This window comes from Dryobates pubescens, chromosome 9 (assembly GCF_014839835.1).
Source record: "Dryobates pubescens isolate bDryPub1 chromosome 9, bDryPub1.pri, whole genome shotgun sequence".
Classification (NCBI taxonomy): Eukaryota; Metazoa; Chordata; class Aves; order Piciformes; family Picidae; genus Dryobates; species Dryobates pubescens.
The window spans coordinates 42,089,108-42,230,423 of NC_071620.1; the positions used below are offsets into that span (position 1 = coordinate 42,089,108).

General features: G+C 49.6%; 1 protein-coding gene across 1 annotated transcript; it reads left to right on the forward strand.

The window, feature by feature from the left end:
* Positions 1-3,686: 3,686 nt before the first annotated feature.
* CDH10 (cadherin 10) lies at positions 3,687-110,570 on the forward strand. The gene is made up of 13 exons (XM_054164203.1): positions 3,687-3,810; positions 4,048-4,369; positions 56,701-57,073; positions 72,487-72,781; positions 80,129-80,248; positions 82,076-82,243; positions 92,285-92,472; positions 97,900-98,153; positions 102,043-102,179; positions 104,092-104,213; positions 107,896-108,004; positions 108,756-109,007; positions 109,734-110,570. Exons 3-13 carry the CDS (start codon positions 56,843-56,845, stop codon positions 110,225-110,227), a joined length of 2,370 nt encoding a protein of 789 aa, XP_054020178.1. The 5' UTR covers positions 3,687-3,810; positions 4,048-4,369; positions 56,701-56,842; the 3' UTR covers positions 110,228-110,570.
* Positions 110,571-141,316: the final 30,746 nt, after the last annotated feature.

The window sequence follows — 141,316 nt, forward strand, 5'->3', positions numbered from 1 at the left end:
TTAGGAAGAAATTCTTCCCAGCAGGAGAGATTGGCCATTGGGATGTGCTGCCCAGGGAGGTGGTGGAGTCACCATCCCTGGAGGTGTTTAGGAAGAGCCTGGATGAGGCATTTGGTGCCATGGTTGAGTTGATAGAAGGTGTCAGGTGATAGGTTGGACTTGGTGATCTCTGAGATCTCTTCCAACCTGGTTAATTCAATTCAATTCAATTCAATTCAATTCAATTCAATTCAATTCAATTCAATTCAATTCAATTCTATTCTATTCTATTCTATTCTATTCTATTCTATTCTATTCTATTCTATTCTATTCCATTCCATGCTATGCTATTCTATGCTATTCTATCCACCAAGTGGTTAGCACCGAGCAGCCTAACAACTGGGGTGTTGTGGAGTCTCCTTTCCTTCACACATCCAAACCCCACCTGGGTGCATTCCTGTGAGGACTCCCCTGGGTCGTGCTGCTTTGGCAGGGAGTTGGACTCGATGATCTTTGGGGAAGTCCCTTCCAGTCTCTAATGCTCTGTGATTGATTTCTCTGCTCCTCGGTGATCTCTTTTCTCCTGCATGAGATTTCTCCCAATCAAAAAGTACTTGTCAGTGTTACTTTCTTCCTCACTACAAAACACAAGGTTTTTTACCTCCTCTTTTAAGGAAATTTGGTGCATATTTTTAATTTTGCTTTTTTCCTTCATTTTCTTTTTTTCCCTTTTTTTTTCTTTCCTTTATTTGTTTAATTTTCTTTTTTATTTTTAATTTTCCTTTTTGCTCCTTAATTTTTCTTTTTTTCTCTGATTTTCTTTTTGTCTTAATTTTATTTTCTTCATTTTCTCTTTTGTTCCTTAGTTTTCTATTTTGCTTCATTTTCTTTTTTCCTTAGCTTTCTTTTTTCCTTAGTTTTCTTTTTTCTTATTTTTTGGGGTTTAATTTTATTTTTTTTCTTATTTTTCCCCCTCAATTTTCTTTTCTTAATTTTCTTTTTTTTCTTTAACTTTCTTTATTTCTTCTTAATTTTATTTTTTTCATTTTCTTTTTTTTCTTATTTTTTTCTTCATTTTCTTTCTGTCCTTCATTTTCTTTATTTTTTTCCCTTTAGTTTCTTTATTTCCTTAAATTTTTCCTAATTTTTCCTTTACTTTTTTCTTATTTTTCCTTTTTTTCTGTAATTTTTTTCTTTACTTTTCCTTTTTCTTTGTTATTTTTTTTCCCTTTAATTTTATTTTTTCTTATTTTTGGGGGGTTTAGTTTCATTTTTTTCTTATATTTTTAATTTTTCCTCCTCAATTTTCTTTTCTTTATTTTCTTTTTTTCTTTAACTTTCTTTTTTCTTCCTTAATTTTCTTTTTTCTTAATTTTCTTTTTTCTTAAATTTATTTTTTCTTATTTTTTCCTTCATTTTCTTTCTTTCCTTAATTTTCTTTTTTTCCCCTTAAGTTTCTTTATTTCTCTAATTTTTTCCTAATTTTTTCCTTTTCTTTCTTTCTTATCTTTTTTCTTAATTTTCCTTTTTTTCTTTAATTTTCTTCTTTAATTTTCCTTTTTTTCTGTGTTTTTGTTTTGTTTTGTTTTTATTTTCTCCTTGGGTTTTCCCCCCTTCATTTTATTTTCTTTCATTTTCATTTTCTTTTCTTTTCTTTTTCTTTCATTTTCTTTTCATTTTCTTTTTCTTTCTTTTTCTTTTTCTTCTTTTTCTTCTATTTTCTTTTCTTTTTCTTTCTTTTTCTTTAATTTTCTTTTCTTTTCTTTTTCTTTCATTTTCTTTTCATTTTCTTTTTCTTTCTTTTTCTTTTTCTTTTCTTCTATTTTCTTTTCTTTTTCTTTCTTTTTCTTTCATTTTCTTTTTCTTTCTTTTTCTTTTCTTTTTCTTTTCTTTTTTTTTTCCTCCATGAAGACTTTTTTTTTGCAACCAAAGAAAGCCCCTTGTGTCACTTTTCAGATAGAGCAATAGTGACATCCATTGGCTTAATCCTCTTTGACTGTGAGCTAAATCTCTCCCTTCTAACTAACCTCCACAGAACCCCCCGACAGTAGCCACAGAGAAAGGATTGGACTTGCTATGATCCAAGGAGGATTGTGCTAAGTCCAATTTGCTGCATTAGGAACATGAAACCCGCTCAGATTAACTTGCTGAGGAGTGCAAGAAAGCCAAACCTGAAGTCGAAGTGCAGTGGCTGAAAGTAACGTTTCAAATGCCATCTCCAGCATTAAGGGGGGGGGGGGAAGAGGAGGAAAATTAGAGCTCAGTGGGGGATTAGGAGTGATGGAGGTTTAATATGTATCTATTTACCTAGCTAAAATAGATAAATAGGGGGGGGGAAATATATATAAATAGGTAAATACAAACCCAAATGATTTTTAATAGATAGAAATGGATTTATAATAGATATAAAGAGATGTAAATAATATATTTAAGTATAAATAAGTGGGGGTTAGAATAGATATTAAGAGATAGAAAAATAGAATAGATATTAAGAGATAGAAAAATAAATGCTGCCAAATAGAAGTGGTTTAAAGATATATATAAAAATATATAAATAAATGGGGATTTTAATAGAAATGGTTTGAAAAGATACCAAATGTATCCAAATAAATTGCTTTTAATGGTTTGATAATGGACAAAAATGCATATAAATGAATGCTTTCTTAATCCCTATAAAAATGGGTTTATTATCTAGATAAAAATACATCAATAAATGCTGTTCAATAGATATGAATGGGTTTATAATATATGTAAAATATAGAAATCAATGCTTTTTTAACCTACATAAAAATGGGGTTATAATTATATATATAAATATGTTGTTTAAAATATATATAAATAGGTTTATAATATATATAATATATATAAATGCTGTTGAATATATATATAAATGGGTTTATTATATATATAAAAAGATATATGAATGCTTTTTAGTCTATATAAAAATGGGTTTATTATATATATAAAAAGATATATGAATGCTTTTTAGTCTATATAAAAATGGGTTTATTATATATATATAAAAATATATATGAATGCTTTTTAATCTATATAAAAATGGGTTTGTCATGTATATAAAATACACAAATAAATGCTTTTTAATAGATAAAATGATTTTATCAGATATAAAAATATATAGCTGCTTATGTATATGTATATTTAATATATATACAAATAATTGCTGCTTTATCAATCTATATCTATATTTAATATAGATATAAAATGCCTGACGATATCAAACTATATGGACCTGTGGTGGCTTATGTGAGTAGAGCTGGTGGAGTACGACTGAAGAACGTTTCTTATCTAATGGCAGAAGCAATTCAGCAAGGAGAAAGAGTTGCTCCCAGTGGTTTCATCTGAGTCCTCTGAGGTCGCCACTGAACTTCATTGTATGAAAAAAAGAATAATGTGTGTAGATATATGAAAAAAAAAAATCAAAGTATGACAATGAAGGTTGGTAGTGGTACCAAAGATTAAAGTGATTCTATTTCATCATCCCCCTACCCCCCCATAAAAAAAATGAAATGATACCCAAAGTGGTGATGCTTGCGGTATTGTAACGCCAAGCTAAGCAGAGGAGGCTGATTACCTTCGACTTCAAAACCCAGAGAACCATTCTGGCAGCGCAGGGAGGGCGAGAGGCTTTTTTTTTTTAAACGGAATTAAAGAGAGAGAGAGAGAGAGAGAGAGAGAGAGAGAGAGAGAGAGAGAGAGAGAGAGAGAAAGGGAAGCTGTGGCTTTGCTGTACCCTCCCACCGCATTCACTTGCAAATCATCGCTGCGCGCTTGGCAAATCCTGCGCTTCCCCACTCTCCAAGCCTTCCCAGGGTAAGTGCTGCTCTCTCCCCCAGAGTGTGTGTGCGTGTGTGTGTGTGTGTCCGTGCATGTTGCGTGTGCGTGGCGGTGATGATGATGGTCTGTGCCTTTGACAGGGTTTTTCACTCCCCTCTTTTTTTCGTTCGGATTTCTTTTTTCCCTTTTTTTCCCCCCCTATTTTTTCCTTTCCCCCCCCCCCATTTCTCCCCCCTTTTTTCTTTTATCCTCCCTCCTTTTTTTTTCAATCAGGAGCTCTGAATGAAAGCCAGTCAGAGTGAGAGCTCCCCCCCACACCCCCCCTCCCTTTAGCTTTACTTCCCAGCTGTCCAGAGTGAAGTGATGCTGGGAGGGGAGGAAAAAAAAAAAAGAAGCCTGAGTTAGATCCAAGTAAGGATCAGTCTTAGGAAATAACAGCAGAAAAAAAAAACCCAACCCAACAACCTAAAACACAGGAAAAAGAAGAAGAAACCCAGCACCACCAGCACCACCGAAAAAAAAGGACTCTACCAGCTCGTGTCACAGTTTGCTCGGGGTGGACTCTAATTGCCATTCTCGGAAGCAGAATAAAAAGGTAGGAGCCTTTCTCTGGTTTTTATTCCCTCTTAAGCTCTTTGTAGTTGTCGCCGTTGTGATGACAGCACGGACAGAGCGGTGCTTAGGGCATGGAATTGTTCACCTGGAGACAACTTTATGTGTATATATATTTATATATATATATATATATATATATATTTCTCTAAAGATGCTCGGAGAGAGATGAGACAAGGGATGGAAAAGCAACAACAAAACACCACCAAACTGCCGCCGTGTTTTCTCTCCTCAAAGTAAACCAACAGCATCTTTGCTGCCAGCGTTGCGCGATGCCATGATTTCCCCCCCGCACCTTCTCTCCTAGGGAGCAGGCTGCCCTTTTAAAGCAGCTCTCCCTGTCTTGTATTCAGCTTTTTCTTTGAAGAGGAGAACACTCATTAAAGTGGGATAACAAAACCAACACGCAGCACATTGTTTCGCAGCGCGACTGCTATGAAGGCTGCATGAAACACGGCACATATGTGCCCCCTCCACACACACACACGCACACGCACTTTCTGTGCACCACTGCGAGTCTGCTACAGCTTTCGCTGCCTGTTTGCGCTGCCCTGAATTGAATGGCAGAATAATTATCGATGCTCGGACTAAATGTTTCCCGGAGAAGGCAAGGAAAAATCCCTGTGGGAAAGGGGGTAGCAAGGGTGGGTACAGGCAGGGTCGCTGATAGCTGAGCAGGGCTATTTACACACGAATGGGGGGGTGGGCGGAATATTGCCAGGTTTGACATTTCAGGGGGAAGGGGGGAGGGGGAGGAGGGGAAAAAGGTGGAGGGAAGAAAAAAATTTCGCCTGCACCTGTGCGAGCGTTTATTGCCGCCGCTGCTGCAATAAAATCCATATTTGATGTGGTGCTAAATGAATGCAGCACGATGCAAAGCCGAAACCCGCGTCCCCAACAGCCCAACTAGTGATGGGGGATCGTCACCTGCGCCGGGAAATCTGCGGGAGGCTAACGCTCGGCACGGGGCTACAGCTGTAAGAAAAACCCACCCCAACAACCCCACAACCAACCCAAAACCCCCTCAAAACCCGAGAGTCCTTCAGCCGAAGAGAACGCATCCCCACGTGCAACCAGGGGGACAAACAGCGAGCAGCCCCTTTTAAGCCTGACCTATCGTCTCTGCCGCTTCCACACGCAAATGGAGCTGTGGTTGCCTGTGGTCTTCAGCTTTCATTTGGGTAACAGCCTCTGTCCTACCCCAGCCGCCGGGCGCCCCTCGCTTCCTAAAGGTATTTTTTTTTCTGCTCTTGGAATTATGCAACTTGTTGTGGATGGCTGGATCCTGGTGCACAGCCTGAGAGTGTGAGGGAGCTGATTTGGAGAAAATTGTGTGGCTTTGTTTGGTTTTGGGGTTGTTGTTCCCCCCCACCCCCCTATTTCTTTCAAGCCAGTAGGCTCAAAATCGGTGATCTTTCCGGAGGGGGAAAGCAGGGAGTGGGAGGCTGGAAGATAGTTCTGAAGCTCTAAATGCTTTTCCAATATGCCCTCTCCCAGGGAAATTCTGAGTCTGGTGCAAGCACATACTGAGCTTTTGGTTTATTATATTTTTTCCCCCTCCAGTTACTCAAACTTCTCTATTCATTCATTACCACTTCTTATTTTTTTAATGCAAGAGATGTCTGGGCTACTTTAGAGGAGGAGATGAAAGACTGAACTTAGGGGAGTGGGAAAGGCAAGTAGAAAAGGCAAGATATCCATCTCCCCCGTCCATCTCCCCCTCCATCCATCCATCCATCCTATCCATCCATCCATCCTTCCTTCCTATCCATCCATCCATCCCTCTATCCCACTATCTCTCCTATCCATCCCTCTCTCTCTCCATCCATCCATTCATCCATCCCTCTCTCTCTCTCCATCCATCCATTCATCTATCCCTGTCTCTCTCCATCCCTCCCTCTCTCTCTCCATCCATCCCTCTCTCTCTCCATCCATCCCTCTCTCTCCATCCATCCCTCTCTCTCTCCATCCCTCTATCTCTCTCCAGAGTTGACAACCAGCTGTTTGGAGCCAGTATGAGCTTAAATTAAGGGAGGAATACTTCTTGGATTCTAAATGGGTGATGTGGTTTGTGCCTGAGGGAGCCCTCTCGGGCTTGGCTTTTCCCCTCTGCTGGGTGAAATAGCAGGATGAATTAAGAATCCAGAGGTCGTCTCCGTGGAGTTCAGCTCTGTGTCTGTGCTTCCTTTGTGTGGTGTCAAGATGGGGTTTGTATACTTGAACAGGAACTTTGTCATGTCTGAGGAATGCTGATTCCAAGGCAGATCCTCAAACCTGAAACTGTTGATGATTGTATTAGCTTGGACTTGATGATCTCTGAGGTCTTTTCCAACTGGTTGATTCTGTGATTATTTTTTCCCCCCCCTTGCTTTGGGTAGCATCAGGAAATACATCCTGGGTGCTAGTTTTGCCACCAGTTCATATTGCTGCTGCTTTCTAACAGTTCAGGGGAGAGAAGGGAGCAAAGCAGATCACAAAGGGGGCTGCATGTAGGGCACTCAGTGTGTTTTCAAGCCTTCTTGCCGGGTTTGCATTAGGGGAAAGCGTGGATACATTCAAACTTTGTACTTGCATCTCCTCAATAGACAAAGGATCTGTGAAGAAACTGATGAAATTCTGAGCTGTGCTGCCAGCAGACACTGTGGGTACTGTTCTCTGTGCCTAGCTGTCGTGGAAAAATGCATCAAGCCCATGTTACATGTCAAAGCAAATGAGCTCATCATTAATTAGATGTCGAGAGCCATAAGACACACATCTATAGCTGCATGCTGGTGTACACAATTCAGCTGAGCCATAGCATTTATGTTTCATTTGGAAACGATACCCTCCCTCTGATTCAGGGAAACTAATTTCTTGAGCTCATCATTGTGATTTCCCAAGGAAACAAGGGGATGAGACAGCTCCCTGTCTCCTCTGGCTAATCCTGTGCAGGTTTCTCTGTCTGCTAAGCACATTCGCAGCCAGGCTGCGGGGCAAAGGAGACCAATTTTAGCCTTCCTTACGCCACCAAGAATGGTGCAAGGGGTCAGCCTGAGACTGGAATGTTCTTGAATGGCAACAATGGGGTGAAGTTTGGCTTCCTTTTTAAACCCATTTGTTATGGTTTGTGGAGGTTGTGGAGTCTCCTTCTCTGGAGAATTTCCACTCCCATCTGGATGCGTTCCTGTGTGACCTGTGCTGGACTCTATGCTCCTGCTCTGGCAGGGGGGTTGGAGTGGAAGATCTCCAGAGGTCTCTTCCAACCCCTAACATCCTGTCCCTGTGATCCTGTCACTTGAAACCGAGCTCACAAGCAGCAAGCTGTCTTAGCTGGACATCACACTACACCCTTGTTCATACATGAGGAAGGAAAGCCATATCTGCTGTGCAGTTCAGTCTTTGCTATGATGTGACAGGCAGACATGGCAGGAAAATACTGGTTGTTTGGGAAGAACACAAGGGTTTGAGGAACATCTGGGGAGTGCTTCAATGAAGCACAAAAATGTCCTAAGTTTCTGCTGCCTTTCCTGTGAGCTTCTTTAATTTGTCACGGCAGGAGGAAAGTCGACGTTCAGGAAGAAACCTTCTTTGCTTATGAGCAGCTTGAGCACGCTCAAGTAAAGCATGATCATGGAATAATGGCATGATAGAATGGTCTGGGATGAAAGGGACTTCCAAAGGTCATCTAGTCCAACCCCCCCTGCAGTAAGCAGGGGCATCCTCTACTCAAGCAGGCTGCCCTGTTGAGCCTTACTTTGAATATCTCCAGGGATGGGGAACCAACCATCTCCCCAAGCAGCTTGTTCAAGTATTCCACTAGCCTCACAGTGAAGAACCTGTTCCTAACATCCAATCTAAATCTGCTCTTCTCTGGTTTGAAGCCATTGCCCCTTGTACTACCACTACAGTCTCTCTCCATCCTTCTTGTAGCCCCCTTCAGGTACTGGCAGGCTGCTATTAAGTCTCCCTGGAGCCTCCTCTTCTCCAGGCTGAACAACCCCAGCTCCCTCAGCCTGTCCTCATAGCAGAAGGGCTTCAACCCCCTCATCTTTCTCGTGGCCATCCTCTACCTGTTCCATCAGCTCCACATCTTTCCTCTATTGAGAGTTCCAGACCTGGATGCAGTATTCCAGGTGATGAGTCACCATCCCTGGAGGTGTTCAAGAGGGGATTGGACGTGGCACTTGGTGGCATGGTCTAGTCATGAGGTCTGTGGTGACAGGTTGGACTCGATGATCTTTGAGGTCTCTTCCAACCTTTGTGATACTGTGACACTGTGACTCACCAGAGCAAATTGTCAGGATTATCTCGCTGGATCTGCTGGCAACACATCTTTTGATGCAGCCCAGGATGTGGTTTGCTTTCTGGGCTGCAAGCACACACTGTCTGCTTAAGTCCTGCTTCTTGTCCATCAGCACCCCAAGTCCTTTTCCACAGGGCTGCTTTCTATCACCTCATCCCCCAGTCTGTATTGATAGAGAGGATTGTTCTGGTCCAGGTGCAGAACCCTGCACTTGCTCTTGTTGAACCTCAGGAGGTTCACCTGGGACCACCTCTCCAGCTTGTCCAGGTCCCTCAGCAGTAGTGGGTTTTACTTGCTGCACAAGGCAACATACTTCTCCTTCCCTTTACAACACACTAACACTATGAAGACCATAGTCCTAGGATTTGCAAGGCATGATCAAAGGTGGCTTAAGGCCAGGAGGGGAGTTTTAGATTAGATGTTAGGAAGTCCTAAACCATGAGGGTGGTGAGAGCCTGGCACAGGTTGCCCAGGGAGGTGGTGGAGGCCTCATCCCTGGAAGTATTGGAAGCCAGGCTGGATGTGGCTGTGAGCAACCTGCTGTAGTGTGAGGTGTCCCTGCCCATGGCAGGGGGGTTGGAACTAAACGATCCTTGAGGTCCCTTCCAACCCTGGCAATTCTATGACTCTATGCCAGACCATAGCTTTCAGTTGTTTTGAATGGTTATAACTCTTAATGCAAGCTGAAGGTAGAGTTCACTGCATCCCTGGTTGATTGCTCAACACACACACTTCACGTCCTCTGCCCTCAAATCAACTGCTGTGAACGTTTGCTTTTTGGACATAAAAACCCCAAACCAAATCCCTCTTCTTCCTCTTCTGCACCACTGCTGGAAGAGCTTGAAAGGAACAAGCAATGAACAAAAAATAGTATTCTGAATTCTGCCTTCAACTAAACCTTCCCCAAATCTCTCTTCAGGCCAGCAGGAACTCCTGTGTTGAATGTTGCTTGCTTTGCCCTCTCTGCTTTTGCATCTCTTTACCTCTAAGTCCTTGGGGTGCCTGTTTCTGTGGGTTAGGAGCCCTACAAGAGGGCAGCAACAAGAAGAGAATCCAGAGCACTGCAACAGGTTGCCTGGGGAGGTGGTTGTGGCCCCATCCCTGGAGATAGTCAAGGTGAAGCTCAACAGGGCTCTGGGCAACCAGAGGTCATCTGGTCCAACCCCCTCTGCAGTGAGAAGGATGGAGAGACACAGTTTACTAAGGCCTGTGGGGAGTGGACAAGGGGCAGTGGAATCAAGCTAGAGCAGAGCAGATTGAGATTGGATGTGAGGAACAAGTTCTGCACCATGAGGGTAGTGGAACAGGTTGTCCAGAGAGGCAGTTGGAGATATTCAAGGTGGGGCTGGACAGGGCTCTGGGCAACCTGATCTAGTGATCTAGTCCCTGGTGACTGCAGAGGGGTTGGGCTGGATGAGCTTTGGAGGTCCCTTCCCACCCAGCCCATTCTGTGATTCTCTGATTCTATATTTCTATGATTCAGTCTCATCTCAGGGGACCTGAGTGTGCTGTAGTTGTCAGGCAGTATTATTCCATCCAGAAAGAATCAGCTAGACCTGAGCACTGTGGTTTTGTTTTCTTTTCCCCTTTAATTCTGTTTTCACCTGGTGGGAAGCCCAAACACCACCCAACCAAAGAGCTATTGACTTTGCATGTTCTGTTTAGTGCCTGATCAGCCTCATTTTTGCCATGTGGAGACTCTGCCAAAGCCAACTGTCTGCCATTTGAAGCTTTCTACCCATTTCTGTGTGCCTGCAGTCATCCTGATTATCCAGCATCAGAGCCTCAAGAGCCTGCATGTGTGCAGGAGAGGCAAACCAGGGAAATCCTTTGTCTTGCACAGGGATTGCATGGCAGCAGCTACACAGTGTACAAATGGATCTCTGCCATTTATTGGAGCTTTCTGTGCCTTCCTCTGTCCCCACTCTTGCTTCTTGCCTCTTTTAACATCTATGTGTTAAAATAAACGAGTTTATCACTTTCTTGGTCAAGAAGTATGTCCAGGAGGAGGGATAAAGGCCTGGTAGTATCTCAGAGGCACTCCCCAACTTGTACTCTGAGGCACATCCCAAGGTGTGCTCTCAGAGGCCAGAGTCAAGGCTTCTAGTTGGAAGGGTGTAGAGCTGTGTCTGATTCAACAGGCTGCACCAGGGCCATACAAAGACTTAGGAGTCATAGAATGCATTGGCTTGGAAGGGACCCACAAAAGTCATCTTGTCCAACCCTGCTGAAGTGAGCAGGGACATCACAGGTGGGGTTGCCAATGCTGGGGGTGTTCAGGAGGAGACTTAACAGGATGCTTGGTGCCATGGGTTAGTCGATTAGGTGGTGTCAGATGATAGGTTGGACACAATGGTCTTGAAGGTCTCTTCCAACCTGGTCTATTCTATGCTATGCTATGCTATGCTATGCTATGCTATGCTATGCTATGCTATGCTATGCTATGCTATGCTATGCTATTCTATTCTATTCTATTCTATCTCCAACTAGGTCACAATGCTCAGGCCCCCATCAAGCCTGATCTTGAATCATAGCATCACAGAATTGTCAGGGTTGGAAGGGACCTCAGAAGGGACTTTAAGGATCATCCAGCTCCAACCCCCTGCCATGGGCAGGGACACCTCACACCACAGCAGGTTGCTCACAGCCACCTCCAGCCTGGCTGCAAACACCTCCAGGCAGGAGGCTTCCACCACCTCCCTGGGCAGCCTGTGCCAGGCTCTCACCACCCTCATGGGCAACAACTTCTTCCTAACAGCCAATCTCAATCTCCCCACTTCTAGTTTTGCCCTGGTCCTATCAATACCCAACACCCTCAAAAGTCCCTCCCCAGCTTTCTTGTAGCCCCCTTCAGATATTGGAAGGCTACACTAAGGGCTCCTCAGCACCTTCTCTTCTCCAGGATGTCTCCAGGGATGGAGCCAAGCAGCATGGGCAGGTGGCCTTTGTACAGTTGCCTCTATGTGCCCACAACTCTTCACACAATGGTTGGAGGCTGGGGAGGTATTTGCACCCCCCACCCAAAGAAAAGTGAATTTCAAATCACATTTCAAACAGTGGCAAACCAGATGAAGATGGAGGCAGCTGTTAATGTAAAGGTAGTGATCCCAAAGGAAATAATGCATTGAAACTAGATGTTTCCAGAGTGCTGCTGCTCAGAAGCCAGAACTGTCTGCTTCTTTCTTCCCAGAAGGAGAGATTGGCCATTGGAATCATAGCATCATAGTATCAGTCAGGGTTGGAAGGGTCACAAGGATCATCCAGTTCCAACCCCCTGCCATGGGCAGGGACCCCCCACACTAGATCAGCCTGGCCAGAGCCTCGTCCAGCCTGGGCTTAAACACCTCCAAGGACAGTGCCCCAACCACCTCCCTGGACAACCCATCCCAGGGCTTCACCACTCTCACGGGGAAGAACTTCCTCCTCACATCCAGCCTGAATCTCCCCACCTCCAGCTTCATTCCGTTCCCCCTAGTCCTATCACTACCTGAGATCCTGAGCAGTCCCTCCCCAGCCTTCTTGGAGCCCCCTTCAGATACTGGAAGGCCACAATGAGGTCACCTCGGAGCCTTCTCCTCTCCAGACTGAACAGCCCCAACTCCCTCAGTCTGTCCTCACAGCAGAGCAGCTCCAGCCCTCTGCTCCTCCTCCTGGCCCTTCTCTGGACACCTTCCAGCACCTCCAGATCCCTCTTGCAATAGGGGCTCCAGAACTGGAGGCAGTACTCCAGCTGTGGTCTCCCCAGAGCGGAGCAGAGGGGGAGAATCACCTCCCTGGCCCTGCTGGCCACACTTCTCTTGCTGCAGCCCAGGCTCTGCTTGGCTCTCTGGGCTGCAAGTGCACACTGAGAGCTCCTGTTGAGCTTCTCCTCCACAAGCACCCCCAAGTCTCTCTCCTCAGGCCTGCTTTCCAGCCAGTCCCTGCCCAGCCTGGATTTGTTCCTGGGATTGCCTTGACCACATGCAGGACCCTGCCATCGGTCCTGTTGAACCTCCTGAGGTTGGCTTGTGCCCACCTCTCCAGCCTGCCCAGGTCCCTCTGGATGGATCCCTTCCCTCCAGCCTGTCTGCTGCACCACACAGCTTGGTGTCCTCAGCAAACCTGCTGAGGGTGCACTCAGTGCCACTGTCCATGGCACCCACAAAGATGTTGAACAAGCCTGGTCCCAAGCCTGCCCAGGGAGGTAGTGGAGTCCCCATCCCTGGAGGAGGTCAAAACCAGATTGGCTGTGGCACTTGGAGCCGTGGTTTAGTTGTCAGGAGGTGTCAGGTATTAGGTGATAGGTTGGGCTTGATGATCTCTGAGGTCTTTTCCAACCTGCTTGGTTCTGTGATTCTGACTCTCCAGACCATTTTCCTGCTGAGGAGCTGTGCAGCATGTGCTTGGTGAGGTTTTTTTCACTGTTGGTATTCCACCACCTGTCACACCCCAGGCTGCATTTGTTGCATTATCCTAGTGCAGTGCTTTGCATGGCAGCAGCCAGAGCCTGATGGCATCTCATCACTTAGCCCTTGCAGCTCACAGCCCTGAAAGAAAACAAAGGCAGTCCTCAGCAGCACTGCAGTGCTCAAATATCCAGAGGGTATAAGACACTGTTACAGTTTGAAAGGGGAACTTTAGCCTGGCTAAAAAGACTGAGAGCAAAACAAATTACATTGGATACAATAGAAAAACAGTGCTATAACTCTAGAATAATGCTCTATGTGCTATAAACATAAATCCTTGGCTTGCTGATGAGAATACAGAGCAGGGGCATAAATTGTTTGATTCTCTTTTCTTCTCCTGTCACTTCTCCTTGCAACCATCCTGCCTCTGTCTGTCTCCTGTGGCCTTGCCAAGGGTACCTGTGTTTTGACTACTGTGGGAGGTAATGGGAAGGAGGGAGGGAGGGAGTGGGGGAAGAGGTGAACAGGTCCCCTGGATCCATCCAGGGGATTTTGAGGAGTTTCTGTGTTGTCAGTAAGTTGTAAATATGTAAGTATATGTTGTCTGTGTCACAGCAACATTCAGGCTGGAGCAGAGCCTCAGCAGCACCAAGGCCAACCCAGAGCCCTACTCTGCAAGGCTCAGCCCTAAACCACAGCCCCAAGCACCACAGCCAAACCACCTTCAAACACAGCCAGGCTTGGGCACTCCACCACCTCCCTGGGCAGCACATCCCAAGCCCTGACCACTCTGCAGGGGGAAAAACTCTTCCAGCTCTCCAGACTGAACCTCCCCAGGGGCAGCTTGAGGCCATTGCCTCTTGTTCTGTCACTGCTGACCTGGGAGCAGAGCCCAGCAGCAGTCTCTCCACAAGCTCCTTGCAGGGAGCTGGAGGCAGCCAGGAGGTCTCCCCTCAGCCTCCTCTCTTTCCCACTAACCATCCCCAGCTCCTTCAGCCTCTCTCCAGCACATTTCTTCTCCAGGCCCTTCCCAGCTTCCTTGCCCTGCTCTGCCCTGGCTCCAGCACCTCCACAGCTCTCTTGCATCGAGGTGCCCAAAACTGGACACAGCACTCGATGTGTGGCCTGCCCAGAGCTGAGCACCAGGGGACAATCCCCTCCCTGCTGCTGCAGGAGCATTGAATCTTTTGTACAGATCCATTGCATTTCGTATTTCTGTGTTGCAGTTTGCTTGTCAGTAGAGCTTCATTTGCTCCCTCAGCCTGTCCTCAGAGCAGAGGTTGCCCCCAGCCCTTGGATCATCTTTGTGGTCTCCTCTGGGCTCTTTCCAGCAGCTCTGTGTCCTCCTCCTGCTGGGGACAGCAGAGCTGGAGGCAGGGTTGGAGGTGAGGTCTGGCAATTTTATTACTGGGGGTTAGTTCTCCAAATGAGCTGGGGGTGGGGGGAGGGTAACTTCAACCCACCACAGACACACTGGGATCTCCCAGGGCCAGTTACAACACTGAGCAAGCCTGCAAGGAGTCTGCTAATTGCATAAACCCCAAACCTGCCTGCCTGAACTTACTGGGGCCCACCACACTTCAGCAGTTCACAGAACATTACCACTTAAGGAAGGGAAAATATCTTCTTGGGTTTTTTTTGATAGGTTTTTGTTCTTTTTTGTTTGGGTTTGGGTTTGTCCTTTTTTGCTACCCTGGTGATGAGCAGAAATGAAGGGGAAATAATGCCTGTGGCTAGGAAACTTAGATGCTCTGCATTCTGGTATTGGTTCCTCTGTGTACTACAAATGTAAAGCTGGGAGGCTTGAGGGAGGGGTTTTTGTCTGTTTGTTTCCACTGGAAGCAAGAGAGGTTTGTACCTACATGGTCTGGAATATGTTTCATATAGAATAGAATAGAATAGAATAGAATAGAATAGAATAGAGTAGAATGGAATAGAATGGAATAGAATGGAATAGGATAGAATGGAATGGAATGGAATAGACTAGACTAGACTAGAATAGAATAGAATAGAATGGAATAGAATTAACCAGGTTGGAAGAGAACTTTGAGATCATCAAGTCCAACTTATCATCCAGCACCATCTAATCAACTCAGCCATGGCACCAAGTGCCTCAGCCAGGCTCTTCCTAAACACCTCCAGGGATGGTGACTCCACCACCTCCCTGGGCAGCACATCCCAATGGCCAATCACTCATCTTATAGATGAGATGAAGCACATGGACAAAATCTTTATGAGAAGGAGTAAAAGGGATAAGAACCCAGGGTGTAGCAATATCTGAAGGGGACCTACAGCTGAAGGCTGGGGAAGGGCTGTGTAGAAGGGCTTGGAGTGACAGGGTGAGGGGCAGTGGTTTGAAACTGGAGCAGGGGAGATTTAGGTTGGAAATTGAGAGTGTCAGGTAGGGATAGAAGCAGGGGGAATGGAGCAAAACTAGAAAGGGGTAGAATGAGATTGGATGTGAGGAAGAAGTTGTTGCCCATGAGGGTGGTGAGAGCCTGGCACAGGCTGCCCAGGGAGGTGGTGGAAGCCTCCTGCCTGGAGGTGTTTGCAGCCAGGCTGGAGGTGGCTGTGAGCAACCTGCTGACAATTCTATGATTCTATGATGATCTTGAAGGTCTTTTCCAACCTGCTTGATTCTGTATTCAGGTTCCATTCTTTGTGAGAGAAATATGTGAGCTTAAATATACAAGCCAAGGTGAGAATCTACATGTTTCCCTTTGGGTCCCATCTGTTCTATGGTATATAAGAAGATTCCCTGAGGACCTATAGATCCATTTTATCTCTGTGTCACCAGGAAATCAGCTCAAAAGAAGCTAAGTGCCATTGATTTCTTCCCATCAGGATGATTCTAAGTAACACTTTGACTACAGAAGTGTGCATCTGCTAATTAGATGGGTAAGATTTTACCTCTTAAACCGTGTGGGCTCTTTGGTTTGCTTCAGGTTGAGGCTACACTCAGAAGGTGACCTGGATTTTGGGAGCAGAGTGCCAGAAATAACTGCAAAGCACAACCAACGAAACACAAAGGACTACAAAACCCAAAACGAAAGAAAGAAAGAGAAAAAGGGCAGGATGTGTTTAAAACAAAGCAAAAGGAACACATCACAAGCCAGGAGGAGCTGAAGCAGGAGAATGTCACTATTTCAGCACTCCTTTTCTTCCCACCTGGAAGAATCCATTTAAATAATGAATTAGACAAACAAATGGAACCAAATCCTGCTGCAGATGAGTTTTTTGTTGCTGTTTTCAGTGTAGATGTCTTCTGAGTGTTTTCTTTGTCTCATTTTGTTGAGTAGGAAGATCTTTTCCATGCCAGCTAAGCCATTTGTACTGCAGGGTGAGCTATGGAGAGCTACTAGCCTGCCCTCCTGCCTTTCTGCTAAGAAGCCAAACCAGAAGGTCTCCTCAGAGCTGTGTCTTCTCTACAATGAATAACCCTAGCTCCCTCAGTCTGTCCTCACAGCAGAGCAGCTCTAAAAGTGTTATGGATGCTGAGTACCAAACAGAAATCATCCACTTCCAACCCCCCTGCCATGGGCAGGGACACCTCACACCACAGCAGGTTGCTCACAGCCACCTCCAGCCTGGCTGCAAACACCTCCAGGCAGGAGGCTTCCACCACCTCCCTGGGCAGCCTGTGCCAGGCTCTCACCACCCTCATGGGGAACAACTTCTTCCTAACAGCCAATCTCAATCTACCCATTTCTAATTCAGCTCCATTCCTCTCAGTCCTATCCCTCCCTGACACCCTCAAAAGTCCCTCCCCAGCTTTCTTGGAGCCCCCTGCAGATACTGGAAGGCCACAATGAGGTCTCCTGGGAGCCTTCTCCTCTCCAGCCTGCACAACCCCAACTCCCTCAGTCTGTCCTCACAGCAGAGCAGCTCCAGCCCTCTGCTCCTCCTCGTGGCCCTTCTCTGGCCCCTCCAGAGCCTTCCTGGCACAGAGGCTCCAGAGCTGGCCCCAGAGCTGCAGCTGTGGTCTCAGCAGAGTGGAGCAGAGGGGCAGAATCCCCTCCCTGGCCCTGCTGGCCACACTTCTCTTGCTGCAGCCCAGCTTCTGCTTGGCTTTCTCAATTTACTCTCCTCCAACGACTCTCCTAATTGTGGCTTGGTTTCCTCTAGCATTTTATTTGGGGTCAGAATAATGGAAGCTGTAAATGTGAGCTAAAGAACAGTGTGCTGCAGGAATCATCTCATTAAAGTTTTGATGAGCATACATCTTCGAGCGAATTCAGGACTCTCTAAACATGAGCCCCTGGTGCTGTCCCTGCAGGCCTCTGCAAACAGTCTCTCTCCATCCTTCTTGCAGCCCCCTTTGGGTACTGGCAGGCTGCTGTTAGCTCTCCCTGGAGCCTTCTCTTTTCTAGATAGGTAGATTGTTAGCTTTGTTTGGAGTACTTAGTGTTTGTTTCTGTTCAGTTTCATTTGGAGTGCTCAGTTTTGTTTAGAGCAGTTCTCAAAAGGAGAGGAAATAGTTGGCAATATCATTGTGGCAAACAAAAGAAGCAAGCAACCTAAATATCTACATATAAAAAGGCCACAAAATGTTGCTTTACTCTTGGAATGACATCAGATAACAATTCCTAAGCTTCAAGCAGCAATGGAAACTCTTCACACCATCAGAATATTTTGGCAAGCCACAAAGAGAACCACTTTCATTTCTTTTGCTGATGCCTGAAGGTGTCCAGTATGGTTTAGGGTATGGCTTAGGAGTGAGCCTTGTAGAGTAGGGTTCTGGGTTGGACTTGGTGATCCTGAGGCTCTGCTCCAACCTGAAAGTGTCCAATATGGTCTAGGATATGGTTTTGGATGACCCTTGTAGAGTACAGTGTTGGACTTGGTGATCCTGAGAGTCTTTTCCAACCTGAAAGCGTCCAATGTAGTTTAGGATATGGTTTAGGGGTGAGCCTTGTAGAGCAGGGTTCTGGGTTTGACTTGGTGATCCTGGAGGGTCTTTTCATACCTGAAAGTGTCCTATATGGTTTAGGATATGGTTTAGGGGTGAGTCTTGTAGAGTAGGGTTCTGGGTTGGACTTGATCCTGAGGGTCTTTTCCAACCTGAAAGTGTCCTATATGGTTTAGGGCTGAACCTTGTAGAGTAGGGTTCTGGGTTGGACTTGGTGATCCTGAGGGTCTTTTCCAACCTGAAAGTGTCCTATATGGTTTAGGGGTGAACCTTGTACAGTAGGGTTCTGGGTTGGACTTGGTGATCCTGAGGGTCTTTTCCAACCTGATATTTTCTGTGATCTCCAGGGATGGGACCTCAACCCCTTCCCTGGGCAACCTGCTCCAGTGTTCCACCACCCTCATGGTAAAATGGTGGGGGGAAAAAAAGAGAAAGAAAGGAGATCAAGTATTTTATAGAGGCTTAAATTAATTTCTATTTAAGTAAACAAAATTCATCTCGGTGATTCTAATGTGTTATTAAGCACTGAACTCTCCAGGGTAATCCATTAGTGCTTGAAAATATATGTCTTAAAGTGCTTTAAAATGCCTGAGTTAAAGTGCTTCAAAACACATGAGCTGAAGTGATGTACAGGGGGTGGAAAAAAAGAAGTTTGAAGGTAGCTTAATAGGTTTCTGTACCATCATAAAGGCTGGCAAGGAAGATAGGGATAATAGCTGACATAAAGATAATTGTTTCATAGCCCTGATACTGTTGTTAGCTTTAAAGGAAACAATGAGGAACATGAGCCAGCAGTGTGCCCAGGTGGCCAAGAGGACCAATGGCATCCTGGCCTGCATCAGGAACAGTGTGGTCAGCAGGAGCAGGGAAGTCATTCTGCCCTGTACACAGCACTGCTCAGGCCACACCTGGAGTCCTGTGTCCAGTTCTGGGCTCCTCAGGTTAGGAAAGAGGTTGGAAGGTGTCCAGAGAAGGGCAACAAAGCTGGGGAGGGGTCTGGAGCACAGCCCTGGGAGGAGAGGCTGAAGGAGCTGGGGTTGCTTAGCCTGCAGAAGAGGAGGCTCAGGGGAGATCTTCTTGCTGTCTAAAACTCCCTGAAGGGAGGTTGGAGCCAGGTAGGGGTTGGTCTCTTCTCCCAGGCAGCCAGCACCAGAACAAGAGGACGCAGTCTCCAGCTGTGCCAGGGGAGGTTTAGGCTGGAGATGAGGAAGAAATTCTTCCCAGCAAGAGAGATTGGCCATTAGAATGTGCTGCCCAGGGAGGTGGTGGAGTCACCATCCCTGGAGGTGTTTAGGAAGAGCCTGGATGAGGCACTTGGTGCCATGGTTGAGCTGATTAGATGGTGTTGGGTGATAGGTTGGACTCAATGATTTTGAAGGTCTTTTCCAACCTGGTCAATTCAATTCAATTCAATTCTATTCTATTCTATTCTGTTCTGTTCTGTTCTGTTCTGTTCTGTTCTAATTCTAGTGAGTGGAAATGTGCTGGTGTGCTGCTCTGCTTTATGTTCTGGGCTGCTTGGGTTCTTTCTGGCTGAAGGCTGTGAGCACTTCTCTAGCAGTTGTCTTATTGTATATGGGGTTTTATTTAATAGGTAAATTAAATGTACTGCACAAATTAATTGCCTCTCAAATAGTTATCCTCTGAGGTTTGTATTTTATCCTCCACAAAGCTTTGGGGTTTTGGTTTGGTTTGAGGAAGTTAGTGCACTCTGACCTGATTCTCTCCTATGATGCTCTTCATTGTCAAGGATGAGGTTTTGCTGTGGGAATAGAAAAGCAGCCTGGGCTGCATCAAAAGCAGCACTGCCAGCAGAGGCAGAGAGGTGATTCTGCCACTTGGCCCTGCTCTGGGGAGACCTCACCTGGAGTATGTGTGCAGCTCTGGAGCCCTCAACATAGGAAGGGCATGGACCTGATGGAGCAGGCCACAAAGATGATCAGGGGTTGGAGCAGCTCTGCTGTGAGGACAGGCTGAGGGAGCCGGGGGTGTTCAGCCTGGAGAGAAGAAGGCTCCAGGGAGACCTAAGAGCAGCCTGCCAGGACCTGAAGAGGGCTACAAGAAGGATGCAGAGAGACTGTTTGCAAAGGCCTGCAGGGACAGGACCAGGAGCAATGGCTTCAAACTAGAGCAGAGCAGATTGAGATTGGCTGTGAGGAACAAGCTCTGCACCAGGAGGGGGGAAGAAGACTGGCACAGGCTGCCCAGGGAGGTGGTGGCAGCCCTATCCCTGGAAGGTTTTAAGGCCAGGCTGGATGTGGCTCTGGGCAACCTGATCTAGTGGAGGGTGTCTCTGCCGATGGGAACTCGACGATCCTCGAGGTCCCTTCCAACCCTGACAATTCCGTGTGACATTTCTTGTGCAATTCCCTGAAACGTTTGTCCTTTTTTCCCAGGCAAGAGCTTTAGGAATGCAGCTATTTTCCATCCTTTGGTGCCATCTTGTGGCTAGCGGAGAAAGAGAGGAAAGCAGCAAGCAGCAGCCTCTCCAGCCCCCAGTTTCTATGCCTACCAGCAAGCTATTTTGCCTTAGTTGGAGCTAGGCAGGTCTGAATTTTTACAGTGACTGTAAAACAGCCATGCACAAAGTTCCCTTAGGTTGCTTCTTTCTTTCTCCTCCCCTCTCACTCCCCCCCCCCCCCCCCCCTTGTTTCTTTCTTTCTGTTTCCATTTGCTTCTTTCTTTATTTCCACTTGCTTCTTTTTTTTTCTGTTTCTATTTACTTCTCTTTTTGTGTCCATTTGCTTCTCTTTCTGTTTCCACTTGCTTCTCTTTCTGTTGTCCATTTGTTTCTCTTTCTGTTTCCACTTGCTTCTCTTTCTGTTTCCACTTGCTTCTCTTTCTGTTTCCATTTGCTTATCTTTTTGTTTCCATTTGCTTCTCTTTCTGTTTCCATTTGCTTCTCTTTTTGTTTCCATTTGCTTCTCTTTCTGTTTCCATTTGCTTCTCTTTCTGTTTCCATTTGCTTCTCCTTCTGTTGTCCATTTGCTTCTCTTTCTGTTTCCATTTGCTTCTCTTTTTGTTTCCATTTGCTTCTCTTTCTGTTTCCACTTGCTTCTCTTTCTGTTTCCATTTGCTTCTTTCTTTTGTGTCCACTTGCTTCTCTTATTGTTTCCACTTGCTTCTCTTATTGTTTCCACTTGCTTCTCTTATTGTTTCCATTTGCTTCTCTTATTGTTTCCATTTGCTTCTCTTTCTGTTTCCATTTGCTTCTCTTATTGTTTCCATTTGCTTCTCTTTCTGTTTCCACTTGCTTCTCTTTCTGTTTCCATTTGCTTCTTTCTTTTGTGTCCACTTGCTTCTCTTATTGTTTCCACTTGCTTCTCTTATTGTTTCCACTTGCTTCTCTTATTGTTTCCATTTGCTTCTCTTATTGTTTCCATTTGCTTCTCTTTCTGTTTCCATTTGCTTCTCTTATTGTTTCCATTTGCTTCTCTTTCTGTTTCCACTTGCTTCTCTTTCTGTTTCCATTTGCTTCTTTCTTTTGTGTCCACTTGCTTCTCTTTCTGTTTCCACTTGCTTCTCTTATTGTTTCCACTTGCTTCTTTCTTTCTGTTTCCATTTGCTTCTCTTTCTGTTTCCACTTGCTCCTTTCTCTCTGCTGCCACTTGCTCCTTTCTCTCTCCCTGCTGCCACTTGCTCCTTCCATTTCCTCTTCTCTCCTCCTTTTTGTTTCTTTCCTGATGCTTTGCTCTTTCCCTTCCCCAGTGCATTACTGTAAATATTGATCTGTCAAATCTCAGCCAATTGACTACCATTACCACATAGAAATAGATTTTCAGGCTGTAATGCAGTAGATCTCTGCAGAGTCTTTAAATCCCCAGCTGGTTCAAAGGCAATTGTCAATAGATTTAGTTATTGTAGCAGTGCATTAGATCTCTGTAGAATACTTTAATACTTAGCTAGCTCAAGGCAATATTCACTTCAGCATCCAGTGATGTTGCAGAGAAAGCCAAGGTCTGTGCTAGCATCCTTGCTTTTCATTTTGTTTTCTGGTTCTGGCTTGGGAAAATTCTTACCAGCCTCCATCTAGGGGGAGGGGGGAAAAAAGCAATAACAGCAGAGGATTGCTGTTTGTTTGCCTGATATGTTCACTGGGACTCTGCAAGAGGCTTGAATTTGCTTCTGTGCTAAATGAACACTGGTTTCACACCTGGTTTGCCTTTGGTTTTGGTTTGGCTTTGGCTTTTGGGCTTTGGTTTGGCTTTTGGGTTTCAGTTTTGGCTTTTGGGCTTCAGTTTGGCTTTTGGGTTTCAGTTTGGATTTTGGGCTTTGGTTTGGCTTTTGGGCTTTGGTTTTGGCTTTTGGGTTTCGGCTTTTGGGTTTCAGGTTTGGCTTTTGGGCTTTGGTTTGGCTTTTCGGTTTCAGTTTTGGCTTTTGGGCTTCAGTTTTGGCTTTTGGGCTTCAGTTTTGGCTTTTGAGCTTTGGTTTGGCTTTTGGGTTTCAGTTTTGGCTTTTGGGCTTCAGTTTTGGCTTTTGGGTTTCAGTTTGGCTTTTGGGCCTCGGTTTGGGCTTTTGGGCTTTGGTTTGGCTTTTGGGTTTCAGTTTTGGCTTTTGGGTTGGTTTTGGGGTTTCAGTTTTGGCTGTTGGGTTTTGGTTTGGCTTTTGGTTTGGGTTTTAGATTTTGGGTTTCATTTGGTTTTGGTGGTTTGGTTTGGTTTGGGCTTGGTTTCCAGTTTTGGTTTGCTTGTTGATTTTCGGTTTGGGGTGTTTTGGTTTGGCTTTGGGTGGTTTGGTTTTGCCTTGGGGTGTTTTGGTGTTGGTTTGGCTTTGGGTGTTTTGGTTTGGGGTTTGGTTTTGTTTGGAGTTTTGGTGTGTGGTGGGTTTTTTTTTCCTTGTGGGTGGTGGTTTGTTTTGGTTTTGTTTTGTTTTTCAGACAGTGATGAATGTGCCAGCAGTGTCCCCAGGCGGCCAAGAAATCCAAAGGCCTCCTGGCTGGGATCAGCAATTCTGTATCCAGCAGGAGAAGGGAGGGGATTGTCTCCTGGCACTCAGCTCTTAGGAGGCCACACCTCAAGGGTTGCATCCAGTTTTGGGCAGCTCAAGGCAAGAGAGATGTGGAGGTGCTGGAGCCAGGGCAGAGCAGGGCAAGGAAGCTGGGAAGGGCCTGGAGAAGAAATGTGCTGGAGAGAGGCTGAAGGAGCTGGGGATGGTTAGTTTGAGAAAGAGGAGGCTGAGGGGAGACCTCATTGCCCTCCACAACTACCTGCAAGGAGGTTGTGGAGAGGTTGGTGCTGGTCTCTTCTCACAAGTGATTAGTGATAGAACAAGAGGGAATGGCCTCAAGGCATGACTGAGTGGGTTTAGACTGGGCATTAGGAGAAATTTTTCCCCCTGCAGAGTGGTCAGGGCTTGGAATGTGCTGCCCAGGGAGGTGGTGGAGTGCCCAAGCCTGGCTGTGTTTGAAGGTGGTTTGGCTGTGGTGCTTGGGGCTGTGGCTTAGGGGTGAGCCTTGCAGAACAGGGTTCTGGGTTGGCCTTGGTGACCCTGAGGCTCTGCTCCAGCCTGAATGTTTTTGTGTTTCTGTGTGAATGAGAGGTGGTTGTGTTTCTGCAGAGCAAAAAGCAGAGAGGTAGCAGGCATAAGTGAGTGGATGTTGGTGAGGAACAGACAGGTAGTTTCTGAGGCTGATTAATATTCATACCTAAAGCTCTTCAGGAAATTAATTGAAGGCTTATTTGAACAGAAGACTTTTGCAATCTGGGCAGAAAGTGTTTATAGATGTTACATTCCTTAATGCACATGAGAACACACTGCACCAGCCTTCAAGCAATGGAGGAAGAGGCCACATGATGTTCAGTGATAGAAGAAATGAAGGTTTGGGCAAAGATTTGAGCAGAGATAAGGCTGGCATGAGATTAGGAGAATTTGCAGTGGGGTTTGCATGGCTAAAAGGGATGCAAAAGAAAGGTAAGGGATTAAAAAGAAAATAATGAATGTAAATAGTTGAGGAAGTGTCTTGGAAAGAGGAAATAATCCAAGGTAGCAATGTCTCCACCGAAGCTAGAGAGAGAAGAGGAAACTTGGTCAGTTAAAGGGATTAATCTTATTTGTGGAGCTTCTGGAAGTGAAAAGAAAGCAGAAGTTGTTCCTGAATGTGTGATCATAGTCAGGAATATCACAGGACCACAGCACATTACAGGTTGGAAGGGACCTCCAGAGCTCAGCCAGCCCAACCCCCCTGCCAGAGCAGCATCACCCAGGGCAGGCTGCACAGGAATGCAGCCAGGGGGGGTTGGAAAGGCTCCAGAGCAGGAGGCTCCACAACCTCTCTGGGCAGCCTGCTCCAGGCCTCCACAGCCTCACTGTAAAGAAGTTTCTCCTCATGTTGAGCTGAAACCTTAAAGAAGTTTCTCCTCATGTTGAGCTGAAACCTTCTCTGTTCAAGTTTGTGTCCATTGGTCCTTCTCTTATTGCTGTGCACCACCCAGAAGACCTTGGCCCCCTCCTCTTGCCCCCCAGCCCTCAGCTATTGATAGACATTGATCAGATCCCTCTCAGCCTTCTCCTCTCCAGACTCAACAGCCTCAGGGGTCTCAGTCTCTCCTCACAGGGCAGCTGCTCAAGTCCCCAAATCATCCTCCTGGCTTTCCCTTGGATTCTCTCCAGCAGGTCTCTGTCTCTCTTAACCTGGGGAGCCCAGAACTGGACACAGGATTGCAGCTGTGGTCTCAGCAGGGCAGAGTAGAAGGGGAGCAGAACCTCCCCAGCCCTGCTGGCCACACTTTTCTTGCTGCCCCCCAGGATCCCCTTGGCTCTCTTGGCCCCCAGGGCACTTTGCTGTCTCATGCAGAACTTGCTGTCCACTAGGATTCCAAGGTCTTTCTCTCTGGAGCTGCTTTCCAGCAGGGCAGCCCATAACTTGTCCTGGTGCCTGACTATAGCAGACTTTGTAATTCCCTGTGGAGAGAGCTTACAGCAGCATTTCAGTAGCTGAAATGGGACCTACAGGAAGCCTGGGTAAGGACTGTTAAGAAAGGCTTCTGGTGATAGGATGAGAGGCAGTGGATTGAAGCTGGAGCAAGGCATGTTTAGGTTGGACATCAGGAGGAAGCTCAGCAGAATGGGACTGGTGAGATGCTGGAACAGGTTGCCCAGGGATGTGCTTGAGGCCCCATCCCTGGAGACACAGAAGATCAGCCTTGATGTGGCCTTGAGCAGCCTGATCTAGTTGGAGGTGTCCCTGCTGACTGCAGGGGCGTTGGACAAAATGACCTTTGAGGGTCCCTTCTCACCTGAATGTCTGGAAATCAGGATTCCTATCTGTACCATTTCAGAGCATGTTCTTGAAAGCAGTGGAATTGCTTGAAGTAATTCCTCTCAGTTGCCAGATTCCTTCTATGCCCTCACTGCACATTACACCTGGTGAATGGTAGATTTCCCCCCTCCCCCCCTTCTTCCAGTCCCAGTGTGCTTCATTTGGTTAGACTGTTAGGCAGGCAAGTAGAATGCATTATGCATGCTGGAAGCTGTTGGATCCTGCATACAAAGGGGGAGACTGAAGGGTGTCTGTCACAGAGCTGGAGGTGATCAAAAGGAAGAAGTGGTTTTTAAAGCTGTTTCTGGGGTTGGTCCCTCAGCTAAGATTGATTGCTGATCTCTGGGACTTGTGTATTTAGTGTCTTCTCCTGACTGCCAGCATTATTTATGTCTGCTGTGGCTACCTGCTAGTCTAAGCAACATGCACCTGAGCTGTGGCAGTGAGAGAAGGAAATCCATCCTGCTGCACAACTGCAGTAATACATAACTGACACCTTGCAGGGCCTGAATGCCAAGAGAAACTCTAAGCAAGACAGAAAGGTCACAGAGACACAAGATGCCAACAATCCCAGCAGGGCCAGGGAGGGGATTCTCCCCCTCTGCTCCACTCTGCTGCAATGTGAAGCTGGAGCTCTGTGTCCAGGTCTGGAGCCTTTATTCCTGGAAGGATCTGGAGGGGCTGGAAGGTGTCCAGAGAAGGGCCAGGAGGAGGAGCAGAGGGCTGGAGCTGCTCTGCTGTGAGGACAGACTGAGGGAGTTGGGGCTGTGCAGTCTGGAGAAGAGAAGGCTCCAAGGAGACCTATTTGTGGCCTTGAAGTATCTGCAGGGGGCTCCAAGAAAGCTGGAGAGGGACTTTTGAGGGTGTCAGGGAGGGATAGGACTGGGGGGGATGGAGCAAAACTAGAAATGGGTAGATTGAGATTGGCTGTGAGGAAGAAGTTGTTCCCCATGAGGGTGGAGAGAGCCTGGCACAGGCTGCCCAGGGAGGTGGTGGAAGCCTCCTGCCTGGAGGTGTTTGCAGCCAGGCTGGAGGTGGCTGTGAGCAACCTGCTGTGGTGTGAGGTGTCCCTGCCCATGGCAGGGGGTTGGGACTGGCTGAGCCCTGAGGTCCCTTCCAACCCTGACAGCTCTGTGATTCTATGAAACACACTGCACCAGCCTTCAAATAATGAAGGAAGAGGCCACATGTAAGGGAAGAATGGTAGTCAGTGACCGAAGAAAGAATGCTTTGGGCAAGGACTGGAGCAGGAGGAAGACCTCAGCATTTGGCAAACTGGTTGAGGTTGTGCTCCATTTCCATTTCTGTCGACAGGATTTGATCAGCCATCGAGATGTGAGCAAACTGCAATTGTTTCCAACACTCTGCAAATATGCAAACATTCCCTCAGCCAGCTCAGTCAGAGCTCTGCCTGCTTCGGAGACTTTCATTTCCTAGCAGGGAACGGGAAGGAAATGGCTCTAAATCGCTGAGATCCATTGGGTGTTAACCACCAGACTGAGCTGCCTTGGCCTCAGATTCTGCTTGGCACAACTGTGCTCAGGACTTACAAATTCTTCAGGCATTATATTCGTTTCCAGATTTTACTTTTGTGTGGAAAGAGAATTATTTTTTATTCCTTTTCCCCTTTTTTTCCCTTTTTTCTTTTTTCCCCCCTCTTTTTCCTTTCTATATTTTTTAATTGCGTTTTTTCTATTTTCTTTTCTTTTTTTTTCTTTTTCTTTTCTTTTTCCTTTCTTTTTATTTTTTATTGCCTATTTTTTCTTTTTTTCTTTTCTTTTTCTTTTCTTTTCTCTTCTTTTCTCTTCTTTTCTTTTCTTTTCTTTTCTTTTCTTTTCTTTTCTTTTCTTTTCTTTTCTTTTCTTTTCTTTTCTTTTCTTTTCCTTTTCTTTTCTTTTCTTTTCTTCTCTTTTATTTTCTTTTCTTTTCCTTTCTTTTCCTTTCCTTTCTTTTCTTTTCTTGTCTTTTCTTTTATTTTATTTTTTTTCTCTTTCTTTTTCTTTCTTTTCTTTTTCCTTTATGTTTTCCTTTTTTTCTTTCTTTCTTTTTTTTCCTTTTCCCCTTTCTTTTGTTTTTTTTCTTTCTTTTTTTCTTTTTTCCCCCTTTCTTTTTTTTTCTTTCTTTTTTTGTTTCTTTTTTTTTCTTTCTTTTTTTTTTTCTTCTTAAGAGGCAATGAGTTCGAGGTTTGGGGTTTGTTTTTTTTGTTGTTGTTTGGTGGTTTTTTTCATAGCCTTTTAATGATGTCCAGTAAGTATTTCACAGAATCACAAAATGCTCTGGGTTGGAAGGGAGCTCCAAAGCTCATCCAGTCCCAACCCCTCTGCACTCAGCAGGGACATCCCCAACTAGATCAGGTTGCCCAGAGCCCTGTCCAGCCTCACCTTGAAGATCTCCAGGGATGGAGCCTTAATCACCTCCCTGGGCAACCTGTTCCAGTGTTCCACCACCCTCATGGTGCAGAACCTGCTCCTCACATCCAATCTTAATCTGCCCTGCAGGCCTTTGCAAACAGTCTCTCTCCATCCTTCTTGTAGCCCCCTTCAGGTCCTGTCAGGCTACTATTAGGTCTCCCTGGAGCCTTCTCTTGTCTAGGCTGAACACCCCCAGCTCCCTCAGCCTCTCCTTGTAGCAGAGCTGCTCCTGATCATTTTCCTGGCACTTCTATAAAGCAACTCCATCAGGTCCCTGTCTGGCTTGTGCTGAGGGCTCCAGAGCTCTTCCCAGAGCAAATGGGGAGGATCCCTCTTTTCATCTCTGGCAGTGCTGCTTTGGATGCAGCCCAGGCTGCCCTTGGCCTTCTGTCCTGCAAGCTCACCCTGCCTGCTCCTGTCCAGCTTCTCGCCCACCAGCACCCCCAAGTCCTTTTCCTCAGGGCTGCTTTCTATCCCCTCCTTCCCCAGCCTGTACTGATAGTGAGGATTATTCTGGCCCAGTTGCCAAACCCTGTGCTTGCTCTTGTTGAAGCTCATGATGTTCACCTGGGCACCACCTCTCCAGCTTGCCCTGGTCCCTCTGGATGCCATCCTTTCCCTCTTGCCTCAGGCAGTTGATTTAATGATAGGACCAGGGGGAATGGGAAAAAAAAAACCTAGAAATGGGTAGATTGAGATTGGATGTTAGGAAGAAGTTGTTCCCCATGAGGGTGGTGAGAGCCTGGCACAGGCTGCCCAGGGAGGTGGTGGAAGCCTCCTGCCTGGAGGTGTTTGCAGCCAGGCTGGAGGTGGCTGTGAGCAACCTGCTGCGGTGTGAGGTGTCCCTGCCCATGGCAGGGGGGTTGGGACTGGCTGAGCCTTGAGGTCCCTTCCAACCCTGCCAGTTCTGTGATTCTAATTGAGCTAAAGACCAAGATGAACATTCTGTTTCAGTAATGAAATGCAGGAGACAGTTGGAATGGATGAATTATGCATGGACTGCATGTGATCAGAGCTTGTCCTGGAAGGGAAATGCAAAATGAGGACCTGCTCTGAGCTGATCATTCTTATTACCTGGGAAGCTCTTAATTGCCTCAAGGTGCATTAAGCAGAAATGTTCATGTCCAAAGCAATACCTAGAATTAAGGATTTAATAAAACATCATCATGCTGCCTCACAAAGAAGGAGGCTTCAGCTTTGTGAGCCCACTGCTGCCATATAGCTCACAGTCATTAAATCTTCCACACGAAGTCTGACACCATAACATTGCAAGGGGAAATCGAGTTGCAAACTTCCATTGCACTCTGAACATTTTAATGCTTGTTGTGTTGTTCCTGCATCTGTTTCTCTTCACAAGCTTTCTGAAATGAAAAGCAATGCTTCACTCTAATGTTGCTTAACTCTGTCTCACAATTTGATCACAGTGTGTCAGGGGCTGGAAGGGACCTCTGGAGATCTTCCAGTCCAAGCCCCCTGCCAGAGCAGGAGCAGAGGATCCAGCACAGGGCACACAGGAACACATCCATGTTCAGGCTGGAGGTGAGGAGGAAGTTCTTCCCCATGAGAGTGGTGAAGCCCTGGAATGGTGTTGTAGTTTGAGCTGGGTGCCCCCCTGGGGCATTCACTTCCTGTGTCCAGAAGTCCAGCCCAGAGGGATGGACACAGGAAATTGTGTATTCCCTACCATAATTCTTTGCACCACTATAAGATCCAGTGCGGAGTCTGGCACTTCCTCTTTCCTTCCCTCTCCGAGACTTGGTAACTGGGGGAGAGATCTCCCGGCCATGGGCCTGACTGGGCCCAAGGCCACAGGGGGATGGGCAGTCTCAGGCCTGGCCAGCTGAGACTAGCCCAGCAGAGGGAGGGGGAAGAAGGAGCCCTGGGGGTTTTGCATGCACCCTCAGGTGGGGATGGGATCTTTCTTTGTCACTGCGCTTTGGGTTTTCTGTAACATTCACTGCTTTCTATTTAAACTTTCATCACTTTTGCAATCCGTTTGTCTGAGTCGTTATTTCTGCCTGTGGTGGGGAGGGGACCTGCCCCAACCCATTACAAATGGGTTGTCCAGGGAGGTGGTTCAGGCCCTGTCCCTGGAGGTGTTTAAACCCAGGCTGGATGAGGCTCTGGCCAGCCTGATCTAGTGGGGGGTGTCCCTGTCCATGGCAGGGTGGTTGGAACTGGATGATCCTTGTGGTCCCTTCCAACCCTGACTGATTCTATGATACTATGATCCAGATGGGTCATGAAAGGCTCCACACAAGGAGACTCCACAACCTCTCTGGGCAGCCTGCTCCAGGGCTCTGGGACCCTCCAAGGGCAGAATTTCCTCCTCCTGTTAAGATGGAACCTTCTGGGATGCAGTTTCCATCCATTAGCCTTTGTGCTATCCCAGGGTGCAGCTGAGCAAAGCCTGTCCCTGTCCCCTCCCTCTTGACCCCCAGCCCTCAGCTATTGATAGACATTGATCAGATCCCTCTCAACCTTCTTCTCTCCAGACTAACTACCCCCAGGGCTCTCAGCCTCTCCTCCCCAGGCAGTCTCCAGTCCCTTCAGCATCCTGGTAGCCCTGCCTTGGACTCTCTCCAGCAGATCCCTGTCCCTCTTGCACTGAGGAGCCCAGACCTGGATGCAATATCCGAGGTGAGACCTCACCATGGCAGAGTAAAGGAGTAGAAGCACCTCCCAGAATAGAATAGAATAGACCAGACCAGACCAGACCAGACCAGACCAGACCAGGTTGGAAAAGACCTTCACTATCACAAAGCACAACCTATCACCCAACACCATCTAATCAACCATGGCACCAAGTGCCTCATCCAGGCTCTTCCTAAAGACCTCCAGGGATGGGGACTCCACCACCTCCCTGGGCAGCACATCCCAAGGGCCAATCTCTCTTGCTGGGAAGAACTTTCTCCTCCCCTCCAGCCTAAACCTCCGCTGGCACAGCTTGAGACTGTGTCCTCTTGTTCTGGGGCTGGTTGCCTGGGAGAAGAGACCAACCCCCACCTGACTACAACCTCCCTTCAGGGAGGTGGAGAGAGCAAGAAGGTCTCCCCTGAGCCTCCTCCTCTCCAGGCTAAGCAACCCCAGCTCCCTCAGCCTCTCCTCCCAGGGCTGTGCTCCAGACCCCTCCCCAGCTTTGATGCTCTTCTCTCTGCTAACTAATAAGAAATTTGGGATAAAATCTGACTTTTCTTCATCATTTAATTCAGTCTTCATAAGCAATATGCATTATATACTGAAAATTACCCAGACTCACTCTTCCTTGTGCACCCCAGGATCCCATTGGCCTTCTTGGCTACAAGGGCACATTGCTGCCCCATGGAGAACTTGTTGTCCATGTTGTTGATCAGCTGCTTTATCCCTGAGCCACTCCAGCTCTGGTATTTTGGTGTTTCTTTCATGTGCCATGTACTGCTTGGGACAGATTTCTCATGTTCCTTGCTCCTCACTTCTTATTTCCTCCCAGCTGTGTTTGCCTTTCATCTGTAGGCTGAAATACAGCAAAGTAAATATTTGAAGACTTTGAAATCCCACTTCTTATGAACAAGGCTGGGGTTTACTTTGGGAAGCTAAAAGGGACCTGAAGTCCTCTGTGAGAAACTGTGTTCCTTCCTGGACACTCTGTGATGTTTTGCATATCCTTACAAATAGGTCTGGGTTTGGGTTTTTCCTGCTCCTTCAGTCACTTACTCATTTTTAAACATACAGAATTAAGAAGGTTGGAAAAGACCTCAGAGATTGACTCTAACCTCTCACCCAGCACCATCTAATCAACCCAACCGTGGCACCAAGTGCCTCATCCAGGCTCTTCCTAAACACCTCCAGGGATAGGGACTCCACCACCTCCCTGGGCAGCACATCCCAGTGGCCAATCTCTCTCTCTGGGAAGAACTTTTTCCTCACCTCCAGCCTAAACCTCCCCTGGCACAGCTTGAGACTGTGTCCTCTTGTTCTGCTGCTGGGTGCCTGGCAGAAGAGACCAACGCCCACCTGGCTACAACCTCCCTTCAGGGAGCTGGAGAGAGCAAGAAGGTCTCCCCTGAGCCTCCTCTTCTGCAGGCTAAGCAACCCCAGCTCCCTCAGCCTCTCCTCCCAGGGCTGTGCTCCAGACCCCTCCCCAGCTTTGTTGCCCTTCTCTGGACACCTTCCAGAGAAGGTGTATTTAGCATTTTCAGCTCTTTTTAAATTTGTTTATTTTTCTTACAGAGTTACAGAGCATTGATTTGTCTCCTCTGCTCCTTCCCACTGCAATCCCTCTTGAGAGCAGCCCATGTAGAATCATAGAATTGTTAGGGTTGGATGGGACCTCAAGGCTCAGCCAGTCCCAACCCCCCTGCCATGGCCAGGGACACCTCACACCACAGCAGGTTGCTCACAGCCACCTCCAGCCTGGCTGCAAACACCTCCAGGCAGGAGGCTTCCACCACCTCCCTGGGCAGCCTGTGCCAGGCTCTCACCACCCTCATGGGGAAAAACTTCTTCCTCACAGCCAAGCTCAACCCCAATCTCAATCTACCCATCTCTAGTTTTGTTCCATTCCCCCTGCTGCTATCCCTCCCTGACAGCCTCAAAAGTCCCTCCCCAGCTTTCTTGGAGCTCCCTTCAGATCCCAGAAGAATTACATAGAATAGAATAGAATAGAATAGAATAGAATAGAATAGAATAGAATAGAACAGAGTAGAGTAGAATAGAATGGAATAGAATGGAATGGAATAGAATAGAATAGAATAGAATAGAATAGAATAGAATAGAATAGAATAGAATAGACCAGGTTGGAAGAGACCTTCAAGATCATTGTGTCCAACCTATCCTCCAACGCCACCTAATCAACTAAGCCATGGCACCAAGCACCCCATCAAGTCTCCTCCTGAACACTCTCGATGATGGTGACTCCACCACCTCCCCAGGCAGCCCACTCCCATGGGCAATCACTCTCTCTGTGTAGAACTTCCTCCTAACATCCAACCTAAGCCTCCCCTGGTGCAGCCTAAGACTGTGTCCTCTTGTTCTGGTACTGGCTGCCTGGGAGAAAGGACCACAATCTCTTCTCTGGGAGAAGGCCACAATCAGGCTCCACTTCCTGTGCCATGATGCATGCCAGGTCTCATCAGAGCCAAGTGTGATTCCAAAGGGCTGGAATATCGAAAGGGATCGAACCTGGTGTGGGAGACAGCAACGTGGCTGCAGTTTGCATCCTCCTTTTCCTCTTTCAGACAGCACTTTTCCTGCATCCCTGGAATCATTCCATCATCCCTTTCCTTCAAGACACAGCTGGTGTGTAAGCATTACCCATTGTGTCTTCAGGCCCTTGGGCTGTGTTTCCTCTTCCCAGTGATGTTTTAGAAGGTACTGCTGGGAAACCCAGCAGCCTGCAAGCGACAGCTCTGCAACAGCAAATGCAGGCTGGGCTAACACTAAACACAATCTGAGGAGACATTTAGTGTTTCAAATCAACTTCAATGCCTGGAGGGCTGTGGAAGGCAGCCTGCAAGCCATAGAATCACAGAATTGGAATGGAATGGAATGGAATGGAATGGAATGGAATAGAATAGAATAGAATAGAATGGAATGGAATGGAATGGAATGGAATGGAATGGAATGGAATGGAATGGAATGGAATGGAATGGAATGGAATGGAATGGAATGGAATGGAATAGAACAGAATAGAATAGAATAGAATAGAATGGAATGGAATGGAATGGAATGGAATGGAATGGAATGGAATGGAATGGAATGGAATGGAATGGAATGGAATAAACCAGGTTGGAAGAGACCTTCAAGATCATCATGTCCAACCTATCATCCAACACCACCGAAAGGGACCACAAGGATCATCTAGTTCCAAGCACCCTGCCATGGGCAGGGACCCCCCACACTAGATCAGGCTGGCCAGAGCCTCATCCAGCCTGGGCTTAAACACCTCCAGGGACAGGGCTCCAACCACCTCCCTGGACAACCCATTCCAGGGCTTCACCACTCTCATGGTGAAGAACTTCCTCCTCACCTCCAGCCTGAATCTCCCCACCTCCAGCTTCATTCCATTCCCCCTAGTCCTATCACTACCTGAGATCTTGAGCAGTCCCTCCCCAGCCTTCTTGTAGCCCCCTTCAGATACTGGAAGGCCACAATGAGGTCACCTCGGAGCCTTCTCTTCTCCAGACTGAACAGCCCCAACTCCCTCAGTCTGTCCTCACAGCAGAGCAGCTCCAGCCCTCTGCTCATCCTTGTGGCCTTTCTCTGGACACCTTCCAGCACCTCCAGATCCCTCTTGCAATAGGGGCTCCAGAACTGGAGGCAGGACTCCAGGTGGGGTCTCCCCAGAGCTGAGCAGAGGGGGAGAATCACCTCCCTGGCCCTGCTGCCCACACTTCTCTTGCTGCAGCCCAGGCTCTGGTTGGCTTTCTGGGCTGCAAGTGCACACTGAGAGCTCCTGGTGAGCTTCTCCTCCCCCAGCACCCCCAAGTCTCTCTCCTCAGGGCTGCTTTCCAGCCAGTCCCTGCCCAGCCTGGATTTGTGTCTGGGATTGCCTTGCCCAGCTGCAGGACCCTGCACTTGGTCCTGTTGAACCTCAGGAGGCTGGCTTGTGAACCTCCTGAGGTGTGGCTTATTCTTTCTATCTGCATTTGAACATTTATTTGTATGTGTTGGATAATTCAGATTGGCTCAGAACAATTGAGTTCTACTTTAGTTCCAGGTTACCAGACCTGTTCAGTGTTTAGATAGGTGCATTTTCATTGAACACAGTAGGGTCTGGATAATTACAATCAATGAATCAACCAGGTTGGAAAAGACCTCAGGGATCATCAAGTCCAACCTATGACCTAATACCTAATACCTCCTGGCAACTAAGTCAGGGCTACAAGGGCCACATCCAAGCCTTTCTTGAACACCTCCAGTGATGGGGACTCCACCACCTCCCTGGGCAGCACATCCCAATGGCCAGTCCCTCTCTCTGGGAAGAACTTTCTCCTCAACTCCAGCCTAAACCTCCCCTGGCACAGCTTGAGACTGTGTCCTCTTGTTCTGGTGCTGGGTGCCTGGGAGAAGAGACCAACCCCCACCTGGCTACAACCTCCCTTCAGGGAGTTGGAGAGAGCAAGAAGGTCTCCCCTGAGCCTCCTCTTCTGCAGGCTAAGCAACCCCAGCTCCCTCAGCCTCTCCTCCCAGGGCTGTGCTCCAGACCCCTCCCCAGCTTTGTTGCCCTTCTCTGGACACCTTCCAGCAGCTCAACCTCTTTCCTAACCTGAGGAGCCCAGAACTGGACACAGGACTGCAGGTGTGGCCTAACCAGTGCTGAGCACAGGGGAGATGCTGTTGCTAAACCATGTTCAGTGATCTCTTTGCCACACTCCCATCAACATGGTTGACATTTACTGAGGTTTTATTTTCCTTTGTCCAAAAGGGATGATAATTATTCAATCATCTAAAGCATTTGGAGTGGAATTAGAGTGGAAAATATCTTTTTAACTCAGAGAATGCCTAATTATTCTGCAACTGCTTCAGCCAGTGCCTGTTCTATTCCAGCAGTCCATTCACTGAGGGCAGTGCTTTGAATTAAACTGTGGTTTGCAAGGTACAGTCTGTGGCCCTTGAGCATGCCTGGCTGACAGGCTGAGGTGGTTTGATCTTGTCAATACAGGAACATGCTGCTGCTGAGTTGCACACAGGAGTCCCCCCAAAAAAGCCTATAAACCACCCAAGAAAAGTCCCAGGACTTAACATAACTGAGTTGTATTGCTCATAACTGAGTTGCCTCTCACAGTCTCAAGCTGTGCCAGGGGAGGTTCAGGCTGGAGGTGAGGAAGAAATTCTTCCCAGCAAGAGAGATTGGCCATTGGGATGTGCTGCCCAGGGAGGTGGTGGAGTCACCATCATTGGAGGTGTTTAGGAAGAGCCTGGATGAGGCACTTGGTGCCAGGGTTGAGTTGTTTAGATGGTGTTGGGTGAGAGGTTGGACTTTATGATCTCCAAGGTCTTTTCTAATCTGGTTAATTCCATTCCATTCCATTCCATTCCATTCTATTCTATTATTCTATCCTATCCTATCCTATCCTATCCTATAACTGGTTGCTGCTGGTCTCTTCTCACAAGTGATTAGTGACAGAACAAGAGGCAATGGCCTCAAGCTGCCCCTGGGGAGGTTCAGACTGCACATTAGGAAGACTTTTTCCCCCTGCAGAGTGGTCAGGGCTTGGGATGTGCTGCCCAGGGAGGTGGTGGAGTGCCCAAGCCTGGCTGTGTTTGAAGGTGGTTTGGCTGTGGTGCTTGGGGCTGTGGTTTAGGGCTGAGCCTTGCAGAGCAGGGCTCTGGGTTGGCCTTGGTGCTGCTGAGGCTCTGCTCCAGCCTGAATGTTTCTGTGACTCTGTGCTCTGGTTGAGGCCTGGTTGTGTGGCTTAGCTGGGGGAAGAGAGGGAGGGCTTAGCAGGGCTGATTGTGAGTTTGCATATATATGTCCTTTTAGAATCACAGAATAGACCAGGTTGGAAAAGACCTCAGAGATCATCAAGTCCAACCTATTACTTAACACCTAACACCTCCTGACAACTAAACCATGGCTCCAAGTGCCACATCCAAGCCTGCCTTGAACACCTCCAGGGATGGGGACTCCACCACCTCCCTGGGCAGCACATTCCAGTGGCCTCTTGCTGGAAAGAACTTCCTCCTCACCTTTTGTACCTTTTGTATTTGGGTTACTTCTGTAGAGAGTATTTCTGCTTACCCTCCAGTGCTGTGGGAGTGTGGTCATTTGCTCCTTTTTGGGGTAGGTTCATTCTGTCCTCAGCCCACAGCTGTTTTCAACTCCAACCAAGAACATTTTGCAACCCAAGAGTGGCAAGGAGAGTGCAGTACAAATGGTTCTGTGATCTTCTGCAGGGCTCCCCTCTGCAAGTGGTTTGAAGGAGTGTCTTGATGGAAAGATCCAGGTCATCTGGTTCTGCTTAGCCTGAAACATCACCTTTGTTTGAGAGAGCTTTCTGTGAGGATTAGACAAAAGTAAAGGCTGAATGCCTGGAAGGCAGCTAAGCACCACACAGCTGCTCCCTTACTCCCTTTTCAGTGGGATAAGGGAGAGAAAGTGAAGGATAAAAGTGGGAAAACTCACCCAAAAAAAGAGCTTAATTGAGAAATCAAAAGCTGCACTCAAAAGCTGAGTAAAATAAGGACTTCATTCACACTTCATCCTGGCAGGCAACTGTTCAGCTGTTTCCAGGACAGCAGGGCTCCTTCACGTTAGCAGTTCCTTGGGAAGACAAATGCCATGACTTCAAATGTCCCAATTCCTCCTCCTCCTTTCCCCAGATCTTATTGCTGAGCACTGGGGAGACCACACCTGGAGTACTGAGGCCAGTTCTGGGCTCTTCAGTTCAAGAGTACAGAATACAGAACACAGAATTAACCAGGCTGGAAAAGACCTCAGAGATCATCAAGTCCAACCTCTCACCCAGCACCATCTGATCAACTCAACCATGGCACCAAGAGCCTCAGCCAGGCTCTTCTTAAACACCTCCACGGATGGTAACTCCACCACCTCCCTGGGCAGCACATCCCAATGGCCAAACTCTCTTGTTGGGAAGAACTTTCTCTTCACCTCCAGCCTAAACCTCTCCTGGCTTCCACCACCTCCCTGGGCAACCTGTGCCAGGCTCTCACCACCCTCATGGGCAACAACTTCTTTCTCACAGCCAAGTTCAGTCTACCCAGTTCTAGGTTTGCTCCATTCCCCCTGCTCCTATCCCTCCCTGACACCCTCAAAAGTCCCTCCCCAGCTTTCTTGGAGCCCCCTTCACATACTGGAAGGCCACAAGAAGGGTCCTCAGAGCCTTCTCCTCTCCAGCCTGCACAACCCCAACTCCCTCAGTCTGTCCTCACAGCAGAGCAGCTCCAGCCCTCTGCTCCTCCTCCTGGCCCTGCTCTGGACACCTTCCAGCCCCTCCAGAGCCTTCCTGGAACAGAGGCTCCAGAGCTGGCCCCAGAGCTGCAGCTGTGGTCTCAGCAGAGTGGAGCAGAGGGGCAGAATCCCCTCCCTGGCCCTGCTGGCCACACTTCTCTTGCTGCAGCCCAGGCTCTGCTTGGCTCTCTGGGCTGCAAGTGCTCCCTGCTGGCTCCTGTGGAGCTTCTCCTTCCCCAGCACCCCCAGGTCCTTTTCTTCAGGGCTGCTCTCCAGCCAGTCCCTGCCCAGCCTCTATCAGTTCCTGGCATTGCCCTGAGCCAGCTGCAGAACCTTGCCCTTGGTCTTGTTGAACGTCCTGAGGTTGCCATGGGCTCAGCTCTGCAGCCTGCCCAGCTCCCTCTGGATGGATCCTTCCCTCCAGCCTGTGCCTGCTGCACCACACAGCTTGGTGTCATCCCCAAACCTGCTGAGGCTGCACTCAGTGCCTCTGTCCATGGTACCAACAAAGATGTTGACCAAGCCTGCTCCCAGTACTGAGCCCTGAGGGACTCCACTTGTCCCTGGCCCCCACTTGGCCAGGGAGCCATTGACAGCCACCCTTTGGGTGCAGCCCTGAGGCCAGTTCTGTATCCACTGCATGGTCCATCCATGGCAGCCATCCTGCACCAGCCTGGGGAGCAGGATGTGGCGTGGGGCAGCACTGAAGGCTTGGCTCAGGCCCAGGTATCTCTCTCTCTATGTGAAACAGGAAGGTGCTTGCAGAGCTATGGAATTCCTGTTGTCCTGAGAATAAGACCTTTGCTCAAGGCAGATTTCTCAGGGAATTGAGTGGTATTTACATCATATTTCCCCCCCCCTCAGGAGGCTAGGGCTGGGTGGAAGTCTGTTTATCACTGAGCAGACACTTTGTTTGAGCACACTGTTGACTCTTGGAGCTAGAGATTATTTCTCTGCAGTCTCCTTGTGGTTACTCATTTGTGATCTTTACAAGAGAGATTTCTTTTCACTTGCTGGTTGTTTGGTTTTTTTGTGTCTAGACCTCTGTTAAGTTCAGACAAAACTATTCTGTAGAGGAAAATGTGCACAGAATTGCCTGAGATAGCATCACTCAGTCAGAAGGGAGATTTAAATGCTGTATGCAATACAGTACAAGGTGGAAGGCTAAACCCCTGTGAAAAACACCTTTTGCACAGGAAAAAAAGAATGCTTTGTACTAGAATCAGAATGGTCTGGGTTGGAAGGGACCTCCAAAGGCCATTTAGCTCATCCCCTTCTGTAGTCATCCAGGACATCCTCAACTGGATCAGGTTGCCCAGAGCCCTGTCCAGCCTCACCTTGAAGATCTCCAGGGATGGAGCCTCAACCACCTCCCTGGGCAACCTGTGCCAGTGTTCCACCACCCTCCTGGTGCAGAACTTGTTCCTCACATCCAGCCTCAATCTGCTCTGCTCTGGTTTGAAGCCATTGTCCCTCATCCTGTCCCTGCAGGCCTTTGCACACAGTCTCTCTCCATCCTTCCTGTAGCCCCCTTCAGGTGCTGGCAGGATGCTATTAGGTCTCCCCAGAGCCTTCTCTTCTGATCACCCCCAGCTCCCTCAGCCTGTCCTCATAGCAGAGCTGCTCCAACCCCCTGATCCGTTCTGTGGTCCTCCTCTGGACCCTCTCCATCAGCTCCAGGTCCTTCCTGTATTGAGGGCTGCAGAGCTGGACACAGTACTCCAGGTGAGGTCTTACCAGAGTAAAGAGGCAGAATCACCTCTGTATTCTGTAAGCTTCAAAGACATCATGATAATGTGCTTCCACTTTGGCAAACAATATTATTGTTCAGCTAAATCTCTTCATTACCTGTGCACTTTGTGGTGAGACACTCTCTAATTCTGAGGAGAAACAAAGTCCAGAGACAAAGGTAGTAACTGACAAAGAATTCCAGCAAGCCAAATGTCCTGTGCTTCTCTGAAGAAATTCTTCCCAGCAAGAGAGATTGGCCATGGGGATGTGCTGCCCAGGGAGGTGGTGGAGTCCCCATCCCTGGAGGTGCTCAGGAAGAGCCTGGCTGAGGCACTTGGTGCCATGGTTGAGTTGATCAGATGGTGCTGGGTGAGAGGTTGGACTCAGTGATCTCCAAGGTCTTCTCCAACCTGGTTAATTCTGTATTCTGTAAGTAAAGGACAGGAAAATTCAATAGCTCAGCTGGAGCTATTTATTCTCCAGACACTCTGAACCATGCTTAGGCCTTCAGGATGCAGCCACTCATGCACTAATTGCAAAGGCCTTTCTATATTTGCCTTCTACTTCACAGCTTTTAGAGGCAAGGACTGCTGAAGCCCACACAACTGCACTCAATAATTCATCTGGCACACAGGTTTCTGGCTGAGGCACTCAGTGCCATGGTTGAGTTGCTCAGATGGTGTTGGGTGAGAGGTTGGACTTGATGCCCTCAAAGGTCTTTTCCAACCTGGTTAATTCTGTATTTCTGTATTTGGGGCAGTAAAGCAGATGGGGTTTTGGTCACCTGTACTATTCCAGGGAGTTCAGTAATCTCTGTCTGAGGAACAATCAGGATGTTAGGGGCTGGAAGGGACTGCCAAAGATCATTGAGCCCAACCCCCCTGCCAGAGCAGGACCACAGATTCCAGCACAGGTCACACAGGAACACATCCAGATGGGTCTTGGCAGTCTCCAGAGAAGGAGACTCCACAACCTCTCTGTGACCCTCACACTGAAGAAGTTCCTCCTCCTGTTGAGCTGGAACCTCCTGTGCTGTAGTGTTCATCCATTGTCCCTTGTCCTATCCCAGAGAGCAAGTGAGCAGAGCCTGTCCCCTCCCTCCTGACCCCCAGCCCTCAGCTATTGATAGACATTGATCAGTTCCCTCTCAGCCTTCTCCTCTGCAGACTAAACAGCCCCAGGGATTCAGCCTGCCCTTAAAAATCTCCAGGCAGGAGGCTTCCACCACCTCCCTGGGCAGCCTGTGCCAGGCTCTCACCACCCTCATGGGCAACAACTTCTTCCTCACAGCCAATCTGAATCCACCCAGTTCTGATTTGGTTCCACTGAGATACTCAAGGTGAGGCTGGACAGGGCTCTGGACAACCTGATGAGGTTGAGGATGTCCCTGCTGGCTGCAGAGGGTGTTGGGCTTGATGGCCTTTAGATATCCCTTGCATCCCAAACCACTGCATGATTCCTGGTCTGCACATCCTCCCTCATGTAACACACAGATGACTTGGTTAAAAGAGCTGGACAGGAGATTGTTGCTCCATTTCCTAGCTGCTCAGCAGTGCACTCTCCATTGTGCCACTGCTCCATGACTGGAGTTATACAGCCAGAAGAGCTGCAGTGCATTTATAGCTCTTCAGAGCACAGTTTTATCCTACAGGTAGGAACTGGCTGTGGTTTTTCTTTCCTTCTAGTCTACCACACACCTCCCCTTCCCTCCCCTCCCCTCCCCTCCCCTCCCCTCATCACTGCACAGATGAATGGTTTCACTGATTAATAGTAAGTCCATTACTACTCATAAACTTGATGATGACTAATAGTAAGTCCATGACTATTCATGAACTTGATGACCTTTATCAAATAGGCTTGAAACAGGGCACATAAAAGCAGGATACAGAAGGGAAGCCTCCACTTGCAGCCCAGAAAGCCAATCACATCCTGGGCTGCAGCGAGAGAAGCAGAGCCAGCAGGGCAGGGAGGGGATTCTGCCCCTCTGCTCCACTCTGCTGAGACCACAGCTGCAGCTCTGGGGCCAGCTCTGGAGCCTCTGTGCCAGGCAGGATCTGGAGGGGCTGGAAGGTGTCCAGAGAAGGGCCACGAGGATCAGCAGAGGCCTGGAGCTGCTCTGCTGTGAGGACAGACTGAGGGAGTTGGGGTTGTGCAGGCTGGAGAGGAGAAGGCTCCCAGGAGACCTTCTGGTGGCCTTCCAGGATCTGCAGGGGGCTCCAAGAAAGCTGGGGAGGGACTTTTGAGGCTGTCAGGGAGGGATAGGAGCAGGAGGGATGGAACAAAACTAGAACTGGGTAGACTGAACTTGGCTGTGAGGAAGAAGTTGTTGCCCATGAGGGTGGTGAGAGCCTGGCACAGGCTGCCCAGGGAGGTGGTGGAAGCCTCCTGCCTGGAGGTGTTTGCAGCCAGGCTGGAGGTGGCTGTGAGCAACCTGCTGTGGTGTGAGGTGTCCCTGCCCATGGCAGGGGGGTTGGGACTGGCTGAGCCTTGAGGTCCCCTTCAATCCTACCAGTCCTATGACTCTATGATTCTACCTATGTGTAAACAGAGTTTCCATTTAAATTTGCAGTCCAGGGTGGAGCATTTTTATTTCACTCCTGGGGAAGGGGTAAAACAGCTTTTCTCCTGGGCAGGTTGTGGCTCAAACCTTGGACAAGTTCTCCCTGCAGGGACAGCCTTTTGCTTTCTGCAGCCCCAACCAAGTACAGAACATTTAGCAGTGACCTTGTTCTCCATAGGTTCAAGCACAAACAAGAGGCTTTGTGCGTGCCAGCCCCCAGCAGGAACTCTACCTCTCAAGCACTCTGACTGCTAGAAGCAGACACTGTCTGCATGTATTTGCTGTTCTCTGCAGAAGGTGCAGCTTACTTAAAAGAGAATCAGCTGAAAAGTAAAATGCTGGTGGGATTTTAACATCACCCAGAAGCATTGAGAGAAGTTTTTCCTTACCTCCATCTCCATCAGCAGTTTACCAGACACATTTGTGGTGCCCTGTCTGAAGGGAAATCATAGTATCATAGAATCAGTCAGGGTTGGAAGGGACCACAAGGATCATCCAGTTCCAACCCCCCTGCCATGGGCAAGGACACCCCACACTAGAGCAGGCTGGCCAGAGTCTCATCCAGCCTGGGCTTAAACACCTCCAGGGATGGGGATTCAACCACCTCCCTGGACAACCCATTCCAGGGATGTGCTACTTAAGGGCAGAGGTCTCTTTTCACAGCTGGCCAAGCCACAACCTTTTCATGACTGAGATGTGCAGAACATAAAGAAGACATTTCATAGAAGCACAGAATTGTCAGGGCTGGAAGGGAGCTCAAGGCTCAGCCAGTCCCAACCCCCTGCCATGGGCAGGGACACCTCACACCACAGCAGGTTGCTCACAGCCACCTCCAGCCTGGCTGCAAACACCTCCAGGCAGGAGGCTTCCACCACCTCCCTGGGCAGCCTGTGCCAGGCTCTCACCACCCTCATGAGCAACAACTTCTTCCTAACATCCAATCTCAATCTCCCCACTTCTAGTTTTGCTCCATCCCCCCCAGTTCTATCCCTCCCTGACACCCTCAGAAGTCCCTCCCCAGCTTTCTTGCAGCCCCCTGCAGATCCTGGAAGGCCACCAGAAGGTCTCCTGGGAGCCTTCTCCTCTCCAGCCTGCACAACCCCAACTCCCTCAGCCTGTCCTCACAGCAGAGCAGCTCCAGCCCTCTGCTCCTCCTCCTGGCTCTGCTCTGGACACCTTCCAGCCCCTCCAGAGCCTTCCTGGCACAGAGGCTCCAGAGCTGGCCCCAGAGCTGCAGCTGTGGTCTCAGCAGAGTGGAGCAGAGGGGGAGAGTCACTCCCTCGTCCTGTTGTCTGTGCTTCTCTTGCTGCAGCCCAGGATGTGATTTGCTTTCTGGGCTTTCATTGTTCTCACCTTACACAGCAAAGCAAAAGCTGCAGTTTGCTGGACCTGAAATTATGAGCAGCAATTAAAGATGTAGGAAGTGGCAATACCATTTCCCTGACTGGTGTGCTATGGTTGGATAAACTGATCATCCTTTCTTCACATGTAGTGAGATGCTTGGATGAACTGATCATCATTTCTTCACCTTTAGTGAGTCAGAATTACAGAACAGCCTCCACAACTTGTCTGCAAGTTGCTTTAAATATTAACTCATGATGAGAAACCTCTTCAGAACACACCAGATACATGCATGCTCTTTAATAATCTGCAGCCTTTTGCACCTCACATTATCCTCTCTGCAGTGCATGACAGAATCACAGAGGGTTAGGGGCTGGCAGGAATCTTGAAGGCTCATCCAGTCCAACCCCCCTGCCAGAGCAGGGTCACCCAGAGCAGCTCACACAGAACACAGCCAGGTGGGTTCAGAATATCTCCACAGAGGGAGACTCCACAACCCCCCTGGGCAGCCTGCTCCAGGCCTCTGGCACCCTCATAGGGAAGAAAATCCTTCCTCCTGTGCCCATGGCACTTCCTCTGGCTCAGCTTCCACCACTGCCCCTTGGGCTGGCATTGGGCATCCCCCAGCAGAGCCTGGCTCCAGCCTCTGGGCACTGCCCCTGCACAGCTTTAGCCCCAGCAAGGAGCTCACCTCTCAGGCTCCTCTCCAAGCTGCAGAGCCCTCAGCTCCCTCAGGCTCTCCTCCTGAGGAAGATCTTCCACTGCCTGCAGCATCTCTGTGGCTCTGTGGTGGTGGAAGCCTCCTGCCTGGAGGTGTTTGCAGCCAGGCTGGATGTGGCTGTAAGCAACCTGCTGTAGTGTGAGGTGTCCCTGCCCATGGCAGGGGGGTTGGGACTGGCTGAGCCTTGAGGTCCCTTCCAACCCTGCCAATTCTGGGATTCTATGAAAGCATTCCAAATGCAGTGCAGTCCTCCCTTCTTCTCATTCAAGAGGTTTGATTTATGTCAAATGCAACAAGAAAGCTTTTCAAACATTGTGCCTTTTCTTTCCCCTCCCCTCATGTTTGTTAGAGTCAAAGTGCAACCACTGACAAATGCACTTGATTGTTGACAAGCTTTCCTAAAACAAGGATCCTCTCTCACACTTCAGCTGTGACATTTCCCCCCAACAGCAAATTGCCAGAGCAGCTCAGCTGGAAAGCAAATGAAGCTGCATTTCCAAGCAAAGCTGCAATGTGAGATGTGGTGAATGTGTCCAAAGGATACAACAGCTACGTAGAAATGTCCTTTATAAACAACACAAGAACCCCCCCTGGGCACAACCAGGAGGCTACTTGTAGCTTCCCCTTCCCTGCTCCCTCTCTCCTCCCTCCTCCAGCCTCCCTGTACATGGGACAAGAGAAAGAGCAGAGAGTGGTTTTGTTAGTGCTTTATTGATGATCTGGAGGAGGGCATTGAGTCCATCAGCAGTAAGTTTGCAGGTGACACCAAGCTGGGGGCAGGAGTTGATCTGTCAGAGGGTAGGAGAGCTCTGCAGAGGGACCTTGCCAGGCTGGGCATAGGGGCAGGGGCCAAGGGCAGGAGACTGAACACATCCAAGTGCCAGGGGCTGCACATTGGTCACAGCAACCCCAGGCAGTGCTACAGGCTGAGAGCAGCCAGGCAGAGAGGGACCTGGGGGTGCTGCTTGAGAGTAGGCTGAACATGAGGCAGCAGTGTGCCCAGGTGGCCAAGAAGGCCAAGGGCATCCTGGCCTGCATCAGGAACAGTGTGGCCAGCAGGAGCAGGGAGGTCATTGTGCCCTGTGCTCAGCACTTGCTTTCATTTGGGGGATCCATAAAAGAACCATCCCTTCTGTAAAAGAGGATTGAGACACCAGCTGCCCACTGGATTCCACTGACTGCACCTCTTTGGGCCTGACTGCCCAGCCAGTTTTCCCTCCAGGACAGCCTGCCCTTGCCAGGGCCAGGAGCAGCCAATTTCCCCAGGATTTCAGCACAGAGGCAGCTGTAGCTTCACTGTTGTGGGCTGCAAGCAACTTACATTCTCTGGCTTGCCAGCCAACACAACATGCTTTTCCACATCAGTGGTGCAAATGATGCAGTCTTAGCCACACAGTTCTCTCCCACTTGGGTAAGGTCTGTCCTCCTCATTTGAGTTAACCCCTCCCCCATCAGGTTTTGGAGCTTTATTTACTCCATAGATCACCTGCTCTGTTCTCCCAGATGGAGTGACTGTGGCTCTTTCCTTGCTCCACCTTGAATTACTCCAACGTGCTCCTTCCTAAGTGATGATCTGCTTTGTGCATAGCCCATGGCCATGCTGCCTTCCAAAACATCCAGATTCCATTATTAGCAGGTTTTTTCTCTCTTTGATATGAAAGGCAGCCCTCTGCATCATCTACTGAAAAGAAAACCACAACCAAACCCCAAACCTATTGCAGCTTTTAATATTTGGTTGGACTTCCCTTTCCCTTCCTTCATTAAAAACAAACAAACCAACCCCAAAACCCCCCAAAAGGTCAAAACAAGATCCCAGACCCACACAAACCACCTCTCACAACTGCAACATCCTCCTTCTCTGATGTTTAATGTGCATGAGAGAGAAATGAGGGAGAGAGACCTGATGGAATGGAATGGAATGGAACGGAACGGAATGGAATGGAATGGAATGGGATGGAATGGGATGGAATAGAACAGAATAGAATAGAATAGAATAGAATAGGACCAGACCAGGTTGGAAGAGACCTTCAAGATCATCGTGCCCAACCTATCATCCAACACCACCCAACCAAGTAACCCATGGCACCAAGCACCCCATCAAGTCTCCTCCTGAACACCTCCAGGGATGGGGATTCCACCACCTCCCTGGGCAGCACATCCCCAGGGCCAATCTCTCTTGCTGGGAAGAACTTTCTCCTCACCTCCAGCCTAAACCTCCGCTGGCACAGCTTGAGACTGTGTCCTCTTGTTCTGGTACTGGCTGCCTGGGAGAAGAGACCAACCTCTGCCTGTCTACAATCCCCCTTCAGGTAGTTGTAAAGAGTAATAAGGTCTCCCCTGAGCCTCCTCTTCTCCAGGCTAAGCAACCCCAGCTCCCTCAGCCTCTCCTCACAGGGCTGTGCTCCAAGCCCCTCACCGACTTTGTTGCCCTGCTCTGGACATGCTCCAGCAAGTCAACCTCCTTCCTAAACTGAGGGCCATGACAGTGATCAGGGGGTTGGAGCAGCTCTGCTATGAGGAAAGACTCAGGGAGCTGGGGGTGTTCAGCCTGGAGAGGAGAAGGCTCCAGGGAGACCGAAGAGCAGCCTGCCAGGACCTGAAGGGAGCTACAAGAAGGCTGCAGAGAGACTGTTCCCAAAGGCCTGCTGGGAGAGGATGAGAGACAATGGCTTCAAACTAGAGCAGAGCTCTAGTGGATGTGAGGAGCAAGTTCTGCACCAGGAGGGTGGTGGAACACTGCAACAGGTTGCCCAGGGAGGTGGTTGAGGCTCCATCCCTGGAGATATTCAAGGTGAGGCTGGACAGGGCTCTGGGCAACCTGATCTAGTTGGGGATGTCCCTGCTGACTGCAGAGGGGTTGGACTGGATGAGCTTTGGAGCTCCCTTCCAACCCAGATTCTAAGAGAGCAGTGGTGAAGAGAAGGACAAAGATGCATTCTGGTGGGAAGCAGCAACCAGAAAGTTCCAGAATGACTGGAAAACTGTCGAGTGGGAGGAAAGCAGTGACTTATGAAGGCAAGGAAATCCATTTACTTCACCACCATGTTGTAGATTAGAGAGAAGAGAATATGGTGGAGAGATCTCAACACCTGATTTGCTTTCTCTGATTGACTGCACTGCATCCTTGACAGAGCAGGATTCTTCTGGAAGGGAAAGAGTTCAGAGCATTCCATCTGGGTGTTGCCAAGAGCTAAAGCTGGGAGATCATTGAATACCTAGACCTGGGGACTTTAATATGCTTTCTTCTTGCTCAGAAGGGTTTTCCTGAACAGGCTGAACTGTAATGAATCATGCTGAATGGTTGGGGAAAAGCCATGCTCCTGCTGCAGGGCAGGTGGAATCTCAAACCCCTTCCTGAATGGCTGGGACAAAGCCATGCTCCTGCTGCAGGGCAGGTGGAATCCCAAATCCTTCCTGAATGGCTGGGACAAAGCCATGCTCCTGCTGCAGGGCAGGTGGAATCTCAAATCCCTTCCTGAATGGCTGGGACAAAGCCATGCTCCTGCTGCAGGGCAGGTGGAATCCCAAATCCTTCCTGAATGGCTGGGACAAAGCCATGCTCCTGCTGCAGGGCAGGTGGAATCCCAAATCCTTCCTGAATGGCTGGGACAAAGCCATGCTCCTGCTGCAGGGCAGGTGGAATCACAAATCCCTTCCTGAATGGCTGGGACAAAGCCATGCTCCTGCTGCAGGGCAGGTGGAATCTCAAACCCCTTCCTGAATGGCTGGGACAAAGCCATGCTCCTGCTGCAGGGCAGGTGGAATCTCAAATCCCTTCCTGAATGGCTGGGACAAAGCCATGCTCCTGCTGCAGGGCAGGTGGAATCTCAAATCCTTCCTGAATGGCTGGGACAAAGCCATGCTCCTGCTGCAGGGCAGGTGGAATCTCAAATCCCTTCCTGAATGGCTGGGACAAAGCCATGCTCCTGCTGCAGGGCAGGTGGAATCTCAAATCCTTCCTGAATGGCTGGGACAAAGCCATGCTCCTGCTGCAGGGCAGGTGGAATCTCAAATCTCTTCCTGAATGGCTGGGACAAAGCCATGTTCCTGCTGCAGGGCAGGTGGAATCACAAATCCCTTCCTGAATGGTTGGGACAAAGCCATGCTCCTGCTGCAGGGCAGGTGGAATCTCAAATCCCTTCCCGAATGGCTGGGACAAAGCCATGCTCCTGCTGCAGGGCAGGTGCAATCTCAAATCCTTCCTGAATGGCTGGGACAAAGCCATGCTCCTGCTGCAGGGCAGGTGGAATCTCAAATCCTTCCTGAATGGCTGGGACAAAGCCATGCTCCTGCTGCAGGGCAGGTGGAATCTCAAATCCCTTCCCGAATGGCTGGGACAAAGCCATGCTCCTGCTGCAGGGCAGGTGCAATCTCAAATCCTTCCTGAATGGCTGGGACAAAGCCATGCTCCTGCTGCAGGGCAGGTGGAATCTCAAATCCTTCCTGAATGGCTGGGACAAAGCCATGCTCCTGCTGCAGGGCAGGTGGAATCTCAAATCTCTTCCTGAATGGCTGGGACAAAGCCATGCTCCTGCTGCAGGGCAGGTGGAATCTCAAATCCCTTCCCGAATGGCTGGGACAAAGCCATGCTCCTGCTGCAGGGCAGGTGCAATCTCAAATCCTTCCTGAATGGCTGGGACAAAGCCATGCTCCTGCTGCAGGGCAGGTGGAATCTCAAATCCTTCCTGAATGGCTGGGACAAAGCCATGCTCCTGCTGCAGGGCAGGTGGAATCTCAAATCCCTTCCCGAATGGCTGGGACAAAGCCATGCTCCTGCTGCAGGGCAGGTGCAATCTCAAATCCTTCCTGAATGGCTGGGACAAAGCCATGCTCCTGCTGCAGGGCAGGTGGAATCTCAAATCCTTCCTGAATGGCTGGGACAAAGCCATGCTCCTGCTGCAGGGCAGGTGGAGTCTCAAATCCCTTCCTGAATGGCTGGGACAAAGCCATGCTCCTGCTGCAGGGCAGGTGGAATCTCAAATCCTTCCTGAATGGTTGGGACAAAGCCATGCTCCTGCTGCAGGGCAGGTGGAGTCTCAAATCCCTTCCTGAATGGCTGGGACAAAGCCATGCTCCTGCTGCAGGACAGGTGCAATCTCAAATCCCTTCCTGAATGGCTGGGACAAAGCCATGCTCCTGCTGCAGGGCAGGTGCAATCTCAAATCCTTCCTGAATGGCTGGGACAAAGCCATGCTCCTGCTGCAGGGCAGGTGGAATCTCAAATCCTTCCTGAATGGCTGGGACAAAGCCATGCTCCTGCTGCAGGGCAGGTGGAGTCTCAAATCCCTTCCTGAATGGCTGGGACAAAGCCATGCTCCTGCTGCAGGGCAGGTGCAATCTCAAATCCCTTCCTGAATGGCTGGGACAAAGCCATGCTCCTGCTGCAGGGCAGGTGGAATCTCAAATCCTTCCTGAATGGTTGGGACAAAGCCATGCTCCTGCTGCAGGGCAGGTGGAGTCTCAAATCCCTTCCTGAATGGCTGGGACAAAGCCATGCTCCTGCTGCAGGGCAGGTGGAATCTCAAATCTCTTCTTTGCTACCCAAATCTTTCACCTGTCAGCCAACTCTAAGCCTTATTAGAGCAGCAGCAGAAGCACAGGAGTGTGCCAACCATCTCCAAAACTCCCCCTAATCTCATCAGGAGTTTATATCTTCAGCTGAGGCTGAAACCTTGCAGCTTCAGAGAGCAGAGGCAGTTCAGTAAAGCATGAATAATTGGGGCACTGAGAGCCTGTGCCTGCTTAGAGAGCTGTGTGATTTAATAAACTGTTCAGTGATGTCTGCACAGTGGCTCCTCAAACTTGTGCTAGTGCCTGTGCCTGCAGCATGGATCACCCCATTCCTGCTAATTAGATGGCAGCAGGAGGGTTGCATCCTCAGCAGACAGGGAGCAAGCGTTTCTCCTGGAAAGTGGGCTGCTTTGAGGCTGTGCCTAGGAAACTTCCACAGATCGTGGAGAGAAAGGGGCAGAATGTAAAGAAATCAGCCTGGGATGGAAAAGGGACAAGAATGGTGAGCTCTAGATAATCCCCTTGGGCAGATCTCTATCAAAGTTAGTCTGTATGAACTAACTTTCTCTCTTGTTTTTTAGCTACCTTGCTCTGGCAGATACTGGGCTCTGGTTTCTGCTGCCGTTGCTGACCTTGGTTGTGGCTAAGTATCACAGAATCAGCCAGGTTGGAAGAGACCTCAGAGACCATCAAACCCAACTGATCATCCAGCCCTATCTAATGAACTAGACCATGGCACCAAGTGCCACATCCAGGCTCTTCCTAAACACCTCCAGGGCTGGTGACTCCACCACCTCCCTGGGCAGCACATCCCAGTGGCCAATCTCTCTTGCTGGGAAGAATTTCTTTCTAACATCCAACCTAAACCTCCCCTGGCACAGCTTGAGACTGTGTCCTCTTGTTCTGGTGCTGGCTGCCTGGGAGAAGAGCCCAACCCTCACCTGGCTACAACCTCCCTGCAGGGAGTTGGAGAGAGCAAGAAGGTCTCCCCTGAGCCTCCTCTTCTGCAGGCTAAGCAACCCCAGCTCCCTCAGCCTCTCCTCCCAGGGCTGTGCTCCAGACCCCTCCCCAGCTTTGTTGCCCTTCTCTGGACACCTTCCAGCAGCTCAACATCTTTCCTAACCTGAGGGGCCCAGAACTGGACACAGGACTCAAGGTTTGGCCTAACCAGCACTGAGTCCAGGGCAGAATGACTTCCCTGCTCCTGCTGGCCACACTATTCCTTAGTGCCATGGTCTAGTTGATTAGTTAGGGTTGGGTGATTGGCTGGACTTGATGATCTTGGAGGTCTCTTCCAACCTGGTTGATTCTGTGCAATTCTGTGCTTCCCAGCAGGGTGTCCTCTAATCTGTATTGGTGCCTGGTGTCATTTCTCCCCAGGTGCAGGGCTCTACACTTGTCGTCAGCTATGAGGTTATCTTTTTGCCCTTTGTCCTCTACTTCATGAGGTTCCCCTTTGCCCTGCTCTCTAGCCTGTCCAGATCTGAGGGGCTGGCAGCACACCACCCCAGCAAGCACTCCAAACAGACACCTTGGCAAGAGCCTCTTACTCAAAGGACACCAGATTATTTCCTCCTGCATGAGCAACTTTCAGGTGTAAGTTCTCCCTTAAGGAAAAAGTAAACAAAAGGAGACAATGCTTTATTTTCTGAAGGCTTTTAGGTGTACCTGAAGCCAGCAAATGAGCTCTTTCAAATGAGCAGCTCTTAATGGGCACTAATTGCATCACTCCTTGCATTATAGATCTATGAATTCCTCTCTTTATCAATTATGTCCTAATGAAGCTGCCTGGAGCTGTTCATAATGAAATTGTCTACTTCTGAACCAAGGAGATAATTGCTGAATTGTCCAAAACCTGCTGATGGCAGAGGCTCCACCAAAAACATTTACACACTAACAGTTGTTCAGTTATAACAGGAACGGTCATCCACACCTTGCAACTTTAGGACTCAGTCTACTCTATGAGGAGGCTCAGGGGAGACCTTCTTGCTCTCTACAACTCCCTGAAGGGAGGTTGTAGCCAGATGGGGGTTGGTCTCTTCTCCCAGGCACCCAGCACCAGAACAAGAGGACACAGTCTCAAGCTGTGCCAGGGGAGTTTAGGCTGGACATGAGGAAGAAGTTCTTCCCAGCAAGAGAGATCACAGTATCACCAAGGTTGGAAGACACCTCAAGGATCATCGAGTCCAACCTGTCACCACAGACCTCATGACTAAACCATGGCACCAAGTGCCACATCCAATCCCCTCCTGAACACCTCCAGGGACGGTGACTCCACCACCTCCCTGGGCAGCACGTCCCAATGGCCAATCTCTCTTGCTGGGATGAACTTTCTCCTCACCTTCATCCTAAACCTCCCCTGGTGCAGCTTGAGATTGTGTCCTCTTGTTCTGGTGCTGGCTGCCTGGGAGAAGAGACCAACCCCCACCTGGCTACAACCTCCCTTCAGGGAGTTGGAGAGAGCAAGAAGGTCTCCCCTGAGCCTCCTCTTCTGCAGGCTAAGCAACCCCAGCTCCCTCAGCCTCTCCTCACAGAGCTGTGCTCCAGAACCCTCCCCAGCCTTGTTGCCCTTCTCTGGACACCTTCAAGTGTCTCAATGTCCTTTTTACACATTCAAGTGTCTCAATGTCCTTGATTGTCCATTGGAATGTGCTGCCCAGGGAGGTGGTGGAGTCCCCATCCCTGGAGGTGTTTAGGAGGAGCCTGGATGAGGCACTTGGTGCCATGGCTGAGTTGATCAGATGGTGTTGGGTGCTAGGTTGGACTTGATGATCTCTGAGGGTTTTTCCAACCTGGTTGATTCTATTCTATCCTAAGTGCCCCAGGTTGCCCAGGGAGGTGGTGGAAGCCTCATCCCTGGAGGTTTTTGCAGCCAGGCTGGATGTGGCTGTGAGCAACCTGCTGTGGTGTGAGGTGTCCCTGCCCATGGCAGGGGGGTTGGGACTGGCTGAGCCTTGAGCTCCCTTCCAACCTTAACAATTCTGTGATTCTATAGAAAGACCTTGCTGGTGCACACATCCATTAGGCAGCCCTGCTTCCCCAAGCCCATGTGCATTAGCTTACTTTTGTAACTCCACCAAATTCCATCTGAGCTTTCTTTCCTCCTGCTGACCTAATTCAACACGAAGGAAATTCAATAACAGCTCCTAATATCTGAAGCATTATTTCCCAAGAGGAATTTAACACCACTTCTGCATCAAATAATAATGTGTTGAATAATGGAATGTATGCACTGATGGCAGCCAGAAAGCAGAGAAAGGCACAAAAAGCAGGCAAAAATACTCACCCCCACACCAAAACCAACAACCCAAACCTCTCAAACAAACCAACAAACAAACAAGACAGAACAAGCAAACAAAAAACCATGGGAAAATATGTATGTTCTTTAAAGCAAGCAAACAAACAGCTTGCTGATGATTAGGGATGTCTGAGGCAGGTCAAGAAGGCCAATGGCATCCTGGAGCAGTGTGGCCAGCAGGAGCAGGGAAGGTATTCTGCCCTGTGCTCAGCACTGGTTAGGCTACACCTGCAGTCCTGTGTCCAGTTCTGGGCCCCTCAGTTTAAGAAGGACATTGAGAGACTTGAAGGTGTCCAGAGAAGGGCAACAAGGCTGGGGAGGGGTCTGGAGCACAGCCCTGTGAGGAGAGGCTGAGGGAGCTGGGGTTGCTTAGCCTGCAGAAGAGGAGGCTCAGGGGAGACCTTCTTGCTCTCTCCAACTCCCTGAAGGGAGGTTGTAGCCAGGTGGGGGTTGGGCTCTTCTCCCAGGCAGCCAGCACCAGAACAAGAGGACACAGTCTCAAGCTGTGCCAGGGGAGGATTAGGCTGGATGCTAGGAAGAAGTTCTTCCCAGCAAGAGAGATTGGCCATTGGGATGTGCTGCCCAGGGAGGTGGTGGAGTCACCATCCCTGGTTCAAGACAGGCTTGGCTGTGGCCCTTGGAGCCATGGTTTAGTTGTCAGGAGGTGTTAGGTATTAGGTAACAGGTTGGACTTGATCTCTGAGGGCTTTTCCCACCTGCTTGATTCTCTGATTCTCTGATTCCAATAATATCCTGAATTATTAATTTAATGTTTTAAATTCCCACTGTTTTTTGACAAGCAAATTGTCAAAGGATCTGAGAATGAATCTTAGTCATAGAATCATAGAATGGGCTGGGCTGGAAGGGACCTCCAAAGCTCATCCAGTCCAACCTCCCTGCACTCAGCAGGGACATCCTCAGCTAGATCAGGTTGCCCAGGGGCTCACTGAGCTTCACCTTGAATATCTCCAGGGAAGGGGCCCCAGCCACCTCCCTGCATAACTTGTTCCAGTTTTCCACTACCCTCATAGTTAAGAACTTGTTCCTAACACCCAATCTAAATCTGCTCTTCCCCATCTTAAAGCCATTGTCCTCTATCCTTTCCCTGCAGGCCTTGGCAAACAGTCTCTCTCCATCCTTCTTGTAGCCCCCTTCAGCTACTGGGAGTCCTCCTCTTTGATTCATTAGGCCTTTGCCTCAACATAACAGAAATGTGAGTTGTGATTAATAATTTCCTAGGTTGAGGACTATGTAGCCTCATAGAATTATAGAATGATCTGGGTTGGAAGGGACCTCTGGAGATCTTCCAGTGCCAGCCCCCTGCCAGAGCAGGGGCAGGGAATCCAGCACAGGGCACACAGAACACATCCAGACAGGGCTGGGAAGGCTCCAGACAAGGAGACTCCACAACCTCTCTGGGCAGCCTGCTCCAGGCCTCTGGCAGCCTCCCAGGGCAGAAGTTCCTCCTCCTGCTGAGCTGCAACCTTCTGGGCTGCACTTTCCATCCATTGCCTCTTGTCCTATCCCAGGGTAGCAGAGCCTGGCCCTGTCCCTTCCTTCCTGACCCCCAGCCCTCAGCTATTGATAGACATTGATCAGATCCCTCTCAGCCTTCTCCTCTCCAGACTGAACACCCCCAGGGCTCTCAGCCTCTCCTCCCCAGGCAGTCTCCAGTCCCTTCAGCATCCTGGTAGCCCTGCCTTGGACTCTCTCCAGCAGATCCCTGTCCCTCCTGAGCTGAGGAGCCCAGAGCTGGATGCAATATCCTAGGTGTGGCCTCAGCAGGGCAGAGTAAAGGGGGAGGAGAACCTCCTTTGACCTAGTAAGAGACATGGGATAAAAAGTGACCTTTCAGCATCATTTAATTCAACTTTCATACACAATATCTGCTACCTACTGAAAATTATCCAGAAGCTCCAACTGTGCTGCAGCTGAGCCCCCTTTCCATTGCCTTCTCTTGCAGCATTGCTTTCCATGAGGAGCCTTCCTTTCAGTGCTAGCCAAAATCAGTTTGCCAGGGTGCTTGCAGAGCAGGCCCTCAGTTCTTTTTAAACACTTCCTACATTTGGTGGCTAGATTTGCATCACTCCACGCTGCAGGACCACCTCAAGGTTTGCAAGGTTTGCAAGGTTTGCTTCCTTGCCATGTTGCATTTCTTCTGATGCATGTGATGCTCTCCTCTGCCATTTGGAGCACGCTGGAGAGCTGCTCTTTTACCCTTTCCTCCTGATTTCTAACACCACTTTCTGAAGGCTTTTCAGCTCTCTTGATAGTAGGATTAATAAAACACTGGGATCCTTGTAAATCAATCCAGGTGGAAAACATGTGAGGCCAAGGCAGCAATATTTAATGTGCCAGCTGCAGCAGTATTAATCCCCTAGTCTGTAGGAGAGAACACTCTCAGAAGTTTCTAAATTGAAAGGTTTTAATGGGGAAAGAGTTTGAGGATCTCAGGCTGCTCTTACTCTCTGGTTTTGACAGCAGCTACCTAACATATCCCCAGCACCCTCCCTACCTGGCTAACCTTTACATTCCTAACCAGATGGATTTCTATTCACAGATTGCTTCAGGTCAAAAGGGATCCTCAAAGGTCATCTTGTCCAAGCCCCTCTGCAGAGAGCAGAGACACCTCCAGCTAGATTGGGTGGCTCATGGATTCACAGGTTACATTGGACTGGAAGGGACCCTCAAAGGTCATCTTGTCCAAGCCCCTCTGCAGAGAGCAGAGACACCTCCAGCTAGATTGGGTGGCTCATGGATTCACAGGTTACACTGGACTGGAAGGGACCCTCAAAGGTCATCTTGTCCAACCCCCTCTGCAGAGAGCAGAGACACCTCCAGCTAGATTGGGTGGCTCATGGATTCACAGGTTACATTGGACTGGAAGGGGCTCTCAAAGGTCATCTTGTCCAACATCCCTGCAGTCAGCAGGCACACCTCCAACTAGGTCAGGCTGCCCAGGCCCATACAGATCTGGAATGCCTCCAGGGATGGGGTCAGAACCAAATCCCTGGGCAACCTGTGCCAGTGTTTTCCCACTCATTATAAAGAACTTCATCCTTATGTCCAATCTAACCCTACCCTGGTCCAATTTCAAACCATTAGTCCTAGTCCTACCACTCCCTGCCCTTCTGAACAGTTCTTCCCCAGCCTTCCTGTAGGTCCCCTTCAGATATTAACATGCAGTTAAAAGCTCTCCTTGGAGTCTTCTTCAGGCCAAAGAGCCTCAACTCTCCCAGCCTGTTTTCATAGGAGAGGTTATCAGGCCCTCTGGCCATTGCTGTGCTCTTTCTGTGGACCTTCTGCAGCAGATCTCTCTTCCTCTTGTGCTGGGGGTGCTGTAGCTGGGCACAATGCTCTGAGCAAGCCTCAATGCTTTGTATCTTCAGGGTACAGAATCAGAGAATCACAGAATGCTCTGGGTTGGAAGGGAGTTCCAGAGCTCAGCCAGTCCAAGCCCTCTGCACTCAGCAGGGACATCCCCAACTAGATCAGGTTGCCCAGAGCCCTGTCCAGCCTCACCTTGAAGATCTCCAGGGATGGTGCCCCAACCAGCTCCCTGGGCAACCTGCTGCAGTGTTCCATTACCCTTATGATGCTGAACCTTTTCCTCACATCCAGCCTCAATCTGCTCTGCTCTAGTTTGAAGCCATTTTCCCTCATCCTGTCCCTGCAGGCCTTTGCAAACAGTCTCTCTCCATCCTTCTTGTAGCCTCTTCAGGTCCTATCAGGCTGCTCTTAGGTCTCCCTGGAGCCTTCTCCTCTCCAGGCTGAACACCCCCAGCTCCCTCAGCCTGTGCTCACAGCAGAGCTGTTCCAACCCCCTGAGCATTTTCATGGTCCTCCTCTGGAGCCTCTCCATCAGCTCCAGGTCCTTCCTGTGCTGAGGGCTCCAGAGCTGGACACAGCACTGCAGGTGAGGTCTGTGGGGCCTCAGCCACCAGAAGCAGGGGTGTTGGACACTAGGGGGTGAGTGCAAGCCAACTAACCTTGTCTCTCCTCTGCTTGCTTTCAGGATTTGGCTATTATGCACAGAGATGAGCTGCTGGAACCTGCTGTGCCACATCAGCAACTAGAGGCATAAAGAGCAAGTCGGGGAAAACAAAGCTGTAGGCTCCACCCCTGACCAGCTTGGAGAGGATCAGCAGTGGAGAACTATGACAATACAGCAAGTCCTATTACTCCTGCTGCTCTGGATGTGGCTGCCACAGCCTTGCCATACAGAAATGCTGTTCAGAAGGACTCCTGATCTCAGACCCAGAAGCTTTGGGGGACGCTCAGCAGGGAGCGATGGGAAAACAATTCACCGGCAGAAGCGAGGCTGGATGTGGAACCAGTTCTTCCTGTTAGAGGAATACACAGGATCAGACTATCAGTATGTGGGCAAGGTAAGGTTCTGATGAAGGGGTTGGTATTGTCAGCAACTTGCCTCACAGGATCACGGGGTGTAAAGGGATGGAAGGGGCCTCCAAAGCTCATCGAGTCCACTCCCCCTGCCAGAGCAGGAGCACAGAATCCAGCACAGGGCACACAGGAATTCGTCCAGGTGGGTCTTGAAAGGTTCCAGACAAGGAGAATCCACAACCTCTCTGGGCAGCCTGCTCCAGGCCTCTGGGACCCCCACAGTGAAGAAGTTCTTCCTCATGTTGAGCTGGAACCTCCTGTGCTGGAGTTTCCATCCATTGCTCCTTGTCCTATCCCAGGGTGCAGCTGAGCAGAGCCTGGCCCTGTCCCTTCCTTCCTGACCCCCAGCCCTCAGCTATTGATAGACATTGATCAGATCCCTCTCAGCCTTCTCCTCTGCAGAATAAACACCCCCAGGGCTCTCAGCCTCTCCTCGTCAGGCAGAGCTTCAATCTCTTCAGCATCCTTGCAGCCCTCCCTTGGACACTCTGCAGCAGATCCCTGTCCCTCCTGAGCTGGGCAGCCCAGAGCTGGATGCAATATTCCAGGTGAGGTCTCCCCAGGGCAGAGTAGAGGGGCAGGAGAACCTCCCTGGTTCCTCTGTAGACACTCTTCCTAATGCCCCCCAGGACCCCATTGGCCTTCTTGGCCCCCAGGGCACATTGCTGTCCCATGTAGGACTTGCTGCCCACCACCACTCCCAGCTCCTTCTCCCCAGGGCTGCACTCCAGCAGATCCCCTCCCAGCCTGTCCTGATGCAGTTTATTCTTCTTTCCCACGTGCAGGACTCTGCACTGATCCTTCTTGAAGCTCCTCAGCTTCTTCCCTGCCCAGCTCTCAGCCTGCCCAGGTCTCATTGAATGGCTGCACAGCCTTCAGCTGTCTCAGCCAAGCCTCCCATCTAGTTCCAACCCCTCTGTCGTTGGCAGGGACACCTCCCACTAGACCAGGTTGCTCAAAGCCTCATCCAACTTACCCTTTATCATGGAAAAAAAAAGAAAAAGATACTCCAAAAAGGAAATGACTGCTAAAACTAAAGACATCTGTACCTTATTTCTATCTGGAAGGTGTCCAGAGCAGGGCCAGGAGGAGGAGCAGAGGGCTGGAGCTGCTCTGCTGTGAGCACAGACTGAGGGAGTTGGGGTTGTGCAGGCTGGAGAGGAGAAGGCTCCCAGGAGACCTCATTGTGGCCTTCCAGGATCTGCAGGGGGCTCCAAGAAAGCTGGGGAGGGACTTTTGAGGGTGTCAGGGAGGGATAGGAGCAGGGGGGGATGGAGCAAAACTGAAAGTGGGGAGATTGAGATTGGATGTCAGGAAGAAGTTGTTGCCCATGAGGGTGGTGAGAGCCTGGCACAGGCTGCCCAGGGAGGTGGTGGAAGCCTCCTGCCTGGAGGTGTTTGCAGCCAGGCTGGAGGTGGCTGTGAGCAACCTGCTGTGGTGTGAGGTGTCCCTGCCCATGGCAGGGGGTTGGGACTGGCTGAGCCTTGAGGTCCCTTCCAACCCTGACAATTCTGTGCTTCTATATTCAAAGCCATACCTCAGGAGGTAAAAAAACCCCAACTATATTCCAGCCTATTAGAGTACATTTGTTCACTCCAGGAATTAAAGAACCATAACAGAAAAGGGAGCTCCAGAAATGTTTGACCTACAGCTCCTTTGAAATGATGAGTGTAGAAGCAGCCCACAGTTCCAACAGCAATTCAAAGGCTGATGCTTCAGGGGCTTTTGTGGGGTTTATTTTTTCCTCCTTTCTTAATTTCTGATTTGTCAGATCAGATGCAGATGAACTTAAATTCTCCTGTAGACACAGAGAGCAAGGAAGAGCCAGGGGTAAGACTGAGGAATTATTGGGTCCTTGCAAAAAGAGGGGGGAAATATATAATATACCCATGAGGGAGAGCTCTAAGAAGTTAAAAGTTGATGTTTACCCTTTGAAAATAGAATGGAATGGAATGGAATGGAATGGAATGGAATGGAATGGAATGGAATGGAATGGAATGGAATAGAATAGAATAGAATAGAATAGAATAGAATAGAATAGAATAGACCAGGTTGGAAGAGACCTTCAAGATCATCGTGTCCAATCTATCATCCAACACCACCTAATCAACTAAGCCATGGCACCAAGCACCCCAAAAAGTCTCCTCCTGAACACCTCCAGCGATGGTGACTCCACCACCTCCCCAGGCAGCCCATTCCAATGGGCAATCACTCTCTCTGTGTAGAACTTCCTCCTAACCTCCTCGTGGCCCTTCTCTGGACACCTTCCAGCCCCTCCAGAGCCTTCCTGGCACAGAGGCTCCAGAGCTGGCCCCAGAGCTGCAGCTGTGGTCTCAGCAGAGTGGAGCAGAGGGGCAGAATCCCCTCCCTGCCCTGCTGGCCACACTTCTCTTGCTGCAGCCCAGGCTCTGCTTGGCTCTCTGGGCTGCAAGTGCTCCCTGCTGGCTCCTCTTGAGCTTCTCCTGCACCCCCAAGGACTTTCCTTCAGGGCTGCTCTCCAGCCAGTCCCTGCCCAGCCTGGCAGACTTGCCACAATATAGTGATGAGCAGAATAAATTGCACTTGATCTGTAGAGATGTGGGACAGTCATAACAATTTCTCCCTTGAGAAGCCCATCTTCCATCAGGAACTTCCACATGTCCTTTCTCTGAGGTGTGGCATTTGGTGGCAAACAGGCAGGAATTGCAGTTTCTGCACCTCCCTGCTTGTGATTGCTGATTCCACTCCAGATGTGCTCCTTAGGAGGCAGAAATATTGGAGAAATACTGTTTTGGAAGGCCGGGAATCATTAGCAGCTATTACTACCTTGGCAATCATGGCTTTAAATGAGCCAGCCTAGCACTGAATGATAAAAAATGACATCACTGAGGGTTTAAATTTTGACAGTGAGGGGAAAAAAAGGTAAAAATATGTGGCTGATGCAAATGTGTGAGGAGAAGTAAATGGGGGGGAAGGCAGAGAGGTTTATAGAAAATGTATGGTTCAAAGGGTAGGGATTTCAAGAAATTGGATGAAATCATCCATCCTGAGGAACCAACAGAAAAGATAAAGAAAAGAACAGAGTAGAGTAAAGGAGAAGAGAAGAGAAGAGAAGAGAAGAGAAGAGAAGAGAAGAGAAGAGAAGAGAAGAGAAGAGAAGAGAAGAGAAGAGAAGAGAAGAGAAGAGAAGAGAAGAGAAGAGAAGAGAAGAGAAGAGAAGAGAAGAGAAGAGAAGAGAAGAGAAGAGAAGAGAAGAGAAGAGAAGAGAAGAGAAGAGAAGAGAATGCAATGGAATACAGTAGAATAGAATAAGCCAGGTTGGAGGAGACCTCAGAGATCATCAAGTCCAACCTATCAACCAATACCATTTAATCAACTCAACCATGGCACCAAGCACCCCATCAAGTCTCCTTCTAAACACCTCCAGGGATGGTGACTCCACCACCTCCCTGGGCAGCACATCCCAATGGCCAATCTCTCTTGCTGGGAAGAATTTCTTCTTTACATCCAGCCTGAACCTCCCCTTGCACAGCTTGAGACTGTGTCCTCTTGTTCTGGTGCTGGCTGCCTGGGAGAAGAGACCAACCCCCACCTGGCTACAACCTCCCTTCAGGGAGTTGCAGAGAGCAAGAAGGTCTCCCCTGATCCTCCTCTTCTGCAGGCTAAGCAACCCCAGCTCCCTCAGCCTCTCCTCACAGGGCTGTGCTCCAGACCCCTCCCCAGCTTTGTTGCCCTTCTCTGGACACCTTCAAGTCTCTCAATGTCCTTCTTAAACTGAGGAGCCCAGAACAGGACACAGCACTCAAAGTGTGGCCCAAGCAGTGCTGAGCACAGGGCACAATGACCTCCCTGCTCCTGCTGGCCACACTGTTCCTGATGCAGGCCAGGATGCCCTTGGCCTTCTTGGCCACCTGGGCACACTGCTGCCTCATGTTCAGCCTACTCTCAACCAGTACCCCCAGGGCCCTCTCTGGCTGACTGCACTCAGCCACTCTGCCCCCAGCCTGTAGCACTGCATGGGGTTGGTGTGGCCAATGTGCAGGGCTTGTGCTAGAGACCTCTCCCCAGCCTTATTGTGGGACCTCTCCCCAGCCATGTTACAGTGATTTCAGCTGCAAACCAAGGCATTCCTGTCTCATGTGTTTTGAAATGGCCTCCAGCAGTAGGCAGAACAAAGCCTCCCTGCTCTCAGTGTCGTTGTGCATCTTTTTCCCCAGTAAAGGCAATGCTTTCTATGCAGAAGGCTGTTGTAAATTAGGACATCTGCAAACCGCTGCTGCCTTAATGGTTCTTTGGTTCATAACTTGGCTGCTTTAAGAAAACACAGATGAGATGTAACAACAAAAAAGCAACCCACACCCAATTCTTGTTAAGAACATCACAATACCTGGTATGGCTTCTTAGTTACCTCTTTGTTCTCATTAATGCAGAGAGCATTAAGATTTGGTGGTGAGTTTTGCTCTGAAACCCTGCCCCAAAAGGAAACAAAGCTGTGGTGGATGCACCCTCCCTGGAGGTATTCATTGCCAGGGATGGAGAAGGCCTTGACCCCCCATGGTTTAGAGGAAGGTGTCCCTGCCCATGGCAAGGGTGTTGGGACCTGACCTCTAAGGTCTCTCTCAATCCAAACCATTCTCAGACACTCTTGCCCGCTTTCTCTTTCCCCCTGCTGTACAGGCTGTGTTTAAGACACTAAAATTAGAAAGCAACTTTCATGTGGGCTCCTGCAAGAGCTCTTTGGTGTATGAAATTCAATTAGTCCCTAGCTCATGTCAGCTCAGTGCCTCTGTGTCCTCTGGAGTGGAAGCTGCCACAGCCTAATGAAGCCGAAACTTTCTTGCTTGGGCTGTCTGGACATCAGCTAAAGACCTTGGCTTGAGGAGGGAGTTTGGTTGTTGGCACATGAACTCGGGGCATCTGTGTGAGGATTTTCTCCTGCTTGTATCACAGAATCATGGAATCAATAAGGTTGGAAGAGACCTCAAAGATCATCAAGTCCAACCTGTCACCACAGACCTCATGACTGCTAAACCATGGCACCAAGTGCCACGTCCAATCCCCTCCTGAACACCTCCAGGGACGGTGAATCCATGTGCCATAAAACAAGAAACTGCCTTCCTCTCCTGAAATCTGAGGAGATTTTGTCAGTGGCAGGACCATGAACCTCCTCCAGGCTGTGAATCCTCCCTTTAAAGGAAGGAGGGAGCTAACTGAGAGCAAAAAATACAGGGCTCCAAGGATGCTGAAGGGACTGGAGCACTGCCTGGTGAGGAAAGGCTGAGAGCCCTGGGGCTGTCTAGTGCTGAGAGAAAGAATAGAATACAGTAGAATAGAGTAGAGTAGAGTAGAATAGAATAGAATAGAATGGAATGGAATGGAATAGAATAGAATAGAATAGAATAGAATAAAGCATGATTGGAAAAGACCTTTCAGATCATCAAGTCCAACTTATCAACCAACACCATCTGATCAGCTCAACCATGGCACCAAGCACCCATCCAGTCTCTTTCTAAACACCTCCAGGGATGGTGACTCCACCACCTCCCTGGGCAGCACATCCCAAGGGCCAATCTCTCTTGCTGGGAAGAACTTCTTCCTTACATCCAGCCTAAACCTCCCCTGGCACAGCTTGAGACTGTGTCCTCTTGTTCTGGTGCTGGCTGCCTGGGAGAAGAGACCAACCCCCACCTGGCTCCAACCTCCCTTCAGGGAGTTGTAGAGAGCAAGAAGGTCTCCCCTGAGCCTCCTCTTCTGCAGGCTAAGCAACCCCAGCTCCCTCAGCCTCTCCTCACAGGGCTGTGCTCCAGACCCCTCCCCAGCTTTGTTGCCCTTCTCTGGACATGTTCCAGAGAAGACTGAGGAGAAGGCTGAGAGGGATCTGATCAATGTCTATCAATAGCTGAGGGCTGGGGGGCAGGAGGGAAGGGCCAGGGCCAGGCTCTGCTCAGCTGCACCCTGGGATAGGACAAGAAGCAATAGATGGAAACTCCAGCACAGGAGGTTCCACCTCAACAGAAGGAGGAACTTCTGCCCTGGGAGGCTGCCAGAGGCCTGGAGCAGGCTGCCCAGAGAGGCTGTGGAGTCTCCTTGTCTGGAGCCTTTGCAGCCCTGCCTGGATGTGTTCTGTGTGCCCTGTGCTGGGTTCTCTGCTCCTGCTCTGGCAGGGGGCTGGCACTGGACAATCTCCAAAGTTCCCTTTCCAACCCCTAATATCCTGTGACCTTGTGATTAGCTATTAATAGGTGTGTGGAGTGCTGGGGTTGTAGCTTTTTTGCTTAAGCAGAATCCTCATCTATCTTTGCCCAGCCTCCAGATCAGTAAGGGCTTGAGCATCACCGAAGAGCTTTAGGTCTTCTTTTTGTCCATTAATACATTATACCTAACATAACCCCTCCCCCCAGATGGTCCTGCTCTGGCACAGGGTTTGGACCTGAAGATCTCCACAGGTCCCTTCCAACCTCTAACAACCTGTTATCCTCTGCACCAGCTCCAGTCATGGGGAAAAGATGCAAGCCTAGGGCTGAAAAATGCCTTTGCTGTATGATTAGTTTATGGAAATTGAGACTCTTGCAGATGATATCACTTGGGGGTGATGACTGCAGGGAGCTGGGAAAAGAGTGTTTCTGATCCTGTGGCAGGCATTGCTTCACCAGGGATGTGTAAAGGAACCAGAAGAGTATGATTCATTCCCCTTTGCCTCTTACCAGTTTAAAACCTTCCACCTTGAGTCCTCTGTCCAGCTCTGGGATTCTCAATATAAGAAGGATGTTGAGCTGCTGGAAGGTGTCCAGAGAAGGGCAACAAAGCTGGGGAGGGGTCTGGAGCACAGCCCTGGGAGGAGAGGCTGAGGGAGCTGGGGTTGCTTAGCCTGGAGAAGAGGAGGCTCAGGGGAGACCTTCTTGCTCTCTCCAGCTCCCTGAAGGGAGGTTGTAGCCAGGTGGGGGTTGGCCTCTTCTGCCAGGCACCCAGCACCACAACAATAGGACACAGTCTCAAGCTGTGCCAGGGGAAGTTTAGGCTGAAGGTGAGGAGAAAGTTCATCACAGAGAGAGTTGTTAGCCATTAGAATGTGCTGCCCAGGGAGGTGGTGGAGTCACCATCTCTGGAGGTGTTCAAGAGGGGATTGGATGTGGCCCTTGGAGCCATGGTTTAGCAGTCATGAGGTGTTGGGTGGTAGATTGGACTTGATGATCTCTGAGGTCTTTTCCAACCTTATTGATTCTATGGTAACATTGGGAGGAACAATGAAAAGTCTGGAGCAGCAAGGGATGGCTGCAATCTTTCTCAGTAGAAAGAGAAATACTGATAATGATTATTACCTTTCTTTTGGGTAATGAAGCAATTTGAAGCAACCTCATTTAATCTGAAAGTGCACTGCAAAGCAGAGCTTCTAATTTTTCTACTCTGCTGAGACCCCCACCTGGAGCACTGCAACCAGTTCTGGAGTCTATAGTACAGAAAGGCTCTGGAGGTGCTGGAAGGTGTTCAGAGAAGGGCTACGAGGAGGAGCAGAGGGCTGGAGCTGCTCTGCTCTGAGGACAGACTGAGGGAGTTGGGATTGTGCAGGCTGGAGAGGAGAAGGCTCCCAGGAGACCTCATTGTGGCCTTCCAGGATCTGCAGGGGGCTCCAAGAGAGCTGGGGAGGGACTTTTGAGGGTGTCAGGGAGGGATAGGAGCAGGACGAATGAAAGACAACTAGAAATGGGTACATTGAGTTTGGTTGTTAGGAAGAAGTTGTTGCCCATGAGGGTGGTGAGGGCCTGGCACAGGCTGCCCAGGGAGGTGGTGGAAGCCTCCTGCCTGGAGGTGTTTGCAGCCAGGCTGGAGGTGGCTGTGAGCAACCTGCTGTGGTGTGAGGTGTCCCTGCCCATGGCAGGGGGCTGGGACTGGCTGAGCCTTGAGCTCCCTTCCAGCCCTAACAACTCCATGATTCTATGTTTGTTGCTTCTCCTCATCAAGCAAAAGGCTTTGAGAACAATCCTCATCCTGCTTTCCTTGCTCTGCCTTCCTTTTAGGTTGCTCCCCCTTTATCTTCTCATTTTCTTTCTGAAGTGTGTCTCTTCCCTTTCCACCTTGTCTCCTCTGCTAAGCAGTGCACAATAGCACCGGACTGGCGAGGTGACAGTGCAGCTGAGTGAGAAAACTAAATGCCTGCCATGTCTCATTAAAACTCCCTGCATATTCTTGCATCACTGGAGAAGGCTGCTTTAAATCTTACCTTAAGGATAAATTGAAACAAGTTAATCTCTTTGGTGAGCAAATCTGGCTCAAAGCCATGATAATCAATCTGGCAGCTAAGAGAGAATGCTGCACAGGACGTGAGCTATCAAAGAAACCCCACCACAACTCTTTAGGGTAGGTGCAGCCTAATGCTGAGCAACTGCAGCATCCAATGGTTCAGTTTATGAGCCTTAAAATAATGTCTCCAGAGTGGGAATTTGATTCTCTGCTGGTTTCAGGACCAATCTGCCCACTCTGGTGGGCAAATTGCAGACAGGTTGGACAGAGGGGCAGAGGCCAAGGGCAGCAGATTGAACACATCCAAGTGCCAGGTTCTGCACATTGGCCACAGCAACCCCAGGCAGTGCTACAGGCTGGGGGCAGAGTGGCTGAGAGCAGCCAGGCAGAGAGGGACCTGGGGGTGCTGGTTGATGGTAGGCTGAACATGAGGCAGCAGTGTGCCCAGGCAGTCAAGAGGGCCAATGACATCCTGGCCTGAATCAGGAATAGTGTGGCCAGCAGGAGCAGGGAGGTCATTCTGCCCCTGTACACTGCACTGCTCAGGCCACACCTGGAGTCCTGTGTCCAGTTCTGGGCTCCTCAGTTTAGGGAAGATGTTGAGCTGCTGGAAGGTGTCCAGAGAAGGGCAACAAAGCTGGGGAGGGGTCTGGAGCACAGCCCTGTGAGGAGAGGCTGAGGGAGCTGGGGTTGCTTAGCCTGGAGAAGAGGAGGCTCAGGGGAGACCTTCTTGCTCTCTCCAACTCCCTGCAGGGAGGTTGTAGCCAGGTGGGGGTTGGTCTTCTCCCAGGCTACCAGTACCAGAACAAGAGGACACAGTCTCAAGCTGTGCCAGGGGAGGTTTAGGCTGGAGTTGAGGAGGAAGTTTTACACAGAGAGAGTGATTGCCCATTGGAATGGGCTGCCTGGGGAGGTGGTGGAGTCACCATCACTGAAGGTGTTCAGGAGGAGACTTGCTGGGGTGCTTGGTGCCGTGGGTTAGTTGATTAGGTGGTGTTGGATGATAGGTTGGATGAGATGATCTTGAAGGTCTCTTCCAACCTGGGTTATTCTATTCTATTCTATTCTATTCTACTCTACTCTACTCTACTCTACTCTATTCTATTCTGGTCATTATTTCTCTACAAAGTAGCCAGTGCAGGTGCCAATGCTATTCTTTTGATCTGCTAATAAGCATGGGGATGAAAGGACTTGTTTTGCATGCCAGGTGCAGAAAGTGCTGGAGTTTACTACCAAGGCTTTTGAAACAAGCAGGAGGAGGCTTTGTCAGGGATGTGGTGCATTGGTATGCAAACACCACTCCCAGCAAGCATCCCTGAGATTCAGCAGTCTCTGTCACTCATTTATTTTTAACCTGCTAGAATTCTCTCCTACTTTGTTCAATTCAGACCATTACATGAAGGCAGAAATGAACTCCTGTGTGCTAGCACTTGTTAAGTTGTGTCACTGTGAGCCCAGGGATGCAGCAACACTGCCTCCAGTTCTGGGATCCTCAGTTTAAGAAGGATATTGAGAGGCTGGAAGGTGTCCAGAGAAGGGCAACAAAGCTGGGGAGGGGTCTGGAGCACAGCCCTGTGAGGAGAGGCTGAGGGAGCTGGGATTGCTTAGCCTGCAGAAGAGGAGGCTCAGGGGAGACCTAATTGCAGCCTGCCAGTACCTGAAGGGGGTTGCAAGAAGGATGGAAAGAGACTGTTTGCAAAGGCCTGCAGGGACAGGACCAGGGACAATGGCTTCACACTAGAGCAGAGCAGATTTAGATTGGATGCTGGGAACTTTGCTATGAGGGTAGTGGAACACTGGAACAGGTTTCTCAGGGAAGTGGTGGAGGTCCCATCCCTGGAGGTATGCAAGGTGAGGCTGGACAGGGCTCTGGGCAACCTGATCTAGTTGAGGATGTCCCTGCTTGCTGCAGGGAGGTTGGTCTGGATGGCCTTTGGAGGCCCTTTCTGGCCTGGATCATTCTTTGTTGCTGTTCTATGATTATTACATTGAAAGGTTGTCAAATGTATTGTGGAATAAAGTAGGAATGGGGAAACCTTCTTGCTCTCTACAACTCCCTGAAGGGAGGTTGTAGCCAGGTCGGGGTTGGGCTCTTCTCCCAGGCACCCAGCAGCAGAACAAGAGGACACAGTCTCAAGCTGTGCCAGGGGAGGTTTAGGCTGGAGGTGAGGAGAAAGTTCTTCCCAGTAAGAGGTTGGCCATTGGGATGTGCTGCCCAGGGAGGTGGTGGAGTCACCATCCCTGAAGAGGTTCAAGACAGGCTTGGATGTAGCACTTGGAGCCATGGTTTAGTTGTCAGGAGGTGTTAGGGATTAGGTACTAGGTTGGACTTGATGATCTCTGAGGACTTTTCCAACCTCATTGATTCAATGATTCAATGATTCTGTGATTATGCAAACACAAAAGGAAGCAGGAAGGCAAAAATGTGTTTAGAGAGGAACTATTGGAAACATTATTTCCTTTGGTACAGATCACAGAGAGCTGAAAGTCATACTGGAAACTCTGCTGTGGAGCACAGAATATTAAACTGAGACCAAAAAATAACCCCAGCTTGAGCTGGATGGATGCCTGCTGTAAGAACTCAAAGGCTGGCTGGTAAATAAAGTCACGTCCTTGTCCTTAGGTATCTGAATACCAATCACTGAGAATTCAGGGAGGGCCCTCTGAATCTGAAATTCAAAGAGAAAGAGGTGTGACAGATCCTGAAATCTTCATCTGGCATGGCCATGAATCATTCCAAATGCCAGGAGTTTGTGTGAGGAATGGGTCTGGCTCACCTCATCTGCTCTGTTTTGCACAGGAGCATCTCCTGGCTTTTTGAGGGGGGTGAAAAAAGGATTAACACTTTGTGTGCTGTGAGGGGAAAAAGAAAAGTTCATGACCTTTGTATTTGATTAAGAAATGTCAGAGTAGAGTGCAGCTCCTGTGGGAGAGGAGAAGGGGATGTGTTAGAAGCCACAACCATGGAGGATGGGCAGGGACACCTCACACCACAGCAGGTTGCTCACAGCCACCTCCAGCCTGGCTGCAAACACCTCCAGGCAGGAGGCTTCCACCACCTCCCTGGGCAGCCTGTGCCAGGCTCTCACCACCCTCATGGGGAACAACTTCTTCCTAACAGCCAATCTCATTCTCCTCACTTCTAGTTTTGCTCCATTCCCCCTGCTCCTATCCCTCCCTGACATCCTAAAACATCCCTCCCCAGCATTCTTGGAGCCCCCTGCAGATCCTGGAAGGCCACAAGAAGGTCTCCTGGGAGCCTTCTCCTCTCCAGCCTGCACAACCCCAACTCCCTCAGTCTGTCCTCAGAGCAGAGCAGCTCCAGCCCTCTGCTCCTCCTCGTGGCCCTTCTCTGGACACCTTCCAGCACCTCCAGATCCTTCCTGGCACAGAGGCTCCAGAGCTGGCCCCAGAGCTGCAGCTGTGGTCTCAGCAGAGTGGAGCAGAGGGGCAGAATCCCCTCCCTGCCCTGCTGGCCACACTTCTCTTGCTGCAGCCCAGGCTCTGCTTGGCTCTCTGGGCTGCAGGTGCTCACTGCTGGCTCCTGTGGAGCTTCTCATACTACCAGTGGCAGATACAAAACCAAAACCACCTCTTCACAGCTGCTCCTTGGGTGCAGTTGAAACTGCTAAATGAACCAGGTGTCTACTGCTTTCCCAGCTTGGCTGGCATGGATCACAGATGCCCATTAGCCAAAACCACCCAACCAACAACAAAGGAACAACTATAGGAAAGACTTTTGAGCAGAATTTTTGATTCCATCTCATTTTATTTGTAATGCTAAAGTAAAATAGTAAAACTTTGCAGTGCTGGTTGTAAGGAGGCCCTCCAGAAGCATCCTGGCAGGCTTGAGGAGCAGGCCAGTGCAAACCACTGCAGGAGGTTCAACAAGTGCAAGGTCTTGCATCTGGGTCAGACCAACCCCAAGCACCAATCCAGGCTGGGTGCAGAGTGGAAAGTAGCCCTGAAGCAAAAGCCTTGGGGCTGTTGGTTGTTGAGAAGATCCTCCTGAGTGGCCTGGTGCAGCCCTCAGGCAGCTGTGTGCTGGGCTGCAGCCAGAGGAGTGTGGGCAGAAGGCTAAAGAGGGGATTGCACCCCTTGGCTCTGCTCTGCTGAGACCACAGCTCAAATAATGCCTCTGGTTCTGCTGTCCCCAGCAGAAGAAGGACACAGAGCTGCTGGAAGTGAGCCCAGAGGAGGGCCATGAGCATGATCCAGGGGTGGAGCAGCTCTGCTATGAGGACAGGCTGAGGGAGCTGGGGCTGTGCAGCCTGGAGAAGACTCTGGGGGGACCTAAGAGCTGTCTTTCAGTACTTGAAGGGATCCTTCTGGAATATGCAGAGGCACTCTTCATGAGGGTGTCTAGAGGCAGGACAGGGGAGAGTGGTTTAAACTGAGGGAGAGAAACTGGATCTTAAGAAGAATTCTTCAGTACAGGGGTGGTGAGAAGCTAGAACAGGTGGCAGTGGAGTTGAAAGGAGAGGGTCTTCAAGGTCCCTTCTTCCCATAAAAGCTGAAGAGAGAAATGATCACAGAATCAAGCAGGTTGGAAAAGACCTCAGAGATTATCAAGTCCAACCTATTACAACCAACTAAACCATGGCTCCAAGTGCCACATCCAAGCCTTTCTGGAACACCTCCAGGGACACCTCCCTGGGCAGCACATTCCCATGGGCAATCTCTCTGTCTGGGAAGAACTTTCTCCTCACCTCCAGCCTAAACCTCCCCTGGCACAGCTTGAGACTGTGTCCTCTTGTTCTGGTGCTGGGTGCCTGGCAGAAGAGACCTACCCCCTCCTGGCTACAACCTCCCTTCAGGGAGTTGGAGAGAGCAAGAAGGTCTCCCCTGAGCCTCCTCTTCTCCAGGCTAAGCAACCCCAGCTCCCTCAGCCTCTCCTCACAGGGCTGTGCTCCAGACCGCTCCCCAGCTTTGTTGCCCTTCTCTGGACACCTTCAAGTGTCTCAATGTCCTTCTTAACCTGAGGAGCCCAGAACTGGACACAGGACTCCAGGTGTGGCCTGAGCAGCGCTGAGCACAGGGCAGAATGACCTCCCTGCTCCTGCTGGCCACACTGTTCCTGATTCTCTTCTCCTGGTGCTGGTTGCCTGGGAGAAGAGACCAACCCCCACCTGGCTACAAGCTCCCTTCAGGTTGGAAGTGTACCCCAAAATCCAAGGATTCAACAGCTTTGCTGTCCCGAGCAGAGCAACACAACTGCAGCTATTTATTATTCTCTGTTATGGCTGTGCTGAATCCAGTCAGAGCTGCAGGTCATTAAGAGATGAAGCTGAGCTCCATATTAGTGACATAATGGATATTAGATCAATACTGAATGCTTAATAAATGGAGTTTCTTTCCTTCAGGCTATTTACATTAGCTGGTGGAGTGCAAAATGCTAATGGGCTTCAGCTGAAAAAGGGAAGAAACAGAAATAATATCAAAGGGAATCCACCAGAATTCAGGGTGACATGGAACCAGTTGTTCCATTTCCCTTAATTGTCATGTATTCTGTCAGCTCCTTTAGCTGCTTAGTGAATTCACAACCAGCACAGCAGGTTGTGAATTTTTAATAGGATCTCTTCAAGGAAAGGAAAGGTCAACATTAACATAAATATCTTCTTTAAGGCTGGGGAGGCAGAGGTTTCTCAGCAGAGAACAGGTGCTGCTGCAGAGCTGAAAAGCTGCCACAGCAGCCAAGTGAAAGGATTCTTGGAGCAGAAGTTGGGCAACAAATGCCTCAGTGTGGCACCAGGGAAGCTGTGGGGGCTTCAAGCCTGCAAGAGTTCAAAGCCAAGTGGGATGGGACCCTGAGCCTATCCAGTCAGCTACAAGAGGTAGCTGGCTCAGGGCAATCCCAAGCACTGGCTGGAGAGCAGCCCTGAAGAAAAGGACCTGGGGGTGCTGGGGGAGAAGCTCAAGAGGAGCCAGCAGTGAGCACTTGCAGCCCAGAGAGCCAAGCAGAGCCTGGGCTGCAGCAAGAGAAGTGTGGCCAGCAGGGCCAGGGAGGGGATTCTGCCCCTCTGCTCCACTCTGCTGAGACCACAGCTGCAGCTCTGGGGCCAGCTCTGGAGCCTCTATGCCAGGAAGGCTCTGGAGGTGCTGAAAGGTGTCCAGAGAAGGGCCAGGAGGAGGAGCAGAGGGCTGGAGCTGCTCTGCTGTGAGGACAGACTGAGGGAGTTGGGGTTGTGCAGGCTGGAGAGGAGAAGGCTCTGAGGAGACCTAATTGTGGTCTTCCAGGATCTGCAGGGGGCTCCAGGAAAGCTGGGGAGGGACTTTTGAGGGTGTCAGGAAGGGATAGGACCAAGGGGAATGGAGCAAAACTAGAACTGGGTAGATTGAGATTGGATGCTAGGAAGACGTTGTTGCCCATGAGGGTGGTGAGAGCCTGGCACAGGCTGCCCAGGGAGGTGGTGGAAGCCTCCTGCCTGGAGGTGTTTGCAGCCAGGCTGGAGGTGGCTGTGAGCAACCTGCTGCGGTGTGAGGTGTCCCTGCCCATGGCAGGGGGGTTGGGACTGGCTGAGCCTTGAGCTCCCTTCCAGCCCTTACAATTCTGTGATTTCTGATTCTAAGTATTACTCCAAGCTCCCAGAAAATAAGGGCACACTAATTTCATTAGGTGTTCCCACTGCAGGAGCTTGCAGTGATAGGTGAGGAGCAATGGCTTTAAGCTGGAGAAGGGAGATTTGCACTGGAGATTAGGAAGAATATCTTTACAGTGAGGATGGTCAGACAGAGCAAGAGGTTGCCCAGGGAGCTGGCAGATGCCTCCTTCCTGGAGGTGCTCAGGGCCAGGGTTGGACAGGGCCTTGACCAACCTGATTTAGAGGAAGGTGTCCCTGCCCATGGAACGCAGGTGGGCTGGAACTAGATGATCTTTAAGGTCCCTTCTAACCCAAACCACTCTATGAAAAACTAAACCAAAAACCCCAAACAAACCAAACCAAACCCAAAGCAACCACAATACAAAACCTAAACAGCCAAGGGGTATTTTATTGCTTCTAAGTAATCTTTTCCTTCCTTCCTTCCTCTTTCCTTCCCTTCTTTCCTCCCTCCCTCCCTCCCTTCCTTCCTCCTCCCTTCCTTCCTCCCTCCCTCCCTCCCTCTCTCCCTTCCTTCCTCCCTCCCTCCCTTCCTTCCTCCCTCCTTCCTTCCCTCCCTGCTCCTCCTTTCCCCCTCCCAGCTCCACTCTGACCAGGACAAGGGGGACGGCTCACTCAAGTACATCTTGTCAGGCGACGGGGCCGGCACTCTGTTCATAATCGATGAGAGGACAGGGGACATCCACGCCACCCGGAGGATCGACCGGGAAGAGAAAGCCTTTTACACCCTGCGTGCCCAGGCCATTAACAGAAGAACTCTCAGACCGGTGGAACCCGAGTCCGAGTTTGTCATCAAGATCCACGACATCAACGACAACGAGCCGACCTTCCCAGAGAAGGTTTACACTGCCAGCGTTCCTGAGATGGCAGTAGTGGGTGAGTGCTTCCTGCCAGGGCTCCCTGCCTCTCACCTGGCGAGCCTTTGCCCCAGCCTCTGCAAACTCACTCAGGTTTGGAAAGCTGCCTCCTGGCTCAATTGCTGTTCATTGTGATCCATGGATTGAAAGAGTGGAATTGCTCCCACACGTGGGGTGCTGCTATTGTTCATTGCTCCTCTCCTCTCCTCTCCTCTCCTCTCCTCTCCTCTCCTCTCCTCTCCTCTCCTCTCCTCTCCTCTCCGAACCTCTCCTCTCCGAACCTCTCCTCTCCTCTCCGAACCTCTCCTCTCCTCTCCGAACCTCTCCTCTCCTCTCCGAACCTCTCCGAACCTCTCCTCTCCGAACCTCTCCTCTCCGAACCTCTCCTCTCCTCTCTGAACCTCTCCTCTCCTCTCCTCTCTGAACCTCTCCTCTCCTCTCCTCTCTGAACCTCTCCTCTCCTCTCTGAACCTCTCCTCTCCTCTCCTCTCTGAACCTCTCCTCTCCTCTCCTCTCTGAACCTCTCCTCTCCTCTCTGAACCTCTCCTCTCCTCTCTGAACCTCTCCTCTCTGAACCTCTCCTCTCTGAACCTCTCCTCTCTGAACCTCTCCTCTCCTCTCCTCTCTGAACCTCTCCTCTCCTCTCTGAACCTCTCCTCTCTGAACCTCTCCTCTCTGAACCTCTCCTCTCTGAACCTCTCCTCTCCTCTCTGAACCTCTCCTCTCCTCTCCTCTCTGAACCTCTCCTCTCCTCTCCTCTCTGAACCTCTCCTCTCCTCTCCTCTCTGAACCTCTCCTCTCCTCTCCTCTCTGAACCTCTCCTCTCCTCTCTGAACCTCTCCTCTCCTCTCTGAACCTCTCCTCTCTGAACCTCTCCTCTCCTCTCCGAACCTCTCCTCGAGTCCCCTTCCCCTTCCCCTTCCCCTTCCCCTTCCCCTTCCCTCGCCTCCTCTCCTCCAGTCTCCTCTCCTCACCTCTCCAAACCTCTCCTCTCTGAACCTCTCCCCTCTTGTGGCATCAGATCTATTTCTACTGAGGATACTCAAATTACTAATCCACAGTGGTTTGGAGTATAAATATTTGTGGCAGTTTGGGCTGTGTGCCTTTAAGAAATGGCAAGAGTGTCCTGGAGGTGTACCAGGAGCTGGGGTTGCTTAGCCTGGAGAAGAGGAGGCTCAGGGGAGACCTTCTTGCTCTCTCCAACTCCCTGCAGGGAGGTTGCAGCCAGGTGGGGCTTGGTCTCTTCTCCCAGGCACCCAGCACCAGAACAAGAGGACACAGTCTCAAGCTGTGCCAGGGGAGGTTTAGGCTGGATGTTAGAAAGAAGTTCTTCCCAGAAAGAGTAATTGGCCATTGGGATGTGCTGCCCAGGGAGGTGGTGGTGGTCCCTGGAGGTGTCTAAGGAAAGTCTGGATGAGGCACTTAGTGCCATGGTTTAGTTGATTAGTTAAGCTTGGGTGATTGGTTGGACTTGATGATCTCTGAGGTCTGGGCCAACCTGGTTGAGAAGCTCATTAAAAGAAGCCTTTTGAAAGCTCAGTGAGTTTTGCCTTCCCCTCTCCCTGGAGGTCACCGGTGGTGCTAAGCACAAAGTGGAGCTGCTGGCTCCACTGTCACTCTCCTCTGTGAGTAAGGAGAGCTTTGTGTTTACTCCTGTGCTGCTGATGCACTGCCTGAAGCTAGACAAGCTCTTTATTCTCTGTGCTTTCAGGTGTGTTTTATTTTCAGTGCATGGACAAATCCTCTCCCGTGTTCAGTTCCTCCCTTACCTCACTCATGAATGGCAGCATCATACATTTTAAACAGCTGTCTGAGATCATCTCTCTTCCACTTGTGCAGTTTCCCTTCTTCTCCTAACTACAAAGTTGCAGCCTGCACAATGCCAGCTGAGCTGATTCATAAACAAGAGCATCTGGGGATAGAAGCAACAACTCTTTTGCTATTATTCCTATTTTAATCACTACCACAGCCTGAACTACATCAAGCAGGGGTTTAAGGCATCATTGATATGTTTGCACTTCTGGAGCCCCTATTAGAAGAAGGATCTGGAGGTGCTGGAGAGTGTCCAGAGAAGGGCCAGGAGGAGGAGCAGAGGGCTGGAGCTGCTCTGCTGTGAGCACAGACTGAGGGAGTTGGGGTTGTGCAGGCTGGAGAGGAGAAGGCTCCCAGGAGACCTCATTGTGGCCTTCCAGCATCTGAATGGGGCTCCAAGAAAGCAGGGGAGGGACTTTTGAGGGTGTCAGGGAGGGATAGGAGCAGGGGGAATGGAGCAAAACTGGAAGTGGGTTGATTGAGATTGGCTGTGAGGAAGAAGTTGTTGCCCATGAGGGTGGTGAGAGCCTGGCACAGGCTGCCCAGGGAGGTGGTGGAAGCCTCCTGCCTGGAGGTGTTTGCAGCCAGGCTGGAGGTGGCTGTGAGCAACCTGCTGTGGTGTGAGGTGTCCCTGCCCATGGCAGTGGGGTTGGGACTAGCTGAGCCTTCAGTTCCCTTCCAACCCTGACAATTTCATGATTCCATGATTCTCTTTTCCTGGGCTTTAGATAAAAATGTTAAAAGAGCAGGAAAATTCACAATTACTGACACAGGGTGGCCTCAGCAGTGCTCTGCAGCAAGGTGTGGAAGCAAAATGCTAGCAATGCTTTATTACTAGTTTTTTTTCAGTTTGCTTTGAATTTGTGATTGAATCCTCTCTTTTTTCCCTGTCCCAACATTCACCAAGCATGTTTTAGCATAAAGGTAGAGAAATATTTACAGTAAGCAATGGGCACCTGAAAAAGAACTGGAAATATCTACTGCTCCCAGGGGCCTGCCCTGCTGAAAAGCATCTCCTATGGACAGAGACCTTGGAGTGCTGGGGGGCAGCAAGGTCTGCATGGGACAGCAATGTGCCCTGGGGGCCAAGAGAGCCAAGGGGATCCTGGGGGGCAGCAAGAAAAGTGTGGCCAGCAGGGCTGGGGAGGTTCTGCTGCCCCTCTGCTCTGCCCTGCTCAGACCACAGCTGCAATCCTGTGGCCAGTTTGGGGCTCCCCAGGTCAAGAGAGACAGAGAGCTGCTGGAGAGAGCCCAAGGGAGAGCCAGGAGGATGAGCTGGGGACTTGAGCATCTCCCCTGTGAGGAGAGGCTGAGAGCCCTGGGGCTGTTGAGTCTGGGGAGGAGAAGGCTGAGAGGGATCTGATCAATGTCTATCAATAGCTGAGGGTGGGGGACAAGTGGGGGAGGTGGTTGGGGCCCCATCCCTGGAGGTGTTTAAGCCCAGGCTGGATGAGGCTCTGGCCAGCCTGCTCTAGTGTGGGGGGTCCCTGCCCATGGCAGGGGGGTTGGAACTGGATGATCCTTGTGGTCCCTTCCAACCCTGACTGATTCTATGATATTAAGTGGAGGGGGCCAAGCTCTTGTGGGTGGTGCACAGTAATGAGACAAGGACCAATGGAGACAAAGTTGAACAGAGAAGGTTTCAGCTCAACATAAGTAGAAACTTCTTTGCAGTGAGGGTAACAGAGCCTTGCAGCAGGCTGCCCAGAGAGGTTGTGGAGTTTTCTTCTCTGGAGCCTTTCCAAGCCCACCTGGATGCCTTCCTGTGCAGCCTCCCCTGGGTGCTCCTGCTTTTGGCAGGGGGGTTGGACTGGGTGGTCTCTGGAGCTCCCTTCCAACCTCTCATGCTCTATGATTCTGATGTGCCCATGTCCAGGTTACTATTTTCAAAGCTACAGAAGAAACCCCAAGAGCTTTGTGGTGATCTTCTCCCTCTCCCCAGCCCTTTCCTCCTCCTCTCTCTCCCTCTGCTGTGTTACACAGCTAGTTTCAGGGCAGAACACGTGTCATTGTTTCCTGTCTTTCTGTGGGTTGGTTTTTTTTTCCCCTTTTCTGCTAGAAAGAGCAGAAAATTTCTATTAATCTGGCTTGTTATTTGTATGGATAATTTACTACAGAAGGTACTTGCTCTAGGTAAATATCACACAGCTCAGCTGGGAGGAAGGGAAGGGGAACAGCAATTCCAGCTTCAGCTTTGAAATGGATATTCTGTGGACTCTTTCTCCTAGTTAATTACCTCAGTGAGTCTTACCTGATACCTCTACATCATTGTGAGGTTGAAGCCATCACTGCTTGCATGGTGTTTGAAGAGGCTTGCAAGGGGGGGGGAGGGGCGGGGAAAGGGCCAAGTATATTGATTGTTGTCACTGTAGCAGGCTCAAACATTGCAATTTAAAGTGATGTGAAGATCTGCCCCCTTAGAGCTACACTAACCTGACAGGTTAGAGCTCATTGCTGGGCCTAGCTCATGAGCACTTCCTTCCTGCTTATACTGGAACAAAATATTCAAGGATGCAAGGAGAAAATTGGAGAACAGCATCATAGAATCAACCAGGTTGGAAGAGAGCTCAGAGATCATCAAGTCCAAGCTATTACCTAACACCTCCACAACTAAACCATGGCTCCAAGTGCCACATCCAAGCCTTTTTTAAACACCACCAGGGATGGGGACTCCACCACCTCCCTGGGCAGCACATCCCAATGGCCAATGTCTCTTCAAGGGAAGAACTTTCTCCTCACCTCCAGCCTGAACCTCCCCTGGCACTGCTTGAGACTGTGTCCTCTTGTTCTAGTGCTGCTTGCCTAGGAGAAGAGACCAACCCCTTCCTGGCTAAGGTTCTTCTTGCCATAGGAATGTGCTGCCCAGGGAGGTGGTGGAGTCCCCATCCCTGGAGGTGTTCAGGAAGAGCCTGGCTGAGGCACTTGGTGCCATGGCTGAGTTGATCAGATGGTGCTGGGTGATAGATTGAGCTTGATGATCTCTGAGGTCCTTTCCAACCTGGTTAATTCTGTATTCTGTATGACTCTGTGAATCCATGACTACAAAACTCACTCTACCCACAGAGGTAGAGCAGGATCAAGTCTGCAGGTTACAGAAGTCTCTGAGAGGTTTTCTTTGGTCTCTATGGAGCCATGCAGCAAGGGAGAAGGATGGCTGCTAAGCTTTCTCCTGTTTCATCTCTATGTGTATTAAAATAGCATCAATTCCTATTTGATTTGTGCATTGTGGCCCTCATCTGATGCAGCTATGCCTATCAGACACTTCTAATTACACTGCAAATGGAGCTGGTTTTCATTTGTTTTAAAGCTACTACACCTGTGCTTCACTTCACCCCCCCTCACCCTCCCCAAATGATCTGATTTTGGATGCTGCTTTGAAATGAAGTGAAAGCCTCCTGCAATTGGCCCATTAATAAGCCCTGCTGATAGGAGCACACAAAGCAAATGTGCAAATTAGAAACAAGAACTAACTGGACTAGGGAATGCAGACCAAGTGTCACCTTGCAAGGGTTGCTAAAGAGATTTTCTTTCCCCCCCCCCGGCAAATACACTGTGCTGTTGTGACAGATGCCTTCATCGTGACTGTCCTCTGGTTTTCTGGGTAGGAAATGGAGGATTTGTGGATTTTAGGAGCAGAGAATTGTCAGGGCTGGAAGGGACCTCAAGGCTCAGCCAGCTCCAACCCCCTGCCCTGGGCAGGGACACCTCACACCACAGCAGGTTGCTCACAGCCACCTCCAGCCTGGCTGCAAACACCTCCAGGCAGGAGGCTTCCACCACCTCCCTGGGCAGCCTGTGCCAGGCTCTCACCACCCTCATGGGGAAGTATGAGCCAGCAATGGTCACTGGCAGCCCAGCAGCCAGCTGTGTGCTGGGCTGCATCCAAAGCAAGGACAGCAGCAGGACAAGGAAGGGATTCTGCCCCTCTGCTCTGCTCTGCTGAGACCCTGCCTGCAGTGCTGCTTCCAGGTTTGGTGCACTCAGCATAAGAGGGGCATGGAGCTGCTGGAGCAGGTTTAGAAGAGGCCATGAAGAGGCTAGAGACCCTCCCCTATGGGGACAGGCTGAGAGAGTTAGGGCTGTTCAGCCTGGAGATGACAAGGCTCCAGGGACACCTTATAGCAGCCTTCCAGTACCTGAAGTGGGCTTGCAAGAAAGCTGGGGAGGGACTTCCTATAAGAGCTTGTAGTGATAGGATGAGGGGCAATGGCTTTGAGCTGCAAGACAGAAGATTTAGACCACAGATTACACCCTGGAGGTGTTCAAGGCCAGGTTGGATGAGGCCTTGAGCAGCCTGGGTTAGTGGGAGGTGTCCCTGCCCATGGCAGCATGGTTGGAACCAGATGATCTTTAAGGTCCTTTCCTACCTAAACCATTCTAGGAAGCTGTGAATAAGAAACAGATGAATGTTTTAGGACACCTCTAACACCCTTAGCACCTTCTGTTTGAAACAAGTTCAGCTCTCCAGTTTCAATCCTCATCTAGATGACCACCAAAGCAATCACTGGTACAGGGCAAAGGCTTTGTGATTTCACCTCAGTTTTTATTGCCCTTGAGTAGCAATTTTTTTTTTAATCCCTTATTAATTTTATTTCATGTTTGAGGCTTTGCTCTGCTTAATCCATGATCCATCCTGGGGCAATATCAGGAGTTTGCCTGTTGTGACCAGTGCCAGGCACCAGTGGTGTCCCCCAGACATCAGGGCTGGGCCCCAGCCTGTACAGTAGCTTTATTGATGATCTGGAGGAGGGGATGGAGTCCATCAGCAGTAAGTTTGCAGCTGACAGCAAGCTGGGGGCAGGAGTTGATCTGTCAGAGGGTAGGAGAGCTCTGCAGAGGGACCTTGCCAGGCTGGGCAGAGGGGCAGAGGCCAAGGGCAGGAGATTGAACACATCCAAGTGCCAGGTTCTACACATTGGCCACAGCAACCCCAGGCAGTGCTACAGGGTGGGGTCAGAGTGGATGGAGAGCAACCAGGCAGAAAGGGACCTGAGGGTAATGGTTGATAGTAGGCTGAACATGAGCCAACAATGTGCCCAGGTGGCCAAGAGAGCAAATGGCATCCTGGCCTGCATCAGGAACAGTGTGGCCAGCAGGAGAAGGGAAGTCCTTCTGCCCTGTGCTCAGCACTGGTTAGGCCACACCTTGAGTCCTGTGCCCAGTTCTGGGCTCCTCAGGTTAGGAAAGATGTTCAGCTGCTTGGCCATTGGAGCCCCCAGGTCCCTTTCTGCCAGCAGCTTTCCAGCCACACTGTGCCAAGCCTGGAGCCTTGCTTGGGGTTCTTGTTGAAGCTCATCCCCTTAATATTTGCCATGAATCCAATCCTCTCTGTAGAGCCTCCCTACCCTGGAGCAGATCAACACTAGAGTTATGTCATATGAGATCCTGAAATAGGGAGGAATGTACCCAAGGTTGACTATAAGGTGATAAATGTATTTGAGAAGGTCAGTCCACCTCACTTGATATTTGCTTTGGGGTCTGCTTGAATGGGAGCTGATGTTCTGGAGCCTCCTTCTAGTACCATGTCAAACTAAGCTGACTTTGGATGTTTCAGGTACTTCTGTGGTGCAAGTTACAGCTACTGATGCTGATGACCCTTCCTATGGGAACAGTGCCAGAATCATTTACAGCATCCTTCAAGGACAGCCTTACTTCTCTGTGGAACCAGAAACAGGTCAGGAAAGTCATCATTCTTCTCCATGCATTATGAATGTTGAGCTTCTTATTTCCTTTCTCATTGTCTGATTTGATTGGTAATAAATTAAACCAACTTTCCCCCTAGTTGAGTCTGTTTTGACCAATGGTAGTAAATTAAACTAACTTTCCCCCAGTTGAGTCTGTTTTGAGCAATGGTAGTAAATTGAACCAACTTTTCCCCAGGCTGAGTCTATATTGCCCAACTAGTAGTAAATTAAACCAACTTTTCCCCAGGCTGAGTCTATTTTGCCCAATTGGTAGTAAATTAAACCAACTCTTTCCCAAGTTCAGTCTGTTTTGCCCAACTGGTAGCAAATTAAAGCAGCTTTCCCCCTAGTTGAGTCTGTTTTGCCCAATGGTAGTAAATTAAACCAACTTTCCCCCCAAGATCACTCTGTTTTACCCAGCTGGTAGCAAATTAAACCAACTCTTTCCCAAGTTCAATCTGTTTTGAGCAACTGGTAGTAAATTAAACCAACTTTCCCCCAAGCTGAGTTTGTTTTGCCCAACAGTAGTGAATTAAACCAACTTCTCCCCAAGCTGAGTCTATTTTGCCCCTCTTGATAAATGCTGAGTGAGCTCTCCCTGTCCTGGCCTTGGCCAGCAGGACTTCTGACATAGTTTCTGTATCAGAAGTTTCTCTATAGTTTCTGTGTCCAGCTGAGGAGGGAAGTGGCTTTGGTGGGCACCTGGAGTGCAGCCAGACCCAACCTACCACAACTGGCAAGGGAGCTGTGATGTGGAACTAAGGATTGTTCTACCAACAGGCAGCTCACACTGAAGTCTACTTAGAAAGTGTATGAGCATGAATTTCTACTTGACAACATTAAATTCATAGCATCAGAGAGTTGTCAGGGTTGGAAGGGATGTCAAGGATCCCTACCCCTGGTCCTATCACTCCCTGACACCCTCAAAAGTCCCTCCCCAGCTTTCTTGGAGCCCCCTGCAGATCCTGGAAGGCCACCAGAAGGTCTCCTCAGAGCCTTCTCCTCTCCAGCCTGCACAACCCCAACTCCCTCAGTCTGTCCTCACAGCAGAGCAGCTCCAGCCCTCTGCTCCTCCTCCTGGCCCTGCTCTGGACACCTTCCAGCACCACCAGAGCCTTCCTGACACAGAGGCTCCAGAGCTGGCCCCAGAGCTGCAGCTGTGGTCTCAGCAGAGTGGAGCAGAGGGGCAGAATCCCCTCCCTGGCCCTGCTGGCCACACTTCTCTTGCTGCAGCCCAGGCTCTGCTTGGCTCTCTGGGCTGCAAGTGCTCACTGCTGGCTCCTGTGGAGCTTCTCCTCCCCCAGCACCCCCAGGCCCTTTCCTTCAGGGCTGCTCTCCAGCCAGTCCCTGCCCAGCCTCTATCACTGCCTGGCATTGCCCTGAGCCAGCTGCAGGACCTTGCCCTTGGTCTTGTTGAACCTCCTGAGGTTGTCCTGGGCTCAGCTCTGCAGCCTGCCCAGGTCCCTCTGGATGGATCCCTTCCCTCCAGCCTTTTCCTGCTGCACCACACAGCTTGGTGTCCTCAGCAAACCTGCTGAGGGTGCACTCAGTGCCTCTGTCCATGGTAACCACAAAGATGTTGACCAAGACTGCTCCCAGTTTCATTAATGCTTTAGAAACCCATTTCACAGAGTAATAAAAAAAACTAAACAAACCAAAATGAGACAAACCAAACCATGACAAACCAAGAGCAGCAAAGATGCAGCAGACTGCAGGACACTGAAAATAAAGAGACTGTTAATAATCTTTGTGCTGTTGTTCTCTTTCTTTCTCCCCTCTACCCCCCCCCCCCCCCCGCCTCCTTTCCTTTCTTTCAGGCATCATCAGGACTGCTCTGCCAAACATGAACAGAGAAAATAGGGAGCAGTACCAAGTGGTCATCCAGGCAAAGGACATGGGAGGCCAGATGGGTGGATTATCAGGGACCACCACTGTGAACATCACATTAACTGATGTCAATGACAATCCACCTCGATTCCCCCAGAGTAAGCTGCATTTAATAGTTGCCTTGTACTGCAAGAGCTCCAAGCTCAGGAGTCCAGCAATTACCAGCTGGTTTAATTTAGAGGAAATCTAGATTATGAGGCACACATGAACAAAAGGCTTAGGCACTGATTTATTCCCTGTTATTAAAGCAGAATATTAAATGCCAGAGCATTTGTTGGTTAGGGGAAGAGTTACAGGCTCAGGATAGATCTGCAGCAAGCCCTGGAGCTCTTGCCAGGTCTGGGGGAGGGGGGTGGGAGGTGGACTCAGCAGAGCATTAGAACAATGATATTTGTTTTTCCCTGACCTGCTCCTTAAAGCCTACATCCTCTCCCACTGGAAAATAAAACATGTAGCAATTCTGGAGAGGCAGAAGGGTTGGGATTGTAGTCTCTACTTACAGGTGTAATCATGGAGGATGTGAAGAGGAAATTGCACGAAGGGAATCAAGCAGATTTGGGCTTTGCCAGTTGCAGTGCTGCAAAACCCAAGAGAGGACTTCCAAAAAGCAAAATAAAGAGCTAATGGAATGGAATGGAGTGGAATGGAATGGTTAGAATGGAATGGAATGAAATGGAAGAGAATAGAATAGAATGGAATAGAATGGAATGGAATGGAATGGAATGGAATGAAATGGAATGGAATGGAATGGAATGGAATGGAATAGAATAGAATGGAATGGAATGAAATAGAATAGTTGGAATGGAATGGAATGGAATGGAATAGAATAGAATACAATACAATACAATAGGATGGAATGGAATGGAATGGAATGGAATGGAATGGAATGGGATTGAATTGAATTGAATTGAATTGAATTGAATTGAATTGAATTGAATTGAATTGAATTAAGCAGGTTGGAAGAGACCTTTGAGATCATCGAGTCCAACCTACCAGCCAGCACCAACTGATCAACTAATTTCACTTTGTTCATTTGATTTTATTGTTGATTGATCATTTCACAACTTCATTTTGCTAAAGGCTTTTGTAGTGCTTTGGAACTTCTGCCACCACACCGAGCAACATTTAATAGATTCAAACTAAATTATAAACTCATCAGAATTGTAGAACCACAGAATGGTCAGGGTTGGAAGGGACCTCAAGGCTCAGCCAGTCCCAGCCCCCTGCCATGGGCAGGGACACCTCACACCACAGCAGGTTGCTCACAGCCACCTCCAGCCTGGCTGCAAACACCTCCAGGCAGGAGGCTTCCACCACCTCCCTGGGCAGCCTGTGCCAGGCTCTCACCACCCTCATGGGCAACAACTTCTTCCTCACATCCAATCTCAATCTACCCGTTTCTGGTTATTTTCCTTTCCCCCCAGTCCTATCCCTCCCTGACACCCCCAAAAGTCCCTCCCCAGCTTTCTTGTAGCCCTCTTCAGATACTGGAATGCCACAATTAGGTCTCCTCAGAGCCTTCTCCTCTCCAGAGTGAACAACCCCAACACTCTCAGTCTGTCCTCAGAGCAGAGCAGCTCCAACCTGATCTAGTTGAGGATGCCCCTGCTGAGTGCAGAGGGGATTGGACTGGATGAGCTTTGGAGGTCCCCTCCAGCCCAGCCCATTCTATGATTCTGTGGTTCTATGGACAATTGAGCAGTTATTGTTTGTGATTTTCCACACAGACCTTGTTCTGGATAGAATTTGTTGTTAATTTGGGGGTTTTTGAACACCCACCATTTTTTTTCCTCCTCATTATTATTTTTCTTATTCCTAAGGGGAGAGACTGAGGGAGCTGGGGTTAAGGTTCTCCTTAGCCTGGAGAAGAGCAGGCTCAGAGACCTTCTTGCTCTCTACAACTCCTTAAAGGGAGGTTGTAACCAGGTGGGGGTTAGTCTTTTCACCCAGGCACCCAGCACCAGAACAAGAGGACACAGTCTCAAGCTGTGCCAGGGGAGGTTCAGGCTGGAGGTGAGAAGAAAGTTCTTCCCAGCAAGAGAGATTGGCCCTTGGGATGTGCTGCCCAGGGAGGTGGTGGAGTCACCAATCCTGGAGGTGTTCAAGCAAGGCTTGGATGTAGCACTTGGAGCCATGGTTGAGTTGTCAGGAGGTGTTAGGTATTAGGTGGCAGGTTGGACTTGATGATCTTTGAGGTCTTCCAACCTGGTTGATTCTATGATTCTTTTTCTCCTCCTGATGTCAGTGTGAATCAGATGTGACCTTTGCTTTAAAGAAACTTTGGTGTTTTATTCTGGTGGGTTGAGGATTTGTGGTGGTGGTGTTGTTATTTCCTTTTCTCTCTCTCCTTTCTGTCAGTAGATTTGGTAGATGAAAGGGTGTGGTTCCCTGAAAATGAAAGCTCTTCTAAAGCTGTCTGACTTTACTGGATATGCACAAATAAAAATAGCTACTAACTCGGAAAACATGTTGAAAGAAAAAGACCCAAACCTTGATGTTTAATCTCAAAATGCAAATAGGCTTTAGAATGATTCTCATTTCATAGAATCATAGAATATAAAGTCATAGAATCATAGAATCATAAAAGCACAGAATCATAGTATGGGCTGGGTTGGAAGGGAACCTCCAAAGCTCATCCAGTCCAACCCCCTCTGCACTCAGCAGGAACATCCCCAACTAGATCAGGTTGCCCAGAGCCCTGTCCAGCCTCACCTTGAAGATCTCCAGGGATGGAGCCTCAACCACCTCCCTGGGCTATTTGTTGCCGTGATCCACCACCCTCCTGGCAAGAACTTCATCCTAACATCCCATCTAAATCTGCCCTGCTCTCATTTCAAACCATTCCAAACCATTTCAAACCATAGCCCCTTGTCCTATCACTGCAGCCCTTTGCAAACAGTCCCTGCAGGCTGCTGTTAGACCTCCTCTAACAGAGATCAATAAGACTGCTGGAATTGCTCCTTATTAGGTTAAAGTGTTGTTATTGTGTGCCATCAATAAAAAGCAGATGTGCATTAGAATTGTATAGAACAGAACAGAATAAATAGAATATAGAACAGGACAGGACAGAATAGAATAGAATAGAATAGAGCAGGTCAGAAAAGCCCTTTGAGATCATCAAGTCCAACCTCTCACCCAACATCATCTGATCAACTCAACCATGACACCAAGTGCCTCATCCAGGCTCTTTTTAAACACTTCCAGGCATGGTAACTGCACCATGGTCCTGGGCAGCACATTCTAATGGCCAATCTCTCTGTCTGGGAAGAATTTCTTCCTAGCATCCAGCCTGAACCTCCTCTGGCACAGCTTGAGACTCTGTCCTCTTGTCCTGGTGCTGGTTGCCTGGGAGAAGAGACCAACCCCCACCTGGCTACAACCTCCCTTCAGGGAGTTGGAGAGAGCAAGAAGGTCTCCCCTGAGCCTCCTCTTCTGCAGGCTAAGCAACCCCAGCTCCCTCAGCCTCTCCTCCCAGGGCTGTGCTCCAGACCCCTCCCCAGCTTTGTTGCTCTTCTCTGGACAAGTTCAAGTGTCTCAATGTCCTTCTTAAACTGAGGAGCCCAGAAGTGGGCACAGGACTCAAGGTGTGGCCTAAGCAGTGCTGAGCACAGGGCAGAATGACCTCCCTGCTCCTGCTGGCCACACTCTTCCTGATGCAGGCCAGGATCCCATTGGCCTTCTTTGCCTCCTGGGCACCCTGCTGGCTCATGCTGGCATGAATTACCTTGCCACAATTAGGTGCAGGATACAATCCTATTCATGTCAGATTTAAACATTACCAGGAAGAAAAACAAAAGAATATTAAAAGGTCCATTTATGTTTTCACAGCAAATTGCAGCTGCACCTCTCTGTGTTTCCTAACAGGTTAAGCTTCTCCCAGGGGAAACTCAGAGCTGGGGAAAATTCTACATATTTATATTTCATTGTGCTTTCTGAAAAGAAAGAAGCAGCAGAGCCATTAATGTCTGCTATTGAAATCACAGAGCAAGGACTCTGCAGATTGTTTGTCTCCTGAAAACCACAGAGGTAGCAGTGGCTGCTCTTAGAATCACAGAATGATTTGGGGTGGAAGAGACCTCCAATGGTCTGAAAACCAGATAGGTAGCAGTGGCTGCTCTTAGAATCACAGAATGATTTGGGATGGAAGAGACCTCCACTGGTCTGAAACCCACAGAGGTAGCAGTGGCTGCTCTTAGACTCACAGAATGATTTGGGGTGGAAGAGACCTCCAATGGTCTGAAACCCACAGAGGTAGCAGTGGCTGCTCTTAGACTCACAGAATGATTTGGGGTGGAAGAGACATCCACTGGTCTGAAACCCACAGAGGTAGCAGTGGCTGCTCTTAGACTCACAGAATGATTTGGGTTGGAAGAGACATCCACTGGTCTGAAACCCACAGAGGTAGCAGTGGCTGCTCTTAGACTCACAGAATGATTTGGGGTGGAAGAGACATCCACTGGTCTGAAAACCACAGAGGTAGTAGTGGCTGCTCATAGTCTCATAGAATGGCCTGGTTTAGAAGGGACCTCCAAAGGTCAACCAGCCCAAATCTCCTGCAGTAATCAGAGACATCCCCAACTAGATCAGGTTGCCCAGAGCCCTGTTGAGCCTTATCTTGAATATCTCCAGGGATGGGGTCCTCAACTACCTCCCTGGGCAACCTGTTCCAGTGTTCCACCATCCTCTTCATTTGAGGAAACCTGATAAAATGAGAGATGTTATCAAGTTTCTGCACAGAAAGGTCACCAAAGACCTCAGATACTATAATCATTGATTTGTGGTGGAGGAGGAGACTTGATGGGGTGCTTGGTAGCATGGTTTAGTTGATGAGATTGTGTTGGATGATAGATTGGATACGATGATCGTGAATGTCTCTATCAACCTGGTCTGGTCTGGTCTGGACTGGTCTGGTCTGGTCTATTCTATTCTATTCTATTCTAAATAGAGAGGTTAGGCATAAAATTCTCTTTCAGCTGATAGGTTTCTGGTTAAGAAAGATGTTGAGTTGCTTGAATGTGTCCAGAGAAGGGCAACAAGGCTGGGGAGGGGTCTGGAGCACAGCCCTGTGAGGAGAGGCTGAGGGAGCTGGGGTTGCTTAGCCTGCAGAAGAGGAGGCTCAGGGGAGACCTTCTTGCTCTCAACAACTCCCTGAAGGGAGGCTGTAGACAGGTGGGGATTGGTCTCTTCTTCCAGGCATGCAGCACCAGAACAAGAGGGCTCAGTCTCAAGCTGTGCCAGGGGAGGTTTAGGCTTGATCCTAGAAAGAAGTTCTTCCTAGGATGGGAATTGGAAAGGGGGGTGGTAGAATCAGCATCCCTAGAGGTGTGTAAGAACAGCCTGTATGAGGCACTTGGTGCCATGGTTGAGTTGCTTAGATGGTGTTGGGTGCTAGGCTGGACTTGATGATCTCAGAGGTCTCTTCCAGCCTGGCTGATTCTGTGATTCTAAGATTTCCACTCTCTGTTTCCACTACCTTGTTAGCTATTCAGGAGATGAGCTCTTCCCAGTTCACAGCCTGAATTAATGAGCTGGCTACTGCAGTGGAAGCCAAAGCAGCATCCACAAGGCATAGCCTGGGGAGGTAGTTTTAAACACTCTAGGGAAAAGTAATAATAATGTGGAGAAGAGTTGGCACATTGTAAAACTAATTACATCAATATTAATAGGGGGGAAAAAAAGTGGTTTTTCACCAGTGTCTCATGTAGCCCTGAATAAATACTAAATAGGAGCAGAGGTCAGTTTTAATTCTTCCTTTTAGCCATTAGGAGATTACAGAGAGATTATAAACTGCCACAGCCAAGCACAGAGATTCCGTGGTAGGGAAAGGGAATGAAAATGTCCTTGATCCATCACCTGATTGAAACAGCAGAAACCAAGTGAGCAAGAATTAATTGATAGAAACAGAATGCAGAGTGTGTAGAGCCATTAAAACCATTAATTGTGCTGCTGTCTATCAGCTTCCCACCAAAAGCTACCTGAAAAAAAAAAACAATTATGGAGAAATTAAATTTCAACACATTTCATTCAATGCTTAATTAATCTTAATCACCTCCCTCAAAGGAGGGGATTCTCCCCCTCCACTTCTCTCTGCTGAGACCACAGCTGGAGCTCTGGGGCCAGTTCTGGAGCCTCTGTGCCAGGAAGGATCTGGAGGGGCTGGAAGGTGTCCAGAGCAGGGCCACAAGGAGGAGCAGAGGGCTGGAGCTGCTCTGCCGTGGGGACAGACTGAGGGAGTTGGAGCTGTGCAGGCTGGAGAGGAGAAGGCTCCCAGGAGACCTCATTGTGGCCTTCCAGCATCTGAAGGGGGCTACAAGAAAGCAGGGGAGGGACTTTTGAGGGTGTCAGGGAGGGATAGGAGCAGGAGGGATGGAACAAAACTAGAAGTGGGGAGATTAAGATTGGCTGTGAGGAAGAAGTTGTTGCCCATGAGGGTGGTGAGAGCCTGGCACAGGCTGCCCAGGGAGGTGGTGGAAGCCTCCTGCCTGGAGGTGTTTGCAGCCAGGCTGGAGGTGGCTGTGAGCAACCTGCTGTGGTGTGAGGTGCCCCTGCCCGTGGCAGGGGGTTGGGACTGGCTGAGCCTTGAGCTCCCTTCCAACCCTGACAATTCCATGATTCTATGATTAATTGCAAACTATGTCTGAGTGTGTTTTGGGTTTCTTTTTGTTTGCTTGTTTCTTCTTCTTCTTATTATTATTATTACTACTACTACTATTATTTCCTTCTTTGTTTATTTGGCAACCTTTTCAGTCAATATTTAATTGCAAATGACATCTGAATGTGTGTGTGTGTGAGGGTGTGTGTGTTTGTTTGATGGCATTTCTTTTACTCTATCTATTTTTTCCTGTTTATTTTTAGATTGGGCAACCTTTTCATTCAACATTGAATTGCAAATGATTTCTGAATGTGGCATTTTTGTTTGACTGTAATTTTTTACTGTTATTATTTTTCCTGATTGATGGATTGACTGATTCATTGATTGACTGATTGATTGATTGACTGATTTCACAAACTATAACATGATGGAACTTAAAAATATTACTTATAGAATCATTGAATCATTGAATCATTCAGGGTTGGAAGGGACCACAAGCATCATCTAGTCCCAACCCCCCTGCCATGGGCAGGGACACCCCACACTAGATCAGGCTGGCCAGAGCCTCATCCAGCCTGGGCTTATATTTTTCACTGTTGTTAGTTTTCCTCATGTTCAGATTTGGCAAACACATCCAGAAGGGTTTGGAATGTCTCCAGAGAAGGAGACTCCACCACATCTCCGGGCAGCCTGCTCCGGGGCTCTGTCACTCTTACAATACAAATGCGTTCCCATGGAGCCTCCTCTGCTCCAGCTTTCACCCCTTGTCCCTTGTGCTGTGCTTGGCCATCCCTGAGCAGAGCCTGGCTGCAGCCCTGCACATTAGTTGATTAGGTGGTGTTGGATGATAGGTTGGACATGATGATCTTGAGGGTCTCTTCCAACCTGGTCTGGTCTATTCTATTCTATTCTATTCTGTTCTAATGCTATTCTAATTCTATTCTATTCTAATGCTATTCTAATTCTATTCTATTCTATTCCAATTCTATTCTAATTCTATTCTACTCTACTCGAGTAGTGTCCAGTTCTGGGCCCCTCAGTTTAGGAAGGAGGTTGACTTGCTGGAACGAGTCCAGAGAAGAGCAACAAAGTTGGTGAGGGGTTTGGAACACAAGCCCTACGAGGAGAGGCTGAGGGAGCTGGGGTTGCTTAGCCTGGAGAGGAGGAGGCTCAGGGGAGACCTTCTTGCTCTCTCCAACTCCCTGAAGGGAGGTTGTAGCCAGGTGGGGGTTGGGCTCTTCTCCCAGGCTACCAGTACCAGAACAAGAGGACACAGTCTCAGGCTGTGTCAGGGGAGGTTCAGGCTGGATGTTAGGAAAAAGTTCTATACAGAGAGAGTGATTGCCCATTGGAATGGGCTGCCTGGGGAGGTGGTGGAGTCACCATCACTGGAGGTGTTCAGGAGGAGACTTGATGGGGTGCTTGGTGCCGTGGGTTAGTTGTTTGGGTGGTGTTGGATTGGTTGATGGGTTGGACGCGGTGATCTTGAAGGTCTCTTCCAACCTGGTTTATTCTATGTAATCTATTCTATTCTATTCTATTCTATTCTATTCTATTCTATTCTATCCTATCTTTATCCCCAGCAATGAGGGCACCCATCAGGCTCTTGCTCTCCAAGCTCCAAGCCCCATCTCCCTCAGCCTGTCCTCAGCAGGGAGGTGTTCATCTTTCTGGCTCTGTGCTGGACTCTTTCAAGCAGTTCCCTGAGGTCCTTCTTGAACTGAGGGGACCTGAACTTTAGGGACTTCTTTGTACTTCACATTCATGCTGCCTGTTGGGCAAACCTGCTCATCCCTTTAGAATAGAATAGAATAAACCAGGTTGGAAGAGACCTTCAAGATCATCGTGTCCAACCTACCACCCTGCTGGCCTTCACCCCTTTGTGAACCCACCCTTGTGGGTTAGTTTTGGCTGAACTATTTCTTTCCCACCTCACTTGGTTTACCTTGAAGCGAAGCAGCAAATCTTGGGACAACTTAACTGAGGCCTGAGAAGAAAATGGTTTGGTTTTTGTCAGTGCAGCTTTGATGCCTTAACTTTCATCTTTGGAATGACAGCTGGATCTGAATTGATTATCAGCTCCTCCTTTTTCCTGAGCATGCTTTATGTGCCCCACATGCTTTTTTTTTTCCCCTGCCATATGTTCTGACAGATGGGATCAAAGATCTCAACCTTTCTTTACAGTTTTCACAGAGAGGCTGGGGCATGAAGTACTGAAATATATGGGGAGATATTTACTTCACTTTCTTACAGCGTGTCTGAGGGCTGACAATTCTCTTCCTGCGTTTCTGTAGCAGCTGTATGACACAGGAGAAAAAAGGCAAAAGGGATACAGCTGAGCCAGGGAATGTAGGAACCCCCAAACTGCAAGGTTCATAGGCCAGGCTTGAGAGGGACCACCAGGATGAGCAGAGGGCTGGAGCTGCTCTGCTGTGAGCACAGACTGAGGGAGTTGGGGTTGTGCAGGCTGGAGAGGAGAAGGCTCCCAGGAGACCTCATTGTGGCCTTCCAGGATCTGAAGGGGGTTCCAAGAAAGCTGGGGAGGGACTTTTGAGGGGGTCAGGGAGGGATAGGAGCAGGGGGAATGGAGCAAAACTAGAAGTGGATGTCAGGAAGAAGTTGTTCCCCATGAGGGTGGTGAGAGCCTGGCACAGGTTGCCCAAGCAGGTGGTGGAAGCCTCATCCCTGGAGGTTTTGAAGGGCAGGCTGGATGTGACTGTGAGCAACCTGCTGTAGTGTGAGGTGTCCCTGGGGTTTGGAACTGTGCCAGGCTCTCACCACCCTCATGGGGAAAAACTTCTGCCTAACAGCCAGTCTCAATCTCCCCATTTCTAGTTTTGCTCCATCCCCCCAAGTCCTATCACTCCCTGGCACCCTCAAAAGTCCCTCCCCAGCTTTCTTGGAGCCCCCTGCAGATCCTGGAAGGCCACAATTAAGTCTCCTGGGAGCCTTCTCCTCTCCAGCCTGCACAACCCCAACTCCCTCAGTCTGTCCTCACAGCAGAGCAGCTCCAGCCCTCTGCTCCTCCTCCTGGCCCTTCTCTGGACACCTTCCAGCCCCTCCAGAGCCTTCCAGGAACAGAGGCTCCAGAGCTGGCCCCAGAGCTGCAGCTGTGGTCTCAGCAGAGTGGAGCAGAGGGGAAGAATCCCCTCCCTGCCCTGCTGGCCACACTTCTCTTGCTGCAGCCCAGGCTCTGCTTGGCTCTCTGGGCTGCAAGTGCTCCCTGCTGGATCCTCTTGAGCTTCTCCTCCCCCAGCACCCCCAAGGCCTTTTCTCCAGGGCTGCTCTCCAGCCAGTCCCTGCCCAGCCTCTATCACTGCCTGGCATTGCCCTGAGCCAGCTGCAGGACCTTGCCCTTGGTCTTGTTGAACCTCCTGAGGTTGTCCTGGGCTCAGCTCTGCAGCCTGTCCAGGTCCCTCTGGATGGATCCCTTCCCTCCAGCCTGTGCCTGCTGCACCACAGCAAACTTGTGATCAGCTCTTGTGTGCCACCATGGTGCTTGGATGTGTTCTGTGACTCATGAGCTTCTCTTTGTTGTCTCTGGCAGGCACCATCCACCTCCGGGTTCCGGAGTCCTCCCCGGTTGGGACAGCGATTGGCAGCGTCAAAGCCACAGATGCAGACACTGGGGAAAATGCAGAAGTGGAGTACAGGATTGTGGATGGAGATGGGACAGACATGTTTGATATCCTGACACAGAAGGACACCCAGGAAGGCATCATCACTGTGAGGAAGGTAGCCACACAACAGCTTTCACCGAGTGGTGTTTGGTGTCCCTGCAGGGTCACAAACGCTCCCAGGAGAATAAAAAAGGCAGGAGGACTTCAGGGTAGCTGGCCTCCTGAGCTGCTAGATGGGGTCAGGGAGCAGTGCAGTTCCCTGGAAATCCATGAGCAAGTAGTTAGGGACTTGCTGAGCTGCTTGGATCCCCACAAGTCCATGGGACCTGATGGGATCCATCCTAGGGTGCTGAGAGAGCTGGCAGATGAGCTGGCCAAGCCACTCTCCATCATTTCCCACCAGGCCTGGCTCACTGGAGAGGTCCCAGATGACTGGAAGCTGCCAGTCTGATGCCCATCCACAAGAAGGGCTGGTTGGAGGAGCCAGGGAATTCCAGACCTGTTCAGCCTGACCTCAGTGCCAGGCAAGATTATGGAACAGGTCATATTGAGTGCAATCACACAGCACTTACGGGATGGCCAAGGGATCAGGCCCAGCCAGCATGGGTTTAGGAAGGGCAGGTCCTGCCTGACCAACCTGATCTCCTTCTATGCCCAGGTGACTGCCTGGTGGATGTGGGGCAGGCTGTGGATGTAGTCTGCCTGGACTGCAGCAAGGCCTTTGACACCATCCCCCACAGCAAGCTCCTGGCCAAGCTGTCAGCCCATGGCTTGGACAGCAGCTCTCTGAGCTGGGTTAGGAACTGGCTGGAGACTGAGCCCAGAGAGTGGTGGTGAATGGTGCCACAGCCAGCTGGCAGCCAGGCACCAGTGGTGTGCCCCAGGGATCAGGGCTGGGCCCCATGCTCTTTAACATCTTTATTGATGATCTGGAGGAGGGCATTGAGTCCATTAGCAGTAAATTTGCAGATGACATCAAGCTGGGGGCAGGAGTTGAGCTGTTAGAGGGTAGAGAGGCTCTGCAGAGGGACCTTGCCAGGCTGGGCAGATGGGCAGAGTCCAAGGGCAGGAGACTGAACACATCCAAGTACCAGGTTCTGCACATTGGCCACAGCAACCCCAGGCAGTGCTACAGGCTGGGGGCAGAGTGGCTGAGAGCAGCCAGGCAGAGAGGGACCTGGGGGTACTGGTTGATGGTAGGCTGAACATGAGCCTGCAGTGTGCCCAGGCAGCCAGAAGGGCCAATGGCATCCTGGCCTGCATCAGGAAGAGTGTGGCCAGCAGGAGCAGGGAGGTCATTCTGCCCCTGTACACTGCACTGCTTAGGCCACACCTTGAGTCCTGTGCCCAGTTCTGGGCCCCTCAGTTTAAGAAGGACATTGAGAGACTTGAAGGTGTCCAGAGAAGGGCAACAAAGCTGGGGAGGGGTCTGGAGCACAGCCCTGTGAGGAGAGGCTGAGGGAGCTGGGGTTGCTTAGCCTGCAGAAGTCACAAGGTGGTCTTGCTTGTAAATGCAGCTTTCATTTGCTTCCAGCTTAGCTGGTCTGGCCAATTTAATGTTGGAGGGGGAATTTCAACCTACCACAGATGGCATTTTGGTGGCATGCTCTAACTGCTGGACAGCCTCCAGCTGGAGGGCATCATTTAGAGCCTGGATGAGGCCCTTGGTGCCGTGGCTGAGTTGATCAGATGGTGCTGGGTGATAGGTTGGACTTGGTGATCTCTGAGGTCTTTTCTGAGGAGCGTGTCCTCCCTCCCCCTCCACTCTCCCTTGATGAGATCACATCTGAAATGCTGTGTCCAGCTTTGGGTTCACCAGTTCAAGTGAGACAGGGATCTGCTGCAGAGAGTCCAACAGAGGGTTGTGAGGATGAGTTGGGGACTTGAGCATCTCTCCTGTGAAGAGAGACTGAGAGCCCTGGGGCTGTTCAGTCTGGAGAAGAGAAGGCTGAGAGGGATCTGATCAATGTCAATCAATAGCTGAGGGCTGGGTGAAGGTGCCAGGCCCTTTTCAGCAGAGCCCAGTGGTAGGACAAGGACCAAGGAGTACAAGCTAGAACTCAGGAGCTTCCACCTCAACATGAGCAGAAACTTCTTCACTGTGAAGGTGCTGGAGCCCTGGAGCAGGCTGCCCAGACAGGTTGTGGAGTCTCCTTCTCTGGAGGCTTTCCAGCCCTCTAATCATCTTTGTGGCCCTCCTGTGGACCTGCTCCAGCAGTTCCATGTCCCTCTTATTCTGGGGGCACCAGAACTGGGTGTTTTCCATGGATTTTGGGGGGAGTGGAGATGCTGATTGCTTCACTGGACTGCACCTCTGTACTCTTCAAGAGAAAGCTTCAATTTCTGGGCTGTCACTCTGGCATCTTCCCTGAAGATGAATTTGTATTTAAAAGCAGACAGCCCTTTAAAACAAACCACTTAGCCATTCTGATGAATGAAAGCCACCAGTTTGTTATCTCCTTGAGATTGTTTTTGGGGGAGGGGAAGGAGCTAATGAAGGCTTCCTCGTGTCAGAAAAGTAACTTCTCAGCTTGCTCATTTCCTCAGTGCCATTAATTAGCTCACACTTTTCATCTGTGACAGCCAGCAGAAAAAAATGTTGAAGGCACAGAGGTTCTCTCCCATCCAAAAATGCCTTCTAATTATAGCCTTGAACCTTTCCTCCTTCCATTTGAAACAAGAACTGCTGACAAAAATGGCAACTCTATTAAGAAATGAAAAAGAAAATCAATCTCTGCTGTTAGATTCAGCAAATTAAATGAAAAGGAACAAGATGAAGCTCTTACTGTTTCTCAAGAGAACTGTGACACACACACCCCCCTTAAAAGAAATCTAAGCTGTTCCTGAATGGTAAGGCCAGGCACATTTGGAATCATAGAATTGTCAGGGCTGGAAGGGACCTCAAGGTTCAGCCAGTCCCAACCCCCTGCCATGGGCAGGGACACCTCACACCACAGCAGGTTGCTCACAGCCACCTCCAGCCTGGCTGCAAACACCTCCAGGCAGGAGGCTTCCACCACCTCCCTGGGCAGCCTGTGCCAGGCTCTCACCACCCTCATGGGCAACAACTTCTTCCTCACAGCCAATCTCAATCTGCCCAGTTCTAGTTTTGCTCCATTCCCCCTGCTCCTATTCCTCCCTGACACCCTCCAAAGTCCCTCCCCAGCTTTCTTGGAGCCCCTTTCAGATCCTGGAAGGCCACAAAAATGTCTCCTGGGAGCCTTCTCCTCTCCAGCCTGCACAACCCCAACTCCCTCAGTCTGTCCTCACAGCAGAGCAGCTCCAGCCCTCTGCTCCTCCTCCTGGCCCTGCTCTGGACACCTTCCAGCCCCTTCAGAGCCTTCCTGGCACAGAGGCTCCAGAGCTGGACACCGAGCTCCAGTTGGGATCTCACCAGAGCAGAACAGAGCAGAGCAGAGGGGCAGAATCCCCTCCCTGGCCCTGCTGGCCACACTTCTCTTGCTGCAGCCCAGGAGGTGATTTCCTTTCAGGGCTGCAAGTGCTCATTGGAGCACAATTAGAAAAGAATTAACCAGGCTGGAAAAGACCTCAGAGATCACTAAGTCCAACCTAGCACCCAACACCATCTGATCAACTTAACCATGGCACCAAGGGCCTCATCCAGGCTCTTTTTAAACATCTCCAGGGATGGGGACTCCACCACCTCCCTGGGCAGCACATTCCCATGGCCAATCTCTCTTGCTGGGAAGAATTTCTTCCTCACCTCCAGCCTCAACTTCCCCTGGCACAGCTTGAGACTGTGTCCTCTTGTTCTGGTGCTGGGTGCCTGGGAGAAGAGACCAACCCCCACCTGGCTACAATCTCTCTTCATGGAGTTGTAGAGAGCAAGAAGGTCTCCCCTGAGCCTCCTCTTCTGCAGGCTAAGCAACCCCAGCTCCCTCAGCCTCTCCTCACAGGGCTGTGCTCCAGACCCCTCCCCAGCCTCGTTGCCCTTTCTTTGGCAGTAAGGATACTCAAACTACTTTGAGTATCCAAGAGTTTATAGGATTTCCTAAGAAGTAAATATTAAGGACCTTGTTCTGAAATGTCTGTACTTCAAGTCTGTGTTTCAAGTACTTTAAGTGTTTTTTATGATTGTTTGCAATCCATAATTCTTGTCAAACAGCAGCAAAAATATCATTAAATAATTAGTAACTTATTTTAAAGTTGAAAATAAGAAGGTAAGAAGAGATCCCACCTCCAATAATGCCTTCAGTTCTGGTGTCCCCAGCATAAAAAGGATGTAGAATTGTTGGACCAAGCTCAGAGGAGGGCCACAAAGATGATGCAAGGGCTGGAGCAGCTCTGCCATGGGAACAGGATGAGGGAGCTGGAGAAGTGAAGGCTCCAGGGGGACCTTGGAGTTGCCTTCCAATACTTGAAGGGATCCTACAGGAGGGCTGCAGAGGGACTTTTCCTGAGGGTGTCTAGAGACAGGCCAAGGGGGAATGGTTTGATGCTGAGGGACATCAGGGTTAGACTGGAGCTGAGGAAGAAGTTCTTCGGTAAGAGGTTGGAGAGATGCTGGAACAGATTTCCTAGGGAGGCTGTGGATTCCTCCTCTCTGGGGGTGTTTAAGGCCAAGCTGGATGAGGCCTTGAGCCAACCAAGTCTAGCTGAGAGGCATCCCTGCCTCTGGCAGGGAAGTTGGAGTAGATGATCTCTGGAGTCCCTTCCAATCAAAGGTCATTTTTAATAAGGGAAAACAATCCCTGTGCTATGGAAAAATCTAGCTGTGTTGAGGTTCCTCCAACCCCTGTCTGAGAGCAGTGGTAGAGCTGATCCTGTCTGAGAGCAGTGGTAGAGCTGATCCTGTCTGAGAACAGTGATAGAGCTGATCCTGTCTGAGAGCAGTGGTAGAGCTGATCCTGTCTGAGAGCAGTGGTAGAGCTGATCCTGTCTGAGAGCAGTGGTAGAGCTGATCCTGTCTGAGAACAGTGATAGAGCTGATCCTGTCTGAGAGCAGTGATAGAGCTGATCCTGTCTGAGAGCAGTGGTAGAGCTGATCCTGTCTGAGAGCAGTGATAGAGCTGATCCTGTCTGAGAGCAGTGATAGAGCTGATCCTGTCTGAGAGCAGTGATAGAGCTGATCCTGTCTGAGAGCAGTGATAGAGCTGATCCTGTCTGAGAGCAGTGGTAGAGCTGATCCTGTCTGAGAGCAGTGGTAGAGCTGATCCTGTCTGAGAGCAGTGATAGAGCTGATCCTGTCTGAGAGCAGTGGTAGAGCTGATCCTGTCTGAGAGCAGTGATAGAGCTGATCCTGTCTGAGAGCAGTGGTAGAGCTGATCCTGTCTGAGAGCAGTGGTAGAGCTGATCCTGTCTGAGAGCAGTGATAGAGCTGATCCTGTCTGAGAGCAGTGGTAGAGCTGATCCTGTCTGAGAGCAGAAGTAGAGCTGATCCTGTCTGAGAGCAGTGATAGAGCTGATCCTGTCTGAGAGCAGTGGTAGAGCTGATTGTCTTCACTTTCCATTGTGTATATAGGCCAACATCTGTCACTGTCTGATGTAAATTAATCAGCTTGGTCATCACCTTCATTTCCAGCCACTGGACTATGAGACCAGAAGACTTTATACCCTGAAAGTGGAAGCTGAGAACACCCACGTGGATCCACGCTTCTATTACCTTGGCCCTTTCAAAGACACCACCATTGTGAAAATCTCTGTAGAAGATGTAGATGAACCTCCAGTCTTCAGCAGGTCCTCTTACCTCTTTGAGGTGCATGAAGATATTGAGCTGGGGACAATCATAGGAACAGTAATGGCTCGGGATCCCGACTCGTCCTCAAGCCCAATCAGGTGAGAGCTCAGTCTCTGTACACACAGCAGTTGCTAAAGGGATTAAGGAGAATGTAGGTGAATCTTCATGCCACCTTGTGCACAGGAAGAATAGAGTAGAATAGAATAGAATAGAGCAGAATAGAATAGAATAGAATAGAGCAGAATAGAATAGAATAGAATGGAGCAGAATAGAATAGAATAGAGCAGAATAAAATAGGAGAAGACGAGAAGAGAAGAGAGAAGAGAAGAGAAGAGAGAACAGAGAACAGACAATAGAGAATAGAGAATTAACCAGGTTGGAAAAGACCTCAGAGATCATCAAGTCCAACCTCTCACCCAACACCATCTAATCAACTCAACCATGGCACCAAGTGCCTCATCCAGGCTCTTCCTAAACATCTCCAGGGATGGGGACTCCACCACCTCCCTGGGCAGCACATCCCAGTGGCCAATCTCTCTTGCTGGGAAGAATTTCTTCCTCACCTCCAGCCTAAACCTCCCCTGGCACAGCTTGAGACTGTGTCCAATGTTCTGGTGCTGGTTGCTTGACGCTTTTCTTTCTGTCATTTACTAGTGGCCCAGGTGCCTGCAGATACCTCAGGGAGCAGCCATTCACACAAGAAACACAAGAAGTGTTTTCTTTCTTAAACTCCCCCAAAACAGGGCTAATATCCATCTGGGGTGGGTTTGAAGGGCTGTGGTAAATAGGTCAGAGAGGATCTCCTTCCCCCCTACTCTGTCCTGGTGAGGCCACATCTGGAATCCTGTGTCCAGTTCTGGGCCCCTCAGCTCAAGAAGGAGCTCAGGGACGTGCTGGAGAGAGTCCAGCACAGAGGCACAGAGATGCTGCAGGCAGTGGAAGATCTTCCTCAGGAGCAGAGCCTGAGGGAGCTGAGGGCTCTGCAGCTTGGAGAGGAGGAGCCTGAGAGGTGAGCTCCTTGCTGGGGCTAAAGCTGTGCAGGGGCAGTGCCCAGAGGCTGGAGCCAGGCTCTGCTGGGGGCTGCCCAATGCCAGCCCAAGGGGCAGTGCTGGAAGCTGAGCCAGAGGAAGTGCCATGGACACAGGAGGAGAAATATTTTCCCTGAGAGGATGCCAGAGGCCTGGAGCAGGCTGCCCAGGGTGGTTGGTGAGTCTCCCTCTCTGCAGATATTCCAACCCCACCTGGCTGTGTTCCTGTGTGAGCTGCTCTGGGTGCCCCTGCTCTGGCAGGGGAGTTGGAGTGAATGAGCTTTCAAGGTCCTTCCCAACCCCAAATGTTCTGTGATTCTGTGAATATTTCAGTGGTGGAAGCCTCCTGCCTGGAGGTGTTTGCAGCCAGGCTGGAGGTGGCTGTGAGCAACCTGCTGTGGTGTGAGGTGTCCCTGCCCATCGCAGGGGGGTTGGAACTGGCTGAGCCTTGAGATCCCTTCCAACCCTGGACAATTCTGTGATTGGAGTCAGTAAAAAACAGATGTTTGGTGAACTTCTTTAAATTACTCATAAAAGTTCATGGAAGCATGAACATGTTTTGCCCACAAGGGTACTATCTGCCTCCTTCTGGTTTTGTTGCCTCAGTTCCACCAGGTACTTCAATAAATGCTTGACTTCTACATTTAATTCCACATCAAAGGTTCAACCCCTAGCTTTGAAGGCAGTGTTCCACATTAGCAAACATGAAGAGCAAAGGAAATCTTCTGATTCTAGGTTGACATTCTGCCATACTGGGCAGGAACAAAGTTTTGCCTGCAGAAGTTCTGCAGCCATAGTGACACAGAAGATCCTTCCACACCAGGATATTCATAGGATCATAGAAATGTCAGGGCTGGAAGGGACCTCAAGGATCAGCCAGTCCCAACCCCCTGCCATGGGCAGGGACACCTCACACCACAGCAGGTTGCTCACAGCCACCTCCAGCCTGGCTGCAAACACCTCCAGGCAGGAGGCTTCCACCACCTCCCTGGGCAGCCTGTGCCAGGCTCTCACCACCCTCATGGGCAACAACTTCTCACTCACAGCCAATCTGAATCTACCCATTTTAGAACTTATTTTCCATCCCCCCTGCTCCTATCACTCCCTGACACCCTCAAAAGTCCCTCCCCAGCTTTCTTGGAGCCCCCTTCAGATGCTGGAAGGCCACAATGAGGTCTCCTGGGAGCCTTCTCCTCTCCAGCCTGCACAACCACAACTCCCTCAGTCTGTCCTCACAGCAGAGCAGCTCCAGCCCTCTGCTCCTCCTCCTGGCCCTGCTCTGGACACCTTCCAGCCCCTCCAGAGCCTTCCTGGCACAGAGGCTCCAGAGCTGGCCCCAGAGCTGCAGCTGTGGTCTCAGCAGAGTGGAGCAGAGGGGCAGAATCCCCTCCCTGGCCCTGCTGGCTCTGCTTCTCTCGCTGCAGCCCAGGATGTGGTTGTCTCTTTGGGCTGCCAGTGCAACTATTCTTCAGCTTTCTCCATGCAAGCCTATTTTTTGTGTGATTTTTATTATTTAGTTTATTTATTGTAACTTGCTCTCTGGTAAATTAATATCCCCTGAGGTGTAGGAGCTGAGCTTGTAGCAATGCTTTTGAAAGGCTCCTAAATTAGCTGTCAGTCTCAGGCTGAAGGAGCAGTGCATCAAAGACAATTTTCCTTTCAGCACTGAATCAATCCTTTAATTATGATATTGAAATCCTGACTTTTATTTTTGTTGTATCTTTTTAATTTTATTGGTTTTATTTTCTGATTCTCATCCATGTCTGGGAAAGCTCAGATCAGCACAAGTGGCAGCATCCTGCTAGGTTTATGCAATCCTCGACCTTTATTCCTCGCCCTGTGAAGCTAACCTGGAGAGTTTCCTAAGTGTTTCCAGAATCTCAGTGTCTCTTCTCAAGAACCAGCCTTTGGAATGCTTCACATGGAACCCAAATCTCTGCTGGCTTGTTAAAGGGATGCTTGCTTCCGTGTGCTGGAAGGTGTCCAGGGAAGGGCCACGAGGAGAAGCAGAGGGCTGGAGCTGCTCTACTGTGAGGACAGACTGAGGGAGTTGGGGTTGTGCAGGCTGGAGAGGAGAAGGCTCCCAGGAGACCTCATTGTGGCCTTCCAGCATCTGAAAGGGGCTACAAGAAAGCTGGGGAGGGACTTTGGAGGGTGTCAGGGAGGGACAGGAGCAGGGAGAATGGAACAGAACTAGAAATGGGGAGATTGAGATTGGCTGTGAGGAAGAAGTTGTTGCCCATGAGGGTGGTGAGAGCCTGGCACAGGCTGCCCAGGGAGGTGGTGGAAGCCTCATCCCTGGAGGTGTTTGCAGCCAGGCTGGAGGTGGCTGTGAGCAACCTGCTGTGGTGTGAGGTGTCCCTGCCCGTGGCAGGGGGTTGGGACTGGCTGAGCCTTGAGCTCCCTTCCAGCCCTAATCATTCTGTGATTCTAATATTTTTGTCATTTAGTTTGAATCTATTAAATTTTGCTTGGTGTGGTATCAGAAGTTCAAAAGCATCAGAGGAGACCTTCTTGTTCTCTACAACTACCTGAAGGGAGGTTGTAGCCAGGTGGGGGTTGGTCTCTTCTCCCAGGCAACCAGCACCAGAACAAGAGGACACTGTCTCAGGCTGTGCCAGCGGAGGTTTAGCCTGGATGTCAGGAAGAAATTCTCCCCAGCAAGAGAGATTGGCCACTGGGATGTGCTGCCCAGGGAGGTGGTGGAGTCACCATCCCTGGAGGTGTTCAAGTAGAGCCTGGATGAGGCACTTGGTGCCATGGTTTGGGTGATCAGATGGTGTTGGGTGACAGGTTGGACTGGATGATCTCTGAGGTCTTTTCCAGCCTGGTCAATTCTGTATTCTGTGTTATTCCATGGCAGGGGGGTTGCAACTCGATGCTGCTCGAGCTCCCTTCCAACTCTGGCAATTCTGTGATCCTGGCAATGACTTTTTTCCCCTTTCTTCATCACTTCCAGGTTTTCTCTGGATCGCCACACTGACCTTGACAGGATCTTTAACATCCACGCTGGCAATGGCTCCATCTACACCTCGAAGCCCCTGGACCGCGAGGTATCGCAGTGGCACAATCTGAGCGTCATAGCAGCTGAGATCAGTAAGCCAATTTGCTCCCTTTTCCCTTTCAGTTTCCCTTAGCCTTGCAAATCTCCAGCTGTGACTTCAGGAGGAGAAAGCAGTGAAAAAAAACCCCAAGCACCTCCCTTCCTTCCCCCCCACACCCTGTATCCCTCTCTTTAGATATTCTGGGAAAGCAAATTGGGGGTTGGCAACAGCAGCTGTCTCCTCGCTGCTGCTTCTCCTCACCTGCTTCCACGACTGACCTTCAATCTCCAGCTCCAGTGGCTCCACTAAATAGTAATAGTGGGACACTTGTGTGTTCTTCCTCTTCTTTGGTAGCAGTGTCATGATTTTGCTGTTTAAGTAGCAGAGATCAGGGTAGTAATCTACAGTTTTAGCATGGGATCAACCAGGTTGGAAAAGACCTCAGAGATCATCGAGTCCAAGCTATTGCCTAATACCTAACACCTCCTGACAACTCAGCCATGGCTCCAAGTGCCACATCCAGTACTCCAGTGATGGTGACTCCACCACCTCCCTGGGCAGCACATCCCAATGGTCAATCTCTCTTTCTGGGAAGAACTTTCTCCTCACCTCCAGCCTAAACTTCCCCTGGTGCAGCTTGAGACTGTGTCCTCTTGCTCTAGTGCTGGTTGCCTAGAAGAGACCAACCCCCACCTGGCTACAACCTCCCTTCAGGCAGCTGTAGACAGCAATAAAGTCAAAAATACTGCTGATGAGCAGTGAAAGATGGCTGGGAAGAGCCATGCTGCAGAGAACTAAGTGGAACATTGTGTCCAGCCAATTAAGCATTCTTAGCCTGCATGGCCTCATTTCTGCAGTGCAGGCTAACAGGCTGGTTGCAGTGAGGACCCCCTGTAGCTGCTATTTGTGAAAGGGAAGAAAAAGATGCTTTTGCTCTTGCATTGTCACAGAATCATAGAAGTATAGAATCATTGAGTCATGGAGTCATGGAATTGTGGAGTTATAGAAGCATAGAGTCATAGAATCATAGAGTCATAGAGTTATAGAGTCATAGAATCATAGAGACATAGAGTCATAGAATAGAATAGAATAAACCAGGTTGGAAGAGACCTTCAAGATCATCACATCCAACCCATCAACCAATCCAACCCACCTAAACAACTAAACCATGGTACCAAGCACCCCATCAAATCCCCATAGAGTCATAGAGTCATAGAGTCATAGAGTCATAGAATCATAGAGTCATAGATTCATAGTGTCATAGAGTCACAGAGTCACAGAGTCATAGAGTCATAGAATCATGGAGTCATGGAATCATAGAGTCATTGAGTCATAGAATCATGGAATCATGGAGTCAGAGTCATAGAATCATGGAAGCATGAAGTCATAGAGTTATAGAATCACAGAGTCACAGCATCATAGAATAATAAACTCATAGAGTCAAAGAATCATGGAGTCATAGAATCAGTGTCATAGAATCACAGACTAATGGAGTCATGGAGTCATAGAGTTATGGAACCATGGAGTCATGGATTCATTGAAGCATGGAGTCATAGAGTCATAGAATCACAATCACAGAGTCATAGACTTTTTATGATGTCAGGTAGTGATAGTACCAGGGGGAATGGATCCAAGCTAGAGGAGGGGAGAGTTAAATTAGGCATTAGGAAGAAGTTGTTCTCCATGAGGGTGGTGAGAAACTGGCACAGGCTGCCCAGGGAGGTGTTGGAAGCCTCCAGCCTGGAGGTGTTTGCAGCCAGGCTGGAGGTGGCTGTGAGCAACCTGCTGTGGTGTGAGGTGTCCCTGCCCATGGCGGGGGGGTTGGGACTGGCTGATCCTCGAGGTCCCTTCCAGCCCTGACAATTGTGTGATTGTGTGATGTCTGTTCCTCATATGATTGGAAAGAAACCAGAAAACATTTAGCAGGACACTAACTCCGTTTCAATTCTCTTTTCTCCTGTCAGACAACCCCAAAGACACCACTCGTGTGCCTGTCTACGTGAGGATTTTGGATGTCAACGACAACGCCCCCCAGTTTGCTGTCTTCTACGATACCTTTGTCTGTGAAAATGCAAGAGCTGGACAGGTATGGCTTGGAGGAAAGACTCCCCACCATCCACCTTTGCTGCAGCATTCAGCTGCAGATTGATCTTGCTTGGGGAAAAAATGGTGTTGAAAAATAAGTACTGAAGTGCTAAAAACGCAAGCAAAGTAGGGTCTCTATTTGAGGCTGAGAGCAGAACCTGACTTTATTGCAGCATCAGCAGTGTGTGAATTGCTTTTCTCTAGCCAGCCCTGCACTGCTGTTAAATTGTCACTAGGGATGCCCAAGAGACACAAACAAATTTGCTGTTATCTTCACAAAGGAAGAGGTTAGACCTAAAAGCTTGGATTTGTATTTTCAGCGATGCTCAAACAGCAGAATTCAGCTGTAGTTCAGTCCATGCTGATGGCTGCTCCAGTTCCAGGCATCTACATCTGTCTGTGAATTCCTTTTCCTCCTTCTCCTCCTCCTCCTCCTCCTTCTCCTTCTCCTCCTTCTCCTTCTCCTCCTCCTCCTCCTCCTTCTCCTTCTCCTCCTTCTCCTTCTCCTCCTCCTCCTCCTCCTTTTCCTTCTCCTCCTCCTCCTCCTCCTCCTCCTTCTCCTTCTCCTCCTCCTCCTTCTCCTTCTCCTCCTTCTCCTTCTCCTCCTCCTCCTCCTCCTTTTCCTTCTCCTCCTCCTCCTCCTCCTTTTCCTTCTCCTCCTCCTCCTCCTCCTTCTCCTCCTCCTCCTCCTCCTCCTCCTCCTCCTTCTCCTTCTCCTTCTCCTTCTCCTTCTCCTTCTCCTTCTCCTTCTCCTTCTCCTTCTCCTTCTCCTTCTCCTTCTCCTTCTCCTTCTCCTTCTCCTTCTCCTTCTCCTTCTCCTTCTCCTTCTCCTTCTCCTTCTCCTTCTCCTCTTCCTTTTTCCTTTACTTTCTTTTTTATCCTCTTTTATATTTTTCTTTTTATCTTTTTTATTTTACTTTTTTCCTTTTCCTTTTCTTTTTTTTTCCCTTTTTTTCTCTTTCTTTTTCTTTTTTTCTTTATCTTTTTTTTTTTACCATTTTCTTTTTCTCTTTTCTTTTCCCTTTTCTTGTTCTTTTTTCTTTTTCTTTTATCTTTTTTTCTCTTTTTCTCTCCTCTCCTCTCCTCGATTCTCCTCTCTTCTCCTCGAGTCTCCTCTCCTTGAGTCTCCTCTCCTCTCCTTGACTCTCCTCTCCTCTCCTCGAGTCTCCTCTCCTCTCCTCGATTCTCCTCTCCTTGAGTCTCCTCTCCTCTCCTCAATTCTCCTCTCCTCTCCTCGATTCTCCTCTCCTTGAGTCTCCTCTCCTCTCCTTGAGTCTCCTCTCCTCTCCTTGATTCTCCTCTCCTTGAGTCTCCTCTCCTCTCCTCTCTTCCTTAACCTACTTTTGGATTTTGAACTGAAAATCCAACTGAACAAATATGACATGAAAAACGAAGCTAAATAAAGACAAGATGAAAATAAAGTGGAAACCCAGCTGAGCGCTCATGGCTACATGGACACACACAATAAAAATCAGCTCTAGGTACAGCATTTAATTCAGTGGTATAGAACAAAACCCCCACTCTGAGGTAAAGCAAGAAATAAATCAAGCCCACTGCATTTTGCTCGGGAAATGGCATTTCTGCATCACTTAGGTGTAAAAAAATCCTCAGTCAAAAAAGAAGCCACCCATTCATTTAGCTGACAGCCAAAGCGATGTTGACAAAGGGCTTGCTCTTACTTCACCCCAAAAGACCCCAAGTCTTTTTCTGTAGGCATTGCAGCAAAGCACTCAAGGAACTCAGCCGACCTAATTTGGTTTACTCTGAGAACTGAGACACCAAATTCTCATCCAGCTCTGAGCTGCTGCAGCTGTGAAGAGTGCTACAAGAGAAGAGCTGCAAGTCTGTCCCCTATACACTCTATTTAATCCCACTGGCATTCTTCACCTCAGGAATATTAGTTGGTGCAGCTCTGTCTACTAACACAGAGAACTCCTGGGTGGGAAACAGAATGAGCCACTTTTCTTTTGGCTTTCCTTTTTAGTTTCAGAAGCAGTTTTGTTTGCAAATTGAATTTGAAACGTGGCCTTCCCTCTCAGAAACCTCTGTTTGATAAAATAGCCTTTTTTTATCACAACAACAACAACATATAAAACAACCTCTGAATTCCTGTCTTAGATGACCTCTGAATTCCTGTCTTAGATGACCTCTGAATTCCTGTCTTAGATGATCTCTGAATTTCTGTCTTGGATGATCTCTGAATTTCTGTCTTGGATGATCTCTGAATTTCTAGTTTAGGTATTCTCTCAATTTCTGTCTCAAGTGGTCTCTGCATTCCTGTCTTAGATCTCTGAATTGGTGTCTTAGCTGTCCTCTAGTTCCTGTCCTAGATCTCTAAATTTCTGTCTTAGTTGTTCTCTGAGTTCCTGTCTTAGATATCTCAATTTCTGTCTTAGGTGTTCTCTGAATTCCTGTCTTAGCTGTTCTGTAGCTCCTGTTCTAGATCTCTTAATTTCTATCTTAGATCTCTGAATTCCTGTCTTAGCTGTTCTGTAGCTCCTGTCCTAGATCTCTTAATTTCTGTCCTAGATCTCTTAATTTCTGTCTTAGGTGTTCTCTGAATTCTTGCCTTAGCTGACCTCTGAATTTCTGTCTTAGCTGATCTCTAATTCCTGTCCTAGATCTCTAAATCTCTGCCTTAGATGTCTGAATTCTTGTCTTCTGAATTCTTGTCTCAGATGATCTCTGAATTCCTGTCTTAGCTATTCTCTGAATTCTTGTCTCAGATGATCTCTGAGTTTCTGTCTTAGCTGTTCTCTAATTCCTGTCCTAAATCTCTAAATCTCTGTCTTAGATGTCTGATTTCCTGTCTGAGTTGCTCTCTGTATTCCTGTCTTAAGTATTCTCTTAATTCTTGTCTTAGATCTCCGAATGTCAGTCTTGAGGATTCTCTGAATTCCTGCCTTAAAGCTCTGAATTTCTGTCTTAGTTGTTCTCTCTATTCCTGTCTTAGATGATCTCTGAATGCCTGTCTTAGATGATCTCTGAATTCCTGTCTTAAGCCCTCTCTAAATTGCTGTCTTAGGTATTGGTTTAGATCGGAGATGAAGGCTTGAACCAAGTTAGGCTTCAGATAAAACTAGTTTGGACATGGTTGGGCTTTTATGTATTTATAGAAAGCTATAAATGTGGATTGTAAGAAGAAAAGGGAGGAGGACTGAGGCCAAAAGTGGTCGTTTGGGGATGCTGGGAAGTGTATGCCTGCCATTTACCACCACATGAAACATGTGAATGATCTTGTCAGAGAAGCCTGCATGATACATTTTGTTAACTTAGGCTACCAGTTAAGTCTTAAGTCAATATGTGTACAGATTGAAGAGGAAGTACCCTTAACACTTCTAATTTTCTAGACAACTGTATTAGACAACTGCAGCAGAAACCAAGGTGCATTTGAGGCTTTTTGTTGTTCTTGTTGTTGTCTCAAGCTGCACCAGGGGAAGTTCAGGCTGGAGGTGAGGAGAAAGCTCTTCACAGAGAGAGTTGTTAGCCATTGGGATGTGCTGCCCAGGGAGGTAGTGGAGTCGCCATCCCTGGAGGTGTTCAAGAGGGGATTGGATGTGGCACTTGGTGCCATGGTTTAGTAGTCAGGAGGTGTTGGGTGACAGGTTGGACTTGATGATCTTTGAGGTCTATTGCCACCTTGTTGATTCTATGATCCTATGTTTGATTTTTTCCCCTTGCAGCTTATTCAAACCATCAGTGCAGTAGACAAAGACGACCCTCTTGGTGGACAGAAGTTTTTCTTCAGTTTAGCTGCTGTTAACCCTAACTTCACTGTTCAGGATAATGAAGGTAAAGTTTAAACCTGGTGTAGGGAAGGAGCTTAATTTAGCTGGCTGGTTGGCTTGGCTTAAGGAGAAAGACAAGCTCCCTAATTCTTCTCAAAGGAGTTAAAGAGGAGTGGAGAGAAATTGCAAAGGAAATACTGCTCCTACCCACATACCACAGTGAAAAGCACATAAAAGACAATGAAATCCATGGGCCATGCTTCTCCAAAACCTCCTTAAGCCAAAGCTTTCACAAACCTCCCTCCAACCAGGCCAAACAAAGGGCAACAAAACTGGGGAGGGGTCTGGAGCACAGCCCTGTGAGGAGAGGCTGAGGGAGCTGGGGTTGCTTAGCCTGCAGAAGAGGAGGCTCAGGGGAGACCTTCTTGCTCTCTCCAACTCCCTGAGGGGAGGTTGTAGCCAGGTGGGGGTTGGTCTCTTCTCCCAGGCACCCAGCACCAGAACAAGAGGACACAGTCTCAAGCTGCACCAAGGGAGGCTTAGGCTGGAGGTGAGGAAGAAATTCTTCCCAGCAAGAGAGATTTGCCCTTGGAATGTGCTGCCCAGGGAGGTGGTGCAGTCACCATGACTGGAAGTGTTTAAAAAGAGGCTGGATGAGGCCCTTGGTGCTGTGGTGGAGTTGATTAGATGGTGTTGGGTGCTAGGTTGGACTTGGTGATCTCTGAGGTCTTTTCCAGCCTGGTTAACTCTGTGTTCTGCACTATAAATGCTGCACCTAGTGCCATGCTCCACATCAGTGTCTTTCCATCCCCCAGACAACACTGCCAGGATCTTGACGAGGAGGAACGGCTTCAGTCGACACGAAATAAGCACTTACCTCCTGCCAGTGGTGATCTCAGACAACGACTACCCCATCCAGAGCAGCACTGGCACCTTGACCATCCGCGTGTGTGCCTGCGACAGCCGCGGCAACATGCAGTCCTGCAGCGCCGAGGCCTTGCTCCTGCCTGCTGGCCTCAGCACGGGGGCACTGGTGGCCATCCTCCTCTGCATCATTATCCTGCTGGGTAAGACAAAGAAACAGCAGACAACACCAAGTTGGGGGCAGGTGTTGATCTGTTGCAGGGTAGGAGAGCTCTACAGAGGGACGTCGACAGGCTGGACAGATGGGCAGAGGCTGAGGGCAGGAGATTGAACACATCCAAGTGCCAGGTTCTGCACATTGGCCACAACAACCCCAGGCACTGCTACAGGCTGGGGGCAGAGTGGCTGAGAGCAGCCAGGCAGAGAGGGACTGGGGAGGTTTAGGTTGGATGTTAGGAAGAAGTTCTACATAGAGAGAGTGATTGCCCATTGGAATGGGCTGCCTGAGGGTGGAGTCACCATCACTGGAGGTGTTCAGGAGGAGACTTGATGGGGTGCTTGGTGCCATGGGTTAGTTGTTTAGGTAGGTTGGATTGGTTGGTGGGTTGGACACGATGATCTTGAAGATCTCTTCCAACCTGGCCTATTCTATTCTATTCTATTCTATTCTATTCTATTCTATTCTATCTAGGGGTTAGTGTCCTACTAAATGTTTTCTGGTTCCTTCAAATCATATGAGGGACAGCCATCACAGAACCACACAATTGCCAGGGCTGGAAGGGGCCTCAAGGCTCAGCCAGCTCCAACCCCCTGCCATGGGCAGGGACCCCTCAGACTAGATCAGCTTACTCAGAGCCACTTGATGGATTTGCCGGTAAGAAATTGCTTAAGCAGAGCTCTTTATCCCTTCTCTGTTTCTTCTCTTCAAGTCATCGTGGTGCTGTTTGCTGCTCTGAAGAGGCAACGCAAGAAGGAGCCTTTGATCCTCTCCAAGGAGGACATCAGGGACAACATCGTGAGCTACAACGACGAGGGCGGCGGCGAGGAGGACACCCAAGCCTTCGACATCGGCACGCTGCGGAACCCCGCGGCCATGGAGGACAAGAAGCTGCGGCGAGACATCCTCCCCGAGACCTTGTTTGTGCCACGGAGGACTCCTTCAGCCCCCGACAACACGGACGTCCGGGATTTCATTAACCAAAGGCTCAAGGAGCACGACACCGACCCCTCCGCGCCGCCCTACGACTCCCTGGCCACCTACGCCTACGAAGGCAACGACTCCATCGCCGAGTCCTTGAGCTCCTTGGAGTCGGGCACCACCGAAGGAGACCAGAACTATGACTACCTCCGCGAGTGGGGGCCCCGCTTTAACAAGCTGGCCGAGATGTACGGCGGAGGGGAAAGCGACAAGGACGCCTCTTAACCTGCAGGAGCGACTTCTGCTCCCAGACGCCTTCTGCACTCGACAGTGTTCAACATTCAGGAGGATTGCTTTGGGTTTGGTTTCTCCCCCTCCCCGCCACTCAGCACAAAGGTTTCCCTTTCCACTTCAACTTGTCCGTGGCTGTCGTTTGTTCTTTCTCGTCGGAGGCCACCTTGGGAATATCTCCAGCAGTTTATCGAGTCACTTTCCAAGAGCCAAAAAAAAAACCCCAACTGTGGGAATTCAGTGTTGTCTGGTTATTTTTTTGCTATAGGAAGGAAAGAGATGATACCTTGACCTTCAGAAATTGGCACAGGGCGGGAATCCCTTCGGCCCACCTCACTTCCAGCCTGCTTCTGCTAGGTACAGAGAACCACAGAATTGTCAGGGTTGGAAGGGACCTCGAGGCTCAGCCAGTCCCAACCCCCCTGCCGTGGGCAGGGACGCCTCGCACCACAGCAGGTTGCTCGCCGCCACATCCAGCCTGGCCTTAAAAGCCTCCAGGCATGAGGCTTCCACCACCTCCCTGGGCAACCTGTGCCAGTCTCTCACCACCCTCCTGGGGAAGAACTTCTTCTTAACCTCCCATCTGAACCTACCCATCACTATGATTTTGTTTTCCCCATCCCCATCCTTGCAAGCGCAGCTTTTGAAGATGGCAAAGAAGAAAAACAACCCGTCCCTAACAAACACACAAATGAATCAACACACTCCAAGGTGTCCTGTGCTGTCCATGGAAATGAAAGCAAAACTGTCCCCGTGGTGTTAATAAGTGTAACATGCAGCTGGTTTAAAAGAGACAAACGGAAAAGTACAGCAAAAAAAAAAATAGGAAGAAAAACAAAGAAACAGACAAAAAACACCCCCCACGCCCCCCACCCCCAAGAATCAAGTGGTTGCGACTTCATTTCATCAGATTCTATCTGCCAATGTTTTATATTTATATTTTTGTATTTATTTTTAAGAAATAAACCAGGTTTTACAACTATGCTGACTCCTGCCTGCCTCTTCTGCTGCTCAGCTCCAGGCTTGGGGCGGAGGAACAGAGCGCCAGAGAATCAACCAGAGAACCAGGGAATCGGTCAGTCAGAGGATGAGAGAAGCATAGAGCAAGAGAATCAGAGACTCAGAGAATCATAGAACCAAAGAATCAGAAAATAAGGGAATCAGAGAAGGAAAGAATCACAGGATAAGGGAATAAAAGGATCAGAGAATAAGAGAATCAGAATCAGAGAATAAGAGAAGGGCAACAAGGCTGGGGAGAGGCCTCGAGCACAGCCCTATGAGGAGAGGCTGAGGGAGCTGGGGTTGCTTAGCCCGGAGAGGAGGAGGCTCAGGGGAGACCTTCTTGCTCTCTACAGCTACCTGAAGGGAGGTTGTAGCCAGGTGGGGGTTGGTCTCTTCTCCCAGGCAACCAGCACCAGAACAAGAGGACACAGTCTCAAGCTGTGCCAGGGGAGGTTTAGGCTGGAGGTTAGGAGGAAGTTTTACACAGCGTGACTGCCCATTGGAATGGGCTGCCCAAGGAGGTGGTGGTGTCACCATCATTGGAGGTGTTCAGGAGGAGACTTGATAGGGTGCTTGGTGCCATGGGTTAGTTGGTTGGGTGGTGTTGAATGATGGGCTGGACACGATGATCTTGAAAGTCTCTTCCAACCTGGTTTATTCTATTCTATTCTATTCTATTCTATTCTATTTGAAAGAATCAGAAAATAAGAGAATCAGAGAAGAAAAGAATCACAGAATAAGAGAATAAAAGAATCACAGAACCAGGGAATAAGAGAATCACAATCAAGGAATCAAAGAATAAGAGAATCAGAATCAGAGAAGGGCAATGAGTCTGGGGTGAGGCCTTGAGCACAAGCCCTATGAGGAGAGGCTGAGGGAGCTGGGGTTGTTTAACCTGGAGAGGAGGAGGCTCAGGGGAGACCTTCTTGCTCTCTCCAACTCCCTGAAGGGAGGTTGTAGCCAGCTGGGGGTTGGTCTCTTCTCCCAGGCACCCAGCACCAGAACAAGAGGACACAGTCTCATGCTGTGCCAGGGGAGGTATAGGCTGGAGGTGAAGAGAAAGTTCTTTACAGAGAGAGTTGTTAACCATTGGAATGTGCTGCCCAGGGAGGTGGTGGAGGTGTTCAAGAGGGTATTGGATGTGGCACTTGGTGCCATGATTTAGTAGTCACGAGGTGTTGGGTGACAGGGTGGACTTGATGTTTGAGGCCTTTTCCAACCTTGGGGATTCGGTGATTATTGATTCTATGATTCTATGAGAATAAGAGAAAGAGAAAATCACAATCAGAGAGTAAGAGAATCAGAGAATCACAATCAGAGAATGAGAGAAACAGCAGATAAGAGGATAAGAGAATCAGAGAATCGAAGAATTAGAGAATAAGAGAAACAGAGAATAAGAGAAACACAGAATCAGAGAATCAAGAAAGCAGAGAATCAGAATCAGAGAATAAGAGAATCAGAGAGTAAGAGAATCACAATCAGAGAATAGGAGAATCAGAATCAGAGAATAAGAGAATCATAGTCAGAGAATAACAGAATCCCAGAATGCCAGAATGGTCTGGCTCATCCTTCTCTCTTGCTGCAATGATCTTGGCTGCATATGGACCAAATAAACTTTCTCAGTCACTTCTCCTAAAAACTGTAGACTTGATCCTATTCCCTTTGATGCCTCAGTGGGAAGGGTCTTTGTTTTCTGAGCCATAGAATCACAGAATCATGGAGTCACAGAATCATGGAGTCATAGAATCACAGAATGCTCTGGGTTGGAAGGGAACCTCCAAAGGTCATCCAGTCCAACCCCCTCTGCACTCAGCAGGGACATCCTCAACCAGATCAGGTTGCCCAGAGCCCTGTCCAGCCTCACTTTGAATATCTCCAGGGATGGAGCCTCAAACACCTCCCTGGGCAACCTGTGCCAGCGCTCCACCACCCTCCTGGTGCAGAACTTGTTCCCCAAGTGGCTTCTGCTCTAGTTTGAAGCCACTGACCCTCGTCCTGTCCCCGCAGGCCTTGGCAGACAGTCTCTCTCCATCTTTCTTGTAGCCCCCTTCAGGTCCTGGCAGGCTGCTGTCAGGAAGAGGAGATGGAATTTTTCTCTGTCATCCACTAGCACTTCCCTGCTGCAGACTTCTCCACACATCTCTTCTCTACAGCTCCCTGAAGGGAGGTTGAAATGAGGAAGGGGCAGCCTCTTCTCCTTGGTGGCAAGCAACAGGACCAGAGGCAATGGTTTCAAGCTGCACCAGGGGAGGTTCAAGCTGGCTGCTAGGAAATGTTTCTTCACAGGAAGGTTCTCAAACATTGGAATGATCTGCCCAGGGCAGTGGTGGAGTCACCATCCCTGGAGGTGCTCAATCAGCCTCTGGAGCTGGGGCTTAGGGGCATGGTTTAGGATTGACCCTAAACTGGGTCAGAGGTTCTTCTCACCCTCCACTCTGTCCTGGTGAGAACACAGCTACAATATTGTGTTCAGTTTGGGGCTCACCAGTTCAAGAGGGACAGAGACCTGCTGGAGAGAGTCCAACAGAGAGCCAGGAGGGTGATTAGGGGACTTGAGCATCTCCTCTGTGAAGAGAGGCTGAGAGCCCTGGGGCTGTTTAGTCTGGAGAGGACAAGTTTGAGAGAGATCTGATCAATGTCTATCAATAGCTGAGAGGTGGGTGTCAGGTGGAGGAGCTCTTTTGGCTGGTGTGCACTGATAAGACAAGGACCAAGGGGTACAAGCTTGAACAGAGAAGATTTCACCTCAACAAGAGAAACTTCTTTACAGTGAGGCTGGTGGAGCCCTGGAGCAGGCTGCCCAGAGAGGTTGTGGAGTCTCCTCTGGAGACTTTCCAACCCCACCTGGATGCATTCCTGTGTGGACTACCCTGGGTGATGCTGCTCTGGCAGAGGGTTTGGTCTGGATGATCTCTGGAGGTCCCTTCCAACCTCTAATGTAGTGTGAGGCTGTCCTAGTGTACTGTCCATCAAGACACTACCCTTCTTTAAGGTCCCTTCCAAGCCAGCCCATTCTGTGTGTCTCTGACTATCTCCCTGATGGAAGCAAGTCAACAGAAGACTTTAGGCTTCCTAAAGGAACAAACTAACAGAAAAGTTGTCTCAGGCTTTCAGCCCCTGTGTGACCCTGGAGCAGCACAGAAGTCACCCAACAGCAGTCTGTTCACAGTGAGATAAATGCTCAAGCAAAACCAATTCCACCTCCTCACAGCAGTGAGATCTATTAGATCAAAACCCAGGATGCAGAGAGGAAGCATAAAGAGAGGGCAGCAAATAGGAGGAGGCCATGTGAACATAATCTGCTTTGCCTTTCCTAACCAAATGCTGACTTCTTTCTTGCCTCTCCACTTCTCCAGGGGCCTCTCCAAACTCTGCCTGAGTGTGGTCGAGTTGGCTGTAAAGTCACTTTCCACAGCTATGGAGGTCTAAAACACAGTGAGAAGCACACAGTCAGCCAGGAGGAGTTAATACTTTATTGCTTCCTTGCTTTGTTCCTTTTGCTTTCTCTTCCTCAAAGATGTTTTTGCTTTCCTTTTTGGAGGAACATGAACTCAAAAGGACAGCTTTTAAACTAACTTTATTTGGGGGCTTTTTGGTTTTGTTTCCCTCTTTCTTATCCCCAACCAAATCTTCAAACCAAACATTCAGCTTTGGAGGAAAACTTCCTTGTCTTGAGGTTGAGGTCAGCCTCAGCAAGCGATGAGAAATGACAGCAACAACAAAAGCCTTTGAAAATAAAGAAGTCCAAACATCCTGCCTTTCATTTGTTTTCCTTTTTAGCTACAAAGCAGAGAGCAGGCAGAGTTTGGACATACATTTAGCCAAACCAGCAGAGAACAGTTCCATTGATGCTTGCAAAGCAATATTAATGATTAGGCATTGGAAGGAAAAGAGTTCCTGAACTCCTTTCACTCATATGGAGAGCAGCCAGGCAGAGAGGGACCTGGGGGTAGTGAGTGACAGCAGCTGAACATCAGCCAGCAGTGTGCCCAGGGGGCCAAGAAGGCCAAGGGCATCCTGGCCTGCATCAGGAACAGTGTGGCCAGCAGGAGCAGGGAAGTCATTCTGCCCTGTGCTCAGCACTGCTTAGGCCATGCCTGGAGTCCTGTGTCCAGTTCTGGGCTCCTCAAGATAGGAAAGATGTTGAGATGCTGGAAGGTGTCCAGAGAAGGGCAACAAAGCTGGGGAGGGGTCTGGAGCACAGCCCTGGGAGGGGAGGCTGAGGGAGCTGGGGTTGCTTAGCCTGCAGAAGAGGAGGCTCAGGGGAGACCTTCTTGCTGTGGAGAGGAGAGGTTCGGAGAGGAGAGGAGAGGAGAGGTTCGGAGAGGAGAGGTTCGGAGAGGAGAGGTTCGGAGAGGAGAGGTTCGGAGAGGAGAGGAGAGGTTCGGAGAGGTTCGGAGAGGTTCGGAGAGGAGAGGTTCGGAGAGGAGAGGAGAGGAGAGGAGAGGAGAGGAGAGGAGAGGAGAGGAGAGGAGAGGAGAGGCAAACCACTAGCTTTTAATTGATGAGCTAGGCTCTAAATATGACAGTCCCAACACAAATGGAAAAGGTCTTCTCATTTTTCTCCTCTTGCAGGCACATTTGCTTCACAGTTAAGGTCTTAATCTCTCCTCTTTCCCATTCTGCCCTCCCTACCCCAGCCAGCAGAGAAGGAGCAGGCTCCCAGAATTGATTAGGCTGCCACGTGTTCCTGGGGCAGCTCCAGGTGACTTTGCACACACTGTAGGGATACAGATGTCTTAAGGCAGTTCTGCACCAGTTCTGTCACAGCAAGATAAATGGAACACCACTCCCCCTAGGGCCTGCACGTATTCCATGGTACCTGCATGATTAATATCAGTTGATTAGCCAGCACAAAGCATTCAAGTAAAATGTGGGAGAGAAAAAAGTAGGCTAAGCTTGCACCATACTTGGGATCATCTCAGCAGCTCGCTAAAATGAGATTCATCTGTTATCTTCTTCCTGAAACTCTTCATTCACAGAGTCCCTGCTGAAAGAAAATCCAAACCCCACTTGACAGGGCTTGCAAATGTCAGAATATTGGTGGATAACAGTGGGAAGAGCGCAGATTCCTTGGAATTATTGCAAAAATCAGTATTTCAGAGCCAAAGCTACCATGCCCTGACTCAGTCTCCCCAGGTAGCTATCAAGCAGGTTGGCTGATGACACCAAGCTGTGTGGTGCAGCAGACACAGGCTGATGGGAAGGGATCCATCCAGAGGGACCTGGACAGGCTGCAGAGCTGAGCACAGGACAACCTCAGGAGGTTCAACAACACCAAGGGCAAAGTCCTGCAGCTGGCTTGGGGCAACTCCAAGCACCAATACGGGCTGGACAGGGACTGGTTAGAGAACAGCCCTGAAGAAAAGGCCCTGGGGGTGCTGGGGAAGGAGAAGCTCAAGAGGAGCCAGCAGGGAGCACTTGCAGCCCAGAGAGCCAAGCAGAGCCTGGGCTGCAGCAAGAGAAGTGTGGCCAGCAGGGCCAGGGAGGGGATTCTGCCCCTCTGCTCCACTCTGCTGAGACCACAGCTGCAGCTCTGGGGCCAGCTCTGGAGCCTCTGTGCCAGGAAGGCTCTGGAGGGGCTGGAAGGTGTCCAGAGCAGGGCCAGGAGGAGGAGCAGAGGGCTGGAGCTGCTCTGCTGTGAGGACAGACTGAGGGAGTTGGGGTTGTGCAGGCTGGAGAGGAGAAGGCTCCCAGGAGACCTAATTGTGGCCTTCCAGGATCTGAGGAGGGCTCCAAGAAAGCTGGGGAGGGACTTTTGAGGGTGTCAGGGAGGGATAGGAGAAGGAGGAATGGAGCAAAACTAGAAAGGAGTAGATTCAGCTTGGATGATAGGAAGAAGCTCTTCCCCATGAGGGTGGTGAGGCCAACTTCAGATACTGGGTTTCTGGCATTTCAATGTGCAGAAGTAAAAGTAAAAGATGAAGTAAAAGAAGTAAAAGATGATGTCCCTAATACTGTAACAGACTGCTGAATTGCTCACTTGCCAGACAGCAACAGCAACAAGGAAGCTTTCAAAGTAAGAGCTTGGCATGTGAGGCTGTTGGGCCAAAGAACATCATGTCCTAGACTGCATTTTACATGGGATCATAGAATCAATCAGGTTGGAAAAGACCTCAAAGATCATCAAATCCAACCTGTCACCCAACAGCTCATGGCTAACTGAACCATGGCACCAAGTGCCACGTCCAATGGAGCTTTGAAGGCTGTCATGCTTTAATTACCAGTGACCTGTTCAACAGAGCAAAGGATGAGGTGACAGCCTCCATGGAAAAGCCTTGGCTGTAGCACTTGGAGCCATGGTTTAGTTGTCAGGAGGTGATAGGTCTTAGGTGATAGGTTGGACTTGATGATCTCTGAGGCCTCTTCCAACCTGGTTGATGCTGTGAGTCTGTGAGTGAGGCAGGTGTAGCAAGCTGCACATCTCTGGAGACAAATAAATACATATATATATCATTTAAAGTCTTTTATAGTCTCCACTGAGCAGTGCAAGGAGCTTTATTTTGCTTTTCTTTCCAATCAGGCTCAAATTTGACTGGCAAAATTGAATTGAAATAGAAGACTACAGCTCATTGATATTTCAACCCACAGCAGGGCTAGGGTGGCAGGAGGAAATCACCTCCCAGTGAGAGGGAATAGAGGTTAGATTAAAATGGCAGAGAAATAAACCAATCACAGAACCACAGAATGTTAGAGGTTGGAAGGGACCTCCAAAGCTCATCCAGACCAACCCCCCTGCCAGAGCAGGGGCACCCAGAGCAGCTCACACAGAACACAGCCAGGTGGGGTTGGAATAGCTCCAGAGAGGGAGACTCCACAGCCCCCCTGGGCAGCCTGCTCCAGGCCTCTGGCATCTTCACAGGGTAAAAATCCTTCCTCCTGTTTCCATGGCACTTCCTCTGGCTCAGCTTCCAGCACTGCCCCTTGGGCTGGCATTGGGCAGCCCCCAGCAGAGCCTGGCTCCAGCCTCTGGGCACTGCCCCTGCACAGCTTTAGCCCCAGCAAGGAGCTCACCTCTCAGGCTCCTCCTCTCCAAGCTGCAGAGCCCTCAGCTCCCTCAGGCTCTGCTCCTGAGGAAGATCTTCCACTGTCTGCAGCATCTCTGTGGCTCTGTGCTGGACTCTCTCCAGCACTTCCCTGAGCTCCTTCTTGAGCTGAGGGATGCAGAACTGGACACAAGATTCCAGCTGTGGCCTCACCAGGGAGAGTAGAGGGAGAGGAGAACCTCTCTTAACCTACTAACCACAGCCCTTCTTATCCCCCCCAGGCTGCCCTTGGCCAGCAGAGCACATTGCTGCACACAGACTATGCCTCAAACCCCACATGGATATTGACCCTTCTAGCAAATCCCTCTTCCAACTATCAATGTTTCAACACAAGCAACAAAATGAATGTTGATAACCAAGACAAATCATCTCTCTCTGTCACCACCTTGAAGGAGATAATGGATTTATAACAACAAAGATTTTTTTCCCCCCTGCAAATTCCACCTCCCTGCAAGTAAAGGAAAAGGTCTTTGTTGGCTTTTCCCACAGGGCCCCTGAGACACACTTCTGACTTATGAAATAGGTCTGCATTAAGCACTTAAGATGGGAATAGACAATGGTAGTGTTCTGAACCCCAAATAGCTTTCTGAACCCCATTTTAAATGGCCATTATCTAAAAGAAGAGCATTAATCAGAATTGTCCCTCCAGGCTCTAGAAGCTTCCCATTCCATCAGATCAAACAGTCTGAAACCATGTGAAGCCAGGCTTTGAACAGGCTGGGGACAGAGGGGCTGGAGAGCAGCCAGGCAGAAAGGGAACTGGGGGTAGTGGTTGAGAGTAGGCTGAACATGAGCCAGCAGTGTGCTCAGGGCACCAGGAAGGCCAATGGCATCCTGGCCTGCATCAGGAACAGTGTGGTCAGCAGGAGCAGGGAGGTCATTCTGCCCTGTGCTCAGCACTGCTCAGGCCACACCTGGAGTCTTGTGTCCAGTTCTGGGCTCCTCAAGATAGGAAAGATGTTGAGCTGCTGGAAGGTGTCCAGAGAAGGGCAACAAAGCTGGGGAGGGGTCTGGAGCACAGCCCTGGGAGGGGAGGCTGAGGGAGCTGGGGTTGCTTAGCCTGCAGAAGAGGAGGCTCAGGGGAGACCTCCTTGCTCTCTGCAACTCCCTGCAGGGAGGTTGTAGCCAGGTGGGGGTTGGGCTCTTCTCCCAGGCACCCAGCACCAGAACAAGAGGACACAGTCTCAAGCTGCACCAGGGGAGGGTTAGACTGGAGGTGAGGAGAAAGTTCATCCCAGCAAGAGAGATTGGCCATTGGAATGTGCTGCCCAGGGAGGTGGTGGAGTCACCATCCCTGGAGGTGTTCAAGACAGGCTTGGATGTGGCACTTGGAGCCATGGCTTAGTTGTCAGGAGGTGCTGGATATTAGGTGATAGGTTGGACTTGATGGTCTCTGAGGTCTTTTCCAAGCTGGCTGATTCTATGTTTCTATGATTCTCTTTCTGTACAGTGCCCTTAGGAAAAGGCTTCTGCCATCAGTCCATTTCCCTAGCAGCTTTCTTCCTGCAGTGTTCATCATACACCAAGCTCAACCCCTGGAACGTTCTCCTGTCTGGGCCTGATATTATTTTGGATGGATCTGGGCAGGACACAGAGCTGAATCTCATTGCCATAACTCATTGCATTGAGGGCTTTGCCAGTCCCTTCCTCTCTCCTGTAGCAGCCTTTATTCCTGGCAGAGCTTGCAAGTGATTCAATTGAATAACAAGAATTTCATCAGGATTTGTAAGAGTTTGCACAGGAATTTAATCATAGCAATTCATTCCTGTTGCAGTGTTCCTCAGCCAGCCCTGGGAACTCTTTGGTTTCTGGTGTCAGAGATGTCAGCAATGAAGGGCATTTGCTGTCACCTAGAGAGAGCATTAGGGCAGAAAAAATATCCCTGCTGCACTCTTCCTGTTTCCTCTTGTAAAAGAGTTGCTCCAAAATACATGGCAAAGCCTAACAAATCTTCCTCACAGGATGTTAGGGGTAGGAAGGGATCTCCAAAGTGGTTGGATTTGATTAGAATCATAGAATAGTCAGGGTGGGAAGAGACCTCAAGGCTCAGCCAGTCCCAACCCCCCTGCCATGGGCAGGGACACCTCACACCACAGCAGGTTGCTCACAGCCACCTCCAGCCTGGCTGCAAACACCTCCAGGCAGGAGGCTTCCACCACCTCCCTGGGCAGCCTGTGCCAGGCTCTCACCACCCTCATGGGCAACAACTACTTCCTGGCATCCAATCTGATTCTCCTGGGATGTTCCACTGCCTGCTTCCTCAGTCACTCATTCTTAAAAGTGTTGCACAGGACAACAAGGTTCATGGAACTGGAGCAGAGAAGGCAGGATTGGACTTCTGCGGCACTTGTAAATCAAAGAGAAGAGAGTGCCTAGAGTGTGGCACAGGTTGCCCAGGGAGGAGGTGGAAGCCTCCTGCCTGGAGGTGTTTGCAGCCAGGCTGGAGGTGGCTGTGAGCAACCTGCTGTGGTGTGAGGTGTCCCTGCCCATGGCAGGGGCTGGGACTGGCTGAGACTTGAGGTCCCTTCCGACCCTGGCAGTTCTATGCTTCTACCCAGCAGACAATGCAGCCTGGCAAACACTCAGCAGGAAACATTTCTGCAGCAGTTCCACCACTAACAGCCCCACATCCAAACAAGAGCCCAGGAGTGTTCTGTCTCGTGCTGCAAAGGCAGACAAACCCAAGAAGTGACCATTTCAGATGCTCTGAAAGAATGACTCAGCTGCCATGAGCAATGTTTTGCTTCAGGGTCTGCAGATGTTCACTCAGAGGCTGAAGCATCCAGTCCTTTGTGCTGTGCTGTGTTGCCTCTTTCCCACCATTCAATTTGCCTCAGTTTTATTTCTCTTCTGTTTGTTTTTCCTCTCTTTTGAGGGGAGGTTGTTGGATTTATCAAAACAACTAAGCTTAATTACAAAGAGTGGATCACAAGAGAGGGAACTTTTCACCTGGCAGCTACAGCTCAGGCAGATGAAACAAGGCACTGCTGTAACTTGGGGGGGCTTCACAGAGAGGTGTCTGAAACTGAAGCAACAAGAACGACTGCAGGAATAGGTTGCCTGGGGAGGTGGCTGGGGCCCCAGCCCTGCAGATATTCCAGGTGAGGCTGGACAGGGCTCTGGGCAACCTGATCTAGAGTCACAGAATTGTCAGGGTTGGAAGGGATCTCAAGGATCATCCACTTCCAAACCCCTCTGCCGTGGGCAGGGAGACCTCACACTGCAGCAGGGGACTGCTTGAGACAGTCCAGCACACAGCCACAAAGATGCTGAAGAGAGAGGAACATCTTCCTTATGAGGAGAGCCTGAGGGAGCTGAGGGCTCTGTGGCTTGGAGAGGAGGAGCCTGAGAGGTGAGCTCCTTGCTGGAGCTAAAGCTGTGCAGGGTGCCTGAAATGAGGAACCCTGATTTCCAAGCACTCAGGAGCCTTCTTCTCAATCATCATCATCATCATCACCTTTTGTTTATTAAAGTTAGGTACTGAACAGTTGCCTTTCCAAAGCCCTTTCAACACCTAACATTGAATCTGCAGAGCTAGAGAGGTTCAACTCTCTTCTCCAGCTGTGCTTAACTTGAGCCTTTCTGTGTGAGCTGCTTCAAAATAAACCCATCAACAACAGCAACCCAGCCCCAAAAAGCTCAGAAGGAAACTACACCTTGAATTATCAATATGGCTTTCACTCCCTCTGTCAGCTGTGGATCCATTCTCTTTAATAAGTTGTCTAAAGCACCTTGCAGGCTGCCTGATTCCCCTTTGATGTCTCACCAAGGGAGGGAGATGAAAGCCTGGCTCGAATCTATCACCGCTGACACCTCTGTGACTTTGCTCCATCAATCCTGCCTGATGGGGAGCTGCCAGAACAAAGTCAGCCCAAATGATGGAGTTGTCACTCCACCCAAGCCAAGCTGCCGAGGGGGCTGCTGGAGCACCGTGTTGTGAGGTGGATGCCCTTCCATAGGGTGTGCTTATAGCTCTGGGCCTTTGATTTGTGATTCTCCTGAGATGCTGAACATCACCAGGACCAAACCATTTTGGAGTGATCCTCCTCTAGCCTGTGTGATACCCTGAGCCTTCAACACACTGAATAAGCTCAGTTGCTAAAGTGTATTCTTCCTTCCCAGGTGCTTTAAACAGCAGCACCACAGGCTGGGAGGTGATCTGCTGGAGAGCAGCCCTGTGGAGCCCTGGTGGGCAGCATTATTGTAGCCTAGGAACCACAGGATCACAGAATCAATCAGGTTGGAAAAGACCTCAGAGATCATAAGTCCAACCTGCCACCTAATCCCTAACACCTCCTGACAACTCAACCATGGCTCCAAGGGCCACATCCAAGCCTTGCTTGAACACCTCCAGGGATGGGGACTCCACCACCTCCCTGGGCAGCACATCCCAATGGCCAATCTGTCTTTCTGGGAAGAACTTTCTCCTCACCTCCAGACTAAACCTCCCCTGGCACAGCATGAGACTGTGTCCTCTTGTTCTGGTGCTGGGTGCCTGGGAGAAGAGACCAACCCCCACCTGGCTACAACCTCCCTTCAGGGAGCTGGAGAGAGCAAGAAGGTCTCCCCTGAGCCTCCTCTTCTGCAGGCTAAGCAACCCCAGCTCCCTCAGCCTCTCCTCCCAGGGCTGTGCTCCAGACCCCTCCCCAGCTTTGTTGCCCTTTCCTGGACACCTTCCAGCAAGCTACCTATCAGAGCTGCCAATAAAAAGGGAAGGGGAGAAAAAGTACCCACAACCTTCTGGGGTCAGGACAAGGTAAGGTTTGGTCTCTTCTCCCAGGCAACCTGTGACAGAAGGAGAGGACACAGTCTCAAGCTGCACCAGGGGAGGTTTAGGCTGGAGGTGAGAAAGAAATTCTTCCCAGCAAGAGAGATTGGCCATTGGGATGTGCTGCCCAGGGAGGTGGTGGAGTTACCATCCCTGGTGGTGTTTAAGAATAGCCTGGATGAGGCACTTGGTGCCATGGTTGAGTTGCTTAGATGGTGCTGGGTCATTGGTTGGACTTGATGATCTCTGAGGTCTTTTCCAACCTGGTTAATTCTGTGTTCTATATTCTGTCTATTCTGCATTGTGTCAAATGAGCAATCAAATGATCAGAGTCTCTCTCCACTGGAAAGCTTCAGTGGAAGGCTAACTGCTGCCTCCTGCTCATGACTTCTCTCCAAAGCTGAACTGAGGTCCTTGCTATTCTCTGGGAGCTGAAGTTTCCCTCTTGCTGCCTTCTATTTTTAACAAGTGGTTAAGAGCTGAAGAGAAAATGTGCAGCAGGAGCAGAGCCACATCAGGAAACATCCTCCTCGGCTGCTGCTCAAGAGAAAAAGCAACACACAACACATTTGGAAGGCCTTCTAACAGAATGCTGCTTGCCCCCATAACATTTGTCAGTGGCTGTGCTTCAGATGCAGATTTCTTCATGCCTCTGAATTGCATTAACTTGGAGAAGTACTGAAGAATTGAGGGAGCTGGGGCTGCTTAGCCTGGAGAAGAGGAGGCTCTGGGGAGACCTTCTGGCTCTCTACAGCTACCTGAAGGGAGGTTGTAGCCAGGTGGGGGTTGGTCTGTTAGGGGAGTATTGGAATGGAATGGAATGGAATGGAGTGAAGTGGAGTGGAGTGGAGTAGAGTAGAGTAGAGTAGAGTGGAGTAGAGTTGAGTAGAGTAGAATAGAATGGAATGGAATGGAATGGAATGGAATGGAATGGAGTAGAGTGGAATGGAATGGAATGGAATGGAATGGAATGGAATGGAATGGAATGGAATGGAGTAGAGTGGAATGGAATGGAATGGAATGGAATGGAATGGAATGGAGTAGAGTAGAGTAGAGTAGAATAGAATAGAATAGAATGGAATGGAATGGAATGGAATGGAATGGAACGGAGTAGAGCAGAGTAGAGTGGAGTAGAGTTGAGTAGAGTGGAATGGAATGGAATGGAATGGAATGGAATGGAGTAGAGTAGAGTAGAGTAGAATAGAATAGAATAGAATAGAATAGAATAGAATAGAATAGAATAGAATAGAATAGAATGGAATAGAATGGAATGGCATGGCATGGCATGGCATGGCATGGCATGGCATGGCATAGAATAGAATAGAATAGAATAGAATAGAATAGAATAGAATAGAATGGCATGGCATGGCATGGCATGGAATAGAATAGAATAGAATAGAATAGAATAGAATAGAATAGAATAGAATAGAATAGAATAGAATTAACCAGGTAGGAAAAGAGATGATCAGAGAGCTGAAGAACCTCCCCTGTGGGGACAGGCTGAGGGAGTTGGTGTTGTCCAGCCTGGAGAAGAGAAGGCCCCAGGGAGACCTTAGAGCAGCCTTCTGAAGCCTGAAAGGGGCCTACAGGAAAGCCAGGGAGGGAGTTTTTACAAGGGCTTGTAGAGCTGAGATGGGAGGGAATGGATTGAAGTTTGAGGAGGGCAGACTTAGACTGGAGAACAGGAAGAAATTCTTTCCAGTGAGGATACAATACAATACAATTAACCAGATTAGAAAAGACCTTAGAGATCAAGTCCAACCTATCACCCAACCCCATCTAATCATCTCAACCATGGCACCAAGTGCCTCATCCAGTCTCCTCCCAAACACCTCCAGCGATGGTGACCCCACCACCTCCCTGGGCAGCACATCCCAATGGCCAATCTCTCTGTCTGGGAAGAATCTCTTCCTAACATCCAGCCTAAACTTCCCCTGGCACAGCTTGAGACTGTGTCCTCTTGCTCTGGTGCTGGTTGCCTGGGAGAAGAGAGCAACAGTTTGATGTCCATCTTGTGCCAGGGGCACCAGAACCAGATGCAGTACTGCAGGTGAGGTCTCATAAGACAGGGCAGAAGGGTAGAATCACTTCCCTGTAGTGTGTAGTCACTTCCCTGTATCCCTGCAGTCTGTATTCTGAAATGACTCTGCTGCCACCCACCCCCCAAAAGAACTCAATGAATGAGGTGGTCCAAAGCTCTGCACCCAGCAGGTAAAGCCTGGAAATGCCTTTGCTACCACATTTCATTAATGGTTTGGCTTTAGTGGGCAGCTCCTGGGTTCAGGCATTGAGGTGCAATGGACTAGAAGCACCCTCAGAGCTGGGAAGTTTGTTAGTTTGATTATCAAGCCAAAGATGATGAGCACATGCAGAGCTGGAAAACAAGGTGGGGGTGGGGAAAAAAGGGTTCCAGTCCATTGGCTGTGGCCTTTTTCAGCCTTTCAAGGCACTAACTAGAAGGACATCTCAGCGCTGCCAACAGCAGCTCTCTTCCCAGGGAGTAAGCTGTGAATCCCTTTGGTAGCAGATCATAATGAGCAGATCACCTCTGACAATGTCAAAGCATTAACTTTGGGATGAGACAACAAAAAGCTTAGGCTGAAATCACTCCTGCTCCTTACAGATTCTTTCATAACCTACCTGAAAAATCAGTGGTAGGATGGGATGGCAAAATCCCAGTCACCCTCATGGTATAGGCTGGGGACTGAGCTGCTGGAGAGCAGTGAAGGGGAAAAGGACCTGGAGGGTCCTGGTGGATGGGAGGTTGACCCTGAGCCAGCAATGTGCTCTGCTGGCCAAGGAGGCCAATGCCAGCCTGGGCTCGATTAGAAGGGCTGTGCTTGGTAGGTCGAAGGAGGTTTACCTCCCCCCTCTGCTCTGCCCTGCTGAGACCACAGCTGCAATCCTGTGTCCAGTTTGGGGCTCCCCAGGTCAAGAGAGACAGAGAGCTGCTGGAGAGAGTCCAAGGGAGAGCCAGGAGGATGAGCTGGGGGCTTGAGCATCTCCCCTGGGAAGAGAGACTGAGAGCCCTGGGGCTGTTGAGTCTGGAGAGGAGAAGGCTGAGAGGGATCTGATCAATGTCTATCAATAGCTGAGGGCTGGGGGGCAAGGAGAGGGGGCCAAGCTCTTTTGGGTGGTGCACAGCAGTAAGCCAAGGACCAGTGGAGACAAACTTAAACACAGAAGATTTCAGCTCACCATGAGGAGAAACTTCTTTGGTGTGAGGGTGGCAGAGCCCTGGAGCAGGCTGCCCAAAGAGTTTGTGGAGTCTCCTGCTCTGGAGCCTTTCCAACCCCACCTGGATGCATTCCTCTGTGCCCTGCCCTGGGTGATGCTGCTCTGGCAGGGGGGGTTGGACTGGCTGAGCTCTGGAGGTCCCTTCCAACCTCTGATGTTGTGTGACATGCAAGTGATGTCATAGCAGAGAACTGATTTTGGTGGGCAGATGGAGTCAAGAGGTTGTTAAGGAAGAAGTCTCCTGGATTAGAATTTGTCCATCTGTGATAGGCAACAGAATGAGAACACCAGGAAAGCATTTTTGTGAGGCACTGAGGCATTGCTAGCACAAAGGCAGGTCAAAGCATCACCCCTTGGCAGCACAGAAGGGAAGAATTGCAAATCAGGAGGTGTTCAACTATTCAGATCACTCCATGGCCTCAGGATTGAAGGAGGGTTGACTGTGAGGGCAACAAAGCCCTGGGGCAGGCTGCCCAGAGAGGTGGTGGAGTCTCCTGCTCTGGAGACATTGAACACTCACCTGGATGTGTTCCTGTGAGACCTGCCCTGAGTGACCCTGCTCTGGCAGGGGGGTTGGACTGGATGAGCTTTCAAGGTCCCTTCCAACCCCTAGCATTCTCTGTCTCTCTCTCCTGCCTCCCAGACACTGATCAGGGTCTGTGCCCAGATCCATTGTATCTGTCTTGTGTATTTTAGGCAGCATTTGGGTGCATCCCTTTCCCAAGCAGTGTTGAGTAAATCAGCACAGCCCAGAGGATGCTGTGTGTGATCTTTTCAACCAAAAGCAAACCCAGGCCACAATCCTGGCAGGGCTTCCTGCTTGCATGTTGGAAGGTTTCCTGGCGTGCACCTGGGCATCCTAAACAGAACCTTTAGCCTTCCCCTCGGGGTCAGGAAACAATTCTGACAGGAAAGAGAGATCAGAGAAGTGCTTGCAGTGACAGGGAGGCTGCACATGCTTCACACCACTAAACAAGAGACATCACTCTGCTCCTTTTGGCTCTGTTTTCTTAGTGGTTGTTTGTGTAAGGCAAAGTGCCTCCACTTGTCCTGTGCTAGTGGATAGAATACACAAGCAGTCTTTAAGAGAGACCTCTCACTTGACAAGGTGACAGCTGTGGTGCTGTGTACACAGGGGTAATAGAATCATATAGTTGTTAGGGGTGGAAAGGACCTCAAGGATCAGCCAGTCCCAACCCCCCTGCAATGGGCAGGGACACCTCACACTTTGGATAAGGAGCTCAGCAACATGGGCTAAGATTTGTGTACAGGGAGATCACAGAATGGTCTGGATTGGGAATGACATCCAAACCTGTGCCACACTCTAGGCACTCTCTTTTCTCTTTGATTTACAAAGGGCCACAGAAGTCCAATCCTGCCTTCTCTGCTCCAGTTCAATGAACCTTGGTATCCTGTGCAACACTTTCAAGAATGAGTGACTGAGGAAGCAGGGGGAATGCAACATCCCAGGAGGATCAGATTGGATGCTAGGAAGAAGTTGTTGCCCATGAGGGTGGTGAGAGCCTGGCACAGGCTGCCCAGGGAGGTGGTGGAAGCCTCCTGCCTGGAGGTGTTTGCAGCCAGGCTGGAGGTGGCTGTGAGCAACCTGCTGTGGTGTGAGGTGTCCCTGCCCCTCGCAGGGGGTTGGGACTGGCTGAGCCTTGAGGTCCCTTCCAAGCCTGACAATTGTCTGATTCTAAGAGGCAGAGAGGCAGTTTGGTTAGAAGTAATCCTGGACTACAGCAGAGAGCACATGAGTGCTCTGGAAGAGAGAAGGCACTGGCCCAAGGTGGGCAAGGGATTTTAAATGGACAACACAGACACATGGGAAAGGAGAAAAAGGGAAAGGAAAAGGGTTTAAAGGTGGGGGAAATTGAAAGAGGGGGGAAAGGGGGGAAGGGTTAAAAAGGGGGGAACAGGAAATGGGGGAAGGGTTAAAAGTGGGGGAATAGAGAAAAGGGGGAAGTAGGAATGTGGGAAAGGGAAAAAGAGGAGAAGGAAAGAAGAGGGAAAAGGGTAAAATAGGGAAAGGGGGGAAAGGAGAGAAGAAGGGGGAAAGGGGAGGAAAAGGGGGAAAAGGAGTGGAAAAGGGGGGAAAGGGGAGGAAAAGGGGCAAAGGGGAGAAGAAGGGAGAAAGGGGAGAAGAAGGGAGAAAGGGGAGAAGAAGAATGGAAAGGGGAGAAGGGGGAAAGGGGAGAAGAGGGGAAAGGGAAGAAAAAGGGGGAAAGGAGGGAAAAGGGAGAAGAGTTGAGGGGGAAAGAGGGGGAAGAAAGAGGAAAGGGGGAAAAAAGAGGAAAAAAGGGGAAATGGGGAAAAAGGAAGAGGGAAAAGGGGGAAAAGGAAAAAGGGAAGCAAAGGCAGGAAAAGGTAGAAAGGGAGAAATGGGAGAAAGGGAGAAAAGGGGAAAAAGCAGGGAAAGGGGGAAGGGGGGAAGAGAAATGGGGGGGGGGAAGGAAATAGAGGGGGGAAAGGGAAATGGGGGGGGGGGGGAAGGGAAAAAAAGAAGGAAAGGAGGGAAAAGGGAAACCAAAGGGAATGGAAAAGGTGGAAAAGGGACAGGCTTCAAATGTTTTTGCAGTGGAAACAGCATCTACTCCAGCCTGGCAGAAGAGAGGAGAGAAGCTGCCCCGGCAGAAGCAGCTGATGAGCTGTGTCTCGCCTCCACGAGGAGCAAAGGCTGAACGCTCTCTCCTGCAGCTTAGCTGCCTGCCCTCGGAGCATGAGAGACAGCCAGGAACAGCGATCCACCCGGCCAAGACGAGAGGCAAACGCAGAGTGCCTGAGCGCTGTCAGCTTGCCACAGGCTGGTAATTGCATCGCCCTGCTCCCCAGGCACAGCCTGCCGCGCAGCACAATTAGCTGCTGAGCACAAAGGAGAATGGGCTTTTATTCACCACCCCCCCCTCTCCCAGGCTATAGCTGAGACACATTGTGACCAACAGGTTGGACCAAACAGAGCACCCCCAGCCAAAGAGATTGGTTTTAAACTTGGCCAGGTTTTGGGGTTGGTTTTGGCTTTGGTAGAAACTTAAGCCAGGCTATCACTGATCATGGAATCAGAGAGTGGTAAATGTTAGAAGGGACCTCTGGGGATCATCAAGTCCAACATCCCTGCCCAAGCAGGATCACCTAGGGAATCATAGAATAGTTAGGTTTGGAAGGGACCTCAAGGCTCAGCCAGTGCCAACCCCCTGCCATGGGCAGGGACACCTCACCCCACAGCAGGTTGCTCACAGCCACCTCCAGCCTGGCTGCAAACACCTCCAGGCAGGAGGCTGCCACCACCTCCCTGGGCAGCCTGTGCCAGGCTCTCACCACCCTCATGGGCAACAACTTCTTCACATCCAATCTCAATCTACCCATTTCCAGTTTTGTTCCATTCCCCCTGCTCCTATCACTCCTTGAAACCCTCAAAAGTCCCTCCCCAGCTTTCTTGGAGCCCCCTTCAAATACTGAAAGACTACAAGAAGGTCTCCTTGGACCCTTCTCCAGATTGCACAACCCCAAATCAGCATAGAATCCAGCACAGGGCACATAGAACACATCCAGACAGGGCTGCAAAGGCTCCAGACAAGGAGACTCCACAACCTCTCTGGGCAGCCTGCTCCAGGCCTCTGGCAGCCTCCCAGGGCAGAAGTTCCTCCTCCTTCTGAGCTGGAACCTCCTGGGCTGCAGTTTCCATCTATTGCTCCTTGGCCTATCCTAGGGTGCAGATGAGCAGAGCCTGGCCCTGTCCCTTCCTTCCTGCCCCCCAGCCCTCAGCTATTGATAGGCATAGATCAGATCCCCTCTCAGTCTTCTCCTCTCCAGACTAACCAGCCCCACAATCATTTCTTCTCTTCATCTGGAGACACAGGATGGAGGCAGAGAGGATTTCAGAACTCGACTTTCCAGGCTGAAGGATGAGTGCAACTCTCTTTTTTCCCTTCATATTTTGGTTTTCATAGATGCTACAAATTCAGATGGGTTTGGAGATGCTATCTGGGCCCCCCAAACATGCATTTTGGTACATGCAGCAGCTCCTGCTCATCTCCCAAACAATTAATTGAGACTCTCTTAGCCCTGGCCATTAAACGAATTGCTCAGCCTGACAGGCAATTACATAGCTACATAGCTCTGCCCAGATGAATGCTTTCAAATGTGGAAGTTGTGACAGATGCTGCAAGAATGAGCTGAGGAAATGGAATCTGTATGCTAATACTCAGCTACCTCCTTGCAACCTGTTGGAAAGGTTTCTGCTCCTTGCCTCTTTGCACATCGCAGTCTCACGGCGCATTAGAGGCTGGAAGGGAGCTCCAGAGATCATCCAGCCCAAGCCCCCTGCCAAAAGCAGGGTCACCCAGGGCAGGGCACACAGGAATGCATCCAGGTGGGGTTTGAGAGTCTCCAGAGCAAGAGACTCCACAACCTCTCTGGGCAGCCTGCTCCAGGGCTCCACCACCCTCACACCAAAGAAGTTTCTCCTCATGGTGAGCTGAAACCTTCTGTGTTCAAGTTTGTATCCATTGGTCCTTGGCTTATTCCACCCAAAAGAGCTTGGCCCCCACACCTTGCCCCCCAGCCCTCAGCTCTTGATAGACATTGATCACATCCCTCTCAGCCTTCTCCTCTCCAGACTGAACAGCCCCAGGGCTCTCAGTCTCTCCTCACAGGGGAGATGTTCAAGACCCCAACTCATCCTCCTGGCTCTGCCTTGGACTCTCTCCAGCAGCTCTCTGTCTCTCTTCAACTGGGAAGCCCAGAACTGGACCCAGGATTGCAGCTGTGGTCTCAGCAGGGCAGAGCAGAGGGGCAGCAGAACCTCCCCAGCCCTGCTGGCCACACTTTCCTTGCTGCCCCCCAGGACCCCATTGTCTCTCTTGGCCCCCAGGGCACATTGCTGTCCCATGGAGAGCTTGCTGCCCACCAGCACCCCAAGGTCTTTCTCTGTGGAACTGCTTTTATATCACACTGCTTACATTGTCTTGGAGCTTGTTTAAGCCCAGAGATGGGGCTGAGGGGAGCCCTCACTGCTCTCTACAACTCCTTGCACGATTTTAATGCCCTGTGGTGCTGAGCACTGTAGGCTGATGCAACAAAATGCTGAAAATTTGCCAGAGGAAGGAGAATTAAGTGACTGTGTGAGCTGTCAGTGCCCTGCCTTCAGGAGGTGGTGGGAAAGCTGCATGCAGGCTGAGAGGCTTCTTGTAAGATGCTCAGATGTATTTGTGTGACAATTTCCTGTGCTGCTTTGGGGCCCTCACTCCAGGAAGGGCAACAAAGCTGAGCTGAAGTTTGAGGCTAATTTGAAAAGGAAGCAAGTCTTGCAGAGTGTCCAAGAAGCTGGTTTCTTGTTGCTGGTATATTGAATATGTGCTTGTGTCCTCTTCTATTGGTGTCACTCTCAGTGTTAAACACATGAAGACAAACCAAGGAACCTTATCTCAACTCTCCCTCTTAGACTCACAGAATGCTCTGGGTTGGAAGTGACCCCAAAGCTCATTCAGTCCAACCCCCTCTGCACTCAGCAGGGACATCCCCAGCTAGATCAGGTTGCCCAGAGCCCTGTCCAGCCTCACCTTGAATAGCTCCAGGGATGGAGTCTCAACCACCTCCCTGGGCAACCTGCTGCAGGGTTCCAGCAGCCTCCTGGTGCAGAACTTGTTCCTCACATCCAATCTCAATCTGCTCTGCTGTGGTTTGGAGTCGCTGTCCCTGGTCCTGTCCCTGCAGGCCTTTGCACACAGTCTCTCTCCATCCTTCTTGTAGCTCCTTCAGGTCCTGGCAGGCTGCTCTAAGGTCTCCCTGGAGCTTTCTCTTCTCCAGGCTGAACATCCCCAGCTCCCTCAGCCTGGCCTTGCAGCAGAGCTGCTCCAACCCCCTGATCTTTACTGTGGTCCTTCTCTGGACCCCTTCCATCAGCTCCCTGTCCTTCCTGCACTGAAGACTCCAGAGCTGGATGCAGTACTCCAGGTGAGGTCTCAGCAGAGCAGAGCAAAGTGTCAGAATCCCCTCTCAGGCTCTGCTGGCAATGCTGCTTTGGATGCAGCCCAGGCTGCCCTTGGCCTTCTGTGCTGCAAGCTCCCCCTGCCTGCTCCTGTCCCAGTCTGCTGTTTTGCTCCTTTTCCTCAGGAATGTTCTCCTGTTATTGATCTTCTCTCATGCTTCTCACCCTAGTTTTCTATTTGATTTTCTTTTGGTTCAAGTTTTGTGCAGGTTGCCCAAATGTGATGTTACATAAAGGGATCTCTGCCACATCTGCTTTGCAAATCACTAACCAGAGTGGGTTTTGTTCCCCTCAGAGGTGTCTGCACTCGTTCCCCACTCAAAGATCCTACATTCAAGGATTCTGTCTGGATGCCCAAAGCAAAATAGGCTCCTTCCAACAGCTGAGATCCAAAGCATTTCTCCTCTTCTTGCCTTTCCTTTGCTCCACTGAAGAGCAGAATGTGAGGGCAAACACTGGGAGGGAAAGAGAGTTTCCCTGAGCAATAAGCTGAAGAAGCAGAGCCCAACACAAAGAGCAGCCCCAGCTCAGCCCAGCTTCAAAACGAAATGGGAAGCCTGCATCCTTCAATTGAGATGCAGCTCCTTATCTCTCTGCTTCCACTGCCACTGTGTGGAATATTCTTCTTGGCTTGAAAGTGGCTTTGTCTTTCATTCCCTCATTTTGAAGAACAGAGAATGATGAAATCAGGGCAAGAGAGGGAATGATGAAATTAAGACAAGAGAGTGATGAAATCAGGACTAGAGAAAGATGAAATCAGGACAAGAGAGAGAATGATGAAATCAAGGCAAGATAGAAAATGATGAAATCAGGACAAGATAGAGAAAGATGAAATCAGTCACCATCCCTGGAGGTGTTCAAGAGGGGTTTGGACGTGGCACTTGGTGCCATGGTTTAGTCATGAGGTCTGTGGAGCCAGGTTGGGCTCCATGATCCTTGAGGTCTCTTCCAACCTTGGTGATTCTGTGAGAAAGAAAGATGAAATCAGGTCAAGAGAGAGAATGATGAAATCAGGATGAGAGAAAGATGAAATCAGGACAAGAGAGAGAATGATGAAATCAGATCAAGAGAGGGACAAGAGAGAGAATGATGAAACCATGCCAAGAGAAAGATGAAATCAAGGCAAGAGAGAGAATGATGAAATCAGGATGGGAGAAAGATGAAATCAGGACAAGAGAGAGAATGATGAAATCAGGATGGGAGAAAGATGAAATCAGGACAAGAGAGAGAATGATGAAATCAGATCAAGAGAGGGACAAGAGAGAGAATGATGAAACCATGCCAAGAGAAAGATGAAATCAGGGCAAGAGAGAGAATGATGAAATCAGGATGGGAGAAAGATGAAATCAGGACAAGAGAATGATGAAATCAGGACAAGAGAGAGATAATGAAATCAGGACAAGAGAGAGAATGATGAAATCAGGACAAGACAGAGAATTATGAAATCAGGATGAGAGAAAGATGAAATCAGGACAAGATAGGGAAAGATGAAATTAGGACAAGAGAGATAATGATGAAATTAAGACAAGAGAGAGAAAGATTAAATCAGGACAAGAGAGAGAATGATGAAATCAGGACAAGAGAGAGATGAAATCAGGATGAGAGAAAGATGAAATCAGGACAAGAGAGAGAAGGATGAAATCAGGCCAAGGGAAAGATGAACTCAGGCCAATGATGCCATCTGAGCTACTCTGATAGCAATAAAAATATTGAAACCTTTCATTTAAAAAAAGAGAAAATCAGGGGGGGAACCAAAACCAAAATAATAATTGAGTGGACTTGTGGAGCCTTTCTGAAATGCAGGAGGTCAGCTGCATATTCAGTGTGTAAAATAGCCCAGTGCACAAACCAACTGCTCCAGGGGAAAGCTGCATCCATAAATCACTGACTGGGCTGCAGACATCCACAGCACCAAGAGATTTCTCATCTGGAAGGACAGAGCCTGGCAGATATTCCTCAGCATTGCCAGGCTGAATCCCAGACACAGCTTCTTGATCAAACTGATGGAACAAAATGCTTTATCTTCCTGGGGATCAGAAGACTCTGTGGGATGGAGATAGCAGAGGAGTTGACAAGAGGGGATAGGCTGCAGGAAAATTCAGATTAATTATGTGGCTTCATTTCAGAGAGTGCATTCCACAGCCTCTGCAAGCTGCTTGAATTCCTCCCACAATTATCAGCAGATTTGAAACCAGTCCAGCTGAAATGAGGGCATGAGGTGGTGGTGTAATTATGTCCATGTGGACACAGGCTCACAGGATGGTAGGGGTTGGAAGGGACCTACAAAGATCATCAAGTCTGCCCCCCCCCAACAGAGCAGGAGCAGAGAACCCAGCACAGGGCACACAGAACACATCCAGACAGGGCTGCAAAGGCTCCACACAAGGAGACTCCACAACCTCTCTGGGCAGCCTGCTCCAGGCCTCTGGCAGCCTCCCAGGGCAGAAGTTCCTCCTCCTGCTGAGCTGGAACCTCCTGGGCTGCAGTTTCCATCCATTGCCTCTTGTCCTTTCCCAGGGTGCAGCTGAGCAGAGCCTGTCCCTGTCCCTTCCTTCCTGCCCCCCAGCCCTCAGCTATTGATAGACATTGATCAGATCCCTCTCAGCCTTCTCCTCTCCAGACTGGACACCCCCAGGGCTCTCAGCCTCTCCTCCCCAGGCAGTGCTGCAGTCCCTTCAGCATCCTTGTAGCCCTGCCTTGGACTCTCTGCAGCAGATCCCTGTCCCTCCTGACCTGGGCAGCCCACAACTGGATGCATTACTCCAGGTGAGGTCTCAGCAGGGCAGAGTAGAGGGGGGAAGGAGAACCTCCCTCCCACTACAGGACACACTCCAGACTGAACAACCCCAGCTCCCTCAGTCTCTCCTTATAGGATGGGTTATCCAGCCCTCTGATCTGGGGCTGCCTCAGCCAGGTGGCATGCTAGAACTGTGAAATCTTCTCTGCCATGGAAACTTTATTTCCCCTTTCCTCATTTCAGCAGTGTACTGCTGGTTACTACTGCTCTGGGGGGCAGCAAGGAAAGTGTGGCCAGCAGGGCTGGGGAGGTTCTGCTGCCCCTCTGCGCTGCCCTGCTCAGACCACAGCTGCAATCCTGGGTCCAGTTCGGGGCTCCCCAGTTGAAGAGAGACAGAGAGCTGCTGGAGAGAGTCCAAGGCAGAGCCACAAGGGTGATTTGGGGACTTGAGCATGCAGCAGAACTCCAAGTTCCTTCTCCATGGAAATGTTTTTTGTCTGGTGCTTCCTGAGTGCTTTTCCTATGTTAGCTTTGGCAACTGAGTTTTCATTGCTGGCACACCAAAGGAAACAACAAAAGTTATGGCAAATAGGAGTCACAGACCCACAGAATGGGATTGGAAAGGGACCTCCAAAGCTCATCCAGTCCAACCAACCCTGCCAGAGCAGGGGCACCCAGAGCAGCTCACACAGAACACAGCCAGGTGGGGTTGGAATAGCTCCAGAGAGGGAGACTCCACAGCCCCCCTGGGCAGCCTGCTCCAGGCCTCTGGCACCCTCACACTGAGAAGAAATCCTTCCTCCTGTTTCCATGGCACTTCCTCTGGCTCAGCTTCCAGCACTGCCCCTTGGGCTGGCATTGGGCAGCCCCCAGCAGAGCCTGGCTCCAGCCTCTGGGCACTGCCCCTGCACAGCTTTAGCCCCAGCAAGGAGCTCACCTCTCAGGCTCCTCCTCTCCAAGCTGCAGAGCCCTCAGCTCCCTCAGGCTCTGCTCCTGAGGAAGATCTTCCACTGCCTGCAGCATCTCTGTGCCTCTGTGCTGGACTCTCTCCAGCAGTTCCCTGAGCTCCTTCTTGAGCTGAGGGGCCCAGAACTGGACACAGGATTCCAGATGCAGCCTCATAGAGGGGGAGGAGAACCTCTCTGGACCTACTAACCACAGCCCAGGCTGCCCTTGGCCTTCTTGGCCACAGGAGCACATTGCTGGCTCATGGTTAACTTCCCATCCAACAGGACCCCCCAGGTCCTTTTCCCCTTCCCTGCTCTCCAGCAGTTCAGTCCCTACCCTATAGAACCAGGATGACTTGGAGTCTTTCAGGCAGTTCCCTGCACATCAGCTTGAATAAAAGGGAAGAGAAGATTAGATCATGGTCCCATCAGGTGCAGACCCAGAGCAGAGTTGGTGTGCAAAATGAAGTGATGTTTATCAGAGTGCAAACAGCACAGGTCCCCCTGTGGAACAAAAAAGGGTGGCTGAAAACTGAATTAGTAAGTCTCAGCTGATGCAAGATGAAAATGGAATCAAAAAGTCTCAGTTGATGAAAGCTGAAAATTGGATTAAAATGTCTCAGCTGAGGGAAGATGAAACCAGCAGAGGGCAACTTCTGCCTCCTGCAAAGAAAACTAAGGAGATGTCTGGCCATGGGGAGTCCTCAAAAATGCATTTCATGGTATGGAATGGAATGGAATGGAATGGAATAGGATAGGATAGATTAGAATAGAATGGAATGGAATGGAATGGAATAGGATAGGATAGGATAGGATAGGATAGGATAGGATAGGATAGGATAGGATAGGATAGGATAGATTAGAATAGAATGGAATGGAATGGAATGGAATAGGATAGGATAGGATAGATTAGAATAGAATGGAATGGAATGGGATAGAATAGAGTAGAATACAATAGAATAGAATAGAAATAGAAATAGAATAGAAATAGAATAGAATAGAATAGAATAGAATAGAATAGAATAGAATAGAATAGAATAGAATAGAATAGAGTAGAGCAGGTTGCAAAAGACCTTCAAGTGCTCCACCTGCAGCTCTCAGGCTAGTTCTGGAGCCTCTGTTCCAGAAAGGATCTGGAGGTGCTGGAAGGTGTCCAGAGCAGGGCCATGAGGATGAGCAGAGGGCTGGAGCTGCTCTGCTGTGAGCACAGACTGAGGGAGTTGGGGTTTTACAGGATGGAGAACAGAAGGCTCTGAGGAGACCTAATTGTGGCCTGGTATCTGAAGGGGGCTCTAAGAAAGCTGTGGAGGGACTTTTGAGGGTGTCAGGGAAGGATAGGACCTGGGGGGTGATACAAACCTAGAACTGAATAGATTCAGTCTCAAGCTGTGCCAGGGGAAGTTTAGGCTGGAGGTGAGGAGAAAGTTCTTCACTGAGTCTTTAGCCATTGGGATGTGCTGCCCAGGGAGGTGGTGGAGTCCCCATCCCTGGAGGTGTTCAAGAGGGGGTTGGACATGGCACTTGGTGCCATGGTTTAGTCATGAGGTCTGTGGTGACAGCTTGGACTTGATGATCTTTAAGGTCTCTTCCAACCTTGGTGATTCTGTGATGTCAGGAAGAAGTTGTTGCCCATGAGGGTGGTGAGAGCCTGGCACAGGTTGCCCCAGGGAGATGGAAGCCTCCTGCCTGGAGGTGTTTGCAGCCAGGCTGGAGGTGGCTGCGAGCAACCTGCTGTGGTGTGAGGTGTCCCTGCCCACAGCAGGTGATGTTGGACCTGGCTGAGCCTTGAGGTCCCTTCCAGCCCTGACAATTCTGTGGTTCTGTGATTTCCAGGCCTTTCTTTAGAAAGTGGAAGCTGTGGAAAATGATTTCTGCATCTAAGGTGCTGCTAGCAGACATCAAGCACCCAGAAGTTCATGCTTGTAGAGCCTGAGAAGTGCTGGAGACTCTCCCAGTGAAATCATGCTTTTGTGCTTTGCTTTGGGTAGGTAGGGGAGGGGGAAGGGGATAATGCTCCTGAATTGTGCTTCTTTTGTCTGCTTCTCATCTGAATCCCATTCATTCTTATGAAGCCCTTCCAAAGCTCACACTAATTCATCATGAGCAGCAGCCAGCCCTGTGTGTGTTTTATTCCAGAGAGCTTGTGAGTCTCTATATGTCAGGAGAATATATTTTTTCTTCTTGCATAATTAAACACCTTACCTCTTTGATTGGGGGAGAGCAGTGTCAGGATGGGAAGGCAAGAAGGTAGAAGAGCCTTCTCCTGAAAGCCAGCAAGCTCCTCACTGGCAAAGGAGGATGGTGGAAAGCTAATCAGAATCTTAAACACTTAAAACAATATATTCAGGTATAGGTAGTTGAATATTTTATTTGACTGAATCCAAACTGGATTCTTACAGTTTCTTTCCCCCCCCTACACACCTTGGGATTTACTCCTGACAGGACAGCCTTGAGCCTTGTCCATATATCATCAAAGACTTCACAACACAAAGCCCAAAGCAGCAGCTGAATGCTTATTGAAAGGAGGTATTGCCATGCTCTGCACAATGAGGAGCAGCCCTCAGCAGTCCAGTCTGGGATGCCTCCTTTAGTTAGTCACCTTATCAAGGAAAGCATCTGGAGGTGCTGGAAGGTGTCCAGAACAGGGCCATGAGGAGGAGCAGAGGGCTGGAGCTGCTCTGCTGTGAGCACAGACTGAGGGAGTTGGGGTTGTGCAGGCTGGAGAGGAGAAGGCTCCCAGGAGATCTAATTGTGGCCTTCCAGGATCTGCAGGGGGCTCCAAGAGAGCTGGGGAGGGACCTTTGAGGGTGTCAGGGAGGGATAGGAGCAGGGGGATGGAGCAAAACTAGAAATGGGGAGATTGAGATTGGATGTTAGGAAGAAGTTGTTGCCCATGAGGGTGGTGAGAGCCTGGCACAGGCTGCCCAGGGAGGTGGTGGCAGCCTCCTGCCTGGAGGTGTTTGCAGCCAGGCTGGAGGTGGCTGTGAGCAGCCTGCTGTAGTGTGAGGTGTCCCTGCCCGTGGCAGGGGGGTTGGAAGTGGCTGAGCTTTGAGGTCCCTTCCAACCCAAACAATTCTCTGGCTTTGTGAAATGCCATCTGAACATCTTATCAGAACTAATTGCAACACACATCTCATGAGCTGTGAGATCAGCTGCGAGCCTCAAGCAGTGCAATTCTGCTCGGGCAACCTTTATCTCTTCTTTTTGTTGTTGCTGTTTCAAATGATCAAGATTAGCTGGTAGCAGTCAGGAGCTCTGTCAGTTGTTGAATAGGAATCACAGAATCACAGAGTGTGAGGGGTTGGAAGGGGCCTCGAAAGCTCATCCAGTCCAACCTCTCTGCCTCCTCACAGGGCTGTGCTCCAGACCCCTCCCCAGCCTCGTTGCCCTTCTCTGGACACGTTCGAGTGTCTCAATGTCCTTCTTAAACTGAGAAGCCCAGAAGTGGACACAGCCATAGGCTGGCCTGGATGATCTCAGAGGTCTGTTCCAGCCTCAGTGATTCTGTGATTCTATAATAATCTCAAAAGACAGAAGTGTAGTTGCTTAGATGGTGGTGGGTGGTGGGCTGGACTTGATGATCTCGAAGGTCTTTCCCAACCTGGTTAATTCTCCTTCCTTTTCCTTCCTTTTCCTTCCTTTTCCTTTCTTTTCCTTCCTTTTCCTTCCTTCCTTCCTTCCTTCCTTCCTTCCTTCCTTCCTTCCTTCCTTCCTTCCTTCCTTCCTTCCTTCCTTCCTTCCTTCCTTCCTTCCTTCCTTCCTTCCTTCCTTCCTTCCTTCCTTCCTTCCCTCCCTTCTTTCTTTCTCTCTTTCTCTCTTTCTCTCTTTCTCTCTTTCTCTCTTTTTCTCTCTCTTCCTTCCCTCCTTCCTTCCTTCCTCCCGCCCTCCCTTCCTCTTTCTTTCTTTCTTTCTTTCCTTCTTTCTTTCCTTCTTTTCTTTCTTTCTTTCTTTCTTTCTTTCTTTCTTTCTTTCTTTCTTTCTTTCTTTCTTTCTTTCTTTCTTTCTTTCTTTCTTTCTCTCTCTCTTTCTCTCTCTCTACCTTCCCTCCTTCCTTCCTTCCTTCCTCCCGCCCTCCCTTCCTCTTTCTTTCTTTCTTTCTTTCTTTCTTTCTTTCTTTCTTTCTTTCTTTCTTTCTTTCTTTCTTTCTTTCTTTCTTTCTTTCTTTCTTTCTCTTTCTTTCTTTCTTTCTTTCTTTCTTTCTTTCTCTTTCTTTCTTTCTTTCTTTCTTTCTTTCTTTCTTTCTTTCTTTCTTTCTTTCTTTCTTTCTTTCTTTCTTTCTTTCTTTCTCCCTTTCTTTCTTTCTCCCTTTCTTTCTTTCTCCCTTTCTTTCTTTCTCCCTTTCTTTCTCCCTTTCTCCCTTTCTTTCTCCCTTTCTCTCTTTCTTTCTCCCTTTCTTTTGCCCTGCCCTATCCTATCCTATCCAGATGCCACAAGCAGGACAGCCCAGGCCACTTCCAAAGCCTTGTGCTGTCCCCATGCAACAAGGGCATTTCAGCAGTAGCAGTATTCCATCATTGACTCATTATGTGTAATTTTTCTCCCCCCCACCTCCTTCACTCCAAGGGAGTGATGAGATTTGCTCATCAATTTATTCTACTTGATTTTCCAAGATGTGAACCTTTAGGACAAACTCTCCAGCATATAATGAGAACCCTTAGGAATATGCTCACTTTTAATTGCTGGAGTCTTATCACTGAAAAAAAAAACCCACACCACAAGAGCAGAGCAAATCTTGCAGAGGTTTCCTCTCTCAGCTTACTCACATTCCTCTTTCAGAGCTGGCATTGGGCACTCCCAGATAACTGCAGATTTACTTCCCTTTCCATCAGTGTTTTCTGTTCACAGAAATCACAGGAGGTTGGAAGGGACCCTCGAAGGTTTAAATTTAGAGAAGAATGGAATGGAGTGGAATGGAGTGGAATGGAATGGAGTGGAGTGGAATGCAATGCTATGCTATGCAATGCAATTCAATGCAATGCAATTAACCAGGTGGGAAAAGACCTCAGAGATCATCCAGTCCAACCTAGCACCCAACACCATCCAATCAACTCAACCATGGCACCAAATGCCTCATCCAGGCCTGTCTGGAACACCTCCAGGGATGGTGACTCCACCACCTCCCTGGGCAGCATATTCCCATGGCCAATCTCTCTTGCTGGGAAGAATTTCTTCCTCACCTCCAGCCTCAACTTCCCCTGGCACAGCTTGAGACTGTGTCCTCTTGTTCTGGTGCTGCTTGCCTGGGAGAAGAGAACAACCCCCACCTGGCTACAACCTCCCTTCAGGGAGTTGCAGAGAGCAAGAAGGTCTCCCCTGAGCCTCCTCTTCTGCAGGCTAAGCAACCCCAGCTCCCTCAGCCT

Coding starts and splice junctions, on each gene's coding strand:
- CDH10 (XM_054164203.1), top strand. CDS start 56,843: ATGACAATACAGCAAGTCCTATTACTCCTGCTGCTCTGGATGTGGCTG. Junction 57,074..72,486: donor ACTATCAGTATGTGGGCAAG/GTAAGGTTCTGA, acceptor TCCCCCTCCCAG/CTCCACTCTGACCAGGACAA. Junction 98,154..102,042: donor TCGTCCTCAAGCCCAATCAG/GTGAGAGCTCAG, acceptor CATCACTTCCAG/GTTTTCTCTGGATCGCCACA.